Source organism: Coccinella septempunctata, chromosome 2, assembly GCF_907165205.1.
Source record: "Coccinella septempunctata chromosome 2, icCocSept1.1, whole genome shotgun sequence".
NCBI lineage: Eukaryota > Metazoa > Arthropoda > Insecta > Coleoptera > Coccinellidae > Coccinella > Coccinella septempunctata.
Genome location: NC_058190.1, coordinates 16,900,417 through 17,044,595, shown reverse-complemented (window position 1 = coordinate 17,044,595; position 144,179 = coordinate 16,900,417). Strand labels below are relative to the sequence as shown.

At 36.6% G+C, this 144,179-nt stretch overlaps 13 protein-coding genes, 2 long non-coding RNA genes and 1 other non-coding gene across 20 annotated transcripts; 9 read left to right on the top strand and 7 right to left on the bottom strand.

Annotated features, from left to right (window-relative positions):
• Positions 1–5,064: 5,064 nt before the first annotated feature.
• On the bottom strand, positions 5,065–5,139 carry Trnas-gcu. The gene has a single exon. It is a non-coding gene; the product is annotated as a tRNA-Ser (tRNA).
• Positions 5,140–6,863: 1,724 nt separating this feature from the next.
• Positions 6,864–7,321, top strand: LOC123306656. The gene is made up of 2 exons (XR_006536938.1): positions 6,864–6,923; positions 7,234–7,321. It is a non-coding gene; the product is annotated as an uncharacterized LOC123306656 (long non-coding RNA).
• A 9,357-nt stretch (positions 7,322–16,678) lies between these two features.
• Positions 16,679–17,741, top strand: LOC123306654. Its single transcript, XM_044888755.1, has 2 exons — positions 16,679–17,185; positions 17,518–17,741. Exons 1-2 carry the CDS (start codon positions 16,806–16,808, stop codon positions 17,552–17,554), a joined length of 417 nt encoding a protein of 138 aa, XP_044744690.1. The 5' UTR covers positions 16,679–16,805; the 3' UTR covers positions 17,555–17,741.
• A 27,869-nt stretch (positions 17,742–45,610) lies between these two features.
• LOC123307034 lies at positions 45,611–46,648 on the top strand. Its single transcript, XM_044889236.1, has one exon. The coding sequence runs from the start codon at positions 45,611–45,613 to the stop codon at positions 46,646–46,648; it is 1,038 nt and encodes a 345-aa protein (XP_044745171.1).
• Positions 46,649–47,470: 822 nt separating this feature from the next.
• On the top strand, positions 47,471–49,476 carry LOC123307033. Its single transcript, XM_044889235.1, has 3 exons — positions 47,471–48,070; positions 48,294–48,589; positions 48,672–49,476. Exons 1-3 carry the CDS (start codon positions 47,471–47,473, stop codon positions 49,474–49,476), a joined length of 1,701 nt encoding a protein of 566 aa, XP_044745170.1.
• A 14,954-nt stretch (positions 49,477–64,430) lies between these two features.
• LOC123307438 lies at positions 64,431–86,668 on the bottom strand. Of its 2 annotated transcripts, none has more exons than XM_044889753.1 (3): positions 86,296–86,668; positions 85,249–85,433; positions 64,431–64,718 (listed from the first exon to the last, which is right to left on the bottom strand). In XM_044889753.1, the coding sequence occupies exons 1-3, from the start codon at positions 86,349–86,351 to the stop codon at positions 64,570–64,572; spliced, it is 390 nt and encodes a 129-aa protein (XP_044745688.1). In that variant the 5' UTR covers positions 86,352–86,668; the 3' UTR covers positions 64,431–64,569. The 2 variants fall into 2 exon arrangements, with proteins under 2 accessions (XP_044745688.1, XP_044745687.1); XM_044889752.1 differs by lacking the exon at positions 85,249–85,433 and adding an exon at positions 64,902–65,086 and having other exon boundaries at positions 86,296–86,649.
• Positions 86,669–87,302: 634 nt separating this feature from the next.
• On the top strand, positions 87,303–92,612 carry LOC123308302. Of its 2 annotated transcripts, none has more exons than XR_006537083.1 (2): positions 87,303–87,340; positions 89,843–92,612. It is a non-coding gene; the product is annotated as an uncharacterized LOC123308302 (long non-coding RNA). The 2 variants fall into 2 exon arrangements; XR_006537084.1 differs by lacking the exon at positions 87,303–87,340 and adding an exon at positions 87,539–87,697.
• A 2,227-nt stretch (positions 92,613–94,839) lies between these two features.
• Positions 94,840–97,012, top strand: LOC123307581. 3 transcript variants are annotated; one of them, XM_044889946.1, is made up of 3 exons: positions 94,840–95,055; positions 96,689–96,808; positions 96,863–97,012. In XM_044889946.1, the coding sequence occupies exons 1-3, from the start codon at positions 94,999–95,001 to the stop codon at positions 96,992–96,994; spliced, it is 309 nt and encodes a 102-aa protein (XP_044745881.1). In that variant the 5' UTR covers positions 94,840–94,998; the 3' UTR covers positions 96,995–97,012. The 3 variants fall into 3 exon arrangements, 2 of the variants coding, with proteins under 2 accessions (XP_044745881.1, XP_044745880.1); XR_006536986.1 differs by adding an exon at positions 95,120–95,255 and having other exon boundaries at positions 96,689–97,012; XM_044889945.1 differs by having other exon boundaries at positions 96,689–97,012.
• Positions 97,013–97,116: 104 nt separating this feature from the next.
• Positions 97,117–98,561, bottom strand: LOC123308143. The gene is made up of 2 exons (XM_044890693.1): positions 97,297–98,561; positions 97,117–97,239 (listed from the first exon to the last, which is right to left on the bottom strand). The coding sequence occupies exon 1, from the start codon at positions 98,554–98,556 to the stop codon at positions 97,501–97,503; it is 1,056 nt and encodes a 351-aa protein (XP_044746628.1). The 5' UTR covers positions 98,557–98,561; the 3' UTR covers positions 97,117–97,239; positions 97,297–97,500.
• Positions 98,562–99,198: 637 nt separating this feature from the next.
• LOC123307955 lies at positions 99,199–101,275 on the bottom strand. The gene is made up of 2 exons (XM_044890460.1): positions 100,169–101,275; positions 99,199–100,111 (listed from the first exon to the last, which is right to left on the bottom strand). Exon 1 carries the CDS (start codon positions 101,273–101,275, stop codon positions 100,373–100,375), a length of 903 nt encoding a protein of 300 aa, XP_044746395.1. The 3' UTR covers positions 99,199–100,111; positions 100,169–100,372.
• Positions 101,276–102,818: 1,543 nt separating this feature from the next.
• Positions 102,819–104,305, bottom strand: LOC123308129. Its single transcript, XM_044890675.1, has 2 exons — positions 103,041–104,305; positions 102,819–102,983 (listed from the first exon to the last, which is right to left on the bottom strand). Exon 1 carries the CDS (start codon positions 104,298–104,300, stop codon positions 103,245–103,247), a length of 1,056 nt encoding a protein of 351 aa, XP_044746610.1. The 5' UTR covers positions 104,301–104,305; the 3' UTR covers positions 102,819–102,983; positions 103,041–103,244.
• Positions 104,306–104,942: 637 nt separating this feature from the next.
• LOC123307895 lies at positions 104,943–107,172 on the bottom strand. Its single transcript, XM_044890376.1, has 2 exons — positions 105,913–107,172; positions 104,943–105,855 (listed from the first exon to the last, which is right to left on the bottom strand). Exon 1 carries the CDS (start codon positions 107,170–107,172, stop codon positions 106,117–106,119), a length of 1,056 nt encoding a protein of 351 aa, XP_044746311.1. The 3' UTR covers positions 104,943–105,855; positions 105,913–106,116.
• Positions 107,173–108,562: 1,390 nt separating this feature from the next.
• On the bottom strand, positions 108,563–110,338 carry LOC123308032. The gene is made up of 2 exons (XM_044890554.1): positions 108,785–110,338; positions 108,563–108,727 (listed from the first exon to the last, which is right to left on the bottom strand). Exon 1 carries the CDS (start codon positions 110,042–110,044, stop codon positions 108,989–108,991), a length of 1,056 nt encoding a protein of 351 aa, XP_044746489.1. The 5' UTR covers positions 110,045–110,338; the 3' UTR covers positions 108,563–108,727; positions 108,785–108,988.
• A 196-nt stretch (positions 110,339–110,534) lies between these two features.
• On the top strand, positions 110,535–112,787 carry LOC123307923. Its single transcript, XM_044890422.1, has 2 exons — positions 110,535–112,362; positions 112,420–112,787. Exon 1 carries the CDS (start codon positions 110,668–110,670, stop codon positions 112,156–112,158), a length of 1,491 nt encoding a protein of 496 aa, XP_044746357.1. The 5' UTR covers positions 110,535–110,667; the 3' UTR covers positions 112,159–112,362; positions 112,420–112,787.
• A 151-nt stretch (positions 112,788–112,938) lies between these two features.
• On the top strand, positions 112,939–113,979 carry LOC123307032. The gene has a single exon (XM_044889234.1). It carries the CDS (start codon positions 112,939–112,941, stop codon positions 113,977–113,979), a length of 1,041 nt encoding a protein of 346 aa, XP_044745169.1.
• Positions 113,980–116,245: 2,266 nt separating this feature from the next.
• LOC123307031 lies at positions 116,246–117,898 on the top strand. Its single transcript, XM_044889233.1, has one exon. The coding sequence runs from the start codon at positions 116,246–116,248 to the stop codon at positions 117,896–117,898; it is 1,653 nt and encodes a 550-aa protein (XP_044745168.1).
• Positions 117,899–144,179: the final 26,281 nt, after the last annotated feature.

Below are 144,179 nucleotides of genomic sequence, written 5' to 3'. Positions count from 1 at the left end.
CACATTCCTTAAGAGAATTGATGTGTTATTTTGGGTTATTAGTGGCAGGTCACCTGAAGTGGTTGACGAAACGGTTTCACCTTCTTTTGCCACATTTATTGTATGTGATATATTCTTCACGTTTTTACAAAAACGTTCAAATTCTGCTTTGATTAGATGATTTGAGGCTCCTGAATCGATCACCATCACAATTTCTTCATTTGAGGTTACGTTTCCAGAAAAAAATAATTCGTCACTTTGAACTACTCCAACAATTTTCTCCGAAGGACTTTCAGAACAAATGTTATCTGACATGAATGCTATGTCTCTATTATGATTTTCATTCAATGCCATGTTGACATTCGATTTATTTCGATGAGGACATTCTGAACGTTTATGCCCCACAGCTTTGCATGTCCAGCACTTCATTAAATATTCCCTGGAATAATTGCTTGTTTTGTTTGTTGCATAAGAGCCTATTGGTTTTGAACCGCTATTCGAAGAATCTCTGCTTCTGTTAGGAAATTTTCCATGAGTGTAGAATGCGTTTCCACTCACTTCTTTTCCTTCACTAGGTTTAAGTATCCTTTCTTCCTCAGATAGTAATTTCCCTTTTACAAAATCTTCATTTACAACGTCTGGGTCAGAGGTTAGCAGAATGTCAATTGATGTTATTACAGACCGATAATCATCTGGCATCGAGGAAAGCAGTTGGGACACATATTCCTCATTGTCCATGGATCCTCCAACATTCTTCAATTCAGACACCACTTTGTCAAATTCGATAATGAACTTATTCATTCAACTTACAGCTTACAGGAGATCTTCACAGTTACCGATACAGAGTGAAAGAGAGTTAATTTTACGCAGAGCATGCTGGATCTTATGTTAGAGCATAGAAAAATGTGTAACATAGAATTGTTCTTCTTCTTATAGGTAGTCCATAATATTTGGAGCAGAGGTTCCTTTATAGAAAGTTAGTTTCTATGCTAGTTCATCGTTGATAGAGTTCCTTTTCTTCATTTCACTAATCATCCTGATTCCCCTTTGTTGGAAAATATTTGAGTGGTCTCTTTGTAGTCTTTCGTAGAAAACCTCATCAGAGAGTTGGGTCACGGCTAGTTGGTCGTATTGATCTTTGTTCATAATTGTTGTTACATTCCTTTTGTTCGATTGGGTGACTATGAGTTCAGGATGGTCTCTGAGGAAATTTATGATTGCTTTCAATTTATTAAGGATTGGGCTACAGTTAGGCGTTCTTTATTGATATAGTTGGTTATTATATTGGCACTTCTGGGAGCAATTATATTTTTCTCCTTTCCAAAAGATATATTCGTGATCTTGTCCGTTTCAGCCAGCAATATGGGTATCTGTATATCTTTTTCAGATGGTGGAAAACAAAATTTAGGTCCCAAGGAGTGGATGGTTTTGAGTTCAGAGGGAAGTTCTGTTGATGACAAATTCTTTATCCATTTCTCTTGTGTGACATAGAGGAGGAACTCCATTTCATACAATAGGACCTTTTTCAGAAAACGAGCCAGAAAAAAGGAGAAGCTACAGAAACTAATACATGATCAGATTTTTGAGATTGTCACACAAGAGAAATGGACAAAGAATTTTTCATCAACAGAAGAAAGATGAACACCGTTGCTCAATAAATTGAAACCATCTGAGAAATTCATATTACCAACAAGAAATGTAAAACAATTTAGGTCATTTTTCACAAAACTTAAAAGATCCCACTCCATTACTGCAGTGCAACGGAGTGGTATATGAAATCCCATGCCAGAACTGTGAAGCAGTGTATATTGGGCAAACATCAACTACCCTGAGGCAGCGTCTCTCCAGCCATAGAAGTGATGTTAATACAAAGAAGAAGAGCTCAGCACTAGCCACTCATGCAGTGGAGGAGGAACACCAACCGGACATTGATGCAGTTGAGGTGCTAGACAGGAAAAGGAACTTGTAGAGGATGTTGTTCATGGAAATGGTCCGGATATCCCAGGAGGAGCATAGTGTCAACTCAAGGAAAGACATTCAAAACTTGAGCAGTATGTATTCCCTTCTAATTGAATGGAAAAAAAAAGCAAAACACAAGAGGTCGAGTCCCACAGGGGAGCGTAGATGGTGTGGGGTGAACTTGTGGTGTGTTGGCTCTGCAGGGTTCGAGACAGGAAATATTGCGTAGGTCAGTTGTGTTGAGGCAGTTTTCTGTCTGTCCCCATGTTACTCGTGTTTTGTGTCAGTCTGTCAGTGTTCCATGTTCTATCACTAAGGAATATTTACCTAATATGAAGAGGTAATTGTAAGTGAAATATCTTCGGCGTTTTTTGAATAAATCGCCGATTTGAAATCGCTTATATCATCCCAGAGTAAACAAATCAACAACCTGAAAATAGTTATTTTTGTATCTAGTGCGCGAAATGCTACTTTGGTGATCGAGAACCACGGCGCCGCCGAGTTAAAAAAATAGTCGAGATCACCAAAGTATTTCGCGCATGAGATGCAAACAAAATTTTTTCTACAAACGTCAAAAATATTATTCTGAAATAAGTAACATGCTTAGCTTAATATGAATAAGAGTATTGAAATTTTAGGGATCAAGTGCTGTCACCTCTACGGCAATTGCTTGCAAATCAAAAATGGATAGTCTTATCCGAGGGGTGAACCGGTCGTGAATTGTGGTGTACAAATTAGGTACCTTTACAGTAACGCTCTTTCGCGCGCGATCGAATCGCGAGTGCCAGTCACTCGTGTTTTCGCGCGGTATGGAGTGGCGCGTGTTAACTTTTTTGTGTCTTTAGATCGCAACGGCTTTTCGCGCAGTCTTGCGTGTGCTTTGGAGCGTCCAATTCGAAATCTCTCATTATAAGCGAGAGGTTGGCGTGACTCGTGGCATGTTGAAATTTTCAACGGTTTTAGCGGCTTTGTCCATAGCTTGAAATGGACAAATTGAACAAAAAACGCAAACTGAAAGTAGCTTTGTGCTTGGCAGTGTATCTGAATATTCCAAAGAAGAGAAACAGAGGATGTTGAGCGAAAGAATATATGGAAAATCGTACATATGGACATATGCCTCTCTTGAATGAGTTGGGTGAAAATTTTCCTATGGACTTCAGGATCTATTTGAGAATGGATGCCGATTCCATAAAGTCCCTGCTCCAGAAGCTTGAATCTCCCATGTTCCTTATAAATTAAAAACGTATATGAATAATCATTAATTAATACATACCTACATGATGTACTTACGAATTTTGAACGTATATACTTCTTCAATTAGAAACCCGCGCGAATACACAAACGCCCCGAATCCAAACAAACTCAGTCACTCGGGCTAGTCGCTTGCGAGTTTTTACACGTCCAAAAACCGGGCGAATGATTTGCCCTTACACTAGCATTCTTTCGCAAGCGATTGGCATGGGGCGTTCTAGTCGCGCAGGAAAGAGCGTTAGTGTAAAGGTGCCTATTGTAGGAATTGTTTTGAATTGCCATGAATTGTCATGAATTGAATTGAATTGCCAGGAATTGTCATGAATTGTCGTGAATTGCCAGGAATTGTTAAGAATTGTCGTGAATTGTCAGGAATTGTTGTGAATTGTCATGAATTTTCGCGAATTGTTTGGAATTGTTATGAATTGTAAAGCATTTTTTAAGATTATTATGCATCCGCTGACATGTAATTTTTAGTTGTGTAACTTTCTAGTCTTAGAAATGAGTAGCATCTATTCATTTACATGAGCATACCTAGTATACAGGGTCTTTCCTTTTTTAATCCCACCCAAAAGATATTTTCACGCAATTCATTTTCAGTGGGTTATCCGAGATTTTGTAATCTGGAATATGTGAAATATACAGAATTCATGCGACAAAATTCAGGATGTGATGGCTCGTATGAAATTAAGATGGGTCTTTCTGTAACAAAATTTCATCAGCCCACCCCTTTGCGACATATCACTCCTAGAAGGTGGTGACCGAAATTAAGTTTTTATTTTTTTCTGAAATTCCAGTAAAGCTAGAAACTTGGAATCCTGTATTTTTCGTGCACTCGCTTATGACTAACCACGGTTAATTTTCAATATTCCTGTTACGGGTGTGAAATTGGCAACCCTACTTAAGTTCATATCAAAACTTTTTTTCCCATAAACAATAGCTAAATAGAAAAACCATATTTTGAAATGTTTTCAATGAATTGAGTAGAAAGCAGAAAAAAGCAAAATGTGGAAGGTTTATAATAAATGCTGGAAATGATCGCCTCCAACCAAAATACACGAATGTAGTCTACGTGTTATGGAATACTGGTATTTTAGAAGAAAAATAAAAACTGAATTTTAGTCACCACCTTTTGAGGGTGATATCTCGGAAAGGGATCGCCTGAGGCAATTTCATACAAGCATTATCCTCCTGAATTTTGTCGCATGAATTTTTAACACCGAATAAATTTCACATTTTTGGATCCGGCATCGAATTTTGATGGGATTACGATCATCACCTCACTTATATTTCGAAGTTTTCCAGGGACATTTGTGCTCTTGGAAAAATATTCTCTATTCGGTACGATCACAAAGATGATCAGAGCTACTTGCCCTTTCACGCTAGAAGAATGAAATTTTCAGTACCTATTATTGAAGTTATGTTGTACATCTTTCACTTCAGGTATTGACGGAAGAATTCTACAGGATATCCACAAAAAACAGGCCAAATTTTTATTGAAAACGTCGTTAAAAACTTAAAATGGGAACCCAAATTGAATTATGATTTCTATATTAATAAAAGAGGATCTATGGTTTACTTCAAAATGCTTTATTGTTCAAACGAACGCACCAAATTGGACAATTATTTTTTTGTTGTGTTTATTATTGTTAGGGCAAGGTTTATATAACAAAATATTCCCAAAAAAAATTGTACAGAACAGGAAAAAAGGCATTCCTTTTTCTTACGACCAATCGAGCAATCATGATGAGTTAGTTATTATTATCTACCCAAAAAATAATTTAAATGGCAAAACTAGGTTTGCCGGGTCAGCTAGTTTACAATAAATAAAGAAGTTTATGGCATGCAGACAATTATTGAATTCTGAAAAAGTACACCTCCGGACAGGATTCGAACCCGCGACCCTCTTGATTAGCGGTCAAGTGCTCTTACCAACCGAGCTACCAGAGTTCACGGCCTCGTTCTGCGTTGACGGACCTATACTGAACCAGAATCCATTTGTTAGTCTCCTTGCGAACGTTTCAAAGTTCGCAAGGGTGAGAGATTGTTAGGTGGTAAGGGAACAACATACACTTTCAGTGATCATCAAGATCCTTTTTACCTATTACCCATGGCGTCGTCGATATTTAGCGACATCTGCAGGGAATCAAGAGGGCCGCTAGTTCGAATCCTGTCCGGAGGTGTACTTTTTAAGAATTCAATAATTGCCTGCATGCCGTTAACTTCTTTATTTATTATAACTCACAGTCATCAATTCAACTTCTTAATTTAAATTTCGTCTTATGATTTTTCTCCTGAAAAATATCAAAAAATATCACATCAACTATATGCCTATAATTCATCGACAATTAACAACATATCCTGTCAATTCACGACCATTCTCATCAATTCCTGGCAGTTCACATCTCCAGTAGTTATTGAAATCGATTGCAAACATATCAATGTTGTTTCATTATATTCGCCAATCAAGCTTTGATTTTCCGATCTAGCTTCGTGAAACCGGACCTTAGTCTGAATAAGTATAGTATGATGTGAAAAAACTTTGATATTGCATATTTGAGACTTACTCTGAAATATGAATTGCCATGAATTGTATTGAATTGCCATGAATTGTATTCAATTGTGTTGAATTGCTATGAATTGTTTTGAATTTTCATGAATTGTCCGTGAATTGTCAGGAATTGCCATGAATTTTCTTGAATTGCGTGAATTGTTGGAATTGTCTGAATTGTGGTGTACAACATTTTCATGACCGGTTCACCCTTCGGTCTTATCCATAGATTAAATAGATGGATCATAAGCTATTTTCCAGACTGTTCATTTTTCAAATTATTCCCACTCCCAATAACCACCAATGAAATGAATTTTCGCTTGTTTTCCCCTCCAGATCGCTTCTAAAATTTCTAAGACGGCGTGTGTATTTGTAATTGTCAAAATATTATTTCAATCATTCACGTCGTAATATTTTGGAAAATAAGCAGCGATGTGCCGTAAAAACGTGTGTTCGAAATAAAAGTGCAATTTATACACGAAAGAGGAAAGCGATTTATTTATTCTGGTAAGTTTTTGATATTTTATTCTTGTTTGAGTTCACGACTTTATGAAATCAGGGGAGGGAGTTAGGGGACGCCAGGGTCGTATTTTGTTTGAATCCCATCTAATGATGGGATTGAAATGTTGAGTTTATACAATCAAATAATTGATTTCAATTTTAGATTTCCCAGAAATGAAACCAGACGAAGGCAGTGGAGAGTTGCACTGGGTCTTGAAAACAATTTACACTTCTCTTGTAATTTATACTCCAGACTTTAGTATAACGAGAGTAATCGACTTTTACCGTAAATTTGAAAGCAGATGCCATCCCGAGTGAGGTAAGATAGGTAGTTTACCACTTATTTAACTCGCTTTATTGTCTGATTATCACTTTCTTTGGAATTTTGCAAGTGATTTCTGAATACTTCTGAACTTGAAATTTATAGTAGATTCCCTTTTTCTTATTATATCATGCTTTTTTGTATAAACATTCTTCCTGGTTTCGAGATGAACAGTAGAACGAGATTTTAATTGCTTCAATAATGTTGTAATTATAGCCACTACTGTGCCAAACCTGTTATCAGTACTGGAGTTTTTGAGGAAAATGGAAGGAAAATGGGAACAATATCGAGAAACACGAATGCCAGTTCAGGATTTGCAGAAATGAAAGCTTCTTGAAGTTCAAGGATAAAACAAGTGAGGTACATACCTACCCAGGGAGGTATACAAAATTCCTTATAAACTGCTATGGCAAATAGAACTCGTCTTAGGAATGAAGATCCATAAAAATGAGCTGAGGTCATGTTTGGAACTTTTTGTGAAAATCAAAAAGTTTCCTTTATTTCTAAAATGTATTTCAATGTAAAAATTATGCTACTACTGTAATTATGACTACAATAATGACCATTCAATTAGAGCTCAGATATTCCCATTATTTTTATGATTTATTAAATGAAAATGTCAGGATACCTCATATTTCGAAGTAAAACTTCAGTTGAAAAATTGTTGCAGAAGACAAGCGGAGAACAGAAATTAAAAAACAGCTAATTGACGTCAAAAAACCGATTTAAGATTACCAGTGAGTCGTCAGTACTACAAGCAGTTCCCAATTCATTGGAAAGAAAAATTCAAGATGAAAGCTTGGAAAGCCGAGGCAAATACCTAATAAAAAATTTCTTCGAAGACAGCTGCATGCATAAAATACATAAATTTGGCAATGTCCTCGAACAATTTGCTTAAAAGTTACATTATTATTGAGTTAGAGCTTACAGTTTCGTAAAATAACTCTTGATTATTATGCACTTCAACACCAAAAAGCACTTTCGAGGTGGTATAAAAATTTGAAAGGGGAAGCAGGTTGTTGAACTAGGTATTTGAGTTGCTGAAAAACACTGTTCTTTAGTTTATATGCAATATAACTTAATTCAATTTAAAACTGCCCGTAAAAAAAAATATTGATGCTTCATCTAGAATTGAGGGATTCTTTTATGAGTTACTGTATACAATAAGAAATAATTTCCTATTTCACAATCATTGGTTCATGTTTACAGTATTACATTACTGTTTCATTCCGCAAAATCTGTACGGAAGACTTGAGGATTTCTTCAATGAACAAACTTTATTAGATTCTCATTATACAAATTCCATAAACTTCAGCTGCTTCCACTTCTATTGATTTGAGAATTAACCATTCTAAAGGGAATTTTTTTCATGGAAGTAATTTTTGGTTTTCAGTTTATGCTTAGTGAATAAAATTTCAAATAATCTGTATGTAGGTTAAGGTCATATTGACTATTTGTGAATGGTAACATTGTATTCAAAATAAATTCTTTTTTACATAAGTTGTTTTGGTATTACATATTAGTTCTACATCCCTTTGATTAGTTGTCATAAGAAAAATACTCGAAATCTTTGCATTGAAACATATTTCCATTCGATATAAAATTATTGCTGACTACCTGAAATATTCACAGTGTGACTAGTTCTGAATCCGCCCCTGTCCAGTTCCCCCACCCAAGATATCCAAATTCATATTTATGGCAGTATTTTGTGAACGCGTTTTTGTCGAGATGCTCTATCTCCTGTTTTATTAATCTATGGTCTTATCCAACTCCTAAATCTACGATATCACGAGCTGCATCTGAGCTATCTGGTTTAGGAATACCTAATTATTGTTTCGTGCACTGGCTGCACCATTAATGTTAACATTGTGAATAATAAATCAAATTAGGTAGTGTTAAATTTTCTCACAATTTGAAAGCCTTAATTATTGTTATACATTAATAAATAAATACTTTCTTGGATTTTTACTTGATTGAGGAACAAAAAGGTTAAGATATAAAAATCACATATAGTTTACATGCAGTGTGCGAAGTAAGTATTTCGCACACTACTTCGCGCACGGTGTCATGGTAACGAAGGAAAATGAAAGAAAGGGTCACTTCGCATATTGTTGTCAATGCGCGAACCTTGTCATTTTTTGACGTTTGTAGAAAAATACAATACTCTCATATTCATGTAACTATACTTAGTCCTGAAACGACGATGAGTGAGCTTATACCTAATGTCACATGTGAGAAATTAATATCCAAGAAACCAGATATATATTCTTCATACAAAATTTCTATTCCAACCGAATTTGCAGATAAAGTTTTACAACCTGATTTTTGGCCTGTGGGAAGAGCAGTTAAAAGGTTTTTTATGAAACGACGGCAGCTCAGCACCAACCCTTGAGGAATAAAGTCAGTTAAGGTTCTGCTAATGAAAAAAACCATAATTTTTTGGAAATAGTTCAACTAAATATACAGAGTATTTCTAATAAAATCAATGATATTGAAGTTTATGTTACCCTCGAGAGTCCAGACAAACTAAGTGTTGCTGAACATTGGTGTTGTTCTGCTGAGGTGTCGTTTATTAGCTTAAGAGACTATGTAATGGCTGCTTCATATGGTGGCATAGCTTTTCAATTGAGTTGCAGTGTGAATTTTCTGCGATCACGTTGAAACATATGTCCCATAATATTTGCATTATCAGTGACTACAGGCCTCCCTCTGGTAGCTTGGAATTATTTGGCGAGACGATGTCTCATGTTCTGGATTATTGTCTTTCAGGTTTCCACTTTATTTTTGTCTGCAGAGATCTGAACATGAACTATTTCGAGTCGCGTGAGGTTTTGGATTATCTGCTGCTGCAGTTTAATCTGAACGTTACATCAGAGGAACCAACTAGAGTCTTCACAAACAAAAATGGCGTCACTAGTTCCTCTAAATTAGATTATATTCTGACTAATGTTCACCGTAATTTGGTAAATACCACAGTGGCTGATAATCACATCGGGGATCACAGAATTATGTCTCTTATTTTTGAGTGTCTCACACCAAATCCTGCGGACGATACAGCTTTTCGTACATACCGATGTCTATTGAAAATAATTTGCAAAATCTGTCGGTAGTAGCCGCTTCTGCGTGCTTCGATGGTATTTATAGTGAAATTGATTTCGAACGCCGTTTTGAACACTTCTACAATATATTAAACCATTTGTTGGATTCTACTTGTCCGATCAAAACAAAAAAATGTTTCATTAATAGTAAAAGTGACTGGATATCCGATGAATTCAGGCAAGCCAGTATCAATCTCAAAAACCTCCATTGGTTGATTAGAAACTTGAAATCCCAATAAAGTAGGGATATCTGTTTGTCGGCTAAAAAAAGTTATAAATCTTTTTTGAAATCTACTGAATTGAATTTCCATAAGAATATTTTGGACAGCTCCAATAATAAAAATAAAACTATTTGGAACTTAGTGAGCAGGGAAACTGGTACCACTAACTTTAATGGAAGTATCAAGTTAAAAGTTCATGGTAACATTATTTCCGATCAGTCTAATGTGGTTAATGCCTTTGCTGAATATTTTTCCTCCATGAATATACTCAGTGTTGAAGGGCATTTTGATGTCAACCGTTTTCGCTCATGTACAACTGTGTCTTTGTCCGACAATAATTTTTTTTCTTCCCAGTCGGAGCTGAGGAAATAGCCTCAGTTATAAATAAATTGAAAAATAATAATAGTTGTGGAATAGACACGATCCCGGTTAGAGTTTTGAAAATTTTGTCTCCATACATTTCTAAACATCTTGCACATCTTATTAATGACTCGTTGTGTTCAGATAGGTTTCCCTCCTTACTCAAGACAGCCGAGGTTGTTCCTATACACAAGAAGAGTGCAGTTGACGACATTAACAATTATCGTCCTATTTCGTTGTTGAGCTCCTTGTCCAAGATCATAGAAAGACTAGTGTACGATCGAATGTTGAATTACCTGGGCAAATTTTCTTTGATCACGACCTGTCAGCACGGTTTCCGAATCGTTCAACGGAATCCGCAGCCTGTGAATTGATTAATTTCGTGTACAGTTGTTTAGATGATGGGGCTATTCTTCGACCAATCCCGAGCATTCGACTGCTTGGATTTTAACTTCATATTGGATAAGTTATTATTATTATATTTAGGATTGAGAGGCGTTTTTATTGAGTGGATCAGAGATTTTTTGAATGCCCGATGAATAACGGTTAGGGTGGGTCAGCATAACTCAACTAAGTATCCCGTAGAAATGGGTGTACTCCAAGGATCGGTCTCTCTTTTATTTTTCATTTCCATAAATATTTGCCGGATGATATCAGGATTTATTTCATCATAAGATTGAATATAAAGATTGTGTTATTTGCTGATGCTGATGATCGTTCGTTGTTTCTGCACGGAATTTAAGCGAACTCAAGGCCAGTTGTGAACTCCTTGTTCGGTGCTTCTCTGATTGATGTTTCAAGAATTCCCTTAAGGCGCATTTATACCAAACGAGCATTATTCGCGAACACTGTTTGCAAACAGTAGTACGGGCGGTGTAAACAGTCATCGGCGCCGAACAGAGTTCGCAAACCCTGTTTTCGAACGTTTCAGAGAGCTCGAGCTCATTTCGCCACATGCCGGTAAAGTAACGTTTCATTATAAGGCACTGTTTGCGAACAATGCACGCAATATGCACAGGCGGTGTAAACACTCATCGACGCCGAATAAAGTTTATGAAGCCTGTTTCAAAACGTTTTAAAAAGCTCGATCCCGTTCCGTCTCATGTCGGTAAACCGACGAATCATCAAAGGGATTCGGATTTCCTTGCACATCTGGCGTCATATCATCGAAATCACCGGTGGACCGTGATAAGTTATGGGGTCTAGGTATTTAATTTATTTTGAATTTTGGTGAGATCTCTTGAATCGTGATATCATAATTAATCAATTCATTTGAAATGGAGTACATTTACGATGGCTTCACAGACAGACGGTAATAATTTTCTATACTGATGGTTTTGAAATTCGGTAAAGGTACATGATGACACTTCCATAAGAATCTCCTGTAGACAAAAATCGAAGTGTTAGTGCCAGTCTAACCGACGCTGGAATGCTCTCTCGATAAAATTGGTGTCTTTCTTGACACTTTTTTCTCAATTTTGGCTAGTAATATCTTAAAGTCCGATAATGACATGCGGCAGAAATTTTCTAAAAAGTTCAGTTTCGTCCTCTCTCAAGTCATCTAGCAGCTGGGTATAATTTCTTCCTTTCAGAAAAGAATTCACACAGGTTGTTCGTCTCCTCCTTTGCGTAGTTCTTTCATTTGATAGAGTATAACTATCAGAGACTCTGATTATTATAGATTCAGTAGAAATTGCAATTTTAGATAATGAGGGCGCCATGTCTGTGCACTTTAGAGAGACCTCGTTGAATTATCAAGAACAACCGCTCATTCGGACAGGCGCGGGCTGTGTGAACACCTCCCATTCTGAGTTTTCGAACGTTTGAAAACATTTCAAAACGATTTGAAACGTTCGAAAACAATGCTCGTTTGGTATAAATGCACCTTTATATTAATCGAAAACAAAACAGACCTTATCTATTTTCAAGTGCGCGATTCAGATCACCAATTTACATTGAATCTGCAATCAGTTATTTTGATACCATCTGATTGTACGAAGTTTCTTGGTTTACACGTACATAAAAATTTGAACTGGAAGGATCATGCTGACTATGTATGTAGAAAGCTAAGTAGCGCATTTTACGCTCCGAGATGCATAAAGCTCATACTGCCACGACATTCTTTTATAAAAACTCACTACTCTCTCTCGCATATGCTCACCTCAATTACAACGTTGTCCTGTAGGGTGGGTCATCATTCGGTTATGCAGTTTTCATTGGGCGAAAAAAAATTATTCGTTCTTTTTTTGGCTTGAATCCTAGGAAGTCCTGTAGACCCTGTTTCATTTAGAATAAAATAATGTGTTTTCCTTGTATTTATATCTACAACTGCTTATTGTACACATGTAGAAATATTTGTTTACTGAGTAAATGCTCTGAATTTCATGATTATAACACAAGGCATAAAAAAACACTCTGTATTCCAAAACACCGCACCAGTAAATTTGAGTAGTCACCTGTGTACAGTGGCATAAAATTTTTTAACCGTCTGCCTGATAGATTAAAGGTTTTGGAGTACAGAAATTTCCAGAGGGAGATCAAGACCTTGCTACTTGAAAAGTGCTTCTATGATGTGAACGAATATTTTCAAACAATCATGGAGTAGGGTGCACTCTCTTCTGCATCGTTGTTTTGTTACATGTCCTATATAGAGTTTCCTTTTATTTTATTGTTTTCTTAATTGTAGGAATTGGTTTCTTTGACGTTTCCTATACAAATTCACTTTGTCTAAGGGATGAATAAAATTATTATTATGACCTTAGCCTTTTGGCTTTCACACTCCTCTCCAGAGGAAAATTCATTTACCCCAGATATCTCAGATATCAAAAGGATTAAGCTCTGTTCGAGCCCTTTCCAGGTTTTCGTGGTGTTGGTCGGGTCCGCGTCGGTCCTCGGCTACCTGCTGGCGGTTGGATCCCTGCTCCACCCGCACTTCCTGTCGGAGCGGATGGTGTTCCTCTGCATTCCCTATCTACTTGCGTACAGTTCTCGCCGTTCCGAGCAGTACCGCCTTCTACATGACTCTATAGATATTTTCGTCCAATTGAAGTTTCCTCAAGTTCCCTAATAGTTTCTTCGATATCAGGCCTGAAGATGAAATGACAATAGGAATGCTCTTGATATCTTTCAGCTTCCACTGTATTCTGGTTTGTTCCTCGAGATCTCTGAATTTTGAAATTTTTTATGTGTGCCTATCTAGAAGATTGTTATTATTTGGAATTGCCACGTTGATGAATAGTGCTCTGTCCTCATCCTTATTGAGCAATATGAGGTCTGGTCTATTGTGGGTTATTTTCCGGTCTGTCAGAACCGTGCGATCCCAGTAGATCTTGTGATGATCATTTTCCAACACAGCATCCGGATGGTAATTGTAATAAGGAACCTTTTTCGAACTTAGAAGTAGGTGTTTTAGTGCCAATTCTTGGTGAAGAATCTTGGCAACAGCATCATGTCTATTTTTGTACTCTGTTCCCGCGAACTTCTGACATCTCCCGGTGATGTGCTGGATAGTTTCATGTGTGGCACAGCCATAACGACAGCTATCGTCCGCCACTGAGGCATCCTTGGCGATATATTTCATGTAAATTCTTGTTGGAATTACCTGATCCTGGATGGCAAGCATGAAGCCCTCTGTCTCAGGAAACAACCTTCCGGATGTCAACTAGTAGTTCGACGCAGATATGTCGACGTAATCATGGTTGACCTCGTTCTGGTGCCTTCCATGCAAAGGTTTGCCAATCAGTTTTGCATTTTACTTTCTGCAGAGTGTTTGACGGTTTCCAAGTGATAGTGTTGTAGCTTTAACGGTGTACAACTATCAACAACACAAATTACTCGATGGAGTTCTGACGAAGCAGTCTTGCTCAGGAAATATTTTCGACGTCCTTCAATTTCCTGGGACATACGGTTGGACAAATCAACAATTCCTTTACCCCCAAGATGTCGTGGCAGCTCTGTCCGTTCTATTGAGCTTTTGGGGTGATGTTTATTGTGTTTAGTCAGCACCGTCCTTATTTTTTTCTGTATGGCTGCTAAATCGGTGGTCGTCCAAGAGATGATACCGAATGAAAAGCTCAGCGTCGAGCAAGCGTAGGTGTTAATCGCTTTCATGAGATTCTTGCTGTAAAGACCAGTTCTCATTAACCTTCTCAATCTTCGAGAACTCCTCCGTTAATTCTTTCTTCATCTGGGTCTGATTGATTTTTCTTGCCTGTTTTATGCCTAGATACTTGTATGTGTCTCCTCCCTTCAATGCTTCAATTTCTGCACCTTCCTTGAGTTTGAACGCACCATCTTCTATTTTCCCTCTCGTTATGTTCAGAAGTCGACATTTTTCTAATCGAAACTTCATTTCGATGTCTTCCGAAAATCCTTCCACTATTTTCAGCATCTGTTGCATTTGTTTTTTGGTAGATGCGAAGAGTTTCAAATCGTCCATGTAAAGTAGATGATTCAGTTTCATCATAGTTCTACTGCCGCTCTTGATGGAAAATCCGTAGTCCGTAGAATTCGCTCTATGACACAAGGGATTCAGGGACATGCAGAACCACAGAGAGCTCAGCGAGTCTCCTTGGAAAATTCCGCGTCTTATTGGAATAGGTCCTGCTGTAATGGAGCAATCTGCTGCTTTCATTTGAAGACTAGTACGCCAGGTTGACATGGCGTTTCTCAGGAACTTAACAATATTGGGATCCACCTCGTGAATCTTCAAGATCGTCAAGAGCCATTCGTGGAGTATAGAATCGATTGCTTTTTCGGAGTCAATGTACGCAGCGTAAAGATTCCTCCGCTTGGAGAACGCTTGATTGCAGATAACTGAATCAATTATTAGCTGTTCTTTGCACCCTCGGCTGTCTTTGGTGCATCCTTTCTGTTGCATGGCGATGATGTTATTCCTTTCGCAATGGTTGTGAATTCGATTTGAAATGCACGATGTGATTAATTTGCACATCGTTGGAAGACATGTGATTGGTCGGTATTTGGATGGGTCTTCTGTATTCCTTTGGTCTTTAGGTAACAGGTTCGTTGACATGTGTAAGGAATATTGGATTTTCAATGACATCATTTATTGCGGAGGTCAATTTGTCATGCATGATCCAAAGTTTCTTGATCCAGAAGTTCTGCAATCCATCAGGCTCAGGTGCTTTCCAGTTGTGTAATCCTCTGATAGCTGATTTTACTTCTTCAATTGTGATCATGTCATGCTGCATCGGCTCATATTTTATAGCTTCAGATTTTTCATCTTCAATCCATCCGGTATCTCCATTGAAATGAGGTTTCGTTGATAATTGTTCGGTCCAGAATTGTTCTATGGCTTCCTTTGGTGGTAACTTTCCATTTTCTTCATCAGACGATGTGAGTAACCGGTAGAAAGTTTCTTCCGACTTTTCGAATGAATTATTGTCTCTTTTTCGGCTATAATTGCTTTTATATCCCCTCAGGCGTTCTGCATACAGATTTAACTTTTGCTTCAGAGTGTCGAGGCAGTGGTGAGCTGTAGCATTCTCCGTCTCTCGTTCTGTGTGTGTTCTGTTTCTATCCATGATTTCTTTGGCAGCTTTCACAACCTTTCTTCCGCGATTCCCGTTCAAGTACTCCGTCAGTCGTCCAATGTCTCTTCTTAGTCTCTCTGTTTTGTGTTGAAGACGTTTCTGCCATTGTGGCGCATGTAATTTGTGTGATTTTGGACCATCGTTGTGTAGTATGTATCAGTATGAACAACCTGTATATTTTCATACGTGAGACGGCAAGGCCTGTGAAACCTTACATCATTATTAGAACGTGCCTCAGATAGATAGAATTGCTCTTGAAATCACACGTAATCGATATCTGTATGTTTATAACCATTGTCATTCATATTTATCAATTCATGATGTATTATAAACACAACACGTAAACAATGTATAAATAATATATAGCATTTGGCTAAGGAAGATTCATTCAGTGTGTGTATTCATTCATTATTGAATTACATCATACAGTTGTCAATTCTATAGTCTGTGCTCCGTTCAACATGTCTTAAGAAATAAACACCTTTGATGAGTCTGCCGAACATTATTCGCCATCCCTCCACCGCATAGACGATTAGCCGAACCTACCCTAGTTGGGTACATCACATGGCGATCCTGCCAGTCGTATGCGGTTAGAGGTCCATATGGTTTTGCCTGAGTATTCGTAACCAAGCCAAGATGGGATTGAAACGAGAGCCGACACTAAATTAATGAAGAACGCACTACGAACTGCCGAGATGAAAGTGCTCAGAAACGTCCTAGGCCTCACATTACGAGACAGAAGGAGAAACGAAGAAATTCGAAGGGAATGTGATGTTCCGGATATAGTCCGATGGGGTCGCAATAGGAGAAGCCACCAGGAATTAGTGTAAAGGAAAAATATACCGTAAGAATTTTTCCTTGTTATGTCTAATTGTCAAGTCGGAACCAAATTTTTTCATAGCATTGAATCCTCACCAAGCAATCATAGAAAAGTCACTGTCAGAATCTAGAAAATTGCTTCAAGAAAGGTCTAAATTAATTGAAGATAAACAGCATTCAGAAAAATCAACAATGACGGAAAAATTTGACTTGAGGACAGCATCCTCTTTATTGCCAGCTATTACTAATGAAGAAGAGTCCGTATCGCAATTAATTGATGCCATAGAGTTATATACCGATATGCTCGATGATCAAGGTAAAAAGTCTCTGATCAATTATGTGCTAAAAATCAAATTGACTGCAAATGCTAAATTGAGGTTACGGAAAGAGTATCAGAAAGTTGAAGATTTGGTAATAGATATGAAAAAAACCCTCATAACTAAAAAGTCACCAACAGCTTTATCAACTCAACTCCACAATCTGAAACAAGAGAATAAGACAATAGAAGATTTTGCTAAACTAGTTGAACAGTTGTCTCTCGATTTAACGATCGCTCAAGCAGATAATGCACCAGAAGCATTAACTGTTTTAGCCAAAGTGAATGAAAAAATTGCTCTAGGCGCATTCTCCAACGGATTACGAAATACGGAAATCAGAACTATCATAAAGGCAAGAAATTTTGACAACCTCAAAGATGCTGTAGCATCAGCTAAGGAAGAGGAACTTGTAAAAATTTCATCTCAAGCATCTAGCCAGAAAGTTTTCCATATGAAAAATTTCAATCGAAATCGTAATGATTTTAATCGAAAAGGAAATTTTGACCATTCACATCGAGGTCGTGACCGCAAAGAGAATACCAACAAGCATAATTTCAATTCAGCGAAAAATAATTACGGACAAGGTCGCGGTCGCAAGTTCACCAATCATTCGAAAAACAATAACAAAGGGTACTCGAAACAGCAGAGAGCATATTTTGCCGATAATGGCACAAACTCTTGTACAGAGCAAAATACCGAAGCAGATAAGTTTTTTCGTGACCAACAGTCATGTTAGTTACAATTTGAATGCTTTGAATTATGTTTCAGTGAAATATGGCAAGTATGAATTGAATTTTTTAATTGACACAGGTGCAAGCATTACCTGTATATTTTCAGAATTTTTAGCGAAAGGAAAATATTTAGATACTAAAGAAAAAATAAAGATCAAAGGTATAGCCGGATGCACATCTTCCATGGGCTCCGCAAACATTTCAATTATTTTCAAATATGCAAAATTCACCCACAATTTTTCAGTTATAAAGTCCTTTGACTCAAGTATACAAGGTGTACTAGGATCAGATTTTTTCAAAAAACACAAAGCAGTAATTGATTACGAAAATTTCATTTTGAAACTAAAGAATAATAATGGAGAAATTAAGGTACCGTTGAAATCCAAAGTTGAACATTATACTGTAGAGATGTTTTGTATTATTGATCTAATTTCGGCAATCAACCTGATTACCTGAATACCAATCATTGTTATTGATTTCAAACACCTTGCATTAATAGTTATTATTACAACACTTGCTGTAATCGCAAACTTACTCAATTGATATAAATTGTTATTGTTGTTATGAATAGGGGAATTCAATTAAAGAAAGCTGAAGATTAAACATCTCATCATTTTTCACCGGTTTCCCATTACATGGCGATCCTGCCATACTAGTAAAACATCAGTGTTGAATAATTCTGACCAATATTCGTAAAGTGTTTAGTCAGATGAATAAAGGGATGGCAAAGTGAAAAATTCGAAGAACTTAAAATGGGAAGTTCAAATTCCAAGGACACCACCCAGACGGTAAAAGAAAATGGAGCGATCAATTCGAACTTCATTGTACAAGAGAGTGAGTACAACATCTCAAAGGACATGAAAATCGTGTTGTATTTGATTTTGGCTGTGTTGGTGCTCAACTTGATTTTCAAGGCATATAAAATGCACAAAAAAAATTTGGTGAGGAGGTTCAGGCGAGAGGCTACTGCATCAAGGGCGTCTGTGGCAGCAATCTAGTGATAGGAGGCAGCGACGAAAACATTCCGTGAGTGAAGTTAAAATGCTGTTGTGTGCGTGGAACAAAGGGTGAGCTCGTTTTGACTAGTTATGATGACAATTGCGGTTTATTTTTAATTAACAGTTGATAGAAATTTTATACAGGCTCAAAAAAGAGAAGCTGTATTAGGCAACCTTTCAATAATAATAACTGAATTGAAAAAACAATCTAAAAGAATACTAAAGAAAAATGTTCCAAAGAGCAATTCAATTAGAGTTGAAGTTCGAGATAATTTGGTAGCTCTCTTCAACGAGTTTACAAAAAGCGTAGCTAGTTCTTGGCAATATTTAGATAATACAGATAGGCAATCAATAAAAACTGATTTTCACTATATCCGAGACAAGGTTATTCGTTCTTTTCAAACTTTAGGTGTTAAATATCAGGTTCCAGTGTCTTGTGTAGAACAAATCAATATATTATCGTTAGAAGAAGAGTCCCAAGACGAAGACGAAAAAATCATGGCGATGACTACAACAGAATTTTTCAATTTGGCAAGCAAAATCATTCCAAATCAGTTCGACGGAAATGTTGATAATTTGAGATCCTTTTTAGATTCGTTAGAACTCCTTCAGGAGAATAGCGCGGATCACCAGGATAGAGCCGCGTCTTTTGTAAAAACTAGACTAGTCGGAAAGGCGCGTAATTTAATTTCTGACGGAGATGATCTAAATGATATTGCGAGGAAGTTGAAACATGCCTTAAAAGGTGAAAGTTCGAACCTTCTAACATCCAAATTATTGAATTTAAGGCAAAACCATAAGGACACTTCCACTTATGCAGCAGAGATTGAGCAGTTGGCTCAGAAATTACAAAATGCTTTCATAAGTGAGGGTGTTCCTAATGAAGTAGCCGAAAAATATGCAGTTCAAACTACTTCCAGGGCACTTAGTCAAAATTCAAATACCGAAAGAGCTCGTGTAGTGATAGAAGCTGGCAATTTCAGCTCTGTCCAGGAAATCATGACAAAATTTTTAAACGTTAACACTCAACCGTCGCCTGCAAACAACGTATTCTTTATGAATAACAATAATAATTCACGCAACAGACATCCGTTCAATAATAACCGGCGTGGTTCAGGGAGAAATTTTCAAAATTCATACCGTGGTTTCAGAAATTCACACAATTTCAATGCCGGGAGAGGTCAATATCGATTCGCTGGAAATAGGTATGACAATAATAGTAGACCTAGTGGCAGAGGTAACGGACAAACCAATGCCAATGTCAGATTTTTGGAATTGTCAAACCAGGGAAACCAATCGGACCCCCAACCGGTTCGATTGGGGGAGACAGAGCAATAAATATTTATCAGCTAGATTTATTTCTTTCGAATTTTGTAGCCGTTGAAACTAAGATAACTCAAGAAAAGGTCACTTTGTTGGTAGATACCGGGGCTGATGTTTCTATATTAAAAGTAGGGAAAATTTTGTTCCAAAATTCTGTTGATAATTCTAAAATAATTGATATCAAAGGTGTAACTGAGGGATTGACAAAATCTTTGGGTGTTATTAATACTGAAATATGGGTGAAAAATAATCAAACTATCGGACATAATTTTCACGTGGTAAGCGACGACTTTCCAATTCCGGGAGATGGAATTCTAGGCAGGGATTTTCTTATCAAATATAGTGCTAATTTAGATTATGGTCGGTGGACGTTGAATCTTCGATATTTTAACAAGAACTTTGTGATTCCTATTCTAAGCGGAGTTGAGGAAAACCAAATTCATATACCACCACGTTGTGAAGTAATTAGGCAAATACCATCTCTTAAAAATATTTCGGAAAGTGTATTAGTGTTGAATAAAGAACCTTTACCAGGAGTTTTCATTGCACGAACGGTCGTGTCTCCAGGAGAAGGTTTGGTAAAAATCATGAACACTACTTTCGAAAGTGTTATTTTGAAAAACATTGAGCTAGAAGTAATAAGTCTAGATAAGTTCAACATCTATAACATTAATGCTGATCATAATGATAGGCATGAAAAACTAATGAATCAACTAAATAAGGAAATACCGGATTTCATTCGATCAGAAGTTATTAGTTTATGTAAAGATTATTCAGATATTTTTGCATTGAAAGATGATATTTTGACAGTAAATAATTTTTACAAACAAAAATTAAAATTATCGGATCCGAAACCAGTATACACAAAAAATTATAGGCTACCAATGGCACAAAAGGAAGACATTAAAAATCATGTGCAAAAGTTGCTTCAACACAAAATCATAGAACCTTCAGTGTCAGTATACAATAACCCCATTTTATTAGTACCAAAAAAAGGACCAAATGGCCAAAAATCCTCAAGGCTTGTTTTAGACTTTCGAAACGTAAATAAAAAACTAATTGCTGATAAATTTCCTCTTCCACGTATAGACGACATTTTGGATCAGTTAGGTCGAGCAAAATGGTTTTCTGTTATTGATTTATATTCAGGATTTCATCAAGTTGAACTGGACGTAGACTCCCGTGACATAACTTCATTCAGTACGGAATCAGGTTCCTATAGGTTTACACGCCTACCCTTTGGTTTATCTGTAAGTCCTAATAGTTTTCAAAGGATGATGACAATCGCTTTTGCAGGTCTAACCCCAGAAAAAGCTTTCCTCTACATGGACGATCTCATTGTAATAGGATGCTCTGAGAATCATCATTTGAAAAACTTGAAAGAAGTTTTTGAAACTTGTAGAAAATTCAATTTAAAGTTGAATCCAGAAAAATTCAATTTTTTCAGGAACGAAGTAACTTTTTTAGGCCACAAAATTACAGACAAAGGCATTCTGCCGGACGACTCAAAGTTCGAGGTAATTAACAAATATCCAACTCCAACTAATGCAGATGAAGTTAAAAGATTTGTTGCGTTTTGCAATTATTATAGAAGGTTTATTCCTCGTTTTGCGGAAATAACTCAACCATTAAATCAATTAACAAGAAAAGGTAGTAAATTTATCTGGTCCAAATCATGTCAAGATTCTTTTGTTGAACTAAAAAAAGCTCTCATCAACCCACAAATATTGAAATATCCAGATTTTTCCAAACAGTTCATTTTGACCACAGATAGCTCAAATTTAGCATGCGGAGCCGTTCTTTCTCAAATTATTGGCGGACAAGAGTTTCCAATTTCTTACGGATCCAAAGCCTTTACTAAAGGAGAATCACATAAACCGACGATTCTGAAAGAGCTCACAGCAATTCATTGGGCTGTCAAACATTTTCGTTGCTATTTGTATGGACAAAAATTTTTGATAAAAACTGACCATAAACCGTTAGTCTATTTGTTTTCGATGAAAGACCCAAGTTCTAAATTAACACGTATGAGATTAGATTTGGAAGAGTTCAACTTTGAAATTGAATATATCAAAGGCAGGCAGAACGTTTGTGCAGACGCATTGTCTAGGATAAACATTGATGACCTTAAAGAAATTAATCATAACACTTCTCAAATTCTTGCGGTGACTAGGTCAAGGTCGAAGTCATCGAACAATACACCAAGCGAAAAAGATGCTGAAGCGGCTCAAATAACAAACCGAGTAAAAGTTTATAATTCAATAAATAATTATGATTCATTGAACTTGCCCTATTTAAGATTCAAGGTTGAAAATATAGGAAAAAGCACTCTCGAAAATTATGAAATTGATATGTTAATATATGATAAGAGAAAAGTGAGTACTCATGTAAAAATTTCAATCACTAATGGCGATAACCTCGCTTTAGAGCAGGTATTGTCTAAGCTTGATCAGTTGGCTGGTGAAAGAGATTATAAAACATTAAGAATGAATGTGAATGATCCCATATTTACGAGATTTAACATAAATGAATTCAAGAGAGTGGGGCAAAACATTTTACGAAACATATGCATAGTTTTACTTGAACCACGAATAATAATTGTTGATAAAGATGAAAGACTAAAATTAGTTGAAAAGTATCACAATGATCCTATGTATGGTGGTCATTGTGGACAAAAGCGGTTGCTAAAGAAATTAAAATCGTTCTACTATTGGAAAGGAATGTCGAGGGATGTTGCTCAATACACTAGGCAATGTCATAAATGTCAAATTAATAAAATTAACAAAAGGCATAATCAACCCTTCGTGATAACACCAACTCCTCAGAATGCTTTCGATATAGTATGCATCGATACCGTTGGACCATTTCCTAAAACATCGCGAGGAAATCGATATGCGGTAACTATACAGTGCGAATTGTCAAAATATGTAGTCATATCGCCAATAACCAATAAAGAAGCTCCTACGGTAGCGAAAGCAATCCTAGAGGATTTCATTCTTATATATGGACCCATGAAAGAAATTAGAACGGATATGGGTACAGAATACAAGAATGAAGTTTTCTCGAATCTTGCGGAACTGCTCAAGATACAACACAAAATTTCAACAGCGTATCACAGTCAGACTATAGGAGGATGTGAAAGGAATCATAGGGTCTTAAATGATTTCATTAAAATGTATATCAATGAAAGTCAGTCTGACTGGGATACGTGGACTAAATATTTTACATTTTGTTACAATACAACCCCAATGACGTATCACAATTATACACCTTATGAGTTAGTTTTTGCAAGAAGGGCTAACCTTAGCTCGGATATATTCTGTGATAATCGAGTAGATCCTCTTTATAGTATTGAAGCATATGACCAAGAAATACGTTTTAGGTTACAATTCGCGCAGAACAGAGCTAGAAATTTTCTTGAAAGTGCCAAAATAAAGCGTAAGGAGTTACATGATAAAGATGCTTCTCAATTGCACATTGAAGAAGGAGACCTTGTTCTCATAACGAATGAAGCCAGACAAAAATTTGACCCCTGGTGGAAAGGTCCCTATACAGTTGTCTCTGCAAGTGGGCCTGATTGCATAATTGTCGACAAAGATGGAAGACGCAGTACTGTGCACAAAAATAGAATTAAGAGATATATGAGATAGTGTATCTGTATAGTAGTTTGTAATAATTTTCATTCATTTATACCTAGGATTATTACCAGTAGGATGGTAGCTACCTGTAGGTAAGAAAACATGTAACTTAGCAGTAAGACTTTTATATCTTCGCTTATTCTATCCCGATGTAAATTTATGGTAATTTTGGGTTCAAGTAGATATTTCGAATAAAAGTTTAAATTTCAGAATTGTTAAGAATCTTCTCATTCTTAGGGATCGATCTTCATAAGTGGCCATAGTGAAGATCGTTCCTCAGGAAGGGAAGGTGTAGAGATGTTTTGTATTATTGATTTAATTTCGGCAATCAACCTGATTACCTGAATACCAATCATTGTTATTGATTTCAAACACCTTGCATTAATAGTTATTATTACAACACTTGCTGTAATCGCAAACTTACTCAATTGATATAAATTGTTATTGTTGTTATGAATAGGGGAATTCAATTAAAGAAAGCTGAAGATTAAACATCTCATCATTTTCCACCGGTTTCCCATTACAATACTATTATACCACCTAGATGCGAAATAATTCATTATTGTCATACTGAGGAAACAGAAGAATGTGTCATTCTAAACGAACAAATATGCGAAGGCGTTATCATCGCAGGAATGATCGCAAAACCGGAAGATAAAAGAGTTCCAATTAGATTGTTAAATGTGAACGATAGAGAAATAAAGTTGAAAAATTTTATTCCAAAACTGGAGAGTCTTTCAAATTTCGATGTTATAAATTATGGTAGAAATGAAATATCCGTACAAAGAGTAGATGAAATATTAGATTCAATCAATATGAAATCATTGAACAAGGAAGAAATAGCTTCCGTACAAAAAATTTGTGCCAAGTATGCAGATATTTTTCATGTAGACGGTGATCCTTTAACTGTTACCAATTTATACCAACAAAAAATTTTACTCAAACCAGATGCTCAACCAGTTTATGTAAAACCGTATAGATTACCGCATTCGCAGAAAAATGAAATTCATAAACAAGTAGACAAAATGCTACGAGACGGAATTATAGAGGAAGCCAGATCTGAATGGTCCTCACCGTTACTAATAGTACCAAAGAAACCAGATCACAATGGAGTTAAGAAATTTCGAGTAGTATTAGATTATAGATTACTGAACAATCAAATTAAAGGTGATAAATTTCCATTACCAAACATTACTGAAATACTAGATTCCTTGTCAGGAGCAACTTACTTTTCTCATCTAGATTTAGCGCAAGGATATTACCAGCTGGAACTACATCCCCAAAGCCGACCCTACACCGCGTTCACAACTGAAAGAGGTCAATACCAAATGAAAAGACTAGGAATGGGTTTAAAAACAAGCCCTAGCTCATTTTCAATACTTATGACAATAGCTATGTCAGGTTTAAATTACGATTCATGTTTTATTTATTTGGATGATTTAATAATCTTTGGACATTCGTTGCAAAACCATAATCAAAATTTAGTGAAAGTATTACAACGACTGAGGGAGGTTAATTTGAAAATGAATCCTAGTAAATGTGAATTCTTGAAGAAGGAAATGTTGTATCTAGGTCATATCATTTCGGATAAGGGCATTTCGCCAGATCCAGAAAAAATCGATGCTATTTCACGATATCCTGTACCTACAAGCTCTGAGGAAGTAAAACGTTTTGTTGCATTGGCTAATTATTATAGGAAATTCATTCAAAATTTTGCAGCAATCGCTCAACCTTTGAACAACTTATCACGCAAAGGAAAAATTTTTCAATGGACGGAAGATTGCGAAAAATCATTTCAAACCTTAAGGTAAGTCCTTCGGACAGCACCTATTCTACAATATCCAGATTTTTCAGAGAATAACGAATTCATTCTAAGAACGGATGCTAGTGGATTTGCATTAGGTTCAGTTTTATCAAATTCAAATGACCATCCAATAGCCTTTGCTTCACGAAGTTTGAATCCAGCAGAAAAGAACTATTGTACAATTGAAAAAGAGCTCTTAGCAATAGTTTGGTCAGTCAAACATTTCAGACCTTATTTGTATGGACGGAAATTTAAAATCTTAACAGATCACCGACCACTGATTTATTTGTTCAGTATGACCAATCCATCTAGTCGATTAACCAAATTCCGTTTGATTTTAGAAGAATATGACTTCACGGTTCATTATGTAAAAGGTTCAGAAAATGTAACAGCAGATGCCTTATCGCGTATTAAAATAGATTCAGCAGAACTCAATGAAATGACGAACGGTATAGTTGCAAATATATGCGTCATGACGAGATCTCGAACTAAAAATGAAGTAGGTTCTAAACAACATGAGACGAATGCCTCCGATGGCAAAAGGATTGATCACCCTGTTGTTGTCGAAGTTTTAAAACGTCCAGCAAAAAGTGTTGAGTTAAGACCAATTTCAGAAAAAGAATTTCATAATTTGAAAAATCAACATTTAGAGGATTACAATGAGAATTTAATATATAATGTGAATTCACAAATTATTTTCATTAACCAGGATATCCGATCAGCGTACGACTTAGGTACATCGTTGAGGAAACTGGAAAACTTATGCGCAGAAAATAATATATTAGAATTGTACCTCATAAAGCTAGCTACTAATAAAAAATTTTTGAATATGTTGACAAATTATAAGAATGAAATTCTAGGAACATCCTTAAAGATTAATATAATAAGAGATGTAACGCGAATCGAAGACAGAGAATTAAGGCAAATAATTTTGAACGATTTTCACATGCTTCCAAACGGTGGACATGCAGGTATCGAACGCATGTTCAACAATATCAAAAGAGAGTATTTCTGGAATGGCTTAAGATCAGATGTTGAAAAATTTGTAAAGAAGTGTGATGATTGTCAACGTCATAAACATTCTTTACCTAGAAAAGAACCTTTGACAATCACTACCACAGCTTCGTCTGCCTTTCAGAAAATTTTTCTAGATCTCGTAGGTCCATTACCTATAGATATCGAAAATAAAAAATATATACTCACAATTCAATGCGACTTAACCAAATTTGTAGAGTGTTACCCACTACCAAACAAAGAAGCAGAAAGAGTTTCGAAATCTTTTATTCAAAACTTTGTTTTAAGATATGGTATACCTTCTGAAGTTGTTACAGACCAAGGCACTGAATTCTTATCAAGAATATTTAGTGAATCGTGTGATTTGCTCAAAATTAAGCAATTCAATTCAACAGCTTATCACCACGAAACACTAGGTGCGCTTGAAAATTCGCATAAACACTTAGGAGCTTTCCTTCGTATGCACGCAGCTAAGGAAAGTAACAACTGGAGTAATTGGGTTCCGTATTGGTGCTTTTCATATAACAATACCGTTAACTCTTCAACTCGCTATACTCCGTACGAATTAGTTTTCGGAAAACCTAGTAGATTGCCACAAAATTTAAAAAACCAAGTAGATCCAATCTACAATTTTGACAACTATCCTCTTGAACTAAAATATAGGTTGCAAACGGCATGGAAAGATGCTAGAGAAAACTTGGTAAAGACAAAATTGGAGAGAAAAGAGAGTTTCGACAGGAAATGTAACGAAATAAACTATAAAGTAGGAGATAAGGTGCTCTTGAATAATAAGAACATTGACAATAAACTTGACCCCTTATTTAACGGTCCCTACGAAATAGTGGAAGTGCGAAACCCGAACATTATTGTGAAAACGGCCAACAACAAACTCAAAGAAGTGCACAAGAACAGAGTGAAACCGTATTTCTCATAACTAGTAATAATTACTAATCAATGATTAGAATTAAGAATTAGATTAGGATATTAACGTATTTAACTTTGTAGATTTAAGACCCATTGAGACTGTGATATGTATTATATATATATAGTTATTAAGTTATGGATAAGGAAAAAAAAAATTTTTTCATTTTTGTATAGAAAATTTTTTTTTTCTCACAAAGAGGGAAGGTGTAGTATGTATCAGTATGAACAACCTGTATATTTTCCTACGTGAGACGGCAAGGCCTGTGAAACCTTACATCATTATTAGAACGTGCCTCAGATAGATAGAATTGCTCTTGAAATCACACGTAATCGATATCTGTATGTTTATAACCATTGTCATTCATATTTATCAATTCATGATGTATTATAAACACAACACGTAAACAATGTATAAATAATATATAGCATTTGGCTAAGGAAGATTCATTCAGTGTGTGTATTCATTCATTATTGAATTACATCATACAGTTGTCAATTCTATAGTCTGTGCTCCGTTCAACATGTCTTAAGAAATAAACACCTTTGATGAGTCTGCCGAACATTATTCGCCATCCCTCCACCGCATAGACGATTAGCCGAACCTACCCTAGTTGGGTACATCCATAGATTAAATAGATGGATCATAAGCTATTTTCCAGACTGTTCATTTTTCAAATTATTCCCACTCCCTGTAACCACCAATGAAATGATTTTTCGCTTGTTTTCCCCTCCAGATCGCTTCTAAAATTTCTAAGACGGCGTGTGTATTTGTAATTGTCAAAATATTATTTCAATCATTCACGTCGTAATATTTTGGGAAATAAGCAGCGATGTGCCGTAAAAACGTGTGTTCGTTACAAAAGTGCAATTTATACACGAAAGAGGAAAGCGATTTATTTATTCTGGTAAGTTTTTGATATTTTATTCTTGTTTGAGTTCACGACTTTATGAAATCAGGGGAGGGAGTTAGGGCACGCCAGGGTAGAATTAAGTTTGAATCCCATCTAATGATGGGATTGAAATGTTGAGTTTATACAATCAAATAATTGATTTCAATTTTAGATTTCCCAGAAATGAAACCAGACGACAGCAGTAGAGAGTTGCACTGGGTCTTGAAAACAATTTACACTTCTCTTGTAATTTATACTCCAGACTTTAGTATAATGAGAGTAATCGACTTTTACCGTAAATTTGAAAAAAGATGCAATCCCGAGTGAGGTAAGATAGGTAGTTTACTACTTATTTAACTCGCTTTATTGTCTGATTATCACTTTCTTTGGAATTTTGCGAGTGATTTCTGACTACTTCTGAACTTGAAATTTATAGTAAATTTTTTCTTATTATATAATGCTTTTTAGTATGAACATTCTTCCTGGTTTCGAGATGAACAGTATAACGAGATTTTAATTGCTTCAATAATGTTGTAATTATAGCCAATACTGTGCCAAACCTGTTATCAGTACTGGAGTTTTTGAGGAAAATGGAAGGAAAATGGGAACAATATCAAGAAACACGAATGCCAGTTCAGGATTTGCTGAAATGAAAGCTTCTTGTAGTTCAAGGATAAAACAAGTGAGGTACATACCTACCCAGGGAGTTATACAAAATTCCTTATAAATTGCTATGGCAAATAGAACTCGTCTTAGGAATGAAAATCCATAAAAATGAGCTGATGTCATGTTTGGAACTTTTTGTGAAAATCAAAAAAGTTTCCTTTATTTCTGAAATGTATTTCAATGTAAAAATTATGCTACTACTGTAATTATGATTACAATAATGGCCATTCAATTAGAGCTCGGATATTCCCATTATTTTTATGATTTATTAAATGAAAATGTCTGTTATCAGGATATTTCGAAGTGAAATTTCAGTTGAAAAATTGTTGCAGGAGACAAGCGGAGAACAGAAATTAAAAAACAGCTAATTGACGTCAAAAAACCGATTTAACACGTTGACTGTCCCCATTCTAATTTTTTTTTCACCCCCCACGTCCAACACATTTATCCAAAGAGAAGGGTTACTTTTGAGTGATAAAATATATATTCTATGAAAAATTAATTCTGCAGCCATTTAAGTGTTCTTGTTCAAAATCTTCAAGTCTAATGGAAGGCTTGATGCTGACGTTTCTTGAATCACGTATGATTAATTATGATTGAGGCTATCAATACATATTTCTACAAGACGTTAAGCCCATATGAACCGACCAAACTGCAGCGTTCATGAAAAGTAACCATATTTATCTTGAACGTCAAATGAATCAATGAATCACATACGACTCATGGACTCCTGGCGAAAATTTTTATGTATCATATGTGACTCATGGGACAGTCAACGTGTTAAGATTACGAGTGAGTCGTCAGTACTTCAAGAAAAAAGTTGCTGCCCTACAAGCAGTTCCTAATTCATTGGAAAGAAAAATTCAAGATGAAAGCTTGGAAAGCTTTGCTTGAAAGTTACATTATTATTGAGTTAGAGCTTACAGCTTACTCTTGATTATTATGCACTTCAACACCAAAAACCACTTTCGAGGTGGTATAAAAATTTGAAAGGGGAAGCAGGTTGTTGAACTAGGTATTTGAGTTGCTGAAAAACACTGCTCTTCAGTTTATATGCAATATAACTTAATTCAATTTAAAACTGCCCGTAAAAAAAATATTGATGCTTCATCTAGAATTGAGGGATTCTTTTATGAGTTACTGTATACAATAAGAAATAATTTCCTATTTCACAATCATTGGTTCATGTTTACAGTATTACATTACTGTTTCATTCCGCAAAATCTGTACGGAAGACTTGAGGATTTCTTCAATGAACAAACTCTTTTAGATTCTCATTATACAAATTCCATAACCTTCAGCTGCTTCCACTTCTATTGATTTGAGAATGAACCATTCTAAAGGGAATTTTTTTCATGAAAGTAATTTTTGGTTTTCAGTTTATGCTTAGTGAATAAAATTTCAAATAATCTGTATGTAGGTTAGGGTCATATTGACTATTTGTGTATGGTAACATTGTATTCAAAATAAATTCTTTTTTACATCAGTTGTTTTGGTATTACATATTAGTTCTACATCCCTTTGATTAGTTGTCATAAGAAAAATACTCGAAATCTTTGCATTGAAACATATTTCCATTCGATATAAAATTATTGCTGACTACCTGAAATATTCACAGTGTGACTAGTTCTGAATCCGCCCCTGTCCAGTTCCCCCACCCAAGATATCCAAATTCACATTTATGGCAGTATTTCGTGAACGCGTTTTTGTCGAGATGCTCTATCTCCTGTTTTATTAATCTATGGGTACATCACAGTTGTTCGTTCGGCGAATTTTTGCCCCTATGGTTTTAGCCGTCGTTAGCGCTGCACAGTAAAAAACTAGATGAAGATATTCCAATGAACTTCCATTCTGTAGGTACTCAGGTAAAACGTCCTGATTCAAGATGTCGATTATGAGTGACAGTTTCTTGGATGTATTGAGTCGGGGAGGTGCTATTCGATGAAGAGGATCTGTTCCTTCCAGTTCGGAAAAGTATCTCCTCATCTCAGAGTCAACTTGTCGGTGGAGCTCATCCCTATCGTCCTGGTGTTCAGGCTCATTTGCTTTGCAAGATGGACTTTCAGTATCAATGTCTTCTGGGTGTTGTTGCCCAGGCATGTGAATTTCATCAGAGGTGTTGGTGTTATTCTCTATTGGCAGCGGACGCTGAAGTTCTCGTTTAATTGCGTCGATTCGGGCCGTTGGTACTAGTTCATTTCTCAGAATTACGCGGTACTGGTCTGCCAGTCGTTGTTCAGTGACATTGAGATTTGAGTAGGCGTTGCAGAATTCCTCATTGAGCCTTTTCCTATAGTTGTTCGTGTTCTGCCCTAGTCCCGTGATGGAGTTATATATGAGCACAATAGTTTCATTCATGGACGTTATCCACTTCATGCGCTTTCTCACTAACCCCGCTTGGGTGAGCACTGGCTGAATATCCTGCGCAGCACCTTCAGCGGTTCGAGTCGGCAATTGAATTGGACTCGCTGGTTGCTTTTGTTGCTTTGGAGCTGTAGCTTCTTTTGCAGCAGGAGCCCGCTTCCTTAACATCCTGCCACCGACGTCCCGCATGCTGTCATGTCCAGCGCCGGCTCCAGACATCTCCAGGCTTCTCGTTATCACCATTTCCATGGGTTTGTGCTCCCTTTTCTCGGTTTGGGTGAGGGGTAGAGAAATAGGAGCAGAAAGAGCACCCCCATAAAGGATGTTAAAGAGAGAAGATAAAGGAATGGGACTGCGGACAGCAGGCGTAGCTGGCTGCACCGTCTACGTCGTTATGACTTTAGCCTTGCGGCTTTCACACTCCTCTCCAGAGGAAAATTCACTTATCCCAGATATCTCAGATATCAAAAGGATTAAGCTCTGTTGGAGCCCTTTCCAGGTTTTCGGGCTCGTGGTGGTGGTCGGGTCCGGGTCGCTCCTCTGCATTCCCCATGTACTTGCGTACAGTTCTCGCTGTTCCGAGCAGTACCGCCTTCTGCATGACTCTATAGATATTTTCGTCCAACTGAAGTTTCCTCAAGTTCTCCAGTAGTTTCTTCGGTATCAGGCTTGTAGATGAAATTACAATAGGGATGGTCTTGATATCTTTCAGCTTCAACTGTCTTTTGGTTTGTTCCTCGAGACCTCTGTTTTTTGAAATTTTTTCAGTGTGCCTATCTAGAAGATTGGTATTATTTGGAATTGCCACGTCGATGAATAGTGCTCTGTCCTGATCCTTATTGAGCAATATGAGGTCTGGTCTATTGTGGGTTATTTTTCGGTCTGTGAAAACCGTGCGATCCCAGTAGAGCTTGTGATGTTCGTTTTCCAGCACAGCATCCGGATGGTAATTGTAATAAGGAACCTTTTTCGAAGTTAGAAGTTGGTGTTTTAGTGCCAATTCTTGGTGAAGAATCTTGGCAACAGCATCATATCTACTCTTGTACTCCGTGCCCGCGAACTTCTGACATCCCCCGGTGATTTGCTGGATAGTTTCATGTGTCGCACAGCCATAACGACAGCTATCGTCCGCCACTGAAGCATCCTTGGCGATGTACTTCATGGAATTTCTTGTTGGAATCACCTGATCCTGGATGGCGAGCATGAAGCCCTCTGTCTCAGGAAACAACCTTCCGGAAGTCAACCAGTAGTTCGACGCAGATATGTCGACGTAATCATGGTTGACCTCGTTCTGGTGCCTCCCATGCAAAGGTTTGCCAATCAGTTTCTGCATTTTACTTTCTGCGGAGTGTTCGACGGTTTCCAAGAGATCCTGTTGTAGCTTTAATGGTGTAGAACTATCAGCAACATAAACTACTCGATGGAGTTCTGACGAAGCTGCCTTGCTCAAGAAATATTTTCGAAGTCCTTCAATTTCCTGAGACATACGGTTGGACAAATCAACAATTCCTCTACCCCCAAGATGTCGTGGCAGCTCTGTCCGTTCTATTGAGCTTTTGGGGTGATGTTTATTGTGTTTAGTCAGCATCGTCCTTATTTTTCTCTGTAAAGCTGCTAAATCGGTGGTCGTCCAAGAGATAATACCAAATGAATAGCTCAGCGCCGAGCAAGCGTAGGTGTTAATCGCTTTTATCAGATTCTTGCTGTTAAGACCAGTTCTCATTATCCTCCTCAATCTTCAGTTGAACTCCTCCGTTAATTCTTTCTTCATCTGGGTCTGATTGATTTTTCTTGCCTGTTTTATGCCTAGATACTTGTATGTGTCTCCTTCCTTTAATGCTTCAATTTCTGCACCTTCCTTGAGTTTGAACGTATTATTATTATTATTATTATTATTATTATAAATTCAATAAGAGCCGAGGCTTATACCTATAAGGGCTCAGAAAATTAAACTCAAAACATTGTCACACTGTGATGAACATCATTCCAAAAAAAAAACAAAAAATAGAAACAGAAAACAACAAAAATCATCCAAATAGCAGAAGAACAACCCAGAAGAAACACTTAACCTGAAACCGTCCACTCCACGAGTCCAAATAATTCTTAAACGAATTCACACTAGGCGCGTTCACTACACTTGATGGAAGTGCATTCCAAACCTGAAAAATTCTGTTCGGTAAAAAGCACTGCCGCGGGGTAGTCTTGAAATTCTCCTTATGGAGCTTGTAATTGTGGCCTCTAAGGTTATTGGTGTTCAGCCTGAACACGTTTGAAGTGTTCACTCCGTACAAAAGATTGTTTACAGCTCTGTATGCTATTATCAGGTCTCCTCTCTCCCGACGTTTCTCGAAAGTGCTCAAACCAAAGATCTGCAATCAACCAAGATAATCCGGGCGGGATCGGCCATAGGGAATACGAGTAGCCCGTCGTTGGACGAACTCCAGCAACTCAGCATCACCTCTCAAATTGGGATACCAAACAGGTCCCGCAAACTCCATGATTGGTCGGATAAACGTAGAATAAATCTTACTGCACATCCGCTAAAAGCTCTCGATATTAGGAAAGTGACTTGCTTAGCCTTTGATGCAATGTGCTGAATATGCTTACTCCAACTGAGATCTCGGGAAACGATTACACCCAGGTCGTTATGCTCATCCACTCTTCTCAAAGGTTGGCCAGCTAAGCAATAAACATGCTGAGGGTTATTCCTACCAACATGTAGCACTTCACATTTATCGATGTTCAGTGGCAGCAACCAATCATTACACCAGTCCGAAATTATATTCAAATCTCTTTGAATTGCAGCAGAACTGGTGACAGGGTTGTTGTAAATTTTCGTGTCGTCTGCGTATTGATAGCATGAAGATTTTACCAGAGATGGGAGATCGGCAGTATAGAGCAAGAAGAGCAAAGGTCCCAAAACAGAACCCTGCGGCACTCCGCTAGCAACAGGTGAATCAGCTGATGTGCCACTCGAAAATTTCACATTGAACTCTCTTGAAGTCAAAAAAGACTGTATCCACAAAAGCAAGTCCCCCTCTATACCAAAATGCCGAGCCTTTGCAAGTAGTCTTCGATGAGGCACCCGATCGAACGCGCTGGAAAAATCCAGATATATTATATCAATCGCCTCCCCCACATCCATAGCTCTAGTCCAATCATTGACACATGTAAGAAGATTGGTCCTGCCAGGGAGAAAACCATGCTGACAATCTGGAATAATACTGTTTCCCAACAAAAAATCGAGCATCTGGTCAGCAATAATCCTTTCACAAACCTTCGACGCAACACAAGTTAAACTAATTGGGCGGTAGTTGGATACTGAAAGTTTGTCCCCTTTTTTAAATCAGGCGTTACTGTAGCTTTGAGCCATGGGCTAGGGAGGCAATGAGACCGGAATGACTCAAGGTAAATCATCGATAGAGGAACCGACAGAGAGGCCGAGCAAGACTTCAACAATCTATTGGAGAGGCCGTCAGGTCCAGGAGCTGAACCAACCCGAAGAAGATCAAGTTGTTTTTTTACCGTTTCTGGCGAAAATGATATCTCACTTAAGTGCAGCGTCGATTTATCTCTCCTGATTGGAGGTGTTGGTCCAATGGATTCCGCAGTGAAAGAAGAGGAAAAATACTTTGCGAACACCTCCGCTGCAACGCTCTCGTCCCGACAGACAGATCCAGAATCATCCCGCACGAGCGGCACAGAAACTTTAGCATCCATGTATGTTCGCACGTACTTGAAGAACTTCTTCTTATCCTTCGAAGAAGCAATCTTGAACTCGTAATCTCTCTTGGCTTTGCTTATACACGAGGACAAACGGTTCGAGTACTGACGGTGAGCACTATAGTCCGCCGGATGCCGTGTTCTCAAGAATCTCTGCCACAAGGTCTTTTTATGACGAATCATACCAGAAATGCCACCATCAATCTAAGGTTTCCCCGGCATGGAGACGACCTCCCTGTATGATGTATTCAAAGCAACGGCTCTATTCAAGGTCTCCATGAATGTACTCCACATTTCCTCTATTCCAAGATTGTTCAACTGATCGTCCCACGCAATCCCAGAAAGATCCTCATCAAGTTTCCCATAATTGATAACCTTAATTGTCTTCCGCGATAATTTCCGAGGCGAAGTGGTGAAAAATTGAATAGATGACCTCAGAGTCACATGTTCAGATTTTCCGAATGGGGGAAGGTAATCAATTTCAGAAATAAGATCGCGATCACCAACTAGAATGTAATCTAACAATGAAGGACTCTGCCCCGGGCGATATCTTGTAGGTTGAAATTGAAATCACCGGCAACAAGGAAGTTCTTCTCCACAACGCTCAAATGGGATAGATGGTCAAATAAAGCTAGATCATATGGTCCTGCTCGGGGACGATATACGCATCCAATTGTTAATGTGAATCCACTGTAAGCTATCTTCAAAAATATGTTGTCTATACCAGGTGAGTTGAGTCTCTACGATGGCTACCCGGCAGGCCATCTACTAGATAGCTGTCAGGCAGGCCAGACATTATTATTATTATTATAGTCTGTAGTCTGTGGTTCCATACGCAATTATGACTGATGACATTTTGAAGCGCGCCAATTTAACCTCGAAGGACGAGCTTTTAACCTTTCAACGAATCTGAACTTGAGAAAATTATAGAATTGTATTATTATATTAATGTGGTTCAAATGGTTCTGTTGAAAGCTGGCATTCCAGATTTTTCCCACCAATATCTTACCTATATGACGAACACTACCGCATTATTTTCATGAAACCACCATTTAAAACACAACCTCAATTTGTATGTTTTAAAAATGTACTTATATTTCTGTAGATTAATATTGGAAATTGTTCATAGCTGCTCCTGATAAAGGAATAAACATATTCCGAAAGCTCGACCTTCAGAAAAAAGAGTCTACTAGTTCTTCTTCACTGCTCCCCCAATATACCTAGATCCAGTTGCATCGAATTCAGTCGATATTGCCTATCAGATTAAAGTCAAATGGGGTTTTTTGAGAACATCCAGCGGAATTACGGCAGAGAAAAGGTGGTACAGATGAAAGAACACATAAACAACCTACGAAAACTATCCAACCTAAGGAACCGCAGGATATTCCTGTTAAGGTGTAAACGAGAAGGCGTCCGATCTAACCACATCGACGGAGGACTGAAAAGGATATATCAACAACTAGAAAATAAAGATGGAACAACAGCACAACAAATGAACAATTTAACAGAGAAATTGGGTCATAAAATCACGAACGTAGAAATAGAATTAACCCATAAGAATATAAAGTACGGAGTTCGAACAAATCAGGTTTTTCATAATTCGTATGTTATTGTTTTTTTTGTATGAATTTCCTTCTGGGGTCACGATTGAAAGAAATTGATTATTAAAGTAGCAATACAAGGCGAGGAGTAGTAGAAATACCGTTTGAGGTTTCCTTCGGGGATTTAACACCCTCACCTTAAAGGAAAATTTATGTGTATACAGCTTCGATCCTTCTTTATAACTGAACTCGTTTATCGAGGATTTTTAAAGTAATTTTCCCGTTACCTCACTTCAACCTCAATCACCAACAAGGGTAAGATAAAGATCGCTCTTCAAAAAGAATATTCTAATTGTTTTTTTTTGTATTGTATTCTTGGGTTTTTGTTTTACACTGCAAATTTTGAATATTGCTGAATTCTTGCTGTTTGAATATTGCTGAATTGACATAGAAGATCATCATTATATTCATTAAGTACCCACTTATGGATAAGTACCCCACAGGGGACCCGTATTATACCTGTATATACCTGAATTGAATAGTAGTTGATAAGGAAGTAGAGTAGTTAAGGATAGTTAGGAAAATAGGAGTAGGCTAAGTATATAGTAAGATAGTATATAGGAATTTAGGGCATAGAAAAGTTAACTTAGATTAGATAAGGGATAAGGATAGGAACATAAGTAGTATAAGATTATTGTAGGATAGTTGAATTTAGAATATAGGTGTGAACACTGGGTTTTTTTTTTGTTGATCAATAGTTTTGGTAATTTTTAAATACAGGTGGCCAGATACTCAAATTACCATTCACATTCTTCAAATGTCGTCACTACAGGAAAAATCAAAAAGATACCAGTTTCTCAGTGGAATTTGAAGTTTACTGGAGAGAAAGGCTCATCTTCTCTCAGTGCTTTTTTGGAACGTGTCGACGATTTGAGGATCGCCAGAGGTGTGACTCATGAAGAATTGTTCAACTCCGCTATAGACTTGTTTTCGGGTAAAGCTTCAGGCGAATCGGCCACCGAATGCGAAGTTGAGCAAAGCTGTGCTTTTTCAATGCTTAATCACGAGCTACGTCACTCGATTCGTAGCTTGTCAATTGTATTAGTACTGAAAATGCTCAGCTTCGCGCAACTTCGCATTCGGTGGCCGGTCGGCCTTAGTTTGGTATCGTGCTTCGAGAAGTCGAGTCAAAAGCTGGTCTGCTTTAGTGGAATTATTGCGTGAAGAATTTCAACCTGTTGATTATAATGATAAGTTGTTTGATGAAATTAAAAACCGCACTCAATCTGCTGATGATACTATAGGCATGTATGTAACTATCATGACAAATTTGTTCAATCGTCTGACAGTTCCTGTTTCGGAACAATTGCTTCTTAAGGCATTATTAAGTAACATAGCACCTTTTTACCAGACCCAGTTAGGTTTGATGGATATAAGTTCTATAGATGAATTACTTAAGTATGGTAGAAAAGATGAATCGTGTAAAGCGTCTGTTGAGTCGATCAAACCTCCTCCCTCACGTAGAGTTTCCCATTTGTTAGAGCCAGATTTAGCAGCAGTAGAAGCGGAATATAGCGAACCGTCTACCCCATTCTCAAATAACCTTTCTAAATCAATTGTTGACTCTGCGGAATCACAACTCAATTGCTATAACTGCGGACAAATAGGTCACAAGGCGAATATTTGCAAAGCTCCCAAAAGAAAGAGATGTTATCGTTGCAATAAACCTGACTATACTGTTCTCACCTGTCCTTCCTGTTCAAAAAATCGTTCAAAGTTTCGGGGAAACGCCAGGCCGGAGCACTAGATGGTCGACTAGCTGCTTCTGACTCGGATAAGACCTCTTCCATATTAGATTATATACTACAAAGTGCTGGGAGTGATGAAAGACCATATTTGGAGGTGTCGATTTGTGATATGAAGTTTTGGGATTATTAGACTCTGGAGCATCCTCTACGATAGTAGGTGGCCCAGGCTGGGAAATCTTGAAGAGGCTCAATTTACCATATTCAGGGAATCACTGTACTGTTGCGAATGGCACCCAGTGTCATGTGGTAGACTATGTATCGGTACCTATTCAAGTTTGTGATCGCATAGTTCTGATAGATATTTTAGTGGTGCCATCGCTAACCCATTTGCTCATTCTTGGTGCTGATTTTTGGCGGAAAATAGAAATTGTCCCTAACTTAAGATCTAAGGAATGGAATTGTGCATCGGATATATGCGCAGATAATATAATGACTCAAACTTCTCTCTCCGAGGATGAACGATTAAGACTCGATGAAATGCTGGAGAATGTGTTCAGTCCACCTAGACCGGAAATCTGCTTAACGAATCTGATTCACCATAAGATTCGTCTAACTGATGAGACGCCTATTAAACAAAGATACTACCGCGTATCTCCTCCAGTACAGAAACAGATTAATTCTAAATTAGATCAAATGCTCAAAGATAATATAGTTGAACCTTCAGACAGCCCTTGGTCTTCTCCAATCTTTCTTGTAAATAAGCCTGATAATAGCTATAGATTTTGCGTTGATTATGGGCGCCTGAACAGAGTTACCGTAAAAGATGCATACCCATTGCCAAGAATTACTACAATACTCGATAAATTGAGAAAGGCAAATTATCTTTCAACTATCGACATTAAGAGTATACCGATGGAATCCACTTCAAAAAAATATACAGCCTTTACCGTACCTAATAGGGGACTATTTCATTTTAATCGCCTTCCTTTCGTTCTTTGTAACAGTCCGGCAACGTGGCAGAGGTTCATTGAAAAAATAATAACCAGGGAATTAACTGAATATTGTTTTCCATACCTCGATGATATTGTTATCATTACATAAAATTTCGAAGAACATCTCAGAACTCTGAATCTTCTTATATCGAGGATATTAGAGGCGGGTTTGTCGATTAATCGCTCCAAATGCGAATTCTGTAAGCCTGAAATAAAACATTTGGGTTATATAGTTGATAGAAACGGTCTGCGAGCTGACCCTGAGAAGGTGTCGGCTATAGTGAATATTTCCCGACCGAATTCAGTGAGGGAGCTCCGTAGTTTATTAGGGATGGTGAGTTGGTATCGTCGCTTTATACCAAATTTTGCTCATATATCTGCTCCTTTAAATAATCCCTTCAAAAAAAATTGTATATTTAAGTGGACGGAAGAGTGCGAAAGCTCATTTCAGGTTATCAAACACGCCCTAGTAACTGCCCTTATATTAGCTTGTCCGAATTTCGATTTACCTTTCGTCGTTCAATGCCATACTTCATTTGGTTTGGGTGGCGTTTTAAGTCAGAAATATCTGGACGGCGATAGAGTAATAGCTTATGCGAGCAGATCTTTGTGTTCATAGTATGATTCTGTTCTATAGAAAACAGAACATTTGATTCGACTCAACACGCATCACGTTTCATCAGGTCGCGTCGCGTGTTAATAATGTGTTTCCGCCTTAAGGATTTGAAACCGGTGTCGAATATGGAATGTCATGAATGGTAAAAATGTTTTAAGTATCTCATTGGAGAAGATAATTCTAACTATAGTGTTATAGTTCAATTTTTGGATCATTTTATCTTGTTCATTTCTCTGAAACAAACAAATTTTTTTGGCAAGTGGGGGGTTGTTACGCTCAAATCTCCGATTCGATTTATTGATGAGCAGTGTATGATTAATTTTGTATTATAGTATTAAAAATACCGTTCGAGGTTTCCTTCGGGGATTTAACACACTCACCCTAAAGGGAAATTTATGTGTATACAGCTTCGATTCTTTTTTATGACTGAATTCGTTTATCGAGGATTTTTGAAGTAATTTTCCTGTTACCTCACTTCAACCCCAATCACCAACAAGGGTAAGATAAAGATCGCTCTTCATAAGGAATATTCTAATTGTTTTTTTTTGTATTGTATTTTCAGGGTTTTTGTTTTACACTGCAAATTTTGAATATTGCTGAATTCTTGATGTTTGAATATTGCTGAATTCTTGATGAATTGACGTAGAGAATAGTCATTATATTCATCAAGTACCCACTTATGGATAAGTACCCTACAGGGGACCCGTATTATACCTGTATATACCTGAATTGAATAGTAGTTGATAAGGAAGTAGAATAGTTGAGGATAGTTAGGAAAATAGGAGTAGGTTAAGTACATATATAGTAGGATAATATATAGGAATTTAGGGCATAGAAAAGTTAACTTAGATTAGATTAGGGATAAGGATAGGAACGTAAGTAGTATAAGATTATTGTAGGATAGTTAAATATAGAATACATGTGTGAACACTTGGGCTTCTTTTTTTTTTTGTTGATCAATAGTTTTGGTAATTTTTAAATACAGTGGCCAGATACTCAAATTACCTGGCGCTCACAGACTCATAAAATTTTCCCCATGCTCAGGAGGTTATCCATCTCTGAGTGAGCTGGCTGGCCACCTTTCTGTTATATCGATCAAAAATTTTTTTTTCTAGTAACAACCCAATCGGACAAAGGGAATGTAACAACAATTATGAACAAAGATCAATACGACCAACTAGCCGTAACCCAACTCTCTGATGAGGTTTTTTACGAAAGACTAGAAAGAGACCACTCAAACATTTTCCAACAAAAGGGAAACAGGATGATTAGTGAAATGAAGAAAAGGAACATTATTAACGATGAACTGGCAAGGAAACTAACTTTCTATAAAGGAACCTGCTCCAATTATTATGGACTACCCAAGATTCATAAAGCAGAACTGCCTAATACCCATTACCTCCTGCATAGATTGCCGAAACTCGCAGATAGCAACGTTTTTAACTGATATTCTAACTAAATCTTATGATCATGAAGGTCAATAGTACACAAAAGACTTATTCGATTTCGCTTTTTTTATAAATGAGTTCAAATTGTCAAATGGTTATGTTCATGTAAGCTGGGATACAGTGTCCGTGTACACTAGCACAACATTAGACATTGCTAAAAAATGCATCGTCCCATAGAAAGGGCCGAATTTTTCAAGTTGTTCGAGCTGGTTTTCAGCACCATCTCCATTTCATACAATGGCACTTACTACAGGCAGAAAAAGGGAGCTCCTGTGGGATCCAGAATATCGGGATTAGTAGCGGAAGACGTAACGGATGAGATCTTGGACTACGCAAAGGGTAGACTATCGTGCCTCTTGCCATTCTGCAGGAAGTACATAGACGACGTCATAACGGCCATCCCTGAAGAACTGATTCAGCAATCGTTGGAAATTTTGAACTCTTTTGACCCCACAGGCACACTACAGTTCACTATAGAGGAGGAAGCCAACAATTCTATACCCTACCTGGATATGAGGGCCATTAGAGAGGTAACAACAGAGGGCAAGACGTTGGTGACGGACTAGTATATAAAGCAAATATCGTCCAGTAGGTACATCCACTACAAATCATACCACCTGATGAGCATGAAGATCAACATAATCAAGAATATGAAGACGAGAATAATCAAGCTGAGTCACAACAAGTTCGTGAACAAGAACCTAAGAATTTTACTGGGAATATTAAGAGAGAATGGATACCCACATAAACTACTGACAAGAATCATATTCAACACCCCCAATTCCATAGAGAGCTTACAACAACCAGGCTTACAACAAGAAAATGAACAGGAACCAACTAAGAAGAAATACATCCCACTTCCATACAAAGAAGAATTAACACCGTTGCTCAATAAATTGATACCATCTGAGAAATTCATATTAACAACAAGAAATGTGAAACATCTCAGGTCATTTTTCACAAAACTTAAAGATCCCACTCCATTATTACAGTGCAACGGAGTGGTATATAAAGTCCCATGCCAGAACTGTGAAAAAGTGTATATTGGGCAAACATCAACTACCCTGGGGCAGCGTCTCTCCAGTCGTAGAAGTGATGTTAATTCAAAGAAGAAGAGCTCAGCACTAGCCATTTATGCAGTGGAGGAGGAACACCAACCGGACTTTGATGCAGTTGAGGTGCTAGACAGGAAAAGGAACTTGGAGAGGAGGTTGTTCGTGGAAATGGTCCGGATATCCCAGGAGAAGCATAGTGTCAACTCAAGGAAAGACATTCAAAACTTGAGCAGCATGTATTCCCTTCTAATTGAATGGAACAAAAACCAAATCACAAGAGGTCGAGTCCCACATGGGATCATAGATGGTGTGGGGTGAACTTGTGGTGTGTTGGATCTGCAGGGTTGGAGACAGGGAATATTGCGCAGTTCAGTTGTGTTGAGGCAGTTTTCTGTCTGTCCCCATGTCACCCGTGTTTTGTGTAAGTCTGTCAGTGTTCAATGTTCTATAGTCTGTAGTCTGTGGTTCCATACGCAATTATGACTGATGACATTTTGAAGCGCGCCAATTTAACCTCGAATGACGATCTTTTAACCTTTCAACGAATCTGCACTTGAAAAAATTACAAAATTGTATTATATTAATGTAGTTCAGATGGTTCTGTTGAGAGCTGGCATTCCAGGTTTTTCCCACCAATATCTTACCTATATAACGAACACTACCGCATCATTTTTATGAAACCTGCACTTAAAACACAACCTCAATTCGTAAGTTTTCGAAATGTAAATATATTTCTTTCGATTAATATTGGAAATTTTTTATAGCTGCTCCTGAAAAAGAAATAAACATATTCCGAAAGCTCGAGCTTCAGAAAAAATAGTCCACTCGTTTTTCTGACTGCTCCCTCAATAGATAAATAAATAAATAAATAAACTTTTATTGATCCTCTTAGACAATACAGTATAAGACAAGTCAATTATAACAATGAAAAAAAAGTATGTTGAATTCACAATGAACAATAATCAAAAACAAAGAATAGTGGTCCCATGATCAAGACACTAATGAATAATCACCCAAATATTCAGATACAGAATAATAACCTTTGCTCGACAGAATCGTTTCAATCATCTTCTTGAATTGAATAATTTTCAAATTTTTTATACTTGTTGGCAAGTGATTGTATATACGTATACTTTGGTATAGAGGCGAGTGTTCAAACTTAGATGTTCCATGTCTGGGCACAAGCAGAATATCTCCGTTTCTTGTTGAGTATTGATGACAACTTGATAGCTCCAAGAAAGATCCTTCGTTAGACTTCACGTGAAGGAGGCACCTGTATATAAACAAACATGCAACTGTGAAGATTTCATTAGATACAAAAAAATGAGGTCGACATGAAGCTTGTCGAGGTAACCTAAAGATAGTTCTAATAATTCTTGTTTGGCACACAAGAACTCTAACGAGATCAGATGTACTACCTCATATCAAAATATTGTAGGACAAATGTGGGTAGGCAAGACAATAGTAGGAGGAAATAAAAATCTTATACACTATGTATTCTGAACTCCCAAATTTATTTCATACAGGCTAACATGTTTCGGCGGTTAACCCATTATCAAAGTCATCTGAAAAAATTATTACCATTAATATTGAAAAGGAAATCAAGTTACCTAAATTAAAATGAGACAGCTGTTAAAAATTATCTGGAAAAACAAGATCTAAAGAAACGTGGTAACTTACTTCATGAAATTTTGAATTCAAATCAGATTATTGGAATCATCAACAACTCTGGTCCGTGTCGAGAGAAAAACACATTAAATTAAATGTCCAAGATGAAAAGTTCTCCTTATAAAAATTACATTAAAAAATCGAATATCGAAAATCAAAACTTGTGAACTGACGGAACATCAAAGAATAAAAACCCTCAAAGTGAGGTTATATCACAGAGGTACATACAGAGTTATTCTTCTTCTAAAAAAGTAATGGAATTATCATAGTTGAAATCAATTTAAAAAAACTACAACATCAACAGTCAAAATGACTGAACAACCACGAGATCCAAAATATACACGAGGCGAAAAAAGATGACAGGCAACATCAGGAAAAATCATTGAGTCCGCAAAACGTCGATGGTCCTCACCTTATCTATTAACCTAAAAGACTCCTCGAAACTGTTGACCATTGTCGAATTGAGGGTTTCCACATTAGGAATATTCAGATGTTTATATATTTCCATTTCTTTAAGTACTTCTAGTCTTTTTCCATAATTACAATTGTGGAGCAACTTTACATCTTCTTCTTTATTAGAGTTATGGTTCTGAACTCTAAGGTGTACGCCAAATGCAGACTTGTTGTTGTTATCTACACTAAAGCTTGTGAGGTGTTCATTAATTCTAGAATTAATACTTCTACCACTTCTACCAACGTACAGAGTGTTGCAATCTCCACATTTCAATCTATAAACCCCTGACTTGTTCAAAAAATGGACTGGATCTTTGTTATGTGATAAAAGTTGTTCCAATGTATTAGTGGATCTAAAGGAGATCTGCAAATCACTTTACTGTCTAAACAAGTTGCCTATCTTAAGGGAGATGTTACCATAGAAAGGGATGCTAATATATTTTTTATCTAAAGTTGTGGAACGATTGTCTGAAGAATGCAGTTGTTCGATCTCCATTTTATTTTGGTGGTTGGTGATCAATTTGTCTTTTATAGCTGGTTCGTAACCATTCTCTAGGATGAAATCTAACTTTAGTATCTTGAAGGGACTCCTTATGAGCCCAAGCGATATCTCTGAGCTTCTGAACTTTTTTCTGATGTGTTCTCCGAAATACACGAAGAAGAACTTCTGCCTTCACCTTCATGGAGTAACTAAAACTTGAAAAACTAAGTTTGGACATCCTACCTTGTAATATGTCCCTAATTATGTTCAATTTAAGATGGATGATATATTTCTTCTTATACCACTTCCTCATCTGCCACTTAAGGAGTTTCCTCTGAAGCTGTTGGTAATACTTTGCTGGCCTCTTTCGATGTGAAAAATTTGTTTACCACAGTTCCCTTACCACAAACTCTGCAAGTATTTAAGAACCTTTAGATTGAATCAGAATTATCAGACGAGATTTGCAATGCTGTTTATGGACTTACTAAGTTATGTTTGGACCAGAACTTCTTTGTGTTTGATGGTGAAATTTACTCGCAGGAAGATGGTCTCAGTATGGGAAATGGCTTATCACCTTTGTTTGTCGAGATTTTCATGGCATATATGGAGTTGAAACTCATCCTCACTACCGAAAATCCATTCAGATCGAAAGTCATCTTTTGGTATAGATATGTGGATGATATTATTATTGCCTTTGATGGAAGCCGGGAGGAACTCTTGGAAATGCTGAATTGGATTAACAGCCTTCATAATAACATTGAGTTCACTTTTGAGGTCGAAGAAGATAAGAGCCTGAACTTTTTGGACTTGACCATCCATATGACTAACCAGGGTCTCGCCTTTGACATTTTTAGAAAACTTACTCAGACAGATCACACTATAGATAATCTTTCGTGCCATCAATTGGGACATAAGCTCTCTGCTTTTAGGGCCTACATTAATCGGATGTTCAAGACCCCATTGGACAGTGATAGGATCTCGGACGAGGTGGCTGTTCTCAATCATATAGCAGCTCAAAATGGTTACGAACCAGATTTGATAGACAAATTGATCACCAAGCACCAAAATAAAATGGAGATCGACCAACTGCATTCTTCAGACAATCGTTCCACAACTTTAGATAAGAAATATATTAGCATCCCTTTCTATGGTAACATCTCCCATAAGATAGGCAACTTGTTTAGACAGTATAGTGATTTTGAGATCTCCTTTAGATCCACTAATACATTGGGACAACTTTTATCACATAACAAAGATCCAGTCAATTCTTTGAACAAGTCAGGGGTTTATAGATTGAAATGTGGAGATTGCAACACTCTGTACGTTGGTAGAAGTGGTAGAAGTATTAATTCTAGAATTAATGAACACCTCACAAGCTTTAGAGTAGATAACAACAACAAGTCTGCATTTGGCGTACACCTTAGAGTTCAGAACCATAACTTTAATAAAAAAGAAGTTGTGAAGTTGCTCCACAATTGTAATTATGGAAAAAGACTAGAAGTACTTGAAGAAATGGAAATATATAAATATCTGAATATTCCTAATGTGGAAACCCTCAATTCGACAATGGTCAACAGTTTCCAGGAGTCTTTTAGGTTAATAGATGAGGTGAGGACCATCGACGTTTTGCGGACTCAATGATTTTTCCTGATGTTGCCTGTCATCTTTTTTTGCCTCGTGTATATTTTGGATCTCGTGGTTGTTTAGTGATTTTGACTGTTGATGTTGTAATTTTTTGAAATTGATTTCAACTATGATAATTCCATTACTTTTTTAGAAGAAGAATAACTCTGTATTTAACTCTGTGATATAACCTCACTTTGAGGGTTTTTATTCTTTGATGTTCCGCCAGTTCACAAGTTTTGATTTTCGATATTCGACTTTTTAATGTAATTTTTATAAGGAGAACTTCAATCATCTTGGACATTTAATTTAATGTGTTTTTCTCTCGACTCGGACCAGAGTTGTTGATGATTCCAATAATCTGATTTGAACTCAAAATTTCATGAAGTCTGTTACCACGTTTCTTTAGATCTTGTTTTTCCAGATAATTTTTAACAACTGTCTCATTTTAATTTAGGTAACTTGATTTCCTTTCCAATGTTAATGGTAATAATTTTTTCAGATGGCTTTGATAATGGCTTAACAGCCGAAACATGTTAGCCCGTATGTAATAAATTTGGCAGTTCAGAATACATAGTGTATAAGATTTTTCTTTCCTCCTATGAACTTGCACTATGGGTTTTCGAGATAATGATGTTGGCGAGTCTGGCCGTTTTGACCCACAGATATTGGACATTGTCTTCAAAGGCTTCGAGGTTTGAGAGTCACATTGAGTTTTGCAAAACATGTTTGAGGGAGAATTTGATTCCTGGGTGGGTGAAATTGAGGATTTCATAAAGAAAGGACGATTACACGTTGGGCAACATCCAACAGCTTCAGAGGAAACTCCTTAAGTGGGAGATGAGGAAGTGGTATAAGAAGAAATATATCATCCATCTTAAATTGAACATAATTAGGGACATATTACAAGGTAGGATGTCCGAACTTAGTTTTTCAAGTTTTAGTAACTCCATGAAGATGAAGGCAGATGTTCTTCTTCATGTATTTCGGAGAACACATCAGAAGAAAGTTCAGAAGCTCAGAGATATCGCTTGGGCTCATAAGGAGTCCCTTCAAGACACTAAAGTTAGATTTCATCCTAGAGTCCTAAATTTGTCCCAGACTGTCTTTAATGAAGATGAAAATCGGCTTTTGAACATGGGTCTTAGATTTTCTATGGCCATTTTTAACAAATCAAAAATAGTTGAGAACCTGATCATTGCAATTGAAACCTTGTTCAGAACTTACAGATTCCAGAATTTGTTTCCCCTCAGAAATAACGTCATTTCGGTATTGAGCAGATTCAAGAGATCCAATTTCCTGAGACCCAACAATCTAAGAGGTTTTAATGCTTCACTTAGGTCAATTAAAGAAAAGATCTCAGCAAACAATCTGCTGGTTTCGAAAGCAGATAAGGGAAATTGCGTGGTGATCATGAATAAGGAGGATTACATTCAGAAGGTTCGTGACTTTTTAAGTCTACATTGGCCGAATTGGGCCCAATTTTGTTTGAACGTTGGAGATCTCTAATTCCGATGAATTTTAGTATACCAACACTCTATGGCTACCGAAAATTCATAAAGATAACATACCCATAAGACCTGTTGTTTCATTTTAATGTAGCTTGGCTTACAAGACTTCTCAATACTTGTGCAGGTTTCTGACTGAAAGTTTAAATTTCCAGTCTGTTTATAGCATAAAAAATTCTTCAGAACTCATAAATAAGATCATAGATGTTAGGTTGGACGATAATACTTTGATGGCCTCTTTCGATGTGAAAAATTTGTTTACCACAGTTCCCTTACCACAAACTCTGCAAGTATTTAAGAACCTTTTGATTCAATCAGAATTATCAGACGAGATTTGCAATGCTGTTTATGGACTTACTAAGTTATGTTTGGACCAGAACTTCTTTGTGTTTGATGGCAAAATTTACTCGCAGGAAGATGGTCTCAGTATAGGAAATGGCTTATCACCTTTGTTTGCCGAAATTTTCATGGCATATATGGAGCATCCTCACTACCAAAAATCCATTCAGATCGAAAATCATCTTTTGGTATAGATATGTGGATGATATTATTATTGCCTTTGATGGAAGCCGGGAGGAACTCTTGGAGTTGCTGAATTGGATTAACAGCCTCCATAATAACATTGAGTTCACCCTTGAGGTCGAAGAAGATAAGAGCCTGAACTTTTTGGACTTGACCATCCATAGGACTAACCAGGGTCTTGCCTTTGACATTTTTAGAAAACTTACTCAGACAGATCACTCTATAGATAATCTTTCGTGCCATCAATTGGGACATAAGCTCTCTGCTTTTAGGGCCTACATTAATCGGATGTTCAAGTCCCCATTGGACAGTGATAGGTTCTCGGACGAGGTGGCGGTTCTCAAGCATATATCAGCGCAAAATGGTTACGAACCAGCCATAATAGACGAATTGATCACCAAGCACCAAAATAAAATGGAAATCGACCAACTGCATTCTTCAGAAAATCGTTCCACAACTTTAGATAAGAAATATATTAGCATCTATGGTAACATCTCCCTTAAGATAGGCAACTTGTTTAGACAGTATAGTGATTTGCAGATCTCCTTTAGATCCACTAATACATTGGGACAACTTTTATCACATAACAAAGATCCAGTCCATTTTTTGAACAAGTCAGGGGTTTATAGATTGAAATGTGGAGATTGCAACACTCTGTACGTTGGTAGAAGTGGTAGAAGTATAATTTCTAGAATTAATGAACACCTCACAAGCTTTAGAGTAGATAACAACAACAAGTCTGCATTTGGCGTACACCTTAGAGTTCAGAGCCATAACTTTAATAAAGAAGAAGATGTAAAGTTGCTCCACAATTGAATTTATGGAAAAAGACTAGAAGTACTTGAAGAAATGGAAATATATAAACATCTGAATATTCCTAATGTGGAAACCCTCAATTCGACAATGATCAACAGTTTCCAGGAGTCTTTTAGGTTAATAGATAAGGTGAGGACCATCGACGTTTTGCGGACTCAATGATTTTTCCTGATGTTGCCTGTCATCTTTTTTCGCCTCGTATATATTTTGGATCTCGTTTAGTGATTTTGACTGTTGATGTTGTAGTTTTTTGAAATTGATTTCAACTATGATAATTCCATTACTTTTTTAGAAGAAGAATAATTCTGTATGTACCTCTGTGATATAACCTCACATTGAGGGTTTTTATTCTTTGATGTTCCGCCAGTTCACAAGTTTTGATTTTCGATATTCGATTTTTCAATGTAATTTTTAAAAGGAGAACTTTCATCATCTTGGACATTTAATTTAATGTGTTTTTCTCTCGACTCGGTCCAGAGTTGTTGATGATTCCAATAATCTGATTTGAACTCAGAATTTCATGAAGTGAGTTACCACGTTTCTTCAGATCTTGTTTTTCCAGATAATTTTTAACAACTGCCTCATTTTAATTTAGGTAACTCGATTTACTTTCCAATGTTAATGGTAATAATTTTTTCAGATGGCTTTGATAATGGCTTAACCGCCGAGTTCAGAATACATAGTGTATAAGATTTTTCTTTCCTCCTATGAACTTGCACTATGGGTTTTCGAGATTAAAAGACAATAGTATACACCCAGGAGTGAGTGGAGAGGAAATAAGTTTTTGATTTTGTTCAGAGCGTAGTAGGCAGTATTTAATTTTCTAAATACCATATCTATATGTTCTTTCCAACACAAAAATCTGTCGATCCGAATACCGAGAAATTTAGAGGAATCAGTTGAGGTCAAAGAGATGTCATTATGAATCAATACAATCTGATTGCTACCCATATTCTTCAGGCTGAAATGTATGCATACGGTTTTTTCGATATTCACCACCAAACCATTTTGGCGACACCAATCAACAAACAACCCCAGTATAGTAGAAACGCTAGCTTCAAGCTCTTCAAGGCTTCCAGCTGCAATCAAAAAAGATGAGTCGTCCGCAAAAAGCGCCACCAAAAGTGCGATAATATGTTCAGGTAAATCATTAATGAATAATATGAACAAAAGAGGTCCAAGTACGGAGCCCTGTGGTCAAGCACGTAATTCTTGGAGTCGGCAACATCCACCCTTACAGACATATTGCGTTCTGTTATATAAATCTCCAACCCATCCAGAGAGATACCTCTGAATCCCAGATTGTGAAATTTGCTCAGCATGAAAGTGAACCTCAAGGAATCGAAAGCCTTAGACAGATCAAAGAACAAACCAGACACGAACAGTCCATTTTCTAGTTCCTCGTAAACGGTCTGCACAAATGAGATTGCTGCAGTCTCGGTTGAATGACCAGGTCTGAAGCCATACTGGGAAATTGTTATTAAATTGAATTTATTTAAAAAGCTAAACATTCTGTTCAAAACTAATCTCTCAAATACTTTTGAAAAACAACTTGAGAGGGATATAGGGCGATAATTTGAGTTAGTTTGCGGATCTCCTTTTTTATAAATATAATAGGTACAACTATTCCTCTTTTCAATATTGTAGGGAACCTTCCGGTAGAAATTGAAAGGTTGAGTAGGTAGGCGAAGTGCTCAGAAATAGAGTTGCCGATAGCTTTCAAAGTTCTTGACGATATACAATCAATACCTGTACTGTTTTTGTTTTTCAACATTTTGATATTATCAGCCATCTCGTATTTTGTAACAGGGTGGAAAAAGAAACTTCTATCTGACAATTTGAAGTTGTACATGAGATCGGTAAAGTATTTCCGAAATATCTTTGATGTTACAGTAGAGAAATATTCACTGAATGAGTCCGCTACAATTGAGGCATTTGTACATACATTTCCATTCAAGAGCAAATTTATTTTTTCCTGATTTTAATTTTTCTTACCAATTTCCTTATGAACAAGGTTCCAGGTTGTTTTATTTTTCTGATATGAGTAATTCATCACGTTTACATAATACGTTTCTCAGTGGTTTCGAGTAATTGATTGGAGTCTGCTTTTGCGGTCTTATACATTTTCAGGGATTCCACTGTTTTGATATTTGAATGCAGCCAACCTTTCAGATGGAAGCTTGCCTGTTTTATCTCTGGCGTAATCCAAGACTTGGAAGAAGAACTAGTGTAAATTCTTTTCAAAGGACAGCAATCAGCAAAAGCTTCTTCAATAATATTCATAAATTTATCAAAGCTGTAATCTATGTCAGAATTCAAATGAACATTCGTGAAGCTTGTGTTCTGATTTTGAATATTTAGTTGGTCCAAATTATCTTGAGTAATTTGCCATCCAAAACGGATTTTATCAACCGAATCGCAAGATTGAGCACATTCGGAAAAACAGTAATCTAGTGAAAAGATCTTATGGTCAGCAGTATGGGGATTGAAAACAATAGTTTTACATAATGTTAAATCTACATCTGCTAAAATATAATCTAGCAGACGAGAAGATGTTTTACCAGTAATATCGGTGAATATCCGAGTTGGTTCGTGTGATGTGATCTCCAAATTGAAGCACTGCATGAATTCACTGAAGAGAGATTTCCGTGGCGAGTCTGTGTCATCAAAATCCACATTCAAATCTCCGCACACAAATAATGATTTGGTTTGATCTGAGCACTTTTGTACCACGTTGGTGAGTTTCTCAAGGAACAACTTGAAATCGACCTTAGGTGACTTGTAGACCGAAATAACACCCAGTTTTAAGCCGTTGTAACGATACTTGATTGTTTTTTAATAAAAATCAAGCCTCGTTTTAAATATCCGTTTCCCTGAATTTTCTAGTTGAAACAATGCAACACCGTCTGATGGAGATTTCAGTTTCAATATAGTTATTCCGTTTCATTTTGGAAATATTTTTCAGAATCCTGATTAATAAATTCAAATTCCGTATAATTGAAATTTCCATCGTTAATCCGCCGTAAGAATCCAAAATAAAGAAAAAGTGTCTTTCTGCATTCGGCGTTGTTTTTCCGTTCACAAAAACACACCGAATTCAGTATAAAACAACGTGGATTGCAGATAACGACAGTTTCTTTTACCGATAAAGAGATAACCGCCACCGAGAATATTTCTTCTGGGGAGAATATTCGAGAATTCCGAATTTTTGAATGCAATTTTGATCACGTGACCGTCCACATGTTGGAGAGTTAATAAATAGGACCGCACCACCAGACGAGAATAATTCATTATTATTCATTCGGTAGTCATTCGTTATAATTCATTATTATTCATTCGGTAGTCATTCGTTATAATTCATTATTATTCATTCGGTAGTCATTCGTTATAATTCATGATTATTCATTCGGTAGTCATTCTGCGATTCTGTTTTCAGTCTTGATTCGGTAGTGATTCTTTTCTTGATTTCTTCGTGATTCTTTAATTCATTTCCGCTTTAATTAAGTCTGTCTTCGTATTAAAGTTTTCCTTTGCTTTTCTTTATTTTTTTTCTGCTAAGTGGTGGTGTGACCGTACCGGAACAAACTGTAAGTCTTTTCTTGATACCGCATACTTCGTGATTCAAAGTTGCATTCTTTTATTTGTTTAATTGTGTTAATCCTTGTTGTTAATCCCCCTGTTTAACGCAGACTTCTGTCGCCTGGTTCTCTGGTGAACCAAGACCAGTCGACGGAAATCTCGAAGTCTTTCTACTGGTAATGCTTGGCGTGTGACACCCAAGGTTGCCACAGAAAGACCACAGTAACCTATCCCATCCTACCCCATTTGTGTTCCGTTTGGACTTCCCGTTTAACGCAGACTTCTGTCGCCTGGCTATCTGGTGACGGAAACCAATCGGCAGAAGTCTCGAAGTTTTCTACTGGTAATGCTTGGCGTGTGACACCCAAGGTTGCCACAGAAAGACCACAGTAACTTATACCGTACTACCCCTGTTGTGTTCCGTGTAGATTTCCCGTTTACCGCAGACTTCTCTCGCCTGGCTATCTTGTGACAGAAACCAATCGGCAGAAGTCTCGAAGTTTTTCTACTGGTAATGCTTGGCGTGTACACCCAAGGTTGCCACGGAGAGACCACGATAAACTACCCCGTTATCCTGTAAATTGTTGCATTGTGTTTCACCTGTATCAACCCCGTCCCGTTAATTGAATAGTTTCAAATTTTGATTGGCCTGTACACTGAAAATCACTGGAAGTGCTCGGGATCAAACCCATTGCTAAATTAACCGATTACAGAGACTTGGATCTTTCTGAGACACCCGGTTGCTGTAAATTTTGTGTAAACCCCGTACATCCGTTATTGTCTCAGAAGGAATCAAAGTAACTGCTATTAATTGTTTGCTTTCTTTAATACCTGATAGTTTGACTGAATATAATTGATTAGAATATTCTTTGATTCATTGATTTCACTTTCTGATCACCGTGACAAGTTATTACATTCCTGTTTTCCTTATTTTTGAACTTGGTCATCAGCTGAATATATTTCTTGACTTGGAAATAACTGTATAGTTCACTGTAATTTAGATTGTTGTAATAAATTCGGTTTTAAAGTACTTGTTATCGCTACCACCTTAGATAAACCCAACTCTGTCTCCGACTAGTAGGTACCTGGGTGGGTTTGCTATTTCTCCCTATTGAAAGAATAGCTGGCGCTCGAGATTAATCCTTTTCCCGACCAGGCCCGTTACAAAATTGACGCCCGAGCGTTGGGACTCTTAAAACCGGGTTCAGTTTTGGAATAACTTCTTTTTTTTTTTTGTCTAACCGAGGAGAATAGTTTTGAACGGTGAACCATACAAACCAATTTATTCAGCTGTGGACTTGCAAGAAATATTTTATCCGGCTTATATTTCTGAAATATAATTTATTTAGATCAGTTCAGTGACCGATTTGCTGATTGCGTTGAGTTAACCTATCTTGAGTTATAATAGAACATCACTGGTAACCTATAAACAGAACCGAACAGTTAACCAGCTATTTATGATAACCGCACAATATTGAATTGACTTATGATTTTCACCGCTTATGATTTTAACACGCTTATGATTTTCACTTGAATAATAAAACTGACTGTGTTTTCTTTTCCCTTTCCCCATTTGATTTATTTGCTGGTTGACAAGTGTTCATTATAACTCTGATAGTTTATTGTGATTATAACCGCATTGGACTTGTTGTTTCTCTGATTACTTTATTGTATTTGAAACCGTTGATACACTGTTGGTGAATTATTCCCTTTGAATTAGGTGAGCTTGAACTGAAAATAACTTCAGAAGGGTAAAACTGTAAGTGAACCTGAACCGAAATAATTTTCTTGGCTGTTAAAACCGATAGTGGACTTGGTCTGAAATATTTTGTTGACGGGTAACCTATTTCTTCGAACAAGTGTTAGGTTAACAGTGAGCTGTCAAGTGACCGATAAATAGTGAGTGATAGAATAATAGGTGCTTCCTCGATTGGATATTGACTATTGATCCGGGTTTCAGTGAATCTTGTTGAGTTAATTATTCATCCGGGCCTCAGTGAATTTTATTGAATTAATTATCCATCCCGACTTTAGTAATCATCTGGACTTCAGTGAATTTTATTGAGTTAATTATTCATCCGGGTCTCAGTGAATTTTATTGAATTAATTATCCATCCGGACTTCAGTAAATTTTTGAATTGATTATTCATCCGGACTTCGGTGAATTTTATTGAGTTAATTGTTCATCCAGGCCTTGGTGAATTTTGTTGAATTAATTATCCATCCGGACTTTAGTAAATTTTTTTTGAATTGATTATTCATCCGAGCTTCAGTGAATTTTATTGAGTTAGTTGTTCATCCGGGCTTTAGTGATAGTGATATTTAATCGGACTTAGTGATACTGAAACATTATAACCAGTGTTGAATTATTCCGTGTGTTAGCTTTGAACTTTAACTTTACATTATTTCATACCGGGCATCGAACTTATTGAGTGTGAGTTACTGGATCGTGAGTCGGGTGGCAAGATAGTTGAACTATATGTCATTGAACATGGATGTGAACAGGCTGCTCAGTGATGAATTGACTTATGAACTAGAACTGAGAGGACAGTCAATACCAAGCACTGTGATGACAAAGCGGAGTCTACTACGACAAGTGTTACAGTCAGACATACCGCTACAGCCTTGCACATCAATAAACCCCACACTGGATATCGACATTTGCCAAAATAAACTCACCGATCTAGTGGAAGCACTTCAGAATTTCAATCACGCTAATGCGACTAACGAATTTTCGCGAATATTCACAAGATTAACACACATTCAGGGAAGACTGAATTTTATTGTCACTTCCGATGAAACACAGTTACAACTGATCGAACAACTGAAGGCGACTACAACTAAGGCCTTGGAGACGCTGGAGCAACTGAGTAGTAGCAACACCCGTGGACAGCCATCCAGTCAGCAGGAACGGTCCCTCTTGGATGTGGAGGTTCCCAGTTCACCTGGGATGTCCCCGATCCAACCGGAAAGAGCTGAAACATCCCTGATTGATCTTGGAGATGGGGTCAATCTTCCGACAGCTGCTGATGTCTCACATACTGGTACACCTGTAAGGAATAAAACATTAGAACATGTCATGAACGAGACAAGGCGGACATGTACAGCATTACTGCGGCAGATACCGGCATTACCTATCGCCCAGTCACAGGACTGTGGGACAGCATCACCTGAAGATCAGACACCGAGAAGATGGATTAATTCTACCCGTAGAGTATCTTTTCCACACTTACCTGCATCTTGTGTGAGCTCTGGCAGGACCATGACCAGAGAGAGAGTACCATTAGAGCCGGAACCTCGACCGTCACCGGTGCCAACCATTCCTGTCCACAAATGGAATATTTCATTTGGTGGCACAGGTAGTGTGAGCGGCTTCATCGAGGAGGTGGAGAGATTGGCCGAATCTCGTAAGGTGCCCCTAGAACAAGTGTTCGAGTCAGTTTATGAACTACTGCGGAAGGATGCCAGGGATTGGTTCATCCCCAGGAGGGGTACATTCAGGAATTGGCAGGATTTCAAGGAGCAGCTTAGGGAAGCATTTTTACCGGTGAACTATGAGGAGAACCTGTTGGAAGAAATAAAAAGGAGAACGCAGGGTCCTGATGAAAAACTGCTGATGTACGTCACTCGAATGCAGAATTTGTTCCAGAAGTTAACATACAGTAGACCAACCGAAACGGAACAAATCCGAATCATCAGGCAGAGGCTATTACCGACCCTACAACAGGCCTTAGCATTCCAGGAGACCAACACCTACGATGAGCTCCTGCGAAAAGGAAAGGTTTTCGAGTTAGTACAGTGGCAAATGAGCCAGTACACCAGGCCACCGTCGAAACCAGGTCTTCTTGACGAGCCCCACCTGACGTATCGTCCGGTCCAACAAAACCGACAACAGGCCAGTTTCTCCTTGGACACCGAAAACATATCAGGAAACTCAGAACCACCAGTACCAGTAGGTCACAACAGACCACAAACACCGCCGTCACCGCCTAGAAACACCCAGCCAAGACCGGATCGACCAACGGCACGAGTCGACAAACAAAATACAGGTTCACCCAACCGAGCTTCATCACCTATACCAACACGACGATCAAACCTACAAGGAGACCGACAGGAAACACAGGGAAACCGGACTGATCCACCTGCGAGGAAAGTATCTTTCCAAACACAGTGCTTCCGATGTGGTGAATACGGCCACATGCGGCGAGAATGTCGAGGACGACTGAGGTTGTTCTGTTCTCGTTGCCAGAAGAAAAACATTCTCTCACGAGATTGTCCCTGCCGTCCGGAAAACTAGACGGAGGTATGGAGAAGGAGTCGACCATACCTCCCAACACACTGACTCCCATGACATCGACTGCCTGGAATGATAACCGACCGCTTGTCGAAGTTAAGATAGCCGGAGAACACTACAAAGCATTAATTGACACTGGAGCCACGAAGAGTTTCGTAAGTCGGAAAGTGGCAAAACAATGTGAAAGCAAGGGAATCACCGGACAACAGGTTGAGAATGGTTTCGTGGTGGTTGCAAATGGTCAACCCACGACAACACCCAAACTCTACACTACCGCCGTCCACCTGGCTGATTACTCCTTGACCGACATAAAATTTTTGTTGGTGCCTGATTTACCAGTAGACCTCATACTAGGAATGGACGTACTAGGAAGGTTCAATTTTTCTATTAACCTCAGTACCGCCGACTGTTACCTGGAAGGTCGACTGATTGCCAAACCAACACCGGAAATTGGAGAAGCTGTTGAGGTACAGGGCCGGAGAAAATCCCTGAATACACCTGCTGACAGCCCGTCTCCTAAACCGTTACCGTCCGTAGATTCCGTATACCTGGCCAAAGTGGGAATTCACTGCCGATGGTACAACAGGAAACTACAGGAGGTTCAAAAGGACCCAGGAAATTTCCCAGATTATGCCATAATCGATGGGAAACTGTTCCGACATTTTTGGGATGCATCAGACTTCAAAGAAATTGGAACTGGACAACCCTGGAAATTATGCGTACCCACCGAACAGCGTTCCGAAGTATTGAAGGAGAATCATGATTCGGAACTAGCCGGACATATGGGGATCGCCAAGACAAGTTCCAGGATTGCCCGGAATTACTACTGGCCTGGTATGTTCCGAGACATTGCGAAATATGTTAGAAACTGCACTTCGTGCCAACGCTACAAAGTTTCGCAACAGAAAACTGCTGGGAAGGTGCAACCACACAGGATGGCAGATGCACCATTCAGGGAAGTATCTACAGATATCGTCGGACCGTTACCCCGAAGTAAAAAAGGTAATTCTTACATTGTGGTCATGCAAGATCGCTTCACGAAGTGGATCGAGTGCCGCCCGTTGCGAAAAGCTACAGCCAAAACCGTTTATTCTGCGTTATACGAACAAATCATCCTGAAATATGGATGTCCGTCCGTTGTTATCTCCGATAATGGAGTACAGTATGATAGTAAGTTATTTAAAAACAGCCTTCAGGAACTGAATATAGCTCACAGATTTACCCCACCGTACACGCCACAGTGTAATCCGGTAGAAAGAGCGAATCGAACACTTAAAACTATGATTGCACAATTTTGCGAAACCGATCAGAGAAACTGGGATGAAAAGTTAGGGGAATTAGTTTTTGCTATTAACACCGCTAAACAAGAGTCTACCGGGTTTACTCCGGCTTTTCTGAATTTTGGTAGGGAACTAAATGTCCCTAGGGCGATTTATTCGACAAAACCCCAAAATGAGGAAAACAGTAACCCAACCGAAGTAAATAGAGACATGACTCACCGTACAGAACAAATCCGGCACCTACAGGAAGCACATGAGTTTGTGCAAGCTCGCTTGTACAGGGCTTTTGAACAGCAGGCTCATCACTACAACCTACGCCGTAGAGAAGTTCGCTTCCATGTAGGTGACAAAGTTCTCCGTCGCACAAATCCGTTATCATCCGCTGTCGACAGTTTCGCAGCTAAACTGGCTGCAAAATTCGCCGGACCGTATACCGTTATTGAGGTAGTCTCTCCCGTAGTGTATGATCTGAAAGATGAACAGGGTAAGAAGGTTACCAACATCCATATTAAAGATTTAAAACCGTTTCACTCAGGATAGAGATATTTTTACTGTTCACCCGTTAATTAAACATGATCCCCAGTCATGTGAAATTTCGTTTTATTACCGTTCCGTTAACCATCACACCGTTGATTTGACAAACCCGTTGTCAATATCCTGACAGCAACCGTCACCGTATAAGATTTCATATCCTATTCAGTTCACCGAACAAATCAGTATCTACCATGTCATCTAACTAGAAACAATACTTTCTTTCTACATTTTGTTCAGTGGATTGAATGGATTCATGATACCGTTCAAGCTTTGCAATTACAATTGGAAAACATAAATTCATTTGGATATAGCCAATCCGTTCAGCAACACCGACATGTCAAAACGATATAAATTGTCATCTGTCTGTGTTTCTGAAAGGTACATCCTGTAGACAGAGCAAAGCACAGCTTGAAATCCGTTACATTAATTATTCTGTGAATTCACAAGGTTCCGAGACAAACCGTTGCTTTAAATATTGTATTCAGAGTAGTTAAGATGAATAACGATTAACAAATACTAACCGTACTACATTAAAAACTGGTGAGATAATCTAAGATAGTCTGAATTGTATCTAGTTCTCTACTACTGTTCTCCTGTGTAACTTTTTCTATGAAATTGTAACACCGATACTGGTGAAAGTGCATATCCGTGATCTGTTCAATTAATTCTACCCAAGAAAACTGGAAAAAGCTCTGTATACTGTCAATGTTCTACTGTTAAAATATAACCTATGTGGCAATTAAGTCTGTTCTAGGATATCAATTACTCCAACAAGATTTAAATGAAAGTTCAGCTGTTAACCTACCTAGCGGGGACTGTCGGATCAGAGAGCCTCCACCATTCCTCCGTCAGGGATTACGTTCCACCTCCGAACAATAGTCTGGCACACAGTGAATGTCCACATCCACCTCCAGTGTGGTGAGAGGGTCCAATTCACCTCCAACAACGAGTGATTTCAAGCTTGGGTACATTTCCACCTACAACGAGAACACAAGTTAGTGAATGGTTCTTCCCACTTGAAGTACTAATCGAAAGAACTTTGGTTTGATGAAGAGGTTATTCCAAACTCACCTGCTTGACCCATCTTCGTGATCAAATGATGCACCGAAACAACATCCAAGAAAGAAACAGTGCCAAGTGGTCAACGTCAAAGATGCCTCATCGGCCCATTTCGTCGTGAATGATGGTTCCCTAAAATCCAACCGTTAATATGAAATGGAACAATCGATATGGAGTACTCACCGTTATATGTTGCCATCGATTTCATTTCCCAATTCTGGAGTAATTTTATTTCACTAAAAGCACGTTGTTTCTGACAGATGCCACCGAACCAACGACAGTCATAGAGTGCCACGGAATAGGTTATGTCAAACGTCTACCGACAATCGGATCAAAGATCACACGCACTTCGGTCCATAGCTAGGGACGACACCGATCACGGAGCGTAACGCAGAGCGCAGAGTATGGATCATGGATCATGGATCGGAGAGAACCACTATACATGGAAGGAACGCCTACCGGACGATTACTGAACTACACCTGTGAGCAGATCCGGATATCACTTCTATTGTACTGTTTAGATTAGGATGAGAACTCTGTAAGGGTGAGATAGCGAGCACTTAACCGACTTGAAAAACCGATTGATTTTATTTTTTTTTTTTTTTTTGATGGGCCAGTTACCCCTTATTAAATTGAACTTGTGTCTTCAACGCAACTTCAATTTTTTCCAGGGGAGGGGGATGTAACGATACTTGATTGTTTTTTAATAAAAATCAAGCCTCGTTTTAAATATCCGTTTCCCTGAATTTTCTAGTTGAAACAATGCAACACCGTCTGATGGAGATTTCAGTTTCAATATAGTTATTCCGTTTCATTTTGGAAATATTTTTCAGAATCCTGATTAATAAATTCAAATTCCGTATAATTGAAATTTCCATCGTTAATCCGCCGTAAGAATCCAAAATAAAGAAAAAGTGTCTTTCTGCATTCGGCGTTGTTTTTCCGTCCACAAAAACACACCGAATTCAGTATAAAACAACGTGGATTGCAGATAACGACAGTTTCTTTTACCGATAAAGAGATAACCGCCACCGAGAATATTTCTTCTGGGGAGAATATTCGAGAATTCCGAATTTTTGAATGCAATTTTGATCACGTGACCGTCCACATGTTGGAGAGTTAATAAATAGGACCGCACCACCAGACGAGAATAATTCATTATTATTCATTCGGTAGTCATTCGTTATAATTCATTATTATTCATTCGGTAGTCATTCGTTATAATTCATTATTATTCATTCGGTAGTCATTCGTTATAATTCATGATTATTCATTCGGTAGTCATTCTGCGATTCTGTTTTCAGTCTTGATTCGGTAGTGATTCTTTTCTTGATTTCTTCGTGATTCTTTAATTCATTTCCGCTTTAATTAAGTCTGTCTTCGTATTAAAGTTTTCCTTTGCTTTTCTTTATTTTTTTTCTGCTAAGTGGTGGTGTGACCGTACCGGAACAAACTGTAAGTCTTTTCTTGATACCGCATACTTCGTGATTCAAAGTTGCATTCTTTTATTTGTTTAATTGTGTTAATCCTTGTTGTTAATCCCCCTGTTTAACGCAGACTTCTGTCGCCTGGTTCTCTGGTGAACCAAGACCAGTCGACGGAAATCTCGAAGTCTTTCTACTGGTAATGCTTGGCGTGTGACACCCAAGGTTGCCACAGAAAGACCACAGTAACCTATCCCATCCTACCCCATTTGTGTTCCGTTTGGACTTCCCGTTTAACGCAGACTTCTGTCGCCTGGCTATCTGGTGACGGAAACCAATCGGCAGAAGTCTCGAAGTTTTCTACTGGTAATGCTTGGCGTGTGACACCCAAGGTTGCCACAGAAAGACCACAGTAACTTATACCGTACTACCCCTGTTGTGTTCCGTGTAGATTTCCCGTTTACCGCAGACTTCTCTCGCCTGGCTATCTTGTGACAGAAACCAATCGGCAGAAGTCTCGAAGTTTTTCTACTGGTAATGCTTGGCGTGTACACCCAAGGTTGCCACGGAGAGACCACGATAAACTACCCCGTTATCCTGTAAATTGTTGCATTGTGTTTCACCTGTATCAACCCCGTCCCGTTAATTGAATAGTTTCAAATTCTGATTGGCCTGTACACTGAAAATCACTGGAAGTGCTCGGGATCAAACCCATTGCTAAATTAACCGATTACAGAGACTTGGATCTTTCTGAGACACCCGGTTGCTGTAAATTTTGTGTAAACCCCGTACATCCGTTATTGTCTCAGAAGGAATCAAAGTAACTGCTATTAATTGTTTGCTTTCTTTAATACCTGATAGTTTGACTGAATATAATTGATTAGAATATTCTTTGATTCATTGATTTCACTTTCTGATCACCGTGACAAGTTATTACATTCCTGTTTTCCTTATTTTTGAACTTGGTCATCAGCTGAATATATTTCTTGACTTGGAAATAACTGTATAGTTCACTGTAATTTAGATTGTTGTAATAAATTCGGTTTTAAAGTACTTGTTATCGCTACCACCTTAGATAAACCCAACTCTGTCTCCGACTAGTAGGTACCTGGGTGGGTTTGCTATTTCTCCCTATTGAAAGAATAGCTGGCGCTCGAGATTAATCCTTTTCCCGACCAGGCCCGTTACAAAATTGACGCCCGAGCGTTGGGACTCTTAAAACCGGGTTCAGTTTTGGAATAACTTCTTTTTTTTTTTGTCTAACCGAGGAGAATAGTTTTGAACGGTGAACCATACAAACCAATTTATTCAGCTGTGGACTTGCAAGAAATATTTTATCCGGCTTATATTTCTGAAATATAATTTATTTAGATCAGTTCAGTGACCGATTTGCTGATTGCGTTGAGTTAACCTATCTTGAGTTATAATAGAACATCACTGGTAACCTATAAACAGAACCGAACAGTTAACCAGCTATTTATGATAACCGCACAATATTGAATTGACTTATGATTTTCACCGCTTATGATTTTAACACGCTTATGATTTTCACTTGAATAATAAAACTGACTGTGTTTTCTTTTCCCTTTCCCCATTTGATTTATTTGCTGGTTGACAAGTGTTCATTATAACTCTGATAGTTTATTGTGATTATAACCGCATTGGACTTGTTGTTTCTCTGATTACTTTATTGTATTTGAAACCGTTGATACACTGTTGGTGAATTATTCCCTTTGAATTAGGTGAGCTTGAACTGAAAATAACTTCAGAAGGGTAAAACTGTAAGTGAACCTGAACCGAAATAATTTTCTTGGCTGTTAAAACCGATAGTGGACTTGGTCTGAAATATTTTGTTGACGGGTAACCTATTTCTTCGAACAAGTGTTAGGTTAACAGTGAGCTGTCAAGTGACCGATAAATAGTGAGTGATAGAATAATAGGTGCTTCCTCGATTGGATATTGACTATTGATCCGGGTTTCAGTGAATCTTGTTGAGTTAATTATTCATCCGGGCCTCAGTGAATTTTATTGAATTAATTATCCATCCCGACTTTAGTAATCATCTGGACTTCAGTGAATTTTATTGAGTTAATTATTCATCCGGGTCTCAGTGAATTTTATTGAATTAATTATCCATCCGGACTTCAGTAAATTTTTGAATTGATTATTCATCCGGACTTCGGTGAATTTTATTGAGTTAATTGTTCATCCAGGCCTTGGTGAATTTTGTTGAATTAATTATCCATCCGGACTTTAATAAATTTTTTTTGAATTGATTATTCATCCGAGCTTCAGTGAATTTTATTGAGTTAGTTGTTCATCCGGGCTTTAGTGATAGTGATATTTAATCGGACTTAGTGATACTGAAACATTATAACCAGTGTTGAATTATTCCGTGTGTTAGCTTTGAACTTTAACTTTACATTATTTCATACCGGGCATCGAACTTATTGAGTGTGAGTTACTGGATCGTGAGTCGGGTGGCAAGATAGTTGAACTATATGTCATTGAACATGGATGTGAACAGGCTGCTCAGTGATGAATTGACTTATGAACTAGAACTGAGAGGACAGTCAATACCAAGCACTGTGATGACAAAGCGGAGTCTACTACGACAAGTGTTACAGTCAGACATACCGCTACAGCCTTGCACATCAATAAACCCCACACTGGATATCGACATTTGCCAAAATAAACTCACCGATCTAGTGGAAGCACTTCAGAATTTCAATCACGCTAATGCGACTAACGAATTTTCGCGAATATTCACAAGATTAACACACATTCAGGGAAGACTGAATTTTATTGTCACTTCCGATGAAACACAGTTACAACTGATCGAACAACTGAAGGCGACTACAACTAAGGCCTTGGAGACGCTGGAGCAACTGAGTAGTAGCAACACCCGTGGACAGCCATCCAGTCAGCAGGAACGGTCCCTCTTGGATGTGGAGGTTCCCAGTTCACCTGGGATGTCCCCGATCCAACCGGAAAGAGCTGAAACATCCCTGATTGATCTTGGAGATGGGGTCAATCTTCCGACAGCTGCTGATGTCTCACATACTGGTACACCTGTAAGGAATAAAACATTAGAACATGTCATGAACGAGACAAGGCGGACATGTACAGCATTACTGCGGCAGATACCGGCATTACCTGTCGCCCAGTCACAGGACTGTGGGACAGCATCACCTGAAGATCAGACACCGAGAAGATGGATTAATTCTACCCGTAGAGTATCTTTTCCACACTTACCTGCATCTTGTGTGAGCTCTGGCAGGACCATGACCAGAGAGAGAGTACCATTAGAGCCGGAACCTCGACCGTCACCGGTGCCAACCATTCCTGTCCACAAATGGAATATTTCATTTGGTGGCACAGGTAGTGTGAGCGGCTTCATCGAGGAGGTGGAGAGATTGGCCGAATCTCGTAAGGTGCCCCTAGAACAAGTGTTCGAGTCAGTTTATGAACTACTGCGGAAGGATGCCAGGGATTGGTTCATCCCCAGGAGGGGTACATTCAGGAATTGGCAGGATTTCAAGGAGCAGCTTAAGGAAGCATTTTTACCGGTGAACTATGAGGAGAACCTGTTGGAAGAAATAAAAAGGAGAACGCAGGGTCCTGATGAAAAACTGCTGATGTACGTCACTCGAATGCAGAATTTGTTCCAGAAGTTAACATACAGTAGACCAACCGAAACGGAACAAATCCGAATCATCAGGCAGAGGCTATTACCGACCCTACAACAGGCCTTAGCATTCCAGGAGACCAACACCTACGATGAGCTCCTGCGAAAAGGAAAGGTTTTCGAGTTAGTACAGTGGCAAATGAGCCAGTACACCAGGCCACCGTCGAAACCAGGTCTTCTTGACGAGCCCCACCTGACGTATCGTCCGGTCCAACAAAACCGACAACAGGCCAGTTTCTCCTTGGACACCGAAAACATATCAGGAAACTCAGAACCACCAGTACCAGTAGGTCACAACAGACCACAAACACCGCCGTCACCGCCTAGAAACACCCAGCCAAGACCGGATCGACCAACGGCACGAGTCGACAAACAAAATACAGGTTCACCCAACCGAGCTTCATCACCTATACCAACACGACGATCAAACCTACAAGGAGACCGACAGGAAACACAGGGAAACCGGACTGATCCACCTGCGAGGAAAGTATCTTTCCAAACACAGTGCTTCCGATGTGGTGAATACGGCCACATGCGGCGAGAATGTCGAGGACGACTGAGGTTGTTCTGTTCTCGTTGCCAGAAGAAAAACATTCTCTCACGAGATTGTCCCTGCCGTCCGGAAAACTAGACGGAGGTATGGAGAAGGAGTCGACCATACCTCCCAACACACTGACTCCCATGACATCGACTGCCTGGAATGATAACCGACCGCTTGTCGAAGTTAAGATAGCCGGAGAACACTACAAAGCATTAATTGACACTGGAGCCACGAAGAGTTTCGTAAGTCGGAAAGTGGCAAAACAATGTGAAAGCAAGGGAATCACCGGACAACAGGTTGAGAATGGTTTCGTGGTGGTTGCAAATGGTCAACCCACGACAACACCCAAACTCTACACTACCGCCGTCCACCTGGCTGATTACTCCTTGACCGACATAAAATTTTTGTTGGTGCCTGATTTACCAGTAGACCTCATACTAGGAATGGACGTACTAGGAAGGTTCAATTTTTCTATTAACCTCAGTACCGCCGACTGTTACCTGGAAGGTCGACTGATTGCCAAACCAACACCGGAAATTGGAGAAGCTGTTGAGGTACAGGGCCGGAGAAAATCCCTGAATACACCTGCTGACAGCCCGTCTCCTAAACCGTTACCGTCCGTAGATTCCGTATACCTGGCCAAAGTGGGAATTCACTGCCGATGGTACAACAGGAAACTACAGGAGGTTCAAAAGGACCCAGGAAATTTCCCAGATTATGCCATAATCGATGGGAAACTGTTCCGACATTTTTGGGATGCATCAGACTTCAAAGAAATTGGAACTGGACAACCCTGGAAATTATGCGTACCCACCGAACAGCGTTCCGAAGTATTGAAGGAGAATCATGATTCGGAACTAGCCGGACATATGGGGATCGCCAAGACAAGTTCCAGGATTGCCCGGAATTACTACTGGCCTGGTATGTTCCGAGACATTGCGAAATATGTTAGAAACTGCACTTCGTGCCAACGCTACAAAGTTTCGCAACAGAAAACTGCTGGGAAGGTGCAACCACACAGGATGGCAGATGCACCATTCAGGGAAGTATCTACAGATATCGTCGGACCGTTACCCCGAAGTAAAAAAGGTAATTCTTACATTGTGGTCATGCAAGATCGCTTCACGAAGTGGATCGAGTGCCGCCCGTTGCGAAAAGCTACAGCCAAAACCGTTTATTCTGCGTTATACGAACAAATCATCCTGAAATATGGATGTCCGTCCGTTGTTATCTCCGATAATGGAGTACAGTATGATAGTAAGTTATTTAAAAACAGCCTTCAGGAACTGAATATAGCTCACAGATTTACCCCACCGTACACGCCACAGTGTAATCCGGTAGAAAGAGCGAATCGAACACTTAAAACTATGATTGCACAATTTTGCGAAACCGATCAGAGAAACTGGGATGAAAAGTTAGGGGAATTAGTTTTTGCTATTAACACCGCTAAACAAGAGTCTACCGGGTTTAATCCGGCTTTTCTGAATTTTGGTAGGGAACTAAATGTCCCTAGGGCGATTTATTCGACAAAACCCCAAAATGAGGAAAACAGTAACCCAACCGAAGTAAATAGAGACATGACTCACCGTACAGAACAAATCCGGCACCTACAGGAAGCACATGAGTTTGTGCAAGCTCGCTTGTACAGGGCTTTTGAACAGCAGGCTCATCACTACAACCTACGCCGTAGAGAAGTTCGCTTCCATGTAGGTGACAAAGTTCTCCGTCGCACAAATCCGTTATCATCCGCTGTCGACAGTTTCGCAGCTAAACTGGCTGCAAAATTCGCCGGACCGTATACCGTTATTGAGGTAGTCTCTCCCGTAGTGTATGATCTGAAAGATGAACAGGGTAAGAAGGTTACCAACATCCATATTAAAGATTTAAAACCGTTTCACTCAGGATAGAGATATTTTTACTGTTCACCCGTTAATTAAACATGATCCCCAGTCATGTGAAATTTCGTTTTATTACCGTTCCGTTAACCATCACACCGTTGATTTGACAAACCCGTTGTCAATATCCTGACAGCAACCGTCACCGTATAAGATTTCATATCCTATTCAGTTCACCGAACAAATCAGTATCTACCATGTCATCTAACTAGAAACAATACTTTCTTTCTACATTTTGTTCAGTGGATTGAATGGATTCATGATACCGTTCAAGCTTTGCAATTACAATTGGAAAACATAAATTCATTTGGATATAGCCAATCCGTTCAGCAACACCGACATGTCAAAACGATATAAATTGTCATCTGTCTGTGTTTCTGAAAGGTACATCCTGTAGACAGAGCAAAGCACAGCTTGAAATCCGTTACATTAATTATTCTGTGAATTCACAAGGTTCCGAGACAAACCGTTGCTTTAAATATTGTATTCAGAGTAGTTAAGATGAATAACGATTAACAAATACTAACCGTACTACATTAAAAACTGGTGAGATAATCTAAGATAGTCTGAATTGTATCTAGTTCTCTACTACTGTTCTCCTGTGTAACTTTTTCTATGAAATTGTAACACCGATACTGGTGAAAGTGCATATCCGTGATCTGTTCAATTAATTCTACCCAAGAAAACTGGAAAAAGCTCTGTATACTGTCAATGTTCTACTGTTAAAATATAACCTATGTGGCAATTAAGTCTGTTCTAGGATATCAATTACTCCAACAAGATTTAAATGAAAGTTCAGCTGTTAACCTACCTAGCGGGGACTGTCGGATCAGAGAGCCTCCACCATTCCTCCGTCAGGGATTACGTTCCACCTCCGAACAATAGTCTGGCACACAGTGAATGTCCACATCCACCTCCAGTGTGGTGAGAGGGTCCAATTCACCTCCAACAACGAGTGATTTCAAGCTTGGGTACATTTCCACCTACAACGAGAACACAAGTTAGTGAATGGTTCTTCCCACTTGAAGTACTAATCGAAAGAACTTTGGTTTGATGAAGAGGTTATTCCAAACTCACCTGCTTGACCCATCTTCGTGATCAAATGATGCACCGAAACAACATCCAAGAAAGAAACAGTGCCAAGTGGTCAACGTCAAAGATGCCTCATCGGCCCATTTCGTCGTGAATGATGGTTCCCTAAAATCCAACCGTTAATATGAAATGGAACAATCGATATGGAGTACTCACCGTTATATGTTGCCATCGATTTCATTTCCCAATTCTGGAGTAATTTTATTTCACTAAAAGCACGTTGTTTCTGACAGATGCCACCGAACCAACGACAGTCATAGAGTGCCACGGAATAGGTTATGTCAAACGTCTACCGACAATCGGATCAAAGATCACACGCACTTCGGTCCATAGCTAGGGACGACACCGATCACGGAGCGTAACGCAGAGCGCAGAGTATGGATCATGGATCATGGATCGGAGAGAACCACTATACATGGAAGGAACGCCTACCGGACGATTACTGAACTACACCTGTGAGCAGATCCGGATATCACTTCTATTGTACTGTTTAGATTAGGATGAGAACTCTGTAAGGGTGAGATAGCGAGCACTTAACCGACTTGAAAAACCGATTGATTTTATTTTTTTTTTTTTTTTTTGATGGGCCAGTTACCCCTTATTAAATTGAACTTGTGTCTTCAACGCAACTTCAATTTTTTCCAGGGGAGGGGGATGTAACGATACTTGATTGTTTTTTAATAAAAATCAAGCCTCGTTTTAAATATCCGTTTCCCTGAATTTTCTAGTTGAAACAATGCAACACCGTCTGATGGAGATTTCAGTTTCAATATAGTTATTCCGTTTCATTTTGGAAATATTTTTCAGAATCCTGATTAATAAATTCAAATTCCGTATAATTGAAATTTCCATCGTTAATCCGCCGTAAGAATCCAAAATAAAGAAAAAGTGTCTTTCTGCATTCGGCGTTGTTTTTCCGTCCACAAAAACACACCGAATTCAGTATAAAACAACGTGGATTGCAGATAACGACAGTTTCTTTTACCGATAAAGAGATAACCGCCACCGAGAATATTTCTTCTGGGGAGAATATTCGAGAATTCCGAATTTTTGAATGCAATTTTGATCACGTGACCGTCCACATGTTGGAGAGTTAATAAATAGGACCGCACCACCAGACGAGAATAATTCATTATTATTCATTCGGTAGTCATTCGTTATAATTCATTATTATTCATTCGGTAGTCATTCGTTATAATTCATTATTATTCATTCGGTAGTCATTCGTTATAATTCATGATTATTCATTCGGTAGTCATTCTGCGATTCTGTTTTCAGTCTTGATTCGGTAGTGATTCTTTTCTTGATTTCTTCGTGATTCTTTAATTCATTTCCGCTTTAATTAAGTCTGTCTTCGTATTAAAGTTTTCCTTTGCTTTTCTTTATTTTTTTTCTGCTACGTGGTGGTGTGACCGTACCGGAACAAACTGTAAGTCTTTTCTTGATACCGCATACTTCGTGATTCAAAGTTGCATTCTTTTATTTGTTTAATTGTGTTAATCCTTGTTGTTAATCCCCCTGTTTAACGCAGACTTCTGTCGCCTGGTTCTCTGGTGAACCAAGACCAGTCGACGGAAATCTCGAAGTCTTTCTACTGGTAATGCTTGGCGTGTGACACCCAAGGTTGCCACAGAAAGACCACAGTAACCTATCCCATCCTACCCCATTTGTGTTCCGTTTGGACTTCCCGTTTAACGCAGACTTCTGTCGCCTGGCTATCTGGTGACGGAAACCAATCGGCAGAAGTCTCGAAGTTTTCTACTGGTAATGCTTGGCGTGTGACACCCAAGGTTGCCACAGAAAGACCACAGTAACTTATACCGTACTACCCCTGTTGTGTTCCGTGTAGATTTCCCGTTTACCGCAGACTTCTCTCGCCTGGCTATCTTGTGACAGAAACCAATCGGCAGAAGTCTCGAAGTTTTTCTACTGGTAATGCTTGGCGTGTACACCCAAGGTTGCCACGGAGAGACCACGATAAACTACCCCGTTATCCTGTAAATTGTTGCATTGTGTTTCACCTGTATCAACCCCGTCCCGTTAATTGAATAGTTTCAAATTCTGATTGGCCTGTACACTGAAAATCACTGGAAGTGCTCGGGATCAAACCCATTGCTAAATTAACCGATTACAGAGACTTGGATCTTTCTGAGACACCCGGTTGCTGTAAATTTTGTGTAAACCCCGTACATCCGTTATTGTCTCAGAAGGAATCAAAGTAACTGCTATTAATTGTTTGCTTTCTTTAATACCTGATAGTTTGACTGAATATAATTGATTAGAATATTCTTTGATTCATTGATTTCACTTTCTGATCACCGTGACAAGTTATTACATTCCTGTTTTCCTTATTTTTGAACTTGGTCATCAGCTGAATATATTTCTTGACTTGGAAATAACTGTATAGTTCACTGTAATTTAGATTGTTGTAATAAATTCGGTTTTAAAGTACTTGTTATCGCTACCACCTTAGATAAACCCAACTCTGTCTCCGACTAGTAGGTACCTGGGTGGGTTTGCTATTTCTCCCTATTGAAAGAATAGCTGGCGCTCGAGATTAATCCTTTTCCCGACCAGGCCCGTTACACCGTCATTTATAATTTTTACAGCACAGGCCTCACAATTCATCTCTTCTGAGAGGGGTGTAAGGCTAGTTCGCGTCCGTAGTAGAATACTACGCGTGCACCCTGGATAACGCTAAATGAACTAGCAAAACTGGCAGTCAGATTATCTTAGGATCTCCTGACCATAAGACACATTTTACATTTTACATTTTACATCTTTAACACCTTACTGTACATTCTACATTACCTTCAAAAGCAAATATGTCATCAGACAAAACTAACGTCCCTTCTCAGGACCTGTTGACTAGAAAACTCGGACCTTCCGTTCGAATTTGTCACTTAAATGTAGAAAGTATAAGTTATTCAAAAAGCCTGTACCTGTCAAAACTCTTAAAAGATAAAAACATCGACCTAGTCGCTGTACAGGAAACTCATTGTGAAACGGAAGAGCAACTACAAAAAAGAGGAAAAATACCGGGCTATGATCTGTTGGGAGCTACGTACATCCCATCATATGGCGTAGCAACGTACGTTAAACAAGATATAGAAAACGCTTCTCTTATGTCCACGTCCACTGACGACGAAATCCATAATGTTGTCATAAAAATAGGAAGCATCACCATATCCAACATTTACAAGCCGCCAGCTGTATCCTGGCCAGCCCAAGTCATCCAAACACACCCTCATCCTGCTATATACGTGGGGGATTACAATAGTCATCACGAGCAATGGAAGTACAGAGAATGCAACACAATAGTAAAATGGCAACACAATAGTAAAATGGGCAGAAGATAAACATCTCACCCTTGTGTTTGATGCTAAAGACCGATTCACATTAAGATCAGCAGCGTGGCAACGTGAATACAATCCTGATCTATGTTTTGTCTCGATTGACAACAGAGGCCAACCGGTGGGGGCTGCACGGGGCGTTCTCCCTGACTTTCCGCACAGCCAGCATCGTCCAGTTATAATAGAGGTAGGAATACAAATCCCCCTAATTACCTCTTTCCCTCGCCCAAGGTGGAATTTCAAGAAGGCCAACTGGACAAAGTTCTCCACGGAACTAGACAAATGTTTGGGTTGGATTCCCCCTACCAGCAGAAACTACAACAGATTTGTTGGTGGCGTAATAAGTAGTGCCAAAAAGTGTATTCCAAGAGGATATCGCAAAGAATACATTCCTGGATGGTCCCAAAACAGTGACGAGCTGTACCAAAATTTTTTTGAAACCGGAGAGATAGCAGACGAGCTACTTCATAGCCTAGATCGAAATATAATTGCCATATTAAAACCAGGCAAACCAGCTGACAACCCCAAGAGTTACAGACCAATAGCTCTACTGTCTGTGACCTATAAGCTAGTTTATAACAGAATAGGCGAAAGAATACTTGAAGCGATTCCGATCGAACAGGCAGGCTTTCGGCCTGAAAGAAGCTGCGCAGATCAAGTCCTGTCACTCACCACCTATATTGAGGCAGGATTTCAAAGAAAACATAAAACTGCAGCTGTATTTATCGACCTTTCGGCGGCTTACGACACAGTGTGGAGAGAGGGCTTAATACACAAGCTCCTACGCGTAATTCCCTGCAAACTAACAGCCCGACTGATAGACAGCATGCTAAACGACCGAGTGTTTCAAGTGGTTATGGGATCCGACATCAGCTCCCCAAGGAAACTGAAGAACGGGCTACCACAGGGCTCAGTCCTTGCGCCGCTCCTCTTCAGCCTGTATATTGCCGATATGCCAGAAACAAGATCTAGAAAGTTTGGCTACGCTGATGACTGGGTACTTGCGACAAGGTGCAGTTCTATTGAACAGTCAGAGGAGACCCTAACAACAGATCTGAAAGTAGTGGGAAAGTATCTTCGCGGGTGGAGCCTAATGTCACCAAAACAGAAGTCACCTGCTTCCATCTAAATAACCAACTTGCCAGAAGAGAACTCAACATACAATTTGAAAACACCTTACTTACCCACAATAAAACACCTAAATATCTAGGCATAACCCTTGATAGAACACAATCCTTCGGGGAGCATCTATCGAGAACTGTTGAGAAGTTGAAGACAAGAAACAATATAATTCAAAAACTATGTGGCACAACTTGGGGAGCATCGGCTTCCACTCTGCGTTCCTCTACGCTGTGTCTTGTCTTTTCAACTGCTGAATACTGCGCTCCAGTCTGGTTAAACAGCCCACATGTGCATAAAATAGACGCGTAGCTAAATAACACTATGAGAATGATCGCTGGTGTCATTAAATCAACTCCCACTCAATGGCTTCTAGTCCTAAGCCACATTCCGCCCCCCCAACTACGATGAATAAACGCTCTTGCGAACGAGTATAAAAAGATCGTGAATAGCACGAACTTACCCATCCACCAAGATATCGAAGATGCCAACCATACCCGACTTCGGTCTAGACGACCACCAACAAGAACGGCAAGGGTGGCTGTGGAAGACGAGTTTGACCTTACTAACGCATGGACTCTAGAATGGACCGCACAAGAAAACAATAACATGCCGTGTATCAACCACAAGCCACCGGGTTTTGATTTACCACGTAAAACATGGTCCATTCTTAACAGAATCAGAACCCAACATGGCAGATGTGCATACTCTCTACACAATTGGGGCAAGCAACCATCACCTCTCTGTGACTGCGGAGAAATCCAAACGATCAGACATATTACAGAAGAATGTTCCGTGCGATCATATAGTGGCAGACCTGAGGACTTCCTGATAGCGACCCCAGAGTCGATAGATTACGTAAATAGTCTAGATGTTCGTTTGTAACCTCCTGAAGTATGTTTTATACTATACTATATCCTGATTTGTATTGTACTTTGTATTCTAGTAATGTTCTATTTTTAATGTGTCAAGGCCATACGATAAATAAGTAAATAAATCTTCTGAGAGCTGAGAGACACTTATGCTCGACGCCTCTATGGAATTCCTGACGTATATGGCAGATCCTCCATTTTTAAGCGATGTTTGACAAAAATATGAGACCAGTTTGTAATCCGGAAACATCATGAGTTCGATATTTTCTTTCACACACTAATGTTCGACAATACAAATAGTCCGAGAGCTGGCAGCAAAAACAACTACCTCATAAGTTACCAAAGGTTTGGTTTGGCACTTTGGTTCAACTTTATTACGAAAACTTGAAACCGCCCGTCTGCCGGGCGTGAGTGGTCGCCTTATGGGATAAAAAAATTGAAAAGATGAGAAAAAATCGATTGGAACTTCCTAATAGTTACCAAGATGAATGTTGTATCAAAATGGTCTAGGATCTTAACTGAATTGAAATCGTAAGCGTCTGCCAACTGGGGTGGTCGCTATTTCGAAACAGACGCTGTCAAATACAGGGTGGTTCAGATCATAACCAAGAAATTTTAACCACGTATTCTACATCAAAATAAGCCCTAGTTTGTCATATAAACATATGTCGAGAAATGTTTCCTCTCCGAGGAACGGGGTGTTAAAATTATAGAAAAAAAATGTTTTTTATTAATAACTTTCACACTGCTTGAAATATTTTTATGAAATTTGAGACATAGGTTTTTAGCGTCAAGGAGCACTTTTTGCATAATATCATTTCTTTTCTATTTTACCAGTGGCCTCCGTACTGCAGCGAGACTGAATATTTCCAGATAAAAAAATTATACGCCACTGGTTTTTCCGACAATAAAAATTACTTTTCAAATCTTTATTTAATTTGGAGCAAATTCGGTTTCTTGACTTTTTGCTGAGCGAGGCACCGTTTCCGGTTAAAAAAATAAAACACATTCTCATGCATGAAGAAATCGCAAAAATTTGATATAGCAATAAAAAGGTTACTACGGTTTTGTAGCAATTTTCTAAGATTAGATAAATTCGACACACACCTAACTCCTATTTTTAAGGTAGATTAATTTGATTGAAAAACTTAAATGACAGTTTTGGTTTCCAATTACTCGTTTCAATACAAGCATAACCATAAAAGACTGTAATTTCTTTATTGTGGAAAGCAAAGTGTGCCATGGAGCCAAAATTCTGTTAAGATCCTAGACCATATTGACACAACATTCATCTTGGTAACTATTAGGAAGTTCCAATCGATTTTTTCTTATCTTTTCAATTTTTTTTTCCCATAAGGCGACCACTCACGCCCGGCAAAAGGGCGGTTTCAAGTTCTCGTAATAAAGTTGAACCAAAGTGCCAAACCAAACTTTTGGTAACTTATGAGGTAGTTGTTTTTGCTGCCAGCTCTCGGACTAAAACTATATCTGGTTTGTGTTCTACAAAAATAACTTCCAAAATATTAATCTTATTTGATATGCCTTGAAGGTTTATTTCTAATATCTTCAGACTCTTCGATGACTTGGGACTTTTAGCATTTATTTGGAACTGGGATTGGCCATTCTGTTGCGGAAAAAATGTCGAATATTTGCATGATTCGGCCAATTTGAAGGTATAAGTGCTTTTTAGCACTCACTTGTCAGAATCATGACGTTGAAGGAGGAATCATTCTCGGGGAATCTTGATTTCAAAGTTTCACATCTTACGTTATCAGAAAAGTTTTGCCTAAGAAAAGACATCAGGTCTTCAGGAGTCGTATCAGGTCTCAGATTCGTAACATGAAAAGGCCTTAATCTTTCTAAACCCTGCACTCTAGTAGATCCTGTGTAACCACCAACCACCAGAGTACGATTGGATTTTCGTTTCAACTTTTTGGATCTTACTTGGGTCCAGTCTGAATTCTCGTCTTTGTCCTGGTCCTGCTCAACATCTCTAGGAGTAGTCGGATTCCCAGAAAATATTTTGTCTGTTTTCTGAGAAATTATGATGACTTCTTAATCCCCAGAAATCACATAATCACGGTTGTCACCAACTTCCGGATCAACTGTAACGTGGTTACTCGGAGAAAACTAATCTCGAGCGCCAGCTATTCTTTTCAGGAAGAATAGCAAACCTACCAGAGTAGCTGCTAGTCGGAGACAGAGTTCGCTGTTATCTAGGGTGGTAGCGATAACGAAGCAGTCAAAATCAAATGATGTAAAAGTTTATTCACACCTTCGGAAACTAATTATATGTACAAGGGAGATATGTATAGGTATGAAATATGAGTGATTCTATAAGCGAACATACATTCGGGAAATTCTATCAGGTCACGAGCACTTTGTAAAGTTTATACCGGGTGCAGTGAAAAATTAAAAGTTCAATAAAATGCGCCGACCAGAACTGACGAAATGAATATTAATGACTTGCTATACGGTATCGGGATGTTATTGTATTTCTCCAGAAATGACACACAACCAGGGCGGATCTATTCGAGACTTTTATCCGCTACCCCAAGGGCTATAACGCACCATGACTGATAGCGAAGAAAAGGTCTATTTTTAGCGCAACTACGGGATTTCACTGACTACGAGCGGTATCTCTTATTCTCTGCCCCAAGGGCTATAACGCGCCATGACTGACAGAAAAGAAGAGATTTCGGATTCAACACTTATGACGCGGAACGCGGACAGGGGGGTTGACGGGACTTTCCCTTCAGTACCCCAAGGGCTTGCGCACCATGACTGATAGCGAAGGCAAAAGTCAGACTCGCGAAACAGGGTAAAGAACGATAAAATACAACAGAAAGCGATACAGTACAGCAGTGTCAAAGTTAAAGAAGTAACGGTGTAGGTCTAACAAAAAAACTGAACGATACAGACGGGGACCTACCTCCTTTGTTTCAGGCACTCGCGGAAACTCAAAGGAAAAAAAAGAAACTAAAAAATTAATTCTTAAATGCACTGATGCAACACAAAAATTCTTCTTAAACGGCGAAACTCAAAAAATACGGAAAACTAGCTGAAGTAAAAGAACAGAATCTAAGGCAGAAGTCACCACGTCAAAACTGAAATCTAAGAGCGAAAAGTCACAAGTCGAAGTACTGAAGTAAACGAGCAAAAGTTAAAAAGTGACCGTCGCGGGGAAAAATTTGCTTTTATAGGCAAATCTCCCCTCACGGTAAAAATCTGAAAATTCCAGAATGCGACAAGAATGAAAAACGTCGTCAGCTCCGGTTTATCGCATATCAACATCAGAAAAACGTCGAAATCTTCATCGGCATGCAAGAAAAACAACGTTTAACACAGATAAACGGTTTTTTACATTTACTCTGCCTATCGGAATGAACGTACGGAATATTCGAGAATTAAAATATTTTCAAAGACGGAAATGTAAAACGAAAGAAATGCATTAAAATGAATTCCAATTTTCCTCAGAAAACTGGGGTTCATTACACCCCCTGTAGTTCGGAAGAAATTAACTTACGATGAAATAGTGAGTTTAATTTCACGACTCTATCTACCCCTAGAAATAATGACCTTACTTTCGCGCGCGCCACCTATAAATGCACGTGACCAGACTCACAAGTGTCAATGAAATACCTATTCCTCTCTATGGTTGGCAGTGGTAGTTCCAATGCGCACGCAGAAACGTCAGCGTCAGTCATTTCGGCGCAGGTCTCCGCCATCTTGTCAAAGAACCCTGTTCAGCAATTCCGTGCGTGGATGTTCAATTGTTCAATTATTATAGTGGAAAATCTTCTTTCTCTATGTGGAAATCCATCTTCATCGTCGGTCGGAAACGTGCCATGTTTCATTCTCCCGGTGAGTACTCAATTTAACTGTGCTTGGCGGATGTTTGAATTCCATCGTGGTTTTGTAGGTTAACCAGGATTCGTGGGAGATGCAACAGGTGGAAAACCTCCGGTACGTGGGGCGCAATGGACAGGTCTGCCCCTTTCGACCTGGTTACACGGACGTTGGGACTCTCGGAGCCGGTATGAGACTTGCAGGTGGGTAATTTCTAACAATAAATTGTCCGATCTTCATCATTCCCCGTGGTCCACTTTTCTTGGACCGGTTTTCCTTTGTTCTCTGTTTTCAGGTAGTCGGTGTTTGCTCTAGGTAGACAGTGTTAAATTGACGGTACCATAATTTCGATTCGGTTCAGAATAGAAATTGGTTAGATGTATTTGATTAATAGACGGATATACTCAGTTGAAATGTGAAACCGTATCCTTACATAAATAGCAGATTTTTCAGACAGTTTTAACAGGTTTGATTTATATTTAATTGCATGCTGAACGGATGAAAATCTATAGATACACTATTTCGGTCAACGGTGGTGCATGTACGGAATTTGAAAGGAATTGTGATTGTGTAGTCGGTTCTAATTATGTTTAATAACGGGCTTCGGATTTACGTGATTTCTTCTTGCTATTGTCCTTGGCCTCACGGAGTTCTCGACATCTTGGACAGGCACGGAGGGCTAATTCCCTACTGATTGGCATGTGGAACCTGTTCAATTTCTTTCGGGGTGGTTCAGATTGGGTGGATGCGCTGGGGATATCACACTGGACGGCAGTCTCTCTTTGACGGTGATGAGAATGACAAGGACAATTTCTAGTTAGTGTACCCAGCAGGCCGCAACTGCTGCAGAATAGAATCGGGTTACCGGTGCAGTGGGTTCGGCTGTGCTCCCCTTGGCCACTTCTCCAACACATATTAGGTCGAAGCTCCAAGTAAACATTGGGCCCCATTGTGCCAATTGTACGTACTCTGGCTGGAAGGTCTTTCTTGGTTGTTACCTGAGCTGGACGGATATTATGTCGATGGATGTCATGTTGACGATTATCCGGTTGATGGCTATTCGCTTGTTTGGAAATCTTCTCCTTGTTTATAAAATAACGTTTATCTTGTTTACAAGTGTTTCTCTTTTCAGCTGGAATGTCTATCTCCATTGCACTCTGCCTTTGAGTCGGAACAGCCGCCTGTTGTGGTTCCTGCTTCCTAGACGGTGATGTTGAACGGTCAGTGACAGCTGTAGAGGTGTTCGGTTGTGGGTGACCAAATGCTTTGAGTGCTCCCAGCGGCAACGGCACGGGACGGGGAGGAGATTCCGGTTCCTGGTCTTTGAACGGATCGACAAAGCCCAGCTCCTCGTCAAGTAGGTCCAGGAATTCGGAGTCGCTCATGTTGCAGCCGTCTAACGGTAGTCTGAAAAGAGGTAAGATCATTCATACCTGGTATTTCTTATGTATCTATACGGTAAACACACGGTTTGACTGGCGCAAATTTTTTTTTTTTCAGGAAGATAATTCTAACGGTTTTAGTCTTCTGGCACCCAGAGACGGCGGGCAGTGCCGGAGGGAAACCTGAGTTTCAGTCGGATCCGGCGTCTGCCCTCGACGGTGGTTGGTAGCAGGGCGATGACCTCAGCCCGAAAACTGGGTGACCACAGACGGAGATTCGGTTGAGACTGGATCTTGGATGCTAGCCGTGATGGTAAAACCAGTGTCTTCCCTGGTGCTGGCGGTTCCTGTGGGACGGGAGACAGTTGGGGTGGTGGCGTTAACGGAGCAGCTAGTGGAAGCGGTGCTGGCCTTAGTGTGGACACCGGTATCAGTGGGGGTGGCTGGGCTACGGTTTCAACTAACAGTACGGTATTGGTTCCAGGCCACTCCCACTGTGCAGCAGGTCTCCGGTGGGACCGGTTATCCTGGAGTAAGCCCTCGATGTACTATCGGACGGGGAATCTCAACCGTTCCATCTCCGTCCGGTATCTTTCGCCCAGGGATGAGGCCCAATGCTGTTCCTCCTTACCCTGACGGCACGGTAGGCCGGTCGCCACCTCTACGGCCACTAACCCCAACGCACACAGGTCGACGGACGTGTCATACGGCTCCAGCCTTCGCTGTTCCGGTGCCCAGTATACCATGGTTCCAGCTGGCTCGGTGAGCAGAGGTTGGGCGGTGGTAAGCGTTTCGGCCAACCCAAAATCTGCTAGCAGGAATCGGCACCGGCGGCGTAAGATGTTGGCCGGCTTGATGTCTCGATGCACTATCCGCCGACGATGACACTACGTCACGGCTGCTGCTAATTGCCTCGTCACGCGGAAGAACCGAGACGGCTGGTTTCTCGGCCCCTCTCGACGCAGGAATGTATTTAGGTCCTCGTCGCACAGAGGCATCACCATAAAAAGGTAGGCTGCCTCAATGATGGCCTCTTGCAGGGATAGTATATTTGGATGTTCTAGGGACCTGAGTATGTCGACTTCCTGGATGGCGTGGTGAGTCAACATAGTCCTTTTCACCGCCACTGCTTGGCCGTGTCGTTGGCCTCTATAGACACGCCCAAAGCTGCCTTCTCCCAGGATCTCCCCCCAGGTGTAAATAATCCATCTGAAACATGTAGAATAGACACCTTTTGTCTTACGTAACACTGGTTCTGGTTGGCCGAGCAACTACAGTTATTCAGATAAACATGTAAACGGAAAATAATAATATAATCGGTAACGGAAAAAAAAAATATATATATATATATATATATTCGGTAACGAAAAAATAATATACAGGGTGTCCCGTAAAGACCACGTCAAACGAAAACGGAAAGTAGATCAGAATGTGCTCTAACTGATGTGAAAAAATCGTTCATATGAAAGTCTCACAGTTTTCGAGATATTTGATGTTTTATGAAAATGTCGAATTTTTTCACTTAAAATGCTTTCTCTCTTGCGGAAGCTACAATTAAATACTTTTCGAATCAGTTTTTTTTTCCGTAAATTTTGTTGAATGATTACCTCAATTCATGCAATGAAAAAAACCACAAAATATTATTCTGAAAAAAAAAATTAAAATTCATGTTCTGAAGGAAGTGTTTTTTTGTGCTGAATTCTATCTGACGTGGTATAAAAAAAGACACTAGACCTTTTCTGCATATTACGTTGAAAAGTTGCCCATTTTGTGAGGATTCCGAAAAGGTAAAATACGGGTGATAACCTTCGTCACGAAAAAAGATATTTGAATGTTTATCGAGAATGGAGCATTTCTGTGAAAAAACTGATTTTGTCACCTTTTCCACAAATTCTTTCATTTTGCAGATTCTGCTGTAACATATTGAATGATTCGCTTGAAAAATGTCAGTTAGTCCCTTAATTACTTATAAAATGAAATTATTCTGTTTTTTTACTTTAATTGCAATGATATAATAATAATAACGCACAGGACCTTCAACATCAACAAATCTTTTGTGAAGAAACTTATAAAAAATATCAATAATAAAAATTCAGGATTCTTATTAGAGCAAATGCTCAAAATGACCACCCCCTTCGCTAATACATGCCCATCATCTATTGAGAAATGCCTTTTTTAAAACCATACAAACTTCTCCCCGCTATTTTGGCTGCTGAAATACGAATGCGGTGTGCTTCATCTCTTATAGGATTCGAATAAATTTCCTTTTTTCAAAAAACCCCAGTAAAAAATTCCAGAGGATTTAAATCTGGTGAATCATTGAATCGCATCACATCATATCGATGTTCGAGAGTTCTTTAGGCAAAGAAAAAGAAATAAAAAAACTCATTCAGTGAATTAGCATCTTAATAACATTTTGTTGATTTGTTGATTGATTATTTTCAGCAGGAAGTGCAAAATTAAAGTATTTATGGAAAAGGTGAGAAAAGCAGTTTTTCATAGAAATGTTCCATTCTCGATAAACATTCAAATATCTTTTTTCGTGACGAAGGTTATCACCTGTATTTTACCTTTTCGGAATCCTCACAAAATAGGCAACTTTTCAACGTAATATGCAGAAAAGGTCTAGTGTCTTTTCTTTATACCACGTCAGATAGAATTCAGCACAAAAAACACTTCCTTCAGAACATGAATTTCAATTTTTTTTTCCAGAATCCCTGTATAATATTTTGTGGTATTTTTCATTGCATGAATTGGAGTAATCATTCAACAAAATTTACGGAAAAAAACTGATTCGAAAAGTATTTAATTGTAGCTTCCGCAAGAGAGAAAGCAGTTTAAGTGAAAAAATTCAACATTTTCATAAAACATCAAATATCTCGAAAACTGTGAGACTTTCATATGAACGATTTTTTCACATCAGGTAGAGTACATTCTGATCTACTTTCCGTTTTCGTTTGACGTGGTCTTTACGGGACACCCTGTATATTCGGTAACAAAAAAAAATAACGGATTCCCTCCTTTCAGAGGTTATTTCTATAGCACTGTTAACGGATCATGACAATAATCTATATTATGCATGAAATGGTTTTAAATCTTGTAACGAGACTTGATTGTTTTGAGTAAAAATCAGGCCTCGTTTTAAATATCCGTTTCCCTGAATTTTCCAGTTGAAACAATGCAACACCGTCTGATGGAGATTTCAGTTTCAATATAGTTATTCCGTTTCATTTCGGAAATATTTTTCAGAATCCTGATTAATAAATTCAAATTCCGTATAATTGAAATTTCCATCATTAATCCACCGTAAGAATCCAAAATAAATAAAAAGTGTCTTTCTGCATTCGGCGTTGTTTTTCCGTCCACAAAAACACACCGAATTCAGTATAAAACAACGTGGATTACTGATAACGACAGTTTCTTTTACCGATAAAGAGATAACCGCCACCGAGAATATTTCTTCTGGGGAGAATATTCGAGAATTCCGAATTTTGGAGTGCGATTTTGATCACGTGACCGTCCACATGTTGGAGAGTTAATAAATAGGGCCGCACCACCAGACGAGGATGATTATTATTCATTCGGTAGTCATTATTCTGTATTCTAGATTCATTCTGTTTTCAGTCTTGATTTCGTTATTGATTCGTGATTCTTTATTCTTGATTCAGTAATTAACTTATTTCCGCTTTAATTAAGTCTTTCTTCCTATTAAAGTTTTCTTTTGCTTTTCTTCATTTTTTTTCGCTTAAGTGGTGGTGTTACCGTACCGGAACAAACTGTAAGTCTTTTCTTGATACCGCATACATCGTGATTCAAAGTTGCATTATTTTATTTGTTTAATTGTGTTAATCCTTGTTGTTAATCCCCCTGTTTAACGCAGACTTCTGTCGCCTGGTTCTCTGGTGAACCAAGACCAGTCGACGGAAATCTCGAAGTTTTTCTACTGGTAATGCTTGGCGTGTGACACCCAAGGTTGCCACAGAAAGACCACAGTAACCTATCCCGTCCTACCCCATTTGTGTTCCGTTTAGACTTCCCGTTTAACGCAGACTTCTGTCGCCTGGCTATCTGGTGACGGAAACCAATCGGCAGAAGTCTCGAAGTTTTTCTACTGGTAATGCTTGGCGTGTGACACCCAAGGTTGCCACAGAAAGACCACAGTAACCTATACCGTACTACCCCGGTTGTGTTCCGTGTAGATTTCCCGTTTACCGCAGACTTCTCTCGCCTGGCTATCTGGTGACAGAAACCAATCGGCAGAAGTCTCGAAGTTTTTCTGCTGGTAATGCTTGGCGTGTACACCCAAGGTTGCCACGGAGAGACCACGATAAACTACCCCGTTATCCTGTAAATTGTTGCATTGTGTTTCACCTGCATCAGCCCCGTCCCGTTTATTAAATAGTTTCAAATTCTGATTGGCCTGTACACTGAAAATCACTGGAAGTGCTCGGGATCCAACCCATTGCTAAATTAACCGATTACGGAGACTTGGATCTTTCTGAGACACCCAGTTGCTGTAAATTTTATATAAACCCCGTATATCCGTTATTGTCTCAGAAGGAATCAAAGTAACTGCTATTAATTGTTTGCTTTCTTCAATACCTGATAGTTAGACTGAATATAATTGATTTGAATGTTCTTTGATTCATTGATTTCACTTTCTGATTACCGTGACAAGTTATTGCATTTCTGTTTTCCTTATTTTTGAACTTGGTCATCAGCTGTATATATTTCTTGACTTGGAAATAACTGTACGGTTCACTGTAAGTTAGATTGTTGTAATAAATTCGATTTTAAAGTACTTGTTATCGCTACCACCTTAGATAAACCCGAACTCTGTCTCCGACTAGTAGGTACCTGGGTGGGTTTGCTATTTCTCCCTATTGAAAGAATAGCTGGCGCTCGAGATTAAACCCTTTTTCCGAACCAAACCCCTTACAAAATTGACGCCCGAGCGTTGGGACTCTTAAAACCGGGTTCAGTTTTGGAATAACTTCTTTTTTTTTTATCTAACCGAGGAGAATAGTTTTGAACGGTGAACCATACAAACCAATTTATTCAGCTGTTGACTTGCAAGAAATATTTTATCCGGCTTTTATTTCTGAAATATAATTTATTTAGATCAGTTGAGTGACCGATTTGCTGATTGCGTTGAGTTAACCTATCTTGAGTTATAATAGAACATCACTGGTAACCTTAAACAGAACCGAACAGTTAACCAGCTATTTCTAATAACCGCACAATATTGAATTGACTTATGATTTTCACACGCTTATGATTTTCATTTGAATAATAAAACTGACTGTGTTTTCTTTTCCCTTTCCCCCTTTGATTTATTTGCTGGTTGACAAGTGTTCATTATAACTCTGATAGTCTGTTGTGATTATAACCGCATTGGACTTGTTGTTTCTCTGATTACTTTATTTTATTTGAAACCGTTGATACACTGTTGGTGAATTATTCCCTTTGAGTTAGGTGAGCTTGGACCGAAAATAACTTCAGAAAGGTGAAACTGTAAGTGACCTTGAACCGAAATAATTTTCTGGGCTGTTAAAACCGATAGTGGACTTCGTCTGAAATATTTTGTTGACAGGTAACCTATTTCTTCGAACAAGTGTTAGGTTAAGAGTGAGCCGTCAAGTGACCGATAAATACTGAGTGATAAAATAATAGGTGCTTCCTCGATTGGACATTGATTATTAATCCGGACTTCAGTCACACAGTCACAGGACTGTGGGACAGCATCACCTGAAGATCCGACACCAAGAAGATGGATTAATTCTACCCGCAGAGAGTCTTTTCCACACTTACCTGCATCTTGTGTGAGCTCTGGCAGGACCATGACCAGAGAGAGAATACCATTAGAGCCGGAACCTCGACCGTCACCGGTGCCAACCATTCCTGTCCACAAATGGAATATTTCATTTGGTGGCACAGGTAGTGTGGGCGGCTTCATCGAGGAGGTGGAGAGGTTGGCCGAATCTCGTAAGGTGCCCCTAGAACAAGTGTTCGAGTCAGTTTATGAGCTACTGCGGAAGGATGCCAGGGATTGGTTCATCCCCAGATCATCCCTTAACCTTAGCAACGCCGAGTGATATCTGGAAGGCCGACTAATCTCCAAACCAACACCTAAAGTGGGAAAAACTGTGGAGGTACACGCCACTGGCGAACACTTACTGGAACTGACCAAGGCACAGAAAAAGAAGTTGGATGCTTTTCTCGCCAGAGAAATGAAGGAGTTCGAGAAGCTGTCCGGCACCACGAAACTGATAGAACACAAAATCGAACTCAAACCTGGGACAGAACCGATTAAACAGCGATACCGGCCACAGAATCCGAAGATGCAGGAAATCTTCAACCAGGAAGTAGACCGAATGCTGGCTGAGGAAGTTATTGAGCCTTCTAAGTCACCGTGGAGTTCACCTGTTGTGTTAGTCAAAAAGAAGGACGGTAAATACCGGTTTTGTATCGATTTTCGAGCAGTCAACGAAGTGTCCGTTAAAGATGCGTATCCGTTGCCGTATATTTCGGGAATCTTGGACAAATTACGCAGAGCCAAATACATTTCAACGATTGACTTGAAACAGGGATACTGGCAAATACCGTTAGAAAAGGATAGCCGGTCTATTACAGCATTCACGGTCCCGGGAAGAGGACTATTTCAGTTCACCGTCATGCCATTCGGCTTACACGCAAGCCCAGCCACGTTCCAGAGATTCCTGGATACCGTAATCGGTCCCGAAATGGAGCCCAAAGCGTTTGCCTATCTAGACGATATAGTCGTTCTAGGGGAAACCTTTGAAGAACACATGGAGAACTTAAGGGAAGTATTCAGACGACTGAGGGAAGCCAACTTACGTCTCAATCCCGACAAATGTGAGTTTGTCCGGAAGTCTCTGAAGTACCTGGGACATGTCGTCACTTCCGAAGGCATCTGTACGGATCCGGATAAAGTGGCATCCATAGTGTCATTTCCTGCTCCCAAGACCGTCCGAGAGTTACGCCGATTCCTGGGTGTTGCGAGCTGGTACCGTCGATTCATCGAGAATTTCTCCAATGTAGTTTCTCCGCTAACCCTGCTGCTCAAGAAGAAACAGCGGTGGAAATGGGGAGAAGACCAGCAGAAGGCTTTCGATATCCTGAAACACAAGTTGACTGAGTCACCGATATTGGCTTGTCCGGATTTCACCAAACAGACGCCAGTGATACAGGCCTAGGTGGAGCTCTGACACAAGTGATAGATGGAGAAGAAAGGGTAATTGCCTATGTTAGTCGCACATTAAACCCAGCCGAGAAAAACTATTCAGTATCCGAGAAAAAATGCCTCGCCATCGTATTTTCCATAGAGAAACTACGTCCGTACTGTAATGATGCCCACGTTCAGAACCAAATTGTATTGATGCGCCGCGTTGATTATTATAAATTTTGTTGAATTTTGAATTGTCTCAGGGTAGGTCCGAGTATGTAATTTTGAAAGATTTAAAAAAAATTAACAATTTATTAATTAATTCTCCAAATAACAAATTTTAAAATTTGAATCAATGATTCCTATCTAACCTATCTAAAGAATTCTTATTATATTCTATATACGGTTTTAAAAATAATTTTCATTCAACTCACAATTCTATGCTACAGTCCTTATTTCTTTTTTATCAATCACTATGCTCTATCAGCTATCTATGGTTCTATTTCAATTCGAGATTCTCTCTTGATTTGTAAGGTTATGTTATTGTTTCTTCGGTTAATCCTGGGTTAATCGTCGATGTGGTTATATCTTGATGTCCAAACTTACGATGATTCCTTGTATTCAATGTTTATGATATCCTGATCTTGATTAACGGTATGATGACCATAACAAGTTATATCTTCGGTGAAAATTTTAATGTTTTTCTGTTATATAAAGGTAATTTCCTCTAATCAACTTTTAATGTGCTTTTATTTCAAGTTTGCTTCAGGTATACTTCTTCAGAATTCACAATTTTCTTTTCATAACTTCTCATAACATTTCTTGCAACTCTCCCAAAAAACAATCAACTAAAAACTATCCCGTTTCCACGGTTTCTTTCCTTCAATTTTTTTTTATCCTATCTTGATTTTTTTCATATCACTAATTTAAATTAGTCACAGAATAATTACAACAATTTTTCTTTAAATCTTTCATTTCAGCTCTTTACCTTGACATACCTGATTGAAATAAAGTAAATAGAAACTATGAAATTTTGAATCTCAGAAATTATAATTCCTCACAGAAAAAAAACTGGTAAGGATTATGTATCTGAACATACATCATAATTTTGAAACCATAACAAATTCCCCAAAACAAAATACTGGAAATTCTCCTAATTGTAAATTGGGAAATTTGCAGTCTTTTGTTTTCTTTCATACCTACATAATTTTGAAGATGAAATACAAATACATTGATTTATCATTTTCTAAGATTGATACTTATAAATTTGAGAAATATGAAAAATTCCTCTCTTCAATTTAGATTCTGGATATCCCAACTCATAACTGTTCAAACCATTATCGTTTAAAATAACGAATGGTCCTTGAAATGGTAACATCAATTTTGCTGTTTGTTGTTTACGTCGATCAGTTTTTCTTAATGCTTTTACTATGACTAAATCTCCTTTTTTAAAAGTAATTTGTTTTCTAATTTTGAATTTTTGTTTTTTGATAAATTTTCTGGCATTGATATATATTCGATTATTGACCTTACTAAGAATATTATTGTAATTGATAATATCTGCAATTTTCCATGGTCTTTCTGGTTCTATATTATACATTAATTTAATTGGGCTTTGTTCTGTAATATTATTAGGAACATGATTGATATAAAATTCAATATTTTCTAATTCATCTTCCCATAAATTCTGTTTATTGTAACATGCTATTCGCATGAACTTAATTATCTCTTGTATGTATCGTTCACATGGATTACTATTTGGATGTCTTATACTGGTAAATGATAATTCAATTTTCTCGTGTTGCATAAAATTAATGAATTTCTTAGATCTAAAATAAGTAGCATTATCTAATATACATTTTCCAGGTTTTCCCACTATTTGAAAATAATTAATAAGTTTGCTTTTAAGAACTTTTACATTAATACGTTTACACGAATAGCATTTTACATATTTAGTGAAATGGTCTACTATTACCAACAAATGTTTATTACCATATCTAGAAATTACCAAGTCACTTAAAATATCCATAGACACTATCTGAAGAGGTTGGTGAGAAATTATACTTTTTGGTTCATTTTGATTGAAATAATTTTTTGTTTTAGCAAGTTGGCATATATGACATATTCTTGTGACATGCTTAGCTAATTTATAATCTTTTTCAGTTAAATAGTTTTCTCTGAATATAATCCACAATTTCCTCGCACCTATGTGACCAAACTTTTCATGTAATTCCTTCAGAATTTTAAAACTCAAGTCATTTGTGATGATATATAATTCTTTTTCTTTTAATTGCTGAACATAATACCCCTTTTTAAATTTTGATTTTTGTTTTAATTTTGAATCCAAATTTTGTTGATCTAACTTTACTAACTCACTTGAAAAAATTCCCCTGTCATTCATTAAAATGTTTAAACCAATCTGATAATTCTTAATTATTTTCTTATTTTGGGTCTGCCTACTTAGAAAATCAGCTATGATATTATTCTTTCCTGGAATATATTCTATATCAAAATCATACTCCATCAATAACAATATCCATCTATGTACTCTGGAATTACCAAATCTATTCTTCATAATATGAACTAAAGCTGAGTGATCAGTTTGAACTGTAAATTTTTTTCCCAATACATAAAATCTAAATTTTGATATTGCAAATATAATTGCACAAAATTCAAGTTCTGATATGCTATAACCCCTTTCATATGTTTTTGTTATACGAGAAATAAAACTTATGGGAACTTCTACACCGTTTTGTATCTGTATTAAAACTCCTGCCAAACGGTCTATTGAAGCATCAGTTTTTATGATAAATTTCAAATTGTAATCTGGATGAAAAATTTTCAAATTTTGGAAAAATATATTTTTAATTTCGTTGAATGAAGTCTCGTGCTGTTCTGTCCATTTCCATTGTGAATTTTTCTTTAATAAATTTAACAACATGATTTCGTGTTGTGATATATCTGGTATTAGTCTTTTATAATAATTTATGGTTCCTAAAAAACCTCTCAAACTTTTAATATTAGTGGGTCTAGGTAAATTTTTTATGGCTTCAATTCTATCCTCATCCATACATACCCCTTCTCTATTAATTTCAAACCCTAAATATTTAATTTTATCTACAAAGAGCTCTATTTTATCTATGTTCAATTTCAAACCCTCTCTTTCTAAATTCTCTAAAATAATAGACACATGTTTAACATGATCCTCTTCTGTTTCAGAAAAAATAAGAATATCATCTATGTAATGTATACAAAATTGATCAAATTTGTCTAGTATACTATTCAGAGCTTTAACTAAACTAGAACAAGCTGATTGGAGTCCAAATGGTACAACCAAGAATTGATAAACTTGTCCATCTATCATGAATCCGGTATATTGTTGTGATTCCTTATGAAGAGGGATTAACCAAAAACTATGTAAAAGATCTAATTTAGTAAAATATTTTGCATGTGTTATTCTGCCAAAAACATGATTTATATTTATGGGAGTTTCATATTGGGGTTTCGTATATTGATTTAAATTTCTAGCGTCTAAACAAATTCTAATGTCACCTGATTTTTTTTTAACAATTACTATAGGATTTATATAACTTGTTTTGCTTTTAACTATAATTCCCTTTTGTTGAAGCTTTTCTAACTCAAATTTAACTTGCTCCCTGTAGCAATATGGAATAGGATAGTTTCTACTTTTAAAATTTTGTATATTAAAAACCTCAATTTTATGCACATAATTCTTAGCAATTCTGTTTTCGTTGTTGAATAAATTTTGAAATTTTAATATATTATTAAATAATAAATTTTTATGTTCCTCTTTGCATATCATTTGTCTTATAATTATCTTCAGTTTATCTATATATGTCACTTCTTTATCACGTTCAAGGTATCTATTATCTTCATTTTGGCATAATCTATTATTAAAAGTAGAAACTTTCTTTTCAATATTTGAATCATTAATGTCTTGTTTTTTATTATAATTTGTAAAGGTTTCTTTTAAAGACAAATCATACTGAGGTATTCTCTCTTCATTTTTCAAATAATTTGGTATATCACTACTTTCGTCATTGGCAAAATTATCACAATTATAATTTTCATTTAAGTTTATGACTTCAAAATAATCAATTCTTTTATGTGGATTCTTTATAGGAGATTCATATATACTTGTATCCTCTATGGGCTTTACTTGAATAGCTTCCATAATAGTATCATTGAATGAAATATTATTAGTTATTTTCTTATCATGATTATAGGTATTATTTTCAACTGTATTATCTATTGAATCTATCATTTCTGTTAATAATTTGCCATGTCGGAAAACCTTCTTGTTTGATATATCAAATACTAATTCTAAATTATGCATGGTTTCAATGCCTAGAATAGCCTCGTATATCATGTCTTTAACCACCACAAATTCTATATTGAAATTTTGGTCACCGATTTGAATTTTTAAATGTATAATTCTATTACTTTGAGCTAATTTTTTATTGGTATATCCTATCATGTTGATTTGTGGTATTTTCATTATTGATTGTTGGTAATTTGGTATTTTTTTAATTATAGTCTCATTAATCAGATTCACCTCACTTCCTGTGTCATTCAACATTTGAAATTTTACATTATTACAGTTACAATTTAAATATAAAAGTGTGGTTTTTTCTATCGGTTCAGTTTCATCATCTAACGTTATAAATTCTCTAGGATGAGCGTAAGCAGTTTTTAATTGTCCGAGGCATGTATTTGAAAATCCTGTTCAGCATGAAGTGTTATTCTGTCTGGATCTGTTTTATATGTTCCGGTTTTTGGTTTTTCTGTCGTGTCTACGTTTTCTCTATATCGGTTAGAATTTTGTCTATATGTATTTTGTCTGTTAGTATGGTTATAAGTCTGATTGTTCTGATATTGTCTGTCTCTATCCTGAAATTTATTGTTATTGTAATTGGTATTATGTGAATTTTGATTAGTCCTTTCATTATTGTTATACCTATTCTGATTTGCTTTATGATTATTATTCCAACGGTTATTATTATATTGATTTTCCTGTCTATTATATCGATTATATTGTCCATTTTGGTAATTCTGATGGTATTTGCTTGGATCATTAGATATATAATTTCTCTGATATTCATTTGGATTAGTTCTATTATTACTATTCAATATGCCTTGTACTCGTTGCAGATATTTAATCAATTCCTTTAAAGTAAGTATCTCTGTAATCATAATATGTTGACAAATTTGTTCCGGGTAGTGATTTGCCAATGCTTGAATTAACTCATACTCTGTTAATTTAGGACTTAGGTATCGTGCATTTTGATATATTTTCAGAGTATATTCAACGTAACTATCTTTAAAATGTTCACGATATTTTCCAGTTACCAATAATTTTTTAATTTCTGATTGGATAGAAGCACTCCAATAAAATGATAAGAAATTTTTTTCAAATTCTTCAAAATTTTCAAATTCTTCTGATTGAATGGACCACCACAAATTTGCCTCTCCTATCATAGTTTTATCTATTACATTTTTAATCACTTGCCAATTTTGAGAAATGTTTTTCAATTTTTCTAAATATGAATTTGGATTCAAGTTTTTGTAATTACCATCAAACTTAAACTCTAAATTTTGATAATTTTGAAACAACATTGAACTGGTATTACTTGAATTTTGTAAATTTTGATATTCTGAATGAAGTATTTTAATTTGTTCTCTGTTATTACAAACTGTTTTATTCATCATTTCTATTGCAGGCCTAAAATTGATTGAGATATTTTCCGCTTCTTTCTCAATTTTGTCCATACATTCTTGTCTAACTTCCTGTATTGCTTCATCGGTGTATAAAATTAGATTTTGTTTAACATTTTCTATCGATTGTTCCAAATCATTTCGTATTTCTTGCTTATATTCTCTAATTTCAGTTTTAATTGAATTAAAATCTTTGGCCAAATCTGATTTTTGTACTTGTAAAAATTTCATGATTTGTTCCAATGTAGTTGTATTTTGGTCTTCATCATTATTATCCCCAATAGATTTTTGTTGTACTTGTTCAGATACCTCTTCCTCACTCTCAGACATAATCGATTTACTACGAGTCATCATTTTGATAAATTAAAGAATTTTAAATTTAGAAAGTTGAATTTTCAGATAAAGTGATAATTAAAAAAAATATCTTTCAAAATGCCCCACGTTGGGCGCCAATTTTTGTAATGATGCCCACGTTCAGAACCAAATTGTATTGATGCGCCGCGTTGATTATTATAAATTTTGTTGAATTTTGAATTGTCTCAGGGTAGGTCCGAGTATGTAATTTTGAAAGATTTAAAAAAAATTAACAATTTATTAATTAATTCTCCAAATAACAAATTTTAAAATTTGAATCAATGATTCCTATCTAACCTATCTAAAGAATTCTTATTATATTCTATATACGGTTTTAAAAATAATTTTCATTCAACTCACAATTCTATGCTACAGTCCTTATTTCTTTTTTATCAATCACTATGCTCTATCAGCTATCTATGGTTCTATTTCAATTCGAGATTCTCTCTTGATTTGTAAGGTTATGTTATTGTTTCTTCGGTTGATCCTGGGTTAATCGTCGATGTGGTTATATCTTGATGTCCAAACTTACGATGATTCCTTGTATTCAATGTTTATGATATCCTGATCTTGATTAACGGTATGATGACCATAACAAGTTATATCTTCGGTGAAAATTTTAATGTTTTTCTGTTATATAAAGGTAATTTCCTCTAATCAACTTTTAATGTGCTTTTATTTCAAGTTTGCTTCAGGTTTACTTCTTCAGAATTCACAATTTTCTTTTCATAACTTCTCATAACATTTCTTGCAACTCTCCCAAAAAACAATCAACTAAAAACTATCCCGTTTCCACGGTTTCTTTCCTTCAATTTTTTTTTATCCTATCTTGATTTTTTTCATATCACTAATTTAAATTAGTCACAGAATAATTACAACAATTTTTCTTTAAATCTTTCATTTCAGCTCTTTACCTTGACATACCTGATTGAAATAAAGTAAATAGAAACTATGAAATTTTGAATCTCAGAAATTATAATTCCTCACAGAAAAAAAACTGGTAAGGATTATGTATCTGAACATACATCATAATTTTGAAACCATAACAGTACCTAGAGGGATTCCATTTCACGGTCATTTCCGATCATATGAGTTTAAAATGGTTGAATTCTATAAAATCACGGGTGTTTCGGGTCCGTAAAATATTATCACATATACTACTTTTTTGAATGAGAAAAATCTTTTTCCCTCTAAGTGTGCCTAAGGAGTTATATTTCTCATTAACCTTATTTTGGCGTATATTCTCAAAAAAAACTTTCGGATCATGTGGGTCTCGGGTTGCCTGAGAAACGTATCGGGACTGGAAACTTCTATTGGACAAATATATATATATATATATACATATATATATATATATATATATATATATATTTTTTTTTTTTTTTTTTTTTTACACACCTATAAGGGGGAATTATATCAACGACTGTCGGGCTTTCGCCAAGGCATTCGTTGTTGCTACGGACCTTGCAGAAACTTCCTCACAATCCGAGTTGTATAAAGGATCACTTGTTTCTGTGCTTGTGATATTATATTGAGGTCTAGCTTTAAACGCTCTGTGTTCTCGATAAGGTGGTGCTCCACCAACCCATTCACAGTTATTATCAAGGGGATTATACTCATAGACTTTAGGTTGTAGAGCTCCTTGAGTTGAAATGCCAGATCTCCATACTTGTTCAACTTCTCAGCGTAGGCTCTAGAGACGTTATCATCAGCCGGTATGGTGACGTCAATTATGAAGCAGGATTCTCTTTGCTTATCGAACAATGTAATGTCCGGCCTATTATGAGCAACTCCCCTGTCTGTCAACATCGTGGCATCCCAGTAGAGTCTATAGCGCTCGTTCTGCAGCAATGTCTGAGGACAATACAAATGCTGTTCGATCTCGTGCTGAAGTAATCCGAGCTTAAGGGCCATTTGCTGATGGTATATCTTGGCCATTGCATTATGCCTGTCCAGGTAGTCCCTCGGAGCCATAATTGTACACGAAGATGTTATGTGCTGGATTGATTCAGGGGCTTGGGAGCACTTCCTACAGCGATCCGAAGGGATGTCCTGTTTCGCAATATGTCTCAAGTACATCCTCGTGGGCATCACCTGGTCCTGTATCGTCATCAATCTTCCCTCCGTTTCAGGAAACAAATACCCTGCACGTAAGTATCTTAGCGATTCGGTCTTATTAATTTCTTCTTTTTCCAGGTGACCAGGGTATCTGCCGTGAAGAGCCATGGACCGCCATTCATGTTTTAGTTCTTCATCATTTCGCTGCGTCGGATGGTAGTCTCGAGATGACAGTTTTAGTGCTGAAAGATTGTCATCGGCCATGCGAATCGCTTGAAAGAGAGGTGAGTTATTTTTATAGAAATAAGTTCTTAAGTTTTCTATATGTTTCCCATGCGTGTCTTCCAGGTTAAGAAGGCCCCTGCCTCCTTGCCGTCGTGACAGGTAGAGTCGGATCTTTGAAGAGTGGGGGTGATGGATACCAAACTTAGTGAGCGTTGTTCTGATGTTTCGATCTATTTCGCGGAGCTCAGTCGTCGACCAGGTCAGTATACCAAATGAAAAGGTTATGCTAGGGATTGCCCAGATATTTATGGCATTAAACAGAGATTTCGAACTCAACTTTGATTTAAGTAGCAGGTTCAGTCTTGAGTGGAGTTTTTCCCTGTAGAGATCCTTCATTTCAGATGTTTTTATTTCCAACGCTTGTTGCACTCCGAGATATCTGTAGGTTTGTTTGTCCGTTAGAGTTGGTATCGTGACATTATTTAAAAGAGTTGTTTGTTGTCCTGTGTCTTGCATTTTCCCCCTCTTAACTTCCAGGGTAGCGCATTTATTTATCCCCATCCGCATGTTTATAGAGTCACTGAACGCTGCCACTATTTCTAGTTGCCTTTTAAGTTGTTCCAGGCTTGCAGCGTACAGTTTAAGGTCATCCATGTAGAGATGGTGGGTGATTCTTGTATTCGCTCTCTTGTCGATGACATAGCCATAGCTGGTATTATTCAGAAGTAGGCTCAGAGGGTTAAGCGCAAGACAAAACCATACAGGACTTAATGTATCGCCTTGAAAAATTCCTCGGCAGATGCGGATTTGTTCTGACTCCTCTACCTGCTCCCCGTCCCGTATAGTTAGTTTAGTCCTCCAAGTTCTCATGAGGTGTTTCAGAATGCCTATTACCTGGGGGGTTATTCCATGCATCTCCAATACCTTCAATAGCCAAGAATGAGGAACGGAGTCAAAAGCCTTTTTATAATCAACCCAGGCAACCGAAATGTTCCTGAGCTTCTTACGCGCCTGCTTGGTCACTATATAGTCAGTAACCAATAGTTCCTTACAGCCCTTGGTATTCAAACGACATCCGTTCTGTTCCTGTGCTATGAGGTTATTTCTCCTAATATGTTTGTTAATTTGTCTAGCCAGGATTGTAGTGAATATTTTATATATTGCTGGTAAACATGTTATAGGGCGGTAATTCTCTGGGTTGTCGAGATTGCCTTGCTTTGGTATGAGGTATGTTATTCCCTGTGTGAAAAATTCTGGGATAACAGAAGGGTCAGTAAAGGCTTTTTGAAAGAGTTTCGCTAGGGGTTGATGCACACTTTTCAGATATTTCCACCAGTAGTTATGGAGCTTATCCACTCCTGGTGATGCCCAGTTGTTTGATCTTCTTAGGGCTTCCGCAATATCACCTTCATTTATTTCAATGTCCTCCATCTGCACATTAGGTATTTTTGATTGGGCTTCATCAATCCAACATGCACTCACGTCGTGTGTGGCTTTCTCAGACCATACTCCACTCCAGTATTGGTGTGCCAGTTTAGAATCGAGATGGCCATCTTCGGTAGAGTTTTCATGCATAAGGTTTCGAAAGAATTGTTTTTGGTTCTTGTAAAACAGTTTGTTGTTTATGTGGCGTTTTATTCTTTCATTATACCGGCGAATTCGACTACCTAATACCTTGATTTTTTGTTTCAGCCGATCGCACGTGACGGAGATTTTCTGCTGGAAGGAGGGGTCCCTGCGTTTTATTTTGAATTCAGAAGCCACCTTTCTAACCGCTTTAGTTACCTTTTTGGAGGGATTCGGCATATTCAGGTAAGTATGTATCACTCCAATTTTTTTCCTCAAATTAGTGATTTTATTTTGCAGGCGTTCCTTCCAGGGAGGGGTATCATGTGTTTTCTTATGATTTTGTTGTCCAGTATTTTGTCCTATTTCCCGTCCATGTGTTTCACATATTGTGACAGCCCCGGCATAGACTATATCAACCAATTCTTCTAAGCTGTTGACGTTACTCAGGTGTCTTATATATATATATATATATATATATATATATATATATATATATATATATATATATATATATATATATATATATATATATATATAGTTAACAGAACTAAGAGCCTTTTCTTTTTAATACTGCTAGGTTAAGGGTGTAGTGACTCAGGTATCTGATGTAATAAATGTGAACTCTTTTTTCTTTACCGAGCTTTCGCAATTAATTTATTGCATCCTCAGGGTTTCTAAAAATACAGATATACAATAGTTAAATTGACAAACATAAAGGAGTCGGTTCTCACCGAAAACGAGATTTTTTTAATAAAACACATTGAGAATTTCGTCCAACGAAACATACAAGGTCGCGTACAGGAATGTCTTTGACACACACATACAAAAGTAACATCCAAATATCCAATATTTCACTGTGATGTACTATGATTAATTATTTGTTTTTCATGTTAAAATATAACGATGACAAGTTGAGTCGACGTGTCACTATCCTGTCACTCATCCAATGGACCGTCATAGAATTCATTTTCTTTTTCTTTTTCAAGTAAATAGCTGTAAATATTGCTGAGTTTTTGTATGTCCGATTTCTTGTTTATAGTGTATTCACCCTTTTTGATTTCTATCATTTCATGTATTAATCTTTTGTGATAATTTTTTTCTATTTTGAGTATTTTTACGTTTTCAAGATCAATTTGATGGTCCAAGTTATTAGCATGTATTGCCAGTGCACATCGATCCTTGTTTCTTCTGATGTCTGATCTGTGCAGGGATATTCTGCTTTTAACCCATTGGGATGTCTGGCCAACATACACACCCCGACAATCCCGACAGCCCAGCTGATAGACCACATTGCTCTTTAATTCTGTTGGTATTGGATCCTTGAGAGTGCTATATAGTGATTTCACTGTTTTTTTATTGTATGTTGTCAGAAGTACCTTTTCGTCTTTGAAAATAGATTTTATCTTGGAAGTCAGTTCTTTAATATTAGGGAGGGATGCATAAAGCTTCTCTTCTGTGTCCTTTTGTTCTTGCTGTTGTACATCAGGCTGGGGTGTTGTCTCCGACGCATATATAAGTTTATTTAACAAAACAGCTGGATATGAATTTTGCCTTAGGATCTCGAATAATGTTTTCAATGCATTTTGTTTGAAGGTTTCATGGCATATTTTGATGATTCTCTCTTTCATTCCCTTAATAAAATTGATTTTTATATTCATATTATGGTCAGAGTGATAATTTATAAACTTGTTTGCTGAGGTATTTTTTCTATACCAATTTAACTTAATGATATTGTTCTGTCGGTGTACTTTTGTGTCGAGAAAAGGAACTCCTTGCTCCTGATCTTCCATCTCAATAGTAAACTGCAGGTCTTTACAGTAGGAGTTGAAGCATCTCATTGTGTCTTCAATCTGATCTTCAGGCAAGGCCAAGACAATGTCATCGACGAATTTTTTGATAAAGGGTATTCTGAACTTCAGTTTACTTATGCTGTTATCAAGTAGATCATCCATAACGTATAATGCTAGAATAGGACTGATTTCTGACCCCATCGCACAGCCAAATATTTGCTGGTAAAATTTTCCACGAAACGTACAGTAGTTGTTTTCGAGTATGAACAGTGTAATTTCCAGGAAGAGTTCCTTATCAATGTTTGCATGTTCCTGAATTTGTTCCCACTTTTTTTCTAGGATTTTGATGATATTATTTTTATCTAGGTTTCCAAATAAGTTAACTACATCGAATGATGCTATTTTATGGTTGTTGGGAAGTTGGAAATCATTAATTTGGTTAGCGAAGTCAAATGTGTCCTTTATATAATAGTCATTGTTTGGGTTGTATGCTGACTTTAGAATGTCTGCCACAAATTTTGCTAGTTTTGACGTGGGACTATTTACACTTGATATAATGGGTCTCAACGGGTTGTCAGGCTTGTGTTCCTTCGGGTTTCCATATATTCTCGGGCATGTGGAGTTATATGTTTTCATTTGCTTAGCTTGCTGATCACTGATGTATCCTCTTTCACACAATGTGGTTATAAATTTATTACATTTATTTTGAATAGTTTTGGTTGGATCTTTGGGCACCTCCCTAAATTCTTTTGAATCTAGTATAGACTGTATTTTTCTTTCATATTCACTCTTATTCATTATCACAGTTACACTCCTCCTTTATCACTGTCCAATACTATTAGGTCATCGTTGTCCTTCAAGAATTTCTTCGCATCTTTGTACCATTTTTGTATTGAGGAGCTCCTGTTGTTGTTTCCATGGGTGAAGTTAGTGATCGTATTCGTCGCTTGTGCTCTGAGTACATCTCTTCTGTCTTCAGTCACTCCTAGTAGAACATATTCTAAGTCAGCTATAAGACTATCCACTTTTATGTCTTTTTTCGTAGTTGGTATACTGAATTTAGATCCGAGTGATAAAATATTTCGTACTGTTTCTGGAAGGGTTTTATTCGACAAGTTCTTCAGCCATTTTTCTTGAATATCTATCTGATTTCGTTTTTTTCTACACAGATCATCGATCTTCTTCAAATTTTCACGTTTGATCTTGTGAAAATTCTTATTATAGGCAATGTGCATCCTATAGCTATACTCTGTTATTATTTGTTCAGGTAGGTGCTGCAGAGTATCCCGAATTTTCTTAATGTTATTCTCCAGCCGGGTTATTTTGTAGTTCACTTGAATGATCTCTAAATTAATTATTTTTCTGATCGTTTTGTCGTTGAAATCCTTAATTTTGTTGTTTAATCTTCTATTACCATAATCGAACAAACCCATCACATTTTTCATATTCGACACAATGTGTCCTGGTACCAAATCCTGCCTTTTACATTCAAGTAAAAATATTCTCCTGTTTCGAGCTGCTGCTAACTTGTTGTTGCTAGAACTCCATATCTTCAATTGTTTTGTTGTTTCGGGTCCATATCTGTCGCTGATACCATTATAAAATCCCATTATTATTAAGTTAACAGAACTAAGAGCCTTTTCTTTTTAATACTGCTAGGTTAAGGGTGTAGTGACTCAGGTATCTGATGTAATAAATGTGAACTCTTTTTTCTTTACCGAGCTTTCGCAATTAATTTATTGCATCCTCAGGGTTTCTAAAAATACAGATATACAATAGTTAAATTGACAAACATAAAGGAGTCGGTTCTCACCGAAAACGAGATTTTTTTAATAAAACACATTGAGAATTTCGTCCAACGAAACATACAAGGTCGCGTACAGGAATGTCTTTGACACACACATACAAAAGTAACATCCAAATATCCAATATTTCACTGTGATGTACTATGATTAATTATTTGTTTTTCATGTTAAAATATAACGATGACAAGTTGAGTCGACGTGTCACTATCCTGTCACTCATCCAATGGACCGTCATAGAATTCATTTTCTTTTTCTTTTTCAAGTAAATAGCTGTAAATATTGCTGAGTTTTTGTATGTCCGATTTCTTGTTTATAGTGTATTCACCCTTTTTGATTTCTATCATTTCATGTATTAATCTTTTGTGATAATTTTTTTCTATTTTGAGTATTTTTACGTTTTCAAGATCAATTTGATGGTCCAAGTTATTAGCATGTATTGCCAGTGCACATCGATCCTTGTTTCTTCTGATGTCTGATCTGTGCAGGGATATTCTGCTTTTAACCCATTGGGATGTCTGGCCAACATACACACCCCGACAATCCCGACAGCCCAGCTGATAGACCACATTGCTCTTTAATTCTGTTGGTATTGGATCCTTGAGAGTGCTATATAGTGATTTCACTGTTTTTTTATTGTATGTTGTCAGAAGTACCTTTTCGTCTTTGAAAATAGATTTTATCTTGGAAGTCAGTTCTTTAATATTAGGGAGGGATGCATAAAGCTTCTCTTCTGTGTCCTTTTGTTCTTGCTGTTGTACATCAGGCTGGGGTGTTGTCTCCGACGCATATATAAGTTTATTTAACAAAACAGCTGGATATGAATTTTGCCTTAGGATCTCGAATAATGTTTTCAATGCATTTTGTTTGAAGGTTTCATGGCATATTTTGATGATTCTCTCTTTCATTCCCTTAATAAAATTGATTTTTATATTCATATTATGGTCAGAGTGATAATTTATAAACTTGTTTGCTGAGGTATTTTTTCTATACCAATTTAACTTAATGATATTGTTCTGTCGGTGTACTTTTGTGTCGAGAAAAGGAACTCCTTGCTCCTGATCTTCCATCTCAATAGTAAACTGCAGGTCTTTACAGTAGGAGTTGAAGCATCTCATTGTGTCTTCAATCTGATCTTCAGGCAAGGCCAAGACAATGTCATCGACGAATTTTTTGAAAAAGGGTATTCTGAACTTCAGTTTACTTATGCTGTTATCAAGTAGATCATCCATAACGTATAATGCTAGAATAGGACTGATTTCTGACCCCATCGCACAGCCAAATATTTGCTGGTAGAATTTTCCACGAAACGTACAGTAGTTGTTTTCGAGTATGAACAGTGTAATTTCCAGGAAGAGTTCCTTATCAATGTTTGCATGTTCCTGAATTTGTTCCCACTTTTTTTCTAGGATTTTGATGATATTATTTTTATCTAGGTTTCCAAATAAGTTAACTACATCGAATGATGCCATTTTATGGTTGTTGGGAAGTTGGAAATCATTAATTTGGTTAGCGAAGTCAAATGTGTCCTTTATATAATAGTCATTGTTTGGGTTGTATGCTGACTTTAGAATGTCTGCCACAAATTTTGCTAGTTTTGACGTGGGACTATTTACACTTGATATAATGGGTCTCAACGGGTTGTCAGGCTTCTGTACCTTCGGGTTTCCATATATTCTCGGGCATGTGGAGTTATATGTTTTCATTTGCTTAGCTTGCTGATCACTGATGTATCCTCTTTCACACAATGTGGTTATAAATTTATTACATTCATTTTGAATAGTTTGGGTTGGATCTTTGGGCACCTCCCTAAATTCTTTTGAATCTAGTATAGACTGTATTTTTCTTTCATATTCACTCTTATTCATTATCACAGTTACACTCCTCCTTTATCACTGTCCAATACTATTAGGTCATCGTTGTCCTTCAAGAATTTCTTCGCATCTTTGTACCATTTTTGTATTGAGGAGCTCCTGTTGTTGTTTTCATGGGTGAAGTTAGTGATCGTATTCGTCGCTTGTGCTCTGAGTACATCTCTTCTGTCTTCAGTCACTCCTAGTAGAACATATTCTAAGTCAGCTATAAGACTATCCACTTTTATGTCTTTTTTCGTAGTTGGTATACTGAATTTAGATCCGAGTGATAAAATATTTCGTACTGTTTCTGGAAGGGTTTTATTCGACAAGTTCTTCAGCCATTTTTCTTGAATATCTATCTGATTTCGTTTTTTTCTACACAGATCATCGATCTCCTTCAAATTTTCACGTTTGATCTTGTGAAAATTCTTATTATAGGCAATGTGCATCCTATAGCTATACTCTGTTATTATTTGTTCAGGTAGGTGCTGCAGAGTAGCCCGAATTTTCTTAATGTTATTCTCCAGCCGGGTTATTTTGTAGTTCACTTGAATGATCTCTAAATTAATTATTTTTCTGATCGTTTTGTCGTTGAAATCCTTAATTTTGTTGTTTAATCTTCTATTACCATAATCGAACAAACCCATCACATTTTTCATATTCGACACAATGTGTCCTGGTACCAAATCCTGCCTTTTACATTCAAGTAAAAATATTCTCCTGTTTCGAGCTGCTGCTAACTTGTTGTTGCTAGAACTCCATATCTTCAATTGTTTTGTTGTTTCGGGTCCATTTCTGTCGCTGATACCATTATAAAATCCCATTATTATTAAGTTAACAGAACTAAGAGCCTTTTCTTTTTAATACTGCTAGGTTAAGGGTGTAGTGACTCAGGTATCTGATGTAATAAATGTGAACTCTTTTTTCTTTACCGAGCTTTCGCAATTAATTTATTGCATCCTCAGGGTTTCTAAAAATACAGATATACAATAGTTAAATTGACAAACATAAAGGAGTCGGTTCTCACCGAAAACGAGATTTTTTTAATAAAACACATTGAGAATTTCGTCCAACGAAACATACAAGGTCGCGTACAGGAATGTCTTTGACACACACATACAAAAGTAACATCCAAATATCCAATATTTCACTGTGATGTACTATGATTAATTATTTGTTTTTCATGTTAAAATATAACGATGACAAGTTGAGTCGACGTGTCACTATCCTGTCACTCATCCAATGGACCGTCATAGAATTCATTTTCTTTTTCTTTTTCAAGTAAATAGCTGTAAATATTGCTGAGTTTTTGTATGTCCGATTTCTTGTTTATAGTGTATTCACCCTTTTTGATTTCTATCATTTCATGTATTAATCTTTTGTGATAATTTTTTTCTATTTTGAGTATTTTTACGTTTTCAAGATCAATTTGATGGTCCAAGTTATTAGCATGTATTGCCAGTGCACATCGATCCTTGTTTCTTCTGATGTCTGATCTGTGCAGGGATATTCTGCTTTTAACCCATTGGGATGTCTGGCCAACATACACACCCCGACAATCCCGACAGCCCAGCTGATAGACCACATTGCTCTTTAATTCTGTTGGTATTGGATCCTTGAGAGTGCTATATAGTGATTTCACTGTTTTTTTATTGTATGTTGTCAGAAGTACCTTTTCGTCTTTGAAAATAGATTTTATCTTGGAAGTCAGTTCTTTAATATTAGGGAGGGATGCATAAAGCTTCTCTTCTGTGTCCTTTTGTTCTTGCTGTTGTACATCAGGCTGGGGTGTTGTCTCCGACGCATATATAAGTTTATTTAACAAAACAGCTGGATATGAATTTTGCCTTAGGATCTCGAATAATGTTTTCAATGCATTTTGTTTGAAGGTTTCATGGCATATTTTGATGATTCTCTCTTTCATTCCCTTAATAAAATTGATTTTTATATTCATATTATGGTCAGAGTGATAATTTATAAACTTGTTTGCTGAGGTATTTTTTCTATACCAATTTAACTTAATGATATTGTTCTGTCGGTGTACTTTTGTGTCGAGAAAAGGAACTCCTTGCTCCTGATCTTCCATCTCAATAGTAAACTGCAGGTCTTTACAGTAGGAGTTGAAGCATCTCATTGTGTCTTCAATCTGATCTTCAGGCAAGGCCAAGACAATGTCATCGACGAATTTTTTGATAAAGGGTATTCTGAACTTCAGTTTACTTATGCTGTTATCAAGTAGATCATCCATAACGTATAATGCTAGAATAGGACTGATTTCTGACCCCATCGCACAGCCAAATATTTGCTGGTAAAATTTTCCACGAAACGTACAGTAGTTGTTTTCGAGTATGAACAGTGTAATTTCCAGGAAGAGTTCCTTATCAATGTTTGCATGTTCCTGAATTTGTTCCCACTTTTTTTCTAGGATTTTGATGATATTATTTTTATCTAGGTTTCCAAATAAGTTAACTACATCGAATGATGCTATTTTATGGTTGTTGGGAAGTTGGAAATCATTAATTTGGTTAGCGAAGTCAAATGTGTCCTTTATATAATAGTCATTGTTTGGGTTGTATGCTGACTTTAGAATGTCTGCCACAAATTTTGCTAGTTTTGACGTGGGACTATTTACACTTGATATAATGGGTCTCAACGGGTTGTCAGGCTTGTGTTCCTTCGGGTTTCCATATATTCTCGGGCATGTGGAGTTATATGTTTTCATTTGCTTAGCTTGCTGATCACTGATGTATCCTCTTTCACACAATGTGGTTATAAATTTATTACATTTATTTTGAATAGTTTTGGTTGGATCTTTGGGCACCTCCCTAAATTCTTTTGAATCTAGTATAGACTGTATTTTTCTTTCATATTCACTCTTATTCATTATCACAGTTACACTCCTCCTTTATCACTGTCCAATACTATTAGGTCATCGTTGTCCTTCAAGAATTTCTTCGCATCTTTGTACCATTTTTGTATTGAGGAGCTCCTGTTGTTGTTTCCATGGGTGAAGTTAGTGATCGTATTCGTCGCTTGTGCTCTGAGTACATCTCTTCTGTCTTCAGTCACTCCTAGTAGAACATATTCTAAGTCAGCTATAAGACTATCCACTTTTATGTCTTTTTTCGTAGTTGGTATACTGAATTTAGATCCGAGTGATAAAATATTTCGTACTGTTTCTGGAAGGGTTTTATTCGACAAGTTCTTCAGCCATTTTTCTTGAATATCTATCTGATTTCGTTTTTTTCTACACAGATCATCGATCTTCTTCAAATTTTCACGTTTGATCTTGTGAAAATTCTTATTATAGGCAATGTGCATCCTATAGCTATACTCTGTTATTATTTGTTCAGGTAGGTGCTGCAGAGTATCCCGAATTTTCTTAATGTTATTCTCCAGCCGGGTTATTTTGTAGTTCACTTGAATGATCTCTAAATTAATTATTTTTCTGATCGTTTTGTCGTTGAAATCCTTAATTTTGTTGTTTAATCTTCTATTACCATAATCGAACAAACCCATCACATTTTTCATATTCGACACAATGTGTCCTGGTACCAAATCCTGCCTTTTACATTCAAGTAAAAATATTCTCCTGTTTCGAGCTGCTGCTAACTTGTTGTTGCTAGAACTCCATATCTTCAATTGTTTTGTTGTTTCGGGTCCATATCTGTCGCTGATACCATTATAAAATCCCATTATTATTAAGTTAACAGAACTAAGAGCCTTTTCTTTTTAATACTGCTAGGTTAAGGGTGTAGTGACTCAGGTATCTGATGTAATAAATGTGAACTCTTTTTTCTTTACCGAGCTTTCGCAATTAATTTATTGCATCCTCAGGGTTTCTAAAAATACAGATATACAATAGTTAAATTGACAAACATAAAGGAGTCGGTTCTCACCGAAAACGAGATTTTTTTAATAAAACACATTGAGAATTTCGTCCAACGAAACATACAAGGTCGCGTACAGGAATGTCTTTGACACACACATACAAAAGTAACATCCAAATATCCAATATTTCACTGTGATGTACTATGATTAATTATTTGTTTTTCATGTTAAAATATAACGATGACAAGTTGAGTCGACGTGTCACTATCCTGTCACTCATCCAATGGACCGTCATAGAATTCATTTTCTTTTTCTTTTTCAAGTAAATAGCTGTAAATATTGCTGAGTTTTTGTATGTCCGATTTCTTGTTTATAGTGTATTCACCCTTTTTGATTTCTATCATTTCATGTATTAATCTTTTGTGATAATTTTTTTCTATTTTGAGTATTTTTACGTTTTCAAGATCAATTTGATGGTCCAAGTTATTAGCATGTATTGCCAGTGCACATCGATCCTTGTTTCTTCTGATGTCTGATCTGTGCAGGGATATTCTGCTTTTAACCCATTGGGATGTCTGGCCAACATACACACCCCGACAATCCCGACAGCCCAGCTGATAGACCACATTGCTCTTTAATTCTGTTGGTATTGGATCCTTGAGAGTGCTATATAGTGATTTCACTGTTTTTTTATTGTATGTTGTCAGAAGTACCTTTTCGTCTTTGAAAATAGATTTTATCTTGGAAGTCAGTTCTTTAATATTAGGGAGGGATGCATAAAGCTTCTCTTCTGTGTCCTTTTGTTCTTGCTGTTGTACATCAGGCTGGGGTGTTGTCTCCGACGCATATATAAGTTTATTTAACAAAACAGCTGGATATGAATTTTGCCTTAGGATCTCGAATAATGTTTTCAATGCATTTTGTTTGAAGGTTTCATGGCATATTTTGATGATTCTCTCTTTCATTCCCTTAATAAAATTGATTTTTATATTCATATTATGGTCAGAGTGATAATTTATAAACTTGTTTGCTGAGGTATTTTTTCTATACCAATTTAACTTAATGATATTGTTCTGTCGGTGTACTTTTGTGTCGAGAAAAGGAACTCCTTGCTCCTGATCTTCCATCTCAATAGTAAACTGCAGGTCTTTACAGTAGGAGTTGAAGCATCTCATTGTGTCTTCAATCTGATCTTCAGGCAAGGCCAAGACAATGTCATCGACGAATTTTTTGATAAAGGGTATTCTGAACTTCAGTTTACTTATGCTGTTATCAAGTAGATCATCCATAACGTATAATGCTAGAATAGGACTGATTTCTGACCCCATCGCACAGCCAAATATTTGCTGGTAGAATTTTCCACGAAACGTACAGTAGTTGTTTTCGAGTATGAACAGTGTAATTTCCAGGAAGAGTTCCTTATCAATGTTTGCATGTTCCTGAATTTGTTCCCACTTTTTTTCTAGGATTTTGATGATATTATTTTTATCTAGGTTTCCAAATAAGTTAACTACATCGAATGATGCCATTTTATGGTTGTTGGGAAGTTGGAAATCATTAATTTGGTTAGCGAAGTCAAATGTGTCCTTTATATAATAGTCATTGTTTGGGTTGTATGCTGACTTTAGAATGTCTGCCACAAATTTTGCTAGTTTTGACGTGGGACTATTTACACTTGATATAATGGGTCTCAACGGGTTGTCAGGCTTCTGTACCTTCGGGTTTCCATATATTCTCGGGCATGTGGAGTTATATGTTTTCATTTGCTTAGCTTGCTGATCACTGATGTATCCTCTTTCACACAATGTGGTTATAAATTTATTACATTCATTTTGAATAGTTTGGGTTGGATCTTTGGGCACCTCCCTAAATTCTTTTGAATCTAGTATAGACTGTATTTTTCTTTCATATTCACTCTTATTCATTATCACAGTTACACTCCTCCTTTATCACTGTCCAATACTATTAGGTCATCGTTGTCCTTCAAGAATTTCTTCGCATCTTTGTACCATTTTTGTATTGAGGAGCTCCTGTTGTTGTTTTCATGGGTGAAGTTAGTGATCGTATTCGTCGCTTGTGCTCTGAGTACATCTCTTCTGTCTTCAGTCACTCCTAGTAGAACATATTCTAAGTCAGCTATAAGACTATCCACTTTTATGTCTTTTTTCGTAGTTGGTATACTGAATTTAGATCCGAGTGATAAAATATTTCGTACTGTTTCTGGAAGGGTTTTATTCGACAAGTTCTTCAGCCATTTTTCTTGAATATCTATCTGATTTCGTTTTTTTCTACACAGATCATCGATCTCCTTCAAATTTTCACGTTTGATCTTGTGAAAATTCTTATTATAGGCAATGTGCATCCTATAGCTATACTCTGTTATTATTTGTTCAGGTAGGTGCTGCAGAGTAGCCCGAATTTTCTTAATGTTATTCTCCAGCCGGGTTATTTTGTAGTTCACTTGAATGATCTCTAAATTAATTATTTTTCTGATCGTTTTGTCGTTGAAATCCTTAATTTTGTTGTTTAATCTTCTATTACCATAATCGAACAAACCCATCACATTTTTCATATTCGACACAATGTGTCCTGGTACCAAATCCTGCCTTTTACATTCAAGTAAAAATATTCTCCTGTTTCGAGCTGCTGCTAACTTGTTGTTGCTAGAACTCCATATCTTCAATTGTTTTGTTGTTTCGGGTCCATTTCTGTCGCTGATACCATTATAAAATCCCATTATTATTAAGTTAACAGAACTAAGAGCCTTTTCTTTTTAATACTGCTAGGTTAAGGGTGTAGTGACTCAGGTATCTGATGTAATAAATGTGAACTCTTTTTTCTTTACCGAGCTTTCGCAATTAATTTATTGCATCCTCAGGGTTTCTAAAAATACAGATATACAATAGTTAAATTGACAAACATAAAGGAGTCGGTTCTCACCGAAAACGAGATTTTTTTAATAAAACACATTGAGAATTTCGTCCAACGAAACATACAAGGTCGCGTACAGGAATGTCTTTGACACACACATACAAAAGTAACATCCAAATATCCAATATTTCACTGTGATGTACTATGATTAATTATTTGTTTTTCATGTTAAAATATAACGATGACAAGTTGAGTCGACGTGTCACTATCCTGTCACTCATCCAATGGACCGTCATAGAATTCATTTTCTTTTTCTTTTTCAAGTAAATAGCTGTAAATATTGCTGAGTTTTTGTATGTCCGATTTCTTGTTTATAGTGTATTCACCCTTTTTGATTTCTATCATTTCATGTATTAATCTTTTGTGATAATTTTTTTCTATTTTGAGTATTTTTACGTTTTCAAGATCAATTTGATGGTCCAAGTTATTAGCATGTATTGCCAGTGCACATCGATCCTTGTTTCTTCTGATGTCTGATCTGTGCAGGGATATTCTGCTTTTAACCCATTGGGATGTCTGGCCAACATACACACCCCGACAATCCCGACAGCCCAGCTGATAGACCACATTGCTCTTTAATTCTGTTGGTATTGGATCCTTGAGAGTGCTATATAGTGATTTCACTGTTTTTTTATTGTATGTTGTCAGAAGTACCTTTTCGTCTTTGAAAATAGATTTTATCTTGGAAGTCAGTTCTTTAATATTAGGGAGGGATGCATAAAGCTTCTCTTCTGTGTCCTTTTGTTCTTGCTGTTGTACATCAGGCTGGGGTGTTGTCTCCGACGCATATATAAGTTTATTTAACAAAACAGCTGGATATGAATTTTGCCTTAGGATCTCGAATAATGTTTTCAATGCATTTTGTTTGAAGGTTTCATGGCATATTTTGATGATTCTCTCTTTCATTCCCTTAATAAAATTGATTTTTATATTCATATTATGGTCAGAGTGATAATTTATAAACTTGTTTGCTGAGGTATTTTTTCTATACCAATTTAACTTAATGATATTGTTCTGTCGGTGTACTTTTGTGTCGAGAAAAGGAACTCCTTGCTCCTGATCTTCCATCTCAATAGTAAACTGCAGGTCTTTACAGTAGGAGTTGAAGCATCTCATTGTGTCTTCAATCTGATCTTCAGGCAAGGCCAAGACAATGTCATCGACGAATTTTTTGATAAAGGGTATTCTGAACTTCAGTTTACTTATGCTGTTATCAAGTAGATCATCCATAACGTATAATGCTAGAATAGGACTGATTTCTGACCCCATCGCACAGCCAAATATTTGCTGGTAGAATTTTCCACGAAACGTACAGTAGTTGTTTTCGAGTATGAACAGTGTAATTTCCAGGAAGAGTTCCTTATCAATGTTTGCATGTTCCTGAATTTGTTCCCACTTTTTTTCTAGGATTTTGATGATATTATTTTTATCTAGGTTTCCAAATAAGTTAACTACATCGAATGATGCTATTTTATGGTTGTTGGGAAGTTGGAAATCATTAATTTGGTTAGCGAAGTCAAATGTGTCCTTTATATAATAGTCATTGTTTGGGTTGTATGCTGACTTTAGAATGTCTGCCACAAATTTTGCTAGTTTTGACGTGGGACTATTTACACTTGATATAATGGGTCTCCACGGGTTGTCAGGCTTGTGTACCTTCGGGTTTCCATATATTCTCGGGCATGTGGAGTTATATGTTTTCATTTGCTTAATAAGCAAATGAGAGTGAATAATAAAAGAGTGAATATGAAAGAAAAATACAGTCTATACTAGATTCAAAAGAATTTAGGGAGGTGCCCAAAGATCCAACCCAAACTATTCAAAATAAATGTAATAAATTTATAACCACATTGTGTGAAAGAGGATACATCAGTGATCAGCAAGCTAAGCAAATGAAAACATATAACTCCACATGCCCGAGAATATATGGAAACCCGAAGGTACACAAGCCTGACAACCCGTTGAGACCCATTATATCAAGTGTAAATAGTCCCACGTCAAAACTAGCAAAATTTGTGGCAGACATTCTAAAGTCAGCATACAACCCAAACAATGACTATTATATAAAGGACACATTTGACTTCGCTAACCAAATTAATGATTTCCAACTTCCCAACAACCATAAAATAGCATCATTCGATGTAGTTAACTTATTTGGAAACCTAGATAAAAATAATATCATCAAAATCCTAGAAAAAAAGTGGGAACAAATTCAGGAACATGCAAACATTGATAAGGAACTCTTCCTGGAAATTACACTGTTCATACTCGAAAACAACTACTGTACGTTTCGTGGAAAATTCTACCAGCAAATATTTGGCTGTGCGATGGGGTCAGAAATCAGTCCTATTCTAGCATTATACGTTATGGATGATCTACTTGATAACAGCATAAGTAAACTGAAGTTCAGAATACCCTTTATCAAAAAATTCGTCGATGACATTGTCTTGGCCTTGCCTGAAGATCAGATTGAAGACACAATGAGATGCTTCAACTCCTACTGTAAAGACCTGCAGTTTACTATTGAGATGGAAGATCAGGAGCAAGGAGTTCCTTTTCTCGACACAAAAGTACACCGACAGAACAATATCATTAAGTTAAATTGGTATAGAAAAAATACCTCAGCAAACAAGTTTATAAATTATCACTCTGACCATAATATGAATATAAAAATCAATTTTATTAAGGGAATGAAAGAGAGAATCATCAAAATATGCCATGAAACCTTCAAACAAAATGCATTGAAAACATTATTCGAGATCCTAAGGCAAAATTCATATCCAGCTGTTTTGTTAAATAAACTTATATATGCGTCGGAGACAACACCCCAGCCTGATGTACAACAGCAAGAACAAAAGGACACAGAAGAGAAGCTTTATGCATCCCTCCCTAATATTAAAGAACTGACTTCCAAGATAAAATCTATTTTCAAAGACGAAAAGGTACTTCTGACAACATACAATAAAAAAACAGTGAAATCACTATATAGCACTCTCAAGGATCCAATACCAACAGAATTAAAGAGCAATGTGGTCTATCAGCTGGGCTGTCGGGATTGTCGGGGTGTGTATGTTGGCCAGACATCCCAATGGGTTAAAAGCAGAATATCCCTGCACAGATCAGACATCAGAAGAAACAAGGATCGATGTGCACTGGCAATACATGCTAATAACTTGGACCATCAAATTGATCTTGAAAACGTAAAAATACTCAAAATAGAAAAAAATTATCACAAAAGATTAATACATGAAATGATAGAAATCAAAAAGGGTGAATACACTATAAACAAGAAATCGGACATACAAAAACTCAGCAATATTTACAGCTATTTACTTGAAAAAGAAAAAGAAAATGAATTCTATGACGGTCCATTGGATGAGTGACAGGATAGTGACACGTCGACTCAACTTGTCATCGTTATATTTTAACATGAAAAACAAATAATTAATCATAGTACATCACAGTGAAATATTGGATATTTGGATGTTACTTTTGTATGTGTGTGTCAAAGACATTCCTGTACGCGACCTTGTATGTTTCGTTGGACGAAATTCTCAATGTGTTTTATTAAAAAAATCTCGTTTTCGGTGAGAACCGACTCCTTTATGTTTGTCAATTTAACTATTGTATATCTGTATTTTTAGAAACCCTGAGGATGCAATAAATTAATTGCGAAAGCTCGGTAAAGAAAAAAGAGTTCACATTTATTACATCAGATACCTGAGTCACTACACCCTTAACCTAGCAGTATTAAAAAGAAAAGGCTCTTAGTTCTGTTAACTTAATAATAATGGGATTTTATAATGGTATCAGCGACAGATATGGACCCGAAACAACAAAACAATTGAAGATATGGAGTTCTAGCAACAACAAGTTAGCAGCAGCTCGAAACAGGAGAATATTTTTACTTGAATGTAAAAGGCAGGATTTGGTACCAGGACACATTGTGTCGAATATGAAAAATGTGATGGGTTTGTTCGATTATGGTAATAGAAGATTAAACAACAAAATTAAGGATTTCAACGACAAAACGATCAGAAAAATAATTAATTTAGAGATCATTCGTGAACTACAAGATAACCCGGCTGGAGAATAACATTAAGAAAATTCGGGATACTCTGCAGCACCTACCTGAACAAATAATAACAGAGTATAGCTATAGGATGCACATTGCCTATAATAAGAATTTTCACAAGATCAAACGTGAAAATTTGAAGAAGATCGATGATCTGTGTAGAAAAAAACGAAATCAGATAGATATTCAAGAAAAATGGCTGAAGAACTTGTCGAATAAAACCCTTCCAGAAACAGTACGAAATATTTTATCACTCGGATCTAAATTCAGTATACCAACTACGAAAAAAGACATAAAAGTGGATAGTCTTATAGCTGACTTAGAATATGTTCTACTAGGAGTGACTGAAGACAGAAGAGATGTACTCAGAGCACAAGCGACGAATACGATCACTAACTTCACCCATGGAAACAACAACAGGAGCTCCTCAATACAAAAATGGTACAAAGATGCGAAGAAATTCTTGAAGGACAACGATGACCTAATAGTATTGGACAGTGATAAAGGAGGAGTAACTGTGATAATGAATAAGAGTGAATATGAAAGAAAAATACAGTCTATACTAGATTCAAAAGAATTTAGGGAGGTGCCCAAAGATCCAACCCAAACTATTCAAAATAAATGTAATAAATTTATAACCACATTGTGTGAAAGAGGATACATCAGTGATCAGCAAGCTAAGCAAATGAAAACATATAACTCCACATGCCCGAGAATATATGGAAACCCGAAGGTACACAAGCCTGACAACCCGTTGAGACCCATTATATCAAGTGTAAATAGTCCCACGTCAAAACTAGCAAAATTTGTGGCAGACATTCTAAAGTCAGCATACAACCCAAACAATGACTATTATATAATGGACCCATTTGACTTCGCTAACCAAATTAATGATTTCCAACTTCCCAACAACCATAAAATAGCATCATTCGATGTAGTTAACTTATTTGGAAACCTAGATAAAAATAATATCATCAAAATCCTAGAAAAAAAGTGGGAACAAATTCAGGAACATGCAAACATTGATAAGGAACTCTTCCTGGAAATTACACTGTTCATACTCGAAAACAACTACTGTACGTTTCGTGGAAAATTCTACCAGCAAGTATTTGGCTGTGCGATGGGGTGAGAAATCAGTCCTATTCTAGCATTATACGTTATGGATGATCTACTTGATAACAGCATAAGTAAACTGAAGTTCAGAATACCCTTTATCAAAAAATTCGTCGATGACATTGTCTTGGCCTTGCCTGAAGATCAGATTGAAGACACAATGAGATGCTTCAACTCCTACTGTAAAGACCTGCAGTTTACTATTGAGATGGAAGATCAGGAGCAAGGAGTTCCTTTTCTCGACACAAAAGTACACCGACAGAACAATATCATTAAGTTAAATTGGTATAGAAAAAATACCTCAGCAAACAAGTTTATAAATTATCACTCTGACCATAATATGAATATAAAAATCAATTTTATTAAGGGAATGAAAGAGAGAATCATCAAAATATGCCATGAAACCTTCAAACAAAATGCATTGAAAACATTATTCGAGATCCTAAGGCAAAATTCATATCCAGCTGTTTTGTTAAATAAACTTATATATGCGTCGGAGACAACACCCCAGCCTGATGTACAACAGCAAGAACAAAAGGACACAGAAGAGAAGCTTTATGCATCCCTCCCTAATATTAAAGAACTGACTTCCAAGATAAAATCTATTTTCAAAGACGAAAAGGTACTTCTGACAACATACAATAAAAAAACAGTGAAATCACTATATAGCACTCTCAAGGATCCAATACCAACAGAATTAAAGAGCAATGTGGTCTATCAGCTGGGCTGTCGGGATTGTCGGGGTGTGTATGTTGGCCAGACATCCCAATGGGTTAAAAGCAGAATATCCCTGCACAGATCAGACATCAGAAGAAACAAGGATCGATGTGCACTGGCAATACATGCTAATAACTTGGACCATCAAATTGATCTTGAAAACGTAAAAATACTCAAAATAGAAAAAAATTATCACAAAAGATTAATACATGAAATGATAGAAATCAAAAAGGGTGAATACACTATAAACAAGAAATCGGACATACAAAAACTCAGCAATATTTACAGCTATTTACTTGAAAAAGAAAAAGAAAATGAATTCTATGACGGTCCATTGGATGAGTGACAGGATAGTGACACGTCGACTCAACTTGTCATCGTTATATTTTAACATGAAAAACAAATAATTAATCATAGTACATCACAGTGAAATATTGGATATTTGGATGTTACTTTTGTATGTGTGTGTCAAAGACATTCCTGTACGCGACCTTGTATGTTTCGTTGGACGAAATTCTCAATGTGTTTTATTAAAAAAATCTCGTTTTCGGTGAGAACCGACTCCTTTATGTTTGTCAATTTAACTATTGTATATCTGTATTTTTAGAAACCCTGAGGATGCAATAAATTAATTGCGAAAGCTCGGTAAAGAAAAAAGAGTTCACATTTATTACATCAGATACCTGAGTCACTACACCCTTAACCTAGCAGTATTAAAAAGAAAAGGCTCTTAGTTCTGTTAACTTAATAATAATGGGATTTTATAATGGTATCAGCGACAGATATGGACCCGAAACAACAAAACAATTGAAGATATGGAGTTCTAGCAACAACAAGTTAGCAGCAGCTCGAAACAGGAGAATATTTTTACTTGAATGTAAAAGGCAGGATTTGGTACCAGGACACATTGTGTCGAATATGAAAAATGTGATGGGTTTGTTCGATTATGGTAATAGAAGATTAAACAACAAAATTAAGGATTTCAACGACAAAACGATCAGAAAAATAATTAATTTAGAGATCATTCAAGTGAACTACAAAATAACCCGGCTGGAGAATAACATTAAGAAAATTCGGGATACTCTGCAGCACCTACCTGAACAAGTAATAACAGAGTATAGCTATAGGATGCACATTGCCTATAATAAGAATTTTCACAAGATCAAACGTGAAAATTTGAAGAAGATCGATGATCTGTGTAGAAAAAAACGAAATCAGATAGATATTCAAGAAAAATGGCTGAAGAACTTGTCGAATAAAACCCTTCCAGAAACAGTACGAAATATTTTATCACTCGGATCTAAATTCAGTATACCAACTACGAAAAAAGACATAAAAGTGGATAGTCTTATAGCTGACTTAGAATATGTTCTACTAGGAGTGACTGAAGACAGAAGAGATGTACTCAGAGCACAAGCGACGAATACGATCACTAATTTCACCCATGGAAACAACAACAGGAGCTCCTCAATACAAAAATGGTACAAAGATGCGAAGAAATTCTTGAAGGACAACGATGACCTAATAGTATTGGACAGTGATAAAGGAGGAGTGTAACTGTGATAATGAATAAGAGTGAATATGAAAGAAAAATACAGTCTATACTAGATTCAAAAGAATTTAGGGAGGTGCCCAAAGATCCAACCCAAACTATTCAAAATAAATGTAATAAATTTATAACCACATTGTGTGAAAGAGGATACATCAGTGATCAGCAAGCTAAGCAAATGAAAACATATAACTCCACATGCCCGAGAATATATGGAAACCCGAAGGTACACAAGCCTGACAACCCGTTGAGACCCATTATATCAAGTGTAAATAGTCCCACGTCAAAACTAGCAAAATTTGTGGCAGACATTCTAAAGTCAGCATACAACCCAAACAATGACTATTATATAAAGGACACATTTGACTTCGCTAACCAAATTAATGATTTCCAACTTCCCAACAACCATAAAATAGCATCATTCGATGTAGTTAACTTATTTGGAAACCTAGATAAAAATAATATCATCAAAATCCTAGAAAAAAAGTGGGAACAAATTCAGGAACATGCAAACATTGATAAGGAACTCTTCCTGGAAATTACACTGTTCATACTCGAAAACAACTACTGTACGTTTCGTGGAAAATTCTACCAGCAAATATTTGGCTGTGCGATGGGGTCAGAAATCAGTCCTATTCTAGCATTATACGTTATGGATGATCTACTTGATAACAGCATAAGTAAACTGAAGTTCAGAATACCCTTTATCAAAAAATTCGTCGATGACATTGTCTTGGCCTTGCCTGAAGATCAGATTGAAGACACAATGAGATGCTTCAACTCCTACTGTAAAGACCTGCAGTTTACTATTGAGATGGAAGATCAGGAGCAAGGAGTTCCTTTTCTCGACACAAAAGTACACCGACAGAACAATATCATTAAGTTAAATTGGTATAGAAAAAATACCTCAGCAAACAAGTTTATAAATTATCACTCTGACCATAATATGAATATAAAAATCAATTTTATTAAGGGAATGAAAGAGAGAATCATCAAAATATGCCATGAAACCTTCAAACAAAATGCATTGAAAACATTATTCGAGATCCTAAGGCAAAATTCATATCCAGCTGTTTTGTTAAATAAACTTATATATGCGTCGGAGACAACACCCCAGCCTGATGTACAACAGCAAGAACAAAAGGATACAGAAGAGAAGCTTTATGCATCCCTCCCTAATATTAAAGAACTGACTTCCAAGATAAAATCTATTTTCAAAGACGAAAAGGTACTTCTGACAACATACAATAAAAAAACAGTGAAATCACTATATAGCACTCTCAAGGATCCAATACCAACAGAATTAAAGAGCAATGTGGTCTATCAGCTGGGCTGTCGGGATTGTCGGGGTGTGTATGTTGGCCAGACATCCCAATGGGTTAAAAGCAGAATATCCCTGCACAGATCAGACATCAGAAGAAACAAGGATCGATGTGCACTGGCAATACATGCTAATAACTTGGACCATCAAATTGATCTTGAAAACGTAAAAATACTCAAAATAGAAAAAAATTATCACAAAAGATTAATACATGAAATGATAGAAATCAAAAAGGGTGAATACACTATAAACAAGAAATCGGACATACAAAAACTCAGCAATATTTACAGCTATTTACTTGAAAAAGAAAAAGAAAATGAATTCTATGACGGTCCATTGGATGAGTGACAGGATAGTGACACGTCGACTCAACTTGTCATCGTTATATTTTAACATGAAAAACAAATAATTAATCATAGTACATCACAGTGAAATATTGGATATTTGGATGTTACTTTTGTATGTGTGTGTCAAAGACATTCCTGTACGCGACCTTGTATGTTTCGTTGGACGAAATTCTCAATGTGTTTTATTAAAAAAATCTCGTTTTCGGTGAGAACCGACTCCTTTATGTTTGTCAATTTAACTATTGTATATCTGTATTTTTAGAAACCCTGAGGATGCAATAAATTAATTGCGAAAGCTCGGTAAAGAAAAAAGAGTTCACATTTATTACATCAGATACCTGAGTCACTACACCCTTAACCTAGCAGTATATATATATATATATATATATATATATATATATATATATATATATATATATATATATATATATATATATATATATAATATATATATATATAATATAATATATATTTATATATATATATATATATATATATATATATGAACCCGTAGTGCGTTGTTACCTCCGTTAAGTTCATTGGGCGACCTGACCTCCGGGTGAAGGAGTAATATAATTGGAATAATTTTTGTTTATATATGTAGAGGGGAAGGTAAATAGCAGGGGTACCTAAAGAGGGGAAAAGATTTTTATCGAAAAATTTTTCTTCAAACGAATCAGACCTTACTACCTCCGCATATATTTCTTATTAGTAGTGCTCTCTCACCTCCCGCAACGTTGTCAGATTTTAGGAGGACAGAAAGTAAGACAGCTCGAATTCTACTCATATATAGAATACAGCTGCTCTTCCGATACATTCACACATATTGAAACCTGTAAATAGTTCGAGAACGATACTAGATAATATTAATAAACTTCATACGCTGATAATTGATTGATAAGGTTCGTGATCTCGGTGTAAATGAATTTGGACAGTTTTGAATAAATATGCTTATGTCTACGCTCTGTCCCTATCGTCCGATAGGGGAGTTTAACACCATATAGGTCCCAAAATGAATGATGCATGAAAATGAAATTTTTCGTGACATATAAGATTAATTCAAAAGACAATTTTACCGAATTTGTTCTGGTATGAAATAGTAGTCTAATTTTTGGGCATTATATTCACTCCATATAAATGTTTTTCCTGAATGAATCAATAAAGATATACGTTTTACTTTCAGCTTCTATACTTCATTCACTTTCATTTTAGCACTGGATTGGCCATGGAAATTGGATACCTTTCACTCTGTATGGTACGAAAATGTTGGGTTAAGACGCTTGTCGAAACATTCTTGAGTTTTCAATCAGTGCTACGTAGTCCGTTCTACGTGAGTCTCTCAGTAATTACGTATTTCATCACAATGTCAAATCACTTCGGAAAATATTGAGTCGAAAATATGTAACGAACATAATTGACGTTTATACAAACTGATTGAAGACATACCAAATTTATTTATTTATATGGAAAATACAAGTGATCAGTACCTTGAGGAGAATTACTGTTGTTTATCTTCTTTGGCTGGAGGTTGAAGACGTTACATCAGTTGTAGAATTCAAAAAAATCAACCCGAAATGCATTCGATGCAGTGTTAGCATTGAGTTGAATAATCAAAGGTGGTAGGGAATGGGTATCTCTTGAAGAAATGAACGGATAATTACAAGAATATTGAATTCTTCAACAAAAATCATCTTGCGTGAATAGTAGTCAAAATAATTAAAAGATGTTTGAAGCAAGAGGGGCTTCACCTCACAAAACAACTGGCTCGTATTCATGTCTGTTTATTTTCAATGATAATAATTATACAGGGTGTGGCGTAATGAATGGATAATATGGATCCTGCGGGTAGAGGACTCTATGGCGGTTCAGATAAATATATTTTACGTTTGGTAAAAGTGCTTTGGTTTTCGAGATATTATTATATAAATAATAATAATGTCTGGATATTGACATTTTTCATCATAGCGAATCAAAAGAAACTCCTCGATTTAATGGCATTTCTTAATTGCTCGAGGTGTCTTTTGCGATTTTTCAGTACACAGGTTGTTTCACAAGTAAACGGACAAACGAAAACCGTGAATAGAGGGCATTGAGCTGAGTTCAAAAACACCTCATATGTGTGTCTTGTGCATTCCGTTTCCGATATACAGAGGAGTTTATTCGAATTTCCCGAATTTTCGTTCAGCTATAACTGCAAATAGTTCAGTTGTATTCGGCTAAAAACTCATTATCCGCTTAAGCTTGTAAGTTTCAATAAAACAGAACATTAAAAGTTGACGAACACAGGACCGGACTCATTGAGGCCATATTCAAACTTAAACTCATGCAAAACACACTGTAGTTTTTTTCGTCATAATTTTGAATTTTTCAGTGGATAATTTTTAATGAATAATTATTTGGTGGTGAAATGCCTCTAGAAAAAACAGCGCTGCATATTGACTTTTACTTCACAATAATTAATGGTATGAATATGATCGCCAATCAGATGTGGAAATCTAAAAATGGAATTCAAAATGTTCAACTGAATTTTTTCGTTTTTGATATTTTAGCATATCTGGTTATTCAGATATATCATTCACAGTGATAATAAGCTTTATTATTGATAACGAACAAAAATAGCAATAAAAAACTACGCTATCATGAAAATAATAATTATAACTTGATATCTTCCGAATGAATCGCTTTTTATGGACAACGTGGACCTGAAGTAATTTTTCGAATTGATTTTCACCTCATTTGGTCTTATTACAATTTGTTATTGAAACATTGATGATATTCATGCACCAGAAAAAGTATTTATAAGTATTTCAGGTCATTTCATTTGAAGGGTAGGACCCCAACATTGGACTGCTAGATCTCCAGATCTGACACCCCGCGATTTCTTTCTTTGTTTTCATTCACACAACTAGTTGTCCATAGAAAAATAGATTAATTCTGAAGATCAAGTTTTAATATTTAGTTTCAAGATAGCGTAGTTCTTCCATCCATATTTGTGCATTCAGGGGCGGATGGGACCACCGGGAAACCGGGAAAGTTCCCGGTGGGAGGGTCGATTGTTGGGCCAGAGGGCTGGTCAGTTTGTACCATTTTTTTGTCTTCGGCGGAACATATATTACGTCGATATTTTTATTTTTTACAAATATTGAAAAACAATTCGAAATGAATGTTGGGAAAACCACCAATAAATATATGTTTCAATAAGTTTTGGAAATAATATTGATAAGAATAAATTTTTCCTGAACAACTGTCATAAACAGGGTGGCTTGAAACCTAATGAAATACAGAAGTTGCAAAAAACTCTACAAGTGATTGTATGATTATTATGCTGAACTTGCCTTATACGAATGTTTTAAGTTGCCAGTCCATGGGACACGGGGTGTGAAAGTAAAGTTTAGTTATGTGATATAAAACCTCTGTTTTTAATATCACAGTAGCAAACTTTACTTTATTACTTTATTCAATATTATTTGACAGAAGCTTGCTTGCTATAGGAAAAACAAAATCTATGTCGGCCAACTTAGTATTTGCAATTCAATTATGTAAAACGAAAATCTCCTAAAAAGGTTGAGGTTATTGAGAAAATATATATTTTCTGACAGGATAGGTCTCTTCTTTGAGATCTATAGAGTTATATAAGTATTCTTATTTCTCAACAAAAAACTCCTACAACTCAATTTTCTTGCTTCTACAGTCAAAATTATCATTATTATAAATTTTTGTGTTTTCCACATCACGAAACTAGCAACATAAGGCGTGTTTAGCTTAATCGCCCTTTAATTAGTTGCAATATCAATAGTTTATAGATTTTATTCAAGTTTTGAATAATATGTATGTGTGTTTCTTCAAAATTTATGTAGGTACAGTGGGTGTCTTACGTAAATGGGTCACTGGATTGCTCCTTATCCGTTTAGCAAAATCTTGAAGTGAATAATTAATATGATGATATTTCAAGGTATATAAAAATATGATATCGAAAAAACTATCTAACATGATCATGGAAAGGTATTATGGTAAAAAACTAAAAAACCATTTTTCAAATTAGTAAAAATTCTTCAGTGTCGACTGGCTTAGAAATTAATGGTACAGGGATACTATTTCTGAACTTTTTTTTTCATTTAAGATTCCACCAATTTCATTCAAAATTACCCTGAGGAAATTTGAAATCGAAATTCGGAAACTATGCATCCATGTTGTGTATGGTTCAAAAAATACTTGATGTCAAATGTGAGAAAATTTGAAAATTTTCATTTTTTCAACCATACCTATAGACAACATGGATAGATTTTCCGTTGATTCTATTTACTCAGAGTTGTTTTGAAGAAAATGGATTGAAATAAATATAAAACTAACATAATGCAGATTGTAAAGGAGTTGTTAATTTAAGGGTCGATTTATAGTTGAAAAATAGTGGGACTTTCATATAATTTTTTTTTTTTTGAGCAGCCCATGTTTATATACAGCTTCCTGAAGAAAGCATATGGAAAAAATGTTTGATTTTTTTCTTAGAAACTGGAAGACGGACAAAAATCAAATTGAGTAGTTGTTCTATATAGACAATAAAAATTTTTTTGGTGTTTCCTTATAATGCCTGCATGCTATCCGCCAACTAGGTGAAAACTTTCACTCAAAGCAGGAAATCAAAGATTAATTTCTTGAAAGAATTATATGAATAAGGAAAAAAAATTCTCGCGAAACGATTTTGGAGGTGTTTTTCAATATCCCTTGTAATTATATGGGAACAATTTTTTCATCGCCTTTTCGTTCCTACAAAATGTCTGCTCAAATTTTTGACAGTTTTCTGAATTGTAAGAAAAAATTGAAAATTGCTTTTTAGGTTCCATTTTTAGGGGCTGCTCATCAAAATGTCTTTTTCATGCAACTCATGCTAGCTACTCCCCTGAACCCCCACGTTAAAAGTACCTTTTTCGTTCTTGAAGTGGGCCGGTCTGAAAGAAAATTCCCGGGCCGGTTCGAGGTAGCCCATCCGCCCCTGTGTGCATTATCAATTTTGAAACATTTCATCATTGTGAATGACTATTTTGAAGACCGAAAATGGTATAACTGTTGAACACATTCATTTCATTTCTTTGAAAAAAATCAATTAAGAAATTCTATTTTTCATGAAGTCCTCTATTCCTTAGAGGCGTCTGACCAAAACAATTTTTTCTAGAACATGATCAACAGGTAGGGCAACCCAAAAATCAATTCATTTTGAGACAATAATAATGCAGATAACAAAAAAGTTTAAATTATTATTAAAAAACTACATACACGGTGTTTTTATGAGTTTAAGGTTAAGTAAAGCCTCACTGAGCCCGGTCCTGATTTTTGTCGAATTTAAATGCTCTGTTTCAATGAAATTAACAACTCAAGGCTAAATATAAATTTTCAGTCGACTTGATAGAGAATTTCAGGAGTTATAGCCGAACGGAAATTCGAGAAATTTCAAAAAACACTGAAGAAACCTATATATAGGGTGCCCCGAAACTATCGAAACAAACGTCACACCACGATAGAGTAGATCAAATACTATCGAATGACACCAACATTAGTTGAGCGAAAATGTACGATTTCTGCACAGATTACTGTAATCTGTGGGTTTCTGAGGAAACCTAACCTAAAGTTGCCGATTTTCGAACTATTTTTTCAATTACAAGGCAAATTTGTGATTAAGGAGAGCGTTTTTCTCCCATATTATCACCCCTGTTTAATCTGAGTATTAAAAATCATGTAGAAAAAACAATTGTTTCAATTAACATCAACTTAGGTCGAGACTTAGGTTATGGTTATCGATTAACTACTTAAAATAATTTCAATTAGGGGAGATAAAACAATAATCTTAGTTCAATATAATTTAAAATCGATATCATTTTTCACAAACTGGCCCTGTTATTAAGAAAAATAGTTCGAAAATCGGAAACTTTAGGTATTTTAATAAAATTCTGATTATTTTGGAAACGGTACGTTTTCGTTGAACTAATGTTGGTGTCATTCGATGATATTTGGTTTACTCTATCGTGGTGTGACGTTTGATTCACTAGTTTTGGGATACCCTGTATATGGGGTGATTTTGAACTCAGCGCAAGGCCCTCTATTCACGGTTTTCATTTGTCTGTTTACTCGTGAAACACCCTGTATACTCCTTGTACTCTGAAAATTTTGAAACAAATGCCCTCACCCTCATATGAAAATTCAAATTCTTCTTGTTGTGAGAAACGTTCATCCAGAGACTCTGGTTCATCCCCCCGACCCTGGTTACATTGCCCGTTGAAAATGAAATCGGCATCTGTTTACTGCAAAACACGTGTTAATGTTGATACGAAAGGTTCAAACTTTTCTACCTGATTCGAGCTTTTCAGGAGAGAATTGCTCAAGATGAGTTCGAGTAACATTTCGTTTTGCGTGTTATATTGGATAAAATTGAATTTATGCCATGGATGATTCGAGAATTATTGATGTCCAGAATGCTCCAGAATGATGAAAATTTTCAGATTTCATTGAAACTCTTGTGAAAACTGTCTCGTATATTGTCAAGTATAGATTTCAATTCATTCAGAACTTTGAACTTTGAAGTTCGACAAATAATGATGTAAATAATTCAATATTATATTAGCCCCAAGACTCGAAACTTTTCGAAAAACGATTTATTTAATGATTTGATGACGAATAAATCAAAAAATTATGTGTGTTGATATTATATTTTCATTCATTGAAGAATATTTAGAATAATGAAGTTCAACAAATGATACGAACAAAATACTTATTCAATTAACCTTATGATCCGAAACATTTCAGAATTTATTTAGTGTTTAGATAATCCGCTGCAGATCGTTTTTCACAATACGACTGTCAATTTAGGACCAATTATAGAACGATTTAATTAATAGATCAATAGCTTTCGAAAATGTTGGTCAGTCTATGAACTGACAACTCATTTTGACAAATGACGGATTTCAGTATCCGACTGCTATATAGTATGATGAGAGTTCAAAAAAATTTGTATGGACTACAGAATTTAGATGCTTGATATTCCGCGTCGCTAACAGTCAATCACATTTCCTTCAGCGTAGTTGTTGTTTTGAAGAAAAAGTAGTAGATTCTCGCATAATTCGAAACTCTACATGTATAGCAGTTGTTCAGTTCGGGATTAAAGTTTATCCTAGATTGATTTTGACATTTCAGTTCAGTTCTGTTAGATTATCTAGGATCATCTTAAATCTCGGCCTCATCCTGAACTGAACAACCGGGCCTTATAGTAATAGCAACGTAGCATTCATTAAGTCGGTATATTATTGGAATAATACTAATTTTTTATAGCGGAGAATAGTGGTTTTCAGCCTCGGTAGGTATTCACGAAATTCATTTTATTATGTTTTTTAAGGTGAATCGGCCCGAAATCTTGGATCCCCCGACCTGCTAGTTTCGTATACTTCTATGACAATAGCATAATAACTCAAATTTCAACATTTTCACAGAAATTTTTGAATTTAAGGGAGAGACACATTGAAAAAATCGATAGCAATTTACCGCCTAAACTACGAGCTTGCCGAAGTTGAAACTGGTAACAATCTACTCAGTGCTTCATAATATGTATAGTTTTATGACTCAGTGTTTTTTAGAACCTGTAAAAAAAATTAAAAACTGTAAACTTGTCATCGCCTTCCAAAGGCTGTATCTTGGAAGGTCTGTCGATTTGGAAAATTCACAGGAAATACCCCCGCTTATTTTCATTAAGGAATCATCTCCCTTATTCCTTCGCATTTGTTTACAGATATCCTGTATATAGCTATATTTTACCTATGTACCTTTTTATTTTAGATAGTAGAAGTTAATCAATCATCTGTATCTCAATCATATGTATCCGAGTATGTATCTATATTATCAACTTCATTTTGAAGATTCATTATATCTTGACAAATATATGGTTGCAATTTCAAAATATGTTGACTCGAGGCCTTCCAAAGACTTCAATATTGTTTATTATTTCCCTTACACCCTGTATGATCTATCGATGAATGCAAATCTGTTCTGGCGAATTCTTCATAAAATCTTACTTGTTTCGATATAATTGGAAATTTTCTTTATGATACATCACTGAAATATTTAAACCAGAGAGATGGTACAAGCTCTTCAAATTTTCGGGAAAATCCAATATTTAAACATAATCGATAATAAAAGAGATGTTTCCGAGCAAAGGATTCCTCAAAATCATTGAGAAATCTGATTCAAGAAAAATATAAAGAGCGTTCCATTTGAAATAACACAATGTCCAACATTCGGTTTAGCCGACGTTGTTCATTTCTGTGATATTGTGAAATTTGTAGGATTTTTTTCTCCTGATTCTGAAATGAAAATTTTCGGATTGGCTCATTGTCCTTGAATATTCATCACCATTAACATCTGAATTTTCTTATCCAAAAAATGTTTTTCTCTGAACAGGTTATTTTATTATATGCAATGTAACAATACTGATTATTCGTTATACTAATAGGTAGTATTATCTATATGGATCATTTCCATAGAGAGAAGAAATATCATTATGGACAAGACTCAAATCGATTCGTTTTCAGATAGGTAATGAAATAGTTCGCCAAATTCAGAATTATAGTGTTAGCTTGAGATGAAAGAAGTTCAACGGATGCATAGATATACGCACGATGAAATATAAACAGTCATAATCCCATTCGAGAGAGCCAAGATTGGTTCTCTTTCACGTGATTCTTTCCCCTACAAAGGAATGCGATAAAAAATCGTTGAGATATGCCGCCTGGCTTGCAATAATGGAGGAGAAAACGCACTGCGCCTCTCTTTACTTAATTCCTCCGTATACTGATATTCCGCCTGTCTACATCTTCTTGCACAGTACAACGTTGCCATTTTCGGAGGTGCTAACAAGCAAAGAGTCTTTCAGAGCAATTCTCCGATATACAGCTCAGCACACTAGCGCCAGTGATATACACTCGAACTAAAAGATTGTTCAGTACATAAAGGGGGTGCGTTGTGACCTCAAAACGATTTTTTGATATGTTGGTCCCTGAAGCCTCCTGAATCTAACAAGCTAAAAAACAAGGCAAAACGTTGTCACCTCCGATTTCGGAGGTGACATCGATATATATGAGGTGAGAGCGTTAAACGAGTTACTATTTTGGAGGTGATATTAACACTTTATAACTATATATATATATATATATATATATATATATATATATATATTTATATATATATATTATATATATATATATTTTTTTTTTTTTTTTAATTTCACACACATATATATATATATATATATATATATATATATATATATATATATATATGAACCCGTAGTTCGTTGTTACCTCCGTTAAGTTCATTGGGCGACCTGACCTCCGGGTGAAGGAGTTTTTTAATTGGAATAATTTTTGCTTATATATGTAGAGGGGAAGGTAAATAACAGGGGTACCTAAAGAGGGGAAAAGATTTTCATTGAAAAATTTTTCTTTAAACGAATCAGACCTTACTACCTCCGCATATATTTCTTATTAGTAGTGCGCTCTCACCTCCCGCAACGTTGTCAGATTTCAGGAGGACAGAAAGTAGGGCAGCTTGAATTCTACTCATATACAGCTGCTCTTCCGATTCATTCACACATACTGAAACCTGTAAATAGTTCGAGAACGATACTGATATTAATAAACTTCATACGCTAATAATTGATTGATAAGGATTCGGAGTAAATGAATTTGGACAGAAATTATTATCTTTTCTTCATGAATATCAACAGTTTTGAATAAGTATGCTATGTCTACGATACTTCGTCCGATAGGGGAGTTTAATACCGTATAGGTCCTAAAATGAATGATACATGACAATGAAATTTTTCGTTACATATGAGATTAATTCCAAAGACAATTTTACCGAATTTGTTCTGGTATGAAATAGTTATCTAAATTTTGGGCATTATATTCACGACATGAGGAACTCCATTGAAATGTTTTTCCCGAATGAATCAACAAAGATATACGTTTTACTTTCAGCTTCTATACTTCATTCACTTTCATTTTAGCACAGGATTGGCCATGGAAATTGAATACCTTTCACTCTGTATGGTACGAAAATGTTGGGTTAAGACGCTTGTCAAAACATTTTTGAGTTTTAAATAAATGCTACGTAGTCCGTTCTACGTGAGACTCTCAGTAATTACGTATTTCATCACAATGTCAAATCACTTCGGAAAATATTGCGTCGAAAATATGTAACGAACATAATTGACATTTATACAAACTGATTGAAGACATACCAAATCTATTTATTTACATGGAAAATAGAAGTAATCAGTAGCTTGAGGAGAGTTACTGTTGTTTATTTTCTTTGGCTGGAGGCTGAAGACGTTACATCAGTTGTAGAATTCAAAAAAATCAACCCGAGGATGAAATGCATTTGATGCAGTGTTAGCATTGAATTGAATACTCATAGGTGGTAGGGAATGGGTATCTCTTGAAGAAATGAACGGATAATTACGAGAATGTTGAATTCCTCAACAAAAATCATCTTGCGTGAATGGTAGTCAAAATAATTGAAAGAAGTTTGAAGCAACAGGAGCTTCACCTTCAAACAAAACAACTGCCTAGTATTCATGTCTGTTTATTTTCAGTACATTGATATAATAATAATAATTATACAGGGTGTGGCGTAATGAATGGATAATATGGAGCCTGCGGGTAGAGTACTCTATGGGGGTTCAAATAAATATATTTTACGTTTGGCAAAAGTGCCTTGGTTTTCGAGATATTGGGGATTTTCGATGAATCACCCCAAATAATAATAATAACTGGATATTGACATTTTTCATCATAGCGGTTCAAAAGAAACTCCTTGATTTAATGGCATTTCTTAATTGCTCGAGGAGTCTTTTGAAATTTTTCAGTACACAGGGTGTTTCACAAGTAAACGGACAAACGAAAACCGTGAATAGAGGGCATTGAGCTCAGTTCAAAAACACCTCATATGTGTGTCTTAGGCATTCCGTTTCCGATATAGAGAGGAGTTTATTCAAATTTCCCTAATTTTTGTTCGGCCATAACTCCAAATATTTTAGTTGGATTCGGCTAAAAATTCATTATCCGCTTAAACTTCTAAGTTTCAATAAAACAGAACATTAAAAGTTGACGAACACAGGACCGGACTCATTGAGGATATATTCAAATTTAAACTCATGCAAAACACTCTGTTTGTAGTTTTTCTCGTCATAATTTTAAATTTTTCAGGTATCTTCATTGATTTTCTCAAAATCAATGAAACTTTGGTATGCCTTTTCAGATTATTTCTAATGAATAATTGTTTGATCGTGAAATGTCTGGAAAAAACAGCGCTGCATATTGACTTTTACTTCACATCAATTAGTGGGATGAATATGATCGCCAATCAACTGAGGAAATCTAAAAATGGAATTGGAAATGTTCAACTGAATTTTTTCGTTCTCAATATATGTCTTGCATTTGTTTTTGATATTTATAGCATATCTGGTTATTCAGATAAGTGATTAACAGTGATAGTAAGCTTTATTATTGATAATAAACAAAAATAGAAAAAACTACCCTATCATGATCATGAAAATAATAGTTATAATTCGATATCTTCCGAATGAATCGCTTTTTATGGACAACGTGGAACTGAAGTAATTTTCCGAACTGATTTTCACCTCATTTGGTCTTTTAGTGAAGGTAATGATTGGCACTTCGAATAAGTGTGATAAATGCACTTTCGAATTCTTTACTAATTCCGTTATAGTCATTATTGGATCTATGGAAATCTATGGATTGTTCTGGTCTTATTACAATTTGTTATTGAAACATTGATGATATTCATGCACCAGCAAAAGTATTTATCAGTATTTCAGGTCATTTTATTAGAAGGGTAGGACCACAATATTGGACTGCTAGATCTCCAGATCTGACACCCCGCGATTTCTTTCTTTGTTTTTATTCACACAACTAGTTGTCCATAGAAAAATAGATTCATTCTGAAGATCAAGTTTTAATTTTTAGTTTCAAGATAGCGTAGTTTTTCGATCCATATTTGGGTATCATCAATTTTGAAACATTTTATCCTTGTGAAAGAGTATTTTGAAGACCGAATATGGTATAATATATATATAATATAATATAATATAATATGGTATATTCAACAGAATATTCTTCGAAAAAAAATCAATTAAGGATTTCTAAATACATGTTCATGAAGTGCTCTATTCCTTAGAGGCGTCTGACCAAAACAATTATTTCTAGAACATGATCAACAGGTGGGGCAACCCAAAAATCAATTCATTTTGAGACAATAATAATGCAGATAACAAAAAAGTTGAAATTATGATTAAAAAACTACATACACGGTGTTTTTATGAGTTTGAAGTTAAGTAAAGCCTCACTGAGCCCGGTCCAGATTTTTGTCGAATTTTAATGCTCTGTTTCAATGAAATTAACAACTCAAAGCTAATTATAAATTTTCAGTCGACTTGATCAGAATTTCAGGAGTTATAGCCAAACGGAAATTCGAGAAATTTCAAAAAACCCCGAAGAAACCTATATATAGGGTGCCCCAAAACTATTGAATCAAACGTCACATCACGATAGAGTAGATCAAATACTATCGAATGACACCAACATTAGTTGAGCGAAAATGTACCGTTTCTAAAAAAACCTAACCTAAAGTTGCCGATTTTCGAATTATTTTTTCAGTCACAAGGCCAATTTGTTATTAAGGATAGCGTTTTTCTCCCATGTTATCACCCCTGTTTATTCTGAGTATTAAAAATCATGTAGAAAAAACAATTGTTTTAATTTACATTTACTTAGGTTATGGTTATCGATTAACTACTTAAAATAATTTCAATTAGGGGAGATGAAACAATAATATTACTTCAATATAATTTAAAATCGATATCCTTTTTCACAAACTGGCCCTGTTATTAAGAAAAATAGTTCGAAAATCGGCAACTTTATGTATTTTAATAAAATTCTGATTATTTTGGAAACGGTACATTTTCGTCGAACTAATGTTGATGTCATTCGATAATATTTGGTTTACTCTATCGTGGTGTGACGTTTGATTCACTAGTTTTGGAACACCTTGTATATGGTATGATTCTGAACTCAGCTCAATGCCCTCTATTCGCGGTTTTCATTTGTCTGTTTACTCGTGAAACACCCTGTATACTCCTTGTACTCTGAAAATTTTAAAACGAATGCCCTCACCGTCATATGAAAATTCAAATTCTTCTTGTTGTAAGAACCGTTCATCCTTTCACCCAACGCCGACCCTAGTTACATGGCCCGTTGAAAACGAAATCGGCATCTGTTTACTGCAAAACACGTGTTCGCTGATATGAAGGGTTCAAAATTTTCTACCTGATTCGGGCTTTTAAGGAACGAATTGCTCAAGATGCCGAGTTCGAATAACATTTCGTTTTGCGTGTTATATTGGATAAAATTGAATTTATTGCATGGATGATTCGAGAATTATTGATGTCCAGAATGCTCCAGAATGATGAAAATTTTCAGATTTCATTGAAATTCTTGCGAAAATTATCTCGTATATTTTCAAGTTTAGATTTTAATTCATTCAGAACTTTGAAGTTCGGCAAATAATGATGTAAATGATATAGATAACAGTCAATCACATTTCCTTCAGCGCAGTTGTTGTTTTGAAGAAAAAGCAGTAGATTCTCGCAAAATCCGAAGCTCTACATGTATAGCAGTTGTTCAGTTCGGGATTAAAGTTTATCCTAGATTGATTTTGACATTTCAGTTCAGTTCTGTCAGATTATCTAGGATCATTTTAAATCTCTGCCTCATCCTGAACTGAACAACCGGGCCTTATAGTTATAGCAACGTAGCATTCATTAAGTCGGTATATTATTGGAATAATACTAATTTTTTATAGCGGAGAATAGTGGTTTTCAGCCTCGGTAGGTATTCACGAAATTCATTTTATTATGTTTTTTTAAGGTGAATCGGCCCGAAATCTTGGATCCCCCGACCTGCTAGTTTCGTATACTTCTATGACAATAGCATAATAACTCAAATTTCAACATTTTCACAGAAATTTTTGAATTTAAGGGAGAGACACATTGAAAAAATCGATAGCAATTTACCGCCTAAACTACGAGCTTGCCGAAGTTGAAACTGGTAACAATCTACTCAGTGCTTCATAATATGTATAGTTTTATGACTCAGTGTTTTTTAGAACCTGTGAAAAAAATTAAAAACTGTAAACTCGTCATCGCCTTCCAAAGGCTGTATCTTGGAAGGTCTGTCGATTTGGAAAATTTACAGGAAATACCCCCGCTTATTTTCATTAAGGAATCATCTCCCTTATTCCTTCGCATTTGTTTACAGATATCCTGTATATAGCTATATTTTATCTATGTACCTTTTTATTTTAGATAGTAGAAGTTAATCAATCATCTGTATCTCAATCATATGTATCCGAGTATGTATCTATATTATTAACTTCATTATGAAGATTCATTATATCTTGACAAAAATATGGTTGCAATTTCAAAATATGTTGACTCGAGGCCTTCCAAAGACTTCAATATTTTTTATTTTTTCCCTTACAACCTGTATGATCTATCGAAAAATGCAAATCTGTTTTGGCGAATTCTTCATAAAATCTTACTTGTTTCGATATAATTGGTAATTTTCTTTATGATACATCACTGAAATATTTAAACCAGAGAGATGCTACAAGCTCTTAAAATTTTTGGGAAAATCCAATATTTAAACATAATCGATAATAAAAGAGATGTTTCTGAGCAAAGGATTCCTCAAAATCTTTGAGAAATCTGATTCAAGAAAAATATAAAGAGCGTTCCATTTGAAATAACACAATGTCAAACATTCGGTTTAGCCGACGTTGTTCATTTCTGTGATATTGTGAAATTTGTAGCATTTTTTTCTCCTGATTCTGAAATGAAAATTTTCGGATTGGCTCATTGTCCTTGAATATTCATCACTATTAACATCTGAATTTTCTTATCCAAAAAATGTTTCTCTCTGAACAGGTTATTTTATTATATGCAATGATACAATACTGATTATTCGTTATACTAATAGGTAGTATTATCTATATGGATCATTTCCATAGAGAGAAGAAATATCATTATGGACAAGACTCAAATCGATTCGTTTTCAGATAGGTAATGAAATAGTTCGCCAAATTCAGAATTATAGTGTAAGCTTGAGATGAAAGAAGTTGAACGGATGCATAGATATACGCACGATGAAATATAAACAGTCATAATCCCATTCGAGAGAGCCAAGATTGGTTCTCTTTCACGTGATTCTTTCCCCTACAAAGGAACGGGATAAAAAATCGTTGAGATATGCTGCCTAGCTTGCAATAATGGAGGAGAAAACGCGCTGCGCCTCTCATTACTTAATTCCTCCGTATACTGATATTCCGCCTGTCTACATCTGCTTGCACAGTACAACGTTGCCATTTTCGGAGGTGCAAACGAGCAAAGAGTCTTTCAGAGTAATTCTCCGATATACAGCTCAGCACACTAGCGCCAGTGATATACACTCGAACTAAAAGATTGTTCAGTACATAAAGGGGGTGCGTTGTGACCTCAAAACGATTTTTTGATATGTTGGTCCCTGAAGCCTCCTGAATCTAACAAGCTAAAAAACAAGGCAAAACGTTGTCACCTCCGATTTCGGAGGTGACATCGATATATATGAGGTGAGAGCGTTAAACGAGTTACTATTTTGGAGGTGGTATTAACACTTTATAACTATATATATATATATATATATATATATATATATATATATATATATATATATATATATACTGCTAGGTTAAGGGTGTAGTGACTCAGGTATCTGATGTAATAAATGTGAACTCTTTTTTCTTTACCGAGCTTTCGCAATTAATTTATTGCATATTATATTTATTGCATATTATATATATATATATATATATATATATATATATATATATATATATATATATATATATTTTTTTTTTAATTTCACACACATATATATATATATATATATATATATATATATATATATATATATATATATATATATATATATATATATATATATATATGAACCTGTAGTGCGCTGCTACCTCCGTTAAGTTCATTGGGCGACCTGACCTCCGGGTGAAGCAGTTATATAATTGGAATAATTTTTGTTTATATATGTAGAGGGGAAGGTAAATAACAGGGGTACCTAAAGAGGGGAAAAGATTTTCATCGACAAATTTTTCTTCAAACGAATCAGACCTTACTACCTCCGCATATATTTCTTATTAGTAGTGCGCTCTCACCTCCCGCAACGTTGCCAGATTTTAGGAGGACAGAAAGTAAGACAGCTCGAATTCTACTCATATATAGAATACAGCTGCTCTTCCGATTCATTCACACATATTGAAACCTGTAAATAGTTCGAGAACGATACTAATATTAATAAACTTCATACGCTGATAATTGATTGATAAGGATCGTGATCTCGGTGTGAATGAATTTGGACAGTTTTGAATAAATATGCTTATGTCTACGATACTTCGTCCGATAGGGGAGTTTAATACCATATAGGTCCCAAAATGAATGATGCATGAAAATGAAATTTTTCGTGACATATAAGATTAATTCAAAAGACAATTTTACCGAATTTGTTCTGGTATGAAATAGTAGTCTAATTTTTGGGCATTATATTAACGACATCAGGAACTCCATATAAATGTTTTTCCCGAATGAATCGATAAAGATATACGTTTTACTTTCAGCTTCTATACTTCATTCACTTTCATTTTAGCACTGGATTGGCCATGAAAATTGGATACCTTTCACTCTGTATGATACGAAATTGTTGGGTTAAGACGCTTGTCAAAACATTCTTGAGTTTTAAATCAGTGCTACGTAGTCCGTTCTACGTGAGACTCTCAGTAATTACGTATTTCATGACAATGTTAAATCACTTCGGAAAATATCAAGTCGAAAATATGTAACGAACATAATTGACGTTTATACAAACTGATTGAAGACATACCAAATCTATTTATTTATATGGAAAATACAAGTGATCAGTAGCTTGAGGAGAGTTACTGTTGTTTATCTTCTTTGGCTGGAGGTTGAAGACGTTACATCAGTTGTAGAATTCAAAAAAATCAACCCGAAGATGAAATGCATTTGATGCAGTGTTAGCATTGAGTTGAATAATCAAAGGTGGTAGGGAATGGGTATCTCTTGAAGAAATGAACGGATAATTACAAGAATGTTGAATTCTTCAACAAAAATCATCTTGCGTGAATGGTAGTCAAAATAATTAGAAGAAGTTTGAAGCAAGAGGAGCTTCACCTCACAAAACAACTGGCTCGTATTCATGTCTGTTTATTTTCAATACATTGATATAATGATAATAATTATACAGGGTGTGGCGTAATGAATGGATAATATGGATCCTGCGGGTAGAGGACTCTATGGCGCTTCAGATAAATATATTTTACGTTTGGTAAAAGTGCCTTGGTTTTCGAGATATAATTATATAAATAATAATAATAACTGGATATTGACATTTTTCATCATAGCGCATCAAAAGAAACTCCTTGATTTAATGGCATTTCTTAATTGCTCGAGGAGTCTTTTGCGATTTTTCAGTACACAGGGTGTTTCACAAGTAAACGGACAAACGAAAACCGTGAATAGAGGGCATTGAGCTGAGTTCAAAAACACCTCATATGTGTGTCTTGGGCATTCCGTTTCCGATATACAGAGGAGTTTATTCAAATTTCCCGAATTTTCGTTCAGCTATAACTCCAAATAATTTAGTTGTATTCGGCTAAAAACTCATTATCCGCTTAAGCTTGTAAGTTTCAATAAAACAGAACATTAAAAGTTGACGAACACAGCACCGGACTCATTGAGGCCATATTCGAACTTAAACTCATGCAAAACACTCTGTTTGTAGTTTTTTTCGTCATAATTTTCAATTTTTCAGGTATCTGCATTTATTTTCTCAAAATCAATGAAAGTTTGGTATGCTTTATCAGTGGATAATTTTTAATGAATAATTGTTTGGTGGTGAAATGCCTCTAGAAAAAACCAGCGCAGCATATTGACTTTTACTTCATAATAATTATTGGTATGAATATGATCGCCAATCAGAAGTGGAAATAACTTGATATCTTCCGAATGAATCGCTTTTTATGGACAACGTGGACCTGAAGTAATTTTCCGAATTGATTTTCACCTCATTTGGTCTTTTAGTGAAGGTAATGATTGGCACTTCGAATAAGTATGATAAATGCACTTTCGAGTTCTTCACTTATTCCGTTATATTCATTATTGGATCTATGGAAATCTATGGATTGGTCTGGTCTTATTACAATTTGTTATTGAAACATTGATGATATTCATGCACTAGCAAAAGTATTTATCAGTATTTCAGGTCATTTCATTAGAAGGGTAGGACCCCAACATTGGACTGCTAGATCTCCAGATCTGACACCCCGCGATTTCTTTCTTTGTTTTCATTCACACAACTAGTTGTCCAAAGAAAAATAGATTGATTCTGAAGATCAAGTTTTAATATTTAGTTTGAAGATAGCGTAGTTTTTCCATCCATATTTGTGCATTATCAATTTTGAAACATTTTATCATTGTGAATGACTATTTTGAAGACCGAAAATGGTATAATTGTTGAACACATTCATTTCATTTCTTTGAAAAAAAAATTAAGAATTTCTATTTTTCATGAAGTGCTCTATTCCTTGAAGGCGTCTGACCAAAACAATTACTTCTAAAACATGATCAACAGGTGGCGCAACCCAAAAATCAATTCATTTTGAGACAATAATGATGCAGATAACAAAAAAGTTTAAATTATGATTAAAAAACTACATACACGTTGTTTTTATGAGTTTGAAGTTAAGTAAAGCCTCACTGAGCCCGGTCCTGATTTTTGTCGAATTTAAATGCTCTGTTTCAATGAAATTAACAACTCAAGGCTAAATATAAATTTTCAGTCGACTTGATAGAGAATTTCAGGACTTATAGCCGAACGGAAATTCGAGAAATTTCAAAAAACACTGAAGAAACCTATATATAGGGTGCCCCAAAACTATTGAAACAAACGTCATACCACGATAGAGTAGATCAAATACTATCGAATGACACCAACATTAGTTGAGCGAAAATGTACGGTTTCTGAGAAAACCTAACCTAAAGTTGCCGATTTTCGAACTATTTTTTCAATCACAAGGCAAATTTGTGATTAAGGATAGCGTTTTTACCCCATATTATCACCCCTGTTTAATCTGAGTATTGAAAATCATGTAGAAAAAACAATTGTTTCAATTAACATCAACTTAGGTCGAGACTTAGGTTATGGTTATCGATTAACTACTTAAAATAATTTCAATTAGGGGAGATAAAACAATAATCTTAGTTCAATATAATTTAGAATCGATATCCTTCTTCACAAACTGGCCCTGTTATTAAGAAAAATAGTTCGAAAATCGGGAACTTTAGGTGTTTTAATAAAATTCTGATTATTTTGGAAACGGTACGTTTTCGTTGAACTAATGTTGGTGTCATTCGATAATATTTGGTTTACTCTATCGTGGTGTGACGTTTGATTCACTAGTTTTGGGACACCCTGTATATGGGGTGATTTTGAACTCCGCGCAATGCCCTCAATTCACGGTTTTCATTTGTCTGTTTACTCGTGAAACACCCTGTATACTCCTTGTACTCTGAAAATTTTGAAACAAATGCCTCACCCTCATATGAGAATTCAAATTCTTCTTGTTGTGAGAAACGTTCATCCAGAGACTCTGGTTCATCCCCCCGACCCTGGTTACATTGCCCGTTGAAAATGAAATCGGCATCTGTTTACTGCAAAACACGTGTTAATGCTGATACGAAGGGTTCAAACTTCTCTACCTGATTCGAGCTTTTTAGGAACGAATGGCTCAAGATGAGTTCGAGTAACATTTCGTTTTGCGTGTTATATTGGATAAAATTGAATTTATGCCATGGACGATTCGAGAATTATTGATGTCCAGAATGCTCTAGAATGATGAAAATTTTCAGATTTCATTGAAACTCTTGCGGAAACTGTCTCGTATATTGTCAAGTTTAGATTTTAATTCATTCAGAACTTTGAAGTTCGACAAATAATGATGTAAATAATTCAATATTATATTTGCCTCAAGACTCGAAACTTTTCGAGAAACGATTTATTTAATTATTTGATGACGAATAAATCAATTATGTGTGTTGATATTATATTTTCATTCATTGAAGAATATTTAGAATAATGAAGTTCAACAAATGATACGAACAAGATACTTATTCAATTAACCTCATGATCCGAAACATTTCAGAATTTATTTCGTGTTTAGATAATCCGCTGCATATCGTTGTTCACAATACGACTGTCAATTTAGGACCAATTATAGAACGATTTAATTAATAGATCAATAGCTTTCGAAAATGTTGGTCAGTCTATGACTGACAACTAATTTTGTCAAATGACGGATTTCAGTATCAGACTGCTATATTAGTATGATGAGAGTTCAAAAAAATTTGTATGGACTACAGAATTCAGATGGTTGATATTCCGTGTCGCTAACAGTCAATCACATTTCCTTCAGCGTAGTTGTTGTTTTGAAGAAAAAGTAGTAGATTCTCGCAAAATCCGAAACTCTACATGTATAGCAGTTGTTCAGTTCGGGATTAAAGTTTGTCCTAGATTGATTTTGACATTTCAGTTCAGTTCTGTCAGATCAATCTAGGATCATCTTAAATCTCGGCCTAATCCTGAAGTGATCAACCGGGCCTTATAGTAATAGCAACGTAGCATTAATTAAGTCGGTACATTATTGTTATAATACTAATTTTTTATAGTGGAGAATAGTGGATTCTCCTCGGTAGTTATTCACGAAATTCATTTTATTATGTTTTTTTAGGGTGAATCGGCCCGAAATCTTGGATCCCCCCGACCTTCTAGTTTCGTATACTTCTATGACAATAGCATAAAAACTCAAATTTCAACATTTTCACAGAAATTTTTGAATTTAAGGGAGAGACACATTGAAAAAATCGATAGCAATTTACCGCCTAAACTACGAGCTTGCCGAAGTTGAAACTGGTAACAATCTACTCAGTGCTTCTGTAAAAAAAATTAAAACCTGTGAACTCGTCATCGCCTTCCAAAGGCTGTATTTTGGAAGGGCTGTCGATTTGGAAGAAAATTTATAGGAACTACCCCCGCTTATTTTCATTAAGGAATCATCTCCCTTAGTTCTTCGCATTTGTTCATAGATATCCTGTATATAGATATATTTTATCTATGTACCTACTTATTTTGGATAGTAGAAGTTTAGTTTCGAAGACCAAAACAAAAATGTCAATTGCACCTGATTTGTTGATTATAAGAATCATTTATTTTGAATAATAAAACAGCATGCGAAAATACTTAAATTAACTTTTGTCTTTCTCCTTTCATCATGCCTCCATCATAGTGTCCGCTGTTCATCATAGCTTTTGGGAATTTACCAATCAATCATATGTATCCGAGTATGTATCTATATTATTAAATTCATTTTGTAGATTCATCATGTCTTGACAAGAACATGGTTGCAATTTCAAAATATGTTGACTCGAGGCCTTCTAAAGACTTCAATTTTGTTTAATTTTTCCCTTACATCCTTTATGATCTATCGAAAAATGAAATCTGTTTTGAATAATTCTTCATAAAATCTCACTTGTTTCGATATAATTGGTAATTTTCTTTATGATACATCACTAAAAAATTCAAACCAGAGAGATGGTACGGGTTTTTTAAATTTTCGGGAAAATCCAATATTTCAAACATAATCGATAATATGAGAGATGTTTCCGAGCAAAGTATTCCTCAAAATCATTGAGCAATCCGATTCAAAGAAAATATACAGAGCGTTCGATCTGGAATAACACATCAATGACCAACATTGGGTTCAGCCGACGTTCATTTCTTTTATATTGTAAAATTTATCGCATTTTTTCTCTCGATTCTGAAATAATTTGAATTAATCTGAAAATGTTCGGAATCGCTTATTCTCATTGAATATTCATCACTATCTATTACGGTAGTGCCGATCCTAGCAGGTATGCAGCGCTTGTCCGGCACGCGGTCGCCCAAATAAAAGGGATGGCCTCAGACAGCCACCTTCATTTGTCAGTCAGTGTCAATTATTGAGTATTACTTTCTAACTCCAATTATCCAAATTTTGAATGAGACGACGAAAAATATTAAATGAAACTGAATTTTTCAATCTTGTCAAATCGAATATTCCTTGTTCCCTTTCACCAAAAAAAAGAAAAACAAAAGAATGCTTGCTTCAGAAGAACGTGATGTAAAGATCGAACAAACCACCATCTGAGAGCAATTATCGTTATCGATAGGGACTCGAGATAGGAATGTCTAGGGTTTGTAAAAATTACCAGATTTTGAAATAGAATCGCGTGGTCGTAAAAACAAAAACGGCTAGGGTTCAATTATGATGCTTCCTAAAGTTACTGCATGCGTGTACTTAAAAATGTAAATTGCATTTTTATTGTGTAGATTAGATAACATAAAAATCTGTAGAGAAGATGTCGGAGGGCAGGGACATCATCATCCAAATGGGAGATTATAGATTCTCATTTACAGGGTGTTTTTAAAGTTTGAGTGGAGTGGAAATTAAAACAACTCTATCTCCTGAACGGAATCGCCTATTCATCCGAAATTTGGAATGGAGATAGTTTCCATGAGGTTCCAGAAAACTGCAATCAATATCATTCTATTTGCAGGACAGTAAATTTGGACAGTCGTTGTCGTTAAAATTTCGCGAAATCACCCAATGAATTTCATGATTTCTCGATATCTGCGTAAACTGTAAATTTTATTTATTCAATTTCTTGATAGTGACAATAAGTTTTTTCTCGTGTTGATATTTAACATTCTATTCTTCTCATACCGAAGTGAATTTTGAATCTTTACGAATTTAATCAATTAAATATACATTATTGAATGTTTATTCCAATTTTCATTTGATCCAATACAAGAAAAAATCAAAGGTGCGGTGCGTTCTATAAAATAACATCAAATAAAATCATCTCTGCAACCAAAGATGTAGGAACAATTAATTCTTTAATGCAATTCATTAAGATATAAAATTCACTTCATCATGGGATGAAAACGATCACTTTATATTTTATTTTTACCAATTAAATTACTTAAAAATAAATAATTGTTGAAGAACCATCCTCGAGTTACTCTTCAGAAAACTGATCTAAGTAGTCGATCAAATGAAAACTAAAATTAACATTCAATAGTGATTCAATTGATTAAATCCATAAAAATTCAAAATTCACTTCGTTATGAGATCAATAGGATGTTGAATATCGACACGATAGAAAAAATTATTGTCGCTATCAAGACGAAAAATCAGTTTCTGGAACCTCATAGAAGCTATCTTCATATCAAATTTCGGATGAATATCTCCGTTCAGGAGATAGAGTGGTTTCAATTTCCATTTAAATTTGAAAAACACCCTGTAAATCAGAATCTAGAACTCTTAGATACTACATGTGGGGGTTCTTCGTAATCCTCGAGGTGTTCTCTATCTCACATTAAAATGTTTTTCATCTTATCTGGGACACCGTATATATGTAAAAAAAAGTATATTTTTTGTCTTTGGAGCGGGCGGAGCGGCACATAAGGAATTCGGCCCGCCTAAGGATCGGCCTGTACTTCTGAATATTCTTTTCCAAAAAGTATTCTCCTTTCTCTGAACAGCTCATTTTTTTATATGCAATGTAACATTTCTGATTATTCGTTATTCTAATAGGAAGTATTATCTATATAAATAATTTTCATAGAAAGAATTTATTTATTTAAACGGTACAACCATTTTACATGATAACGAGAAATAATGCACAATAATAAAACAACAAAAATAACATAGCTCCGCTGAAGGCCCAGGTAGGTAATGAATTATTTCGCCAAATTCAGAATTATAGAGATATATTGAATTGATGTGACTGATACTGGATGAAGATCCACAATTGAACTCAAAATAGATAATACGATTTTACAAAATTAGTTTTGAACCACGACACAATAACATCTTCAGGTGGGTGAAGGTAAGCTCAGTTTACCCAGTAGTGGAATTAATAGTATTCCAAATCTTATGACCATGAAGGTCTTTCGACTAGGTTCGGCCTTCCAAGTGAAGATTCTTCTGTTCTTCAGTTGTTTGAGAAACCCTCATGTTGGGGAATCATCTCCCATAGATATATCAGTGGTTATTCATTAGAAAATAGGAAAAAGAAATTCAAAAATTTCTCACACTTCATTGAAAATTCGTCAATATTTCCTATCAGTGGTTATCAAACCGGCCGAAACAAGGCAACATTTGGCCCGATAAAATCATGCAGAAACCAGAGACGGAATAGCTTGAAATATCTCCAATTGTACAAATTCGTGATTCGTGTTGGCGTAGATTCAGGGTTTTTAGCCCGATATGTATTTTAACAAGTGTTTGAAACAATGAATAATTTTTCTCCTGTTGTGTTATCTTGCAGGTAGTTGTACATTCTTAACAAAAAACTATCTGGTATCATCCATTTAAGCCGTTTCCCTACATAGAGCATTACGCTCTTGTGAGTGATACACTTTTTGTAGTGCTATCGATGTTGATATAAATGAATATCGAAAGTTCGAGCTGAAAGAAAGTTCTTCATAGTATATATAGATATATTTTACCTCTAGGTGTACCTAGAAAAGCTCCTTCCTGTTATTCTATGTTCTAAGAACATTACTGATTTATTCGTTATTCTAATGAGTGGTATTATCTATATAGATCATTTTCATAGAAAGAATCACTATTATGTACAAGATTCAAATCGATTTGTTTTCAAGTAAGTAATTAAATCGCCAAATTCAGAATTATGGTGTTAGCTTGAGATGAAAGAAGTTCAACGGATGCATAGATACACACGATGAAATGTATACAGTCATAATCCCATTCGAGAGAGCTAAGATTGGTTTTCTTTCACGTGATTCTTTCCCCTACAGAAGAATGCGATAAAAATTGTTGAGATATGCCGCCTGGATTGCAATTATGGAGGAGATAGCGCGCTGCGCCTCTGTTTACTTAATTCCTCCGTATACTGATATTCCGCCTGTCTACATCTGCTTGTACGGTACAACGTTGCCATTTTCGGAGGTGCTAACCAGCAAAGAGTCCCGCAGAGCAATTCTTCTATATACAGCTCGGCACACTAGCGCCAGTGATATACACTCGAACTAAAAGATTGTTCAGTACATAAACGGGGTGCGATGTGACCTCAAAACGATTTTTTGATATGTTGATCCCTGAAGCCTCCTGAATCTAACAAGCTAAAAAACAAGGCAAAACGATGTCACCTCCGATTTCGGAGGTGACATCGATATATATGAGGTAAGAGCGTTAAACGAGTTACTATTTTGGAGGTGGTATTAACACTTTATAACTATATATATATATATATATATATATATATATATATATATATATATATATATATATATATATATATATATATATATATATATATATATACTGCTAGGTTAAGGGTGTAGTGACTCAGGTATCTGATGTAATAAATGTGAACTCTTTTTTCTTTACCGAGCTTTCGCAATTAATTTATTGCATATTATATTTATTGCATATTATATATATATATATATATATATATATATATATATATATATATATATATATATATATATATATATATATAGATTTGTTCGACCGCATATACAGACCCAAAACGGTATACTCGACCGACTTTTCAGTCCAAAAGTGACGTTGTCAGACCCGGCTCCGGGTCTGGTAACGTTCGACCATAGAATCGTTATAAGGGGGGTTAGGGGATGCTGGGGGTGAATTTTCAGGTGGGTCTGAAAAGTCGGTTATACTCGTTATTATATACAGAAAACTTCAGGGTTTGGCCAGTGCGAGGGCGCTTCGAGCGACATGAACTTGATGTATATAATCCGCATAGTTGACCGACGCATCTAGTCCGAAAATTTGGCAACGCTGCAGTTGAAGAGCTTGAGAATTTATTTTGTCATCTTTTCGATTTATACACCTCAAATGTACTATAAGAAAACTTATACGATCCCGGTATGATGAACAGTCGTCATGAGAAATATTCAATGACAATATTTTGAATTGAATTGAAGTGGTGTTATTGTATTCTTTGCGTATACGAA

Excerpts from the sequence above, each read along its gene's own strand:
- LOC123307895 (XM_044890376.1), bottom strand. The coding sequence starts at position 107,172 with ATGGGGTCAGAAATCAGTCCTATTCTAGCATTATACGTTATGGATGAT.
- LOC123307033 (XM_044889235.1), top strand. The coding sequence starts at position 47,471 with ATGAGGAAGTGGTATAAGAAGAAATATATCATCCATCTTAAATTGAAC. Across the intron at positions 48,071-48,293 it reads AGGAGGATTACATTCAGAAG|TCTGTTTATAGCATAAAAAA; the intron begins GTTCGTGACTTT and ends TTAAATTTCCAG. Across the intron at positions 48,590-48,671 it reads GGAAATGGCTTATCACCTTT|ATATGTGGATGATATTATTA; the intron begins GTTTGCCGAAAT and ends CTTTTGGTATAG.
- LOC123307438 (XM_044889753.1), bottom strand. The coding sequence starts at position 86,351 with ATGTCCCAGGTACTTCAGAGACTTCCGGACAAACTCACATTTGTCGGG. Across the intron at positions 85,434-86,295 it reads ACATTTGTCGGGATTGAGAC|GGGCACCTTACGAGATTCGG; the intron begins GTAAGTTGGCTT and ends CACTTGTTCTAG. Across the intron at positions 64,719-85,248 it reads AGAGCTCACACAAGATGCAG|GTGTACCAGTATGTGAGACA; the intron begins GTAAGTGTGGAA and ends TATTCCTTACAG.
- LOC123308143 (XM_044890693.1), bottom strand. The coding sequence starts at position 98,556 with ATGGGGTCAGAAATCAGTCCTATTCTAGCATTATACGTTATGGATGAT.
- LOC123307923 (XM_044890422.1), top strand. The coding sequence starts at position 110,668 with ATGAAAACATATAACTCCACATGCCCGAGAATATATGGAAACCCGAAG.
- LOC123308032 (XM_044890554.1), bottom strand. The coding sequence starts at position 110,044 with ATGGGGTCAGAAATCAGTCCTATTCTAGCATTATACGTTATGGATGAT.
- LOC123307034 (XM_044889236.1), top strand. The coding sequence starts at position 45,611 with ATGGAGTTGAAACTCATCCTCACTACCGAAAATCCATTCAGATCGAAA.
- LOC123306654 (XM_044888755.1), top strand. The coding sequence starts at position 16,806 with ATGACGGAAAAATTTGACTTGAGGACAGCATCCTCTTTATTGCCAGCT. Across the intron at positions 17,186-17,517 it reads GCTCAAGCAGATAATGCACC|GCGGTCGCAAGTTCACCAAT; the intron begins AGAAGCATTAAC and ends ACGGACAAGGTC.
- LOC123308129 (XM_044890675.1), bottom strand. The coding sequence starts at position 104,300 with ATGGGGTCAGAAATCAGTCCTATTCTAGCATTATACGTTATGGATGAT.
- LOC123307581 (XM_044889945.1), top strand. The coding sequence starts at position 94,999 with ATGACAGTTTTAGTGCTGAAAGATTGTCATCGGCCATGCGAATCGCTT. Across the intron at positions 95,056-96,688 it reads GCGAATCGCTTGAAAGAGAG|CCGATCGCACGTGACGGAGA; the intron begins GTGAGTTATTTT and ends TTTTTGTTTCAG.
- LOC123307031 (XM_044889233.1), top strand. The coding sequence starts at position 116,246 with ATGAATAAGAGTGAATATGAAAGAAAAATACAGTCTATACTAGATTCA.
- LOC123307955 (XM_044890460.1), bottom strand. The coding sequence starts at position 101,275 with ATGAGATGCTTCAACTCCTACTGTAAAGACCTGCAGTTTACTATTGAG.
- LOC123307032 (XM_044889234.1), top strand. The coding sequence starts at position 112,939 with ATGCACATTGCCTATAATAAGAATTTTCACAAGATCAAACGTGAAAAT.